At 51.8% G+C, this 111,184-nt stretch overlaps 1 protein-coding gene and 1 non-coding gene across 2 annotated transcripts; both read left to right on the forward strand.

Annotated features, from left to right (window-relative positions):
* The first annotated feature begins 14,750 nt into the window (after positions 1–14,750).
* WNT3A (Wnt family member 3A) lies at positions 14,751–89,093 on the forward strand. The gene is made up of 4 exons (XM_075543329.1): positions 14,751–14,821; positions 40,213–40,454; positions 78,900–79,165; positions 88,614–89,093. The coding sequence occupies exons 1-4, from the start codon at positions 14,751–14,753 to the stop codon at positions 89,091–89,093; spliced, it is 1,059 nt and encodes a 352-aa protein (XP_075399444.1).
* Positions 63,886–64,051, forward strand: LOC142441762 (U1 spliceosomal RNA). The gene has a single exon (XR_012783109.1). It is a non-coding gene; the product is annotated as a U1 spliceosomal RNA (small nuclear RNA).
* Positions 89,094–111,184: the final 22,091 nt, after the last annotated feature.

Raw genomic sequence — 111,184 nt, forward strand, 5'->3', positions numbered from 1 at the left:
CTGCATATAACCTCCTCCCTGGGGGACGGACAGTGGAGAAGTAGGTGAAGGCCAATGTCGGATGGTGTAAGATATAACAAACTAATAGTAATTTATAAATTATCAAGGGTTCATGGGGGAGGGAGAGGGGGAAGCAGGGAGGGAGGAGAAATGAGGAGCTGATACCAAGGGCTCAACGAGAAAGCAAATGTTTTGAGAATGATCAGGGCAACATACGTACAAATGTGCTTGAAACAATGGATGCATGTATGGATTGTGATAAGAGATGTATGACTCAGGATAGGGCAAGATATGACAAAATAACGATGTATAAATTACCAAGGGCACATGAGGGAGCGGGGAGGGAAGGGAAAAAAAAGAGAACCTGATGCAAAGGGCTTAAGTGGAGAGCAAATGCTTTGAGAATGATTGGGGCAGGGAATGTATGGATGTGCTTTATACAATTGATGTATGTATATGTATGGATTGTGATAAGAGTGGTATGAGTCCCTAATAAAATGTAAAAAAATAAAAGAGGAGGAAAAAAAGAAAATGATTAGGGCAAAGAATGTACAGATGTGCTTTATACAATTGATGTATGTATATGTATGGACTGTGATAAGAGTTGTATGAGCCTCTAATAAATTGTTTTTTTAAAAAAAGAGAGATGTACGAGCCCACAATAAAATGATTTTTTTTAAGTATTCCTGCTGTGCAGACTGGAATTGCTGCCAATATATTCCTGACATTGCTCATGTCTCAGAGAACACAATGAAGGAATGAAGACATTAAGATTAAAATATGCAAAAGTACAAACCTATAATATTTATATATTTTTTAAAACCTTTTAAATGCACAAGGTACCTCATTCATAGACATCTAGTGCAGTTGGCATTCTGCAGAAAGGGGGAGGCAAATAGGTGCAATTGCCCAAGGGAGCAAATAAGGAAAAGCATATTTTCCCAGGATGAAGAGGAAGCCAGCTTAGAAGCAGCAGGGCTGCAGCTGTCTCTCAGCCACACTTTTTGCCTAAAATTGCAACCCTCCGCTTGAGACAATCTCAAGCACACTGTCCCGAGGGTGGGTTATAGGGAGACAAGATGTGGGGAAAGCTTGGCCTACCCCAACGAGATTCCTACCTGCGGAATGAAGTGTCTCGGGGTTTGGACCATTTTAGAAGGAAAACTTCCCTGTTCAGGCTACTTTTGAAAACCCAAGCCTAGTTGGAGCCTCCCTCCCTCCCTCCCCACCAGAAGAGAAGCAGGAGTGATGCTCTGGAGTCCAGCCAGTCCCTCTCCCCACCCCAGTCTGTGGCCGTCCGATAGGTCAACGTGAACTGGAGGATGTGTAGAAGGACGGGGTGGAAAGGCTGACCATAACTCAACACCGAGGCCTGGCTGAATGAACTGTTTCAAAGCTGCCCATGCCCTTGGACTGAGGACTGGGACAGTCTGAGGGGGCGAGGACGCAGAGAGTGGTCACCCCGGGCTGTGGAAGTAGAAGTCATTGGACCTTGTGGGGTACCCCTGGCTTGGTGGGGGAGTCCAACGGAAAGGGACCCATAATCACCATATCTTTAGTACTTCGGTGCACCCCTTGCATTGATGTGACAGGTTTTGATCTGTTGGGCAGGGATCTGCACTTGTAAGGATTGATCCAGGAAGTGCTCCCCTGAACCAATCCCCATGCGCAGGGTCAACAGAGCTCAATCAATTGGCAGGGCAACCACTCCAGGTTGCGGCTCCTGATGGAACTGGGCTTGCATGGACTCCTCACACTGACAGGGTCCAGAGCGCTGGGTCGTTGGCAACGTTGTTAATGTTATCAGTGTAATCACCTTACACCCCAGGAGGATGGCTGACAATGTTTTTCTCTTTCGGTTCTTGGGGGTTTTGTTTTTCTGCCTTTTGTTTGTTTGGTTTTTGCTTTTGTTTGTTCTTTTGTTGGTTGGTTGTTGTTGTTGTTTTTATGGAATTTTGTTTTTGTCATAATATGACCGATAAAGAAAACCAGAGTCATGCATAACCTGTGGACAAGTAGATGGCGTCTCTAGCCCCAATCCAAGAACAGTCAGATCTAATAACATGGCCCTGCCCAGTACTCACCTTCATGGAATGATCACTGAAGATAAGGTTGCTACAGCAAAGTGTGGTGAAGAAAGCAGAGGATGCCTGGCTATCAATTGGAATAGTGTCTGGTTTCTTAAAGGCTTGTATTCAAACAAGCAGTCATCTAAGTGAAGAGTCAACTAAGACCACATGGTAGAAGCACACCAGCTTGTGTGATCCAAAGATGACAATAACAAAATCTGAATATGATGAAGAGAGAAATATCAGAGCTTAAATCGTGAGCATGCAATCTGTAGAAGGCTGTGGAGAACAGTGGAAACCCATCTGCATCTGCAGAGTCTCGGACTAAGTCTGAGTCTGAGGATTGGTCTCAGACTAAGCCTCTAGCAGGCGCCCTGTAGCCACAGGCTAGGGACCCAAACAGCTTTATTATCAGACAGAGATTATTGTAGACTTAATGGCGGTGGATCGAACCATGGTATAATTTGACATATGGTCAGTTGACCTTCCTCTTGACCCTCTAGGTTCAAGTACATCTTGCTTATTCCGTGACAGAAATGTCTTCTCTGCCTTGTAAATAGTGCTGGTGGCCTTTTCTGTCTTATTCTTCATTTGTGTTTGTATTTTTATATTATTATTCTTTTATTCTTGTCATTTTATTTTTTTGTTTGTTTTTCATTGTTTTTGTTGGGTTTCCAAGTTTGTTAAGCACAGAAGGAGCAGATGCACAGAGACGATAAGTGATGCAACAGTTTATTGGGAGGTGGGGAGGGTGAGGGGATTTGGAGAGCAAACAATGTATGGGGGTGGGAGGAGGGAACACTAGAACTGATTGTGATGGTGTATATACAACTCATTTTAAGAGCAATGTAACCGTGAAAGTGTATAATATGTGAACACTATAAAAAAAAAACTACTGAAAAGAAGAAAGGAACGGAGAACCCAAACTTGACCAAAGGTTGCCATGGGGAAGAGGAAAGGTGATGGAATTATTTGGGAAAAGATGTCAAGAATGGATGTTCAACATGAAGCATATAATCAACAGCTCTGAACTATACAAGTAGACATTGTGGAACTGGAGAATGTTTTGTTGCGTATATTTTTGCCACATTTAGAAAAAACAATTTACATGAATCCTGATGATTGTGAGGAAGAAGAAAATGCTCTAGAATTGAATATAGTGATGATTGTACAACCCTTCTTGATATGATTAAACTATTGAATTGTATGACATGTGGATGAAGTGCTAATAAAACTTTTTAAAATTATACATTCAGCAAATGGATACACTTAAGAAAAATTATATTGAATGAAATAAAGAAGGCAGACATGAAAATGGACCTGCTGTCAGATTCTATTTATATGAATGGATAAAAGTAATATGAAATGATAGAAGACAGAATAAGAGGTTACGGGACAGAGAAGGGAGGGATTGTCTGAGAGGAACACAGCAGGACATTCTGGGGTGATGAGAGTTCTGTACTTTTAATGACGTGTTGGTTATACACCACACAGTTATCAGAATCCACCATCGTGTGCAGTTGAGATCGGTGCATCTTCAGCTGTAAAAGGAAAAAAAAAAATTTTAATCTCAATAAAAGTATGAAGAGAAGATTTGAAAGCTAGAGAGCGAAGAATTCCAGTAAAAGACAAATTTGAAGCAAGTCTAAAATAAAACCTGGGAGCCAGCAAGAGTCCTGGAGGTGACACCCTCCTCTGTCCTACTCATCTCCTGAGTGATGGTTGTCCCGCCCACCAACGGAAGTTCCTGGGACTTGAACTCAGCTCAGTTCCTTCATGCCTGGCAAAGATCTTGCCTCACAGACCAGTCTAAGCTTCTCAGAGGGGCCACCAGGCCAAGGCCCTATGTGGTCCCTTCCTAACCCCAAGCCTTCCACTTATCAACCCATGCCAGGAACAAGCAAAGATACCCTCACTCACTGCCGATGAGTCGATGCTGACTCATAGCAGCCCTAAGGAACAAGGTAGAACTGCCCCTGTGTGTTTCCAATGCTCTAACTCTACTCCAGTAGAAAGCCTCATCTTTCTCCTGTGGAGCAGTGGATGGTCTTGAATGGCTGATCTGTGATTGGTAGCACAGTATTTGCTACTATGCCACCAGGGCGCATACAAGGACACCCTAAGTAGTGCTAGGTAGTCCTGGCGACCATGCAAAACCAGCCTCCCATCCCAGTTCCTAGAAGGGTCCTGTATAAAGATTCTGTGGGGGGAACCAGTGTGGTCCTCAGGGATCTACTTTCTCACTGGGGGGAGCAGGGAGGTACCCAGGAGTCCGGGTGCCTCAATCAGAGACTCGCTGTGTCTTGGTTCATGTGTTTTCCTGGCTGGAATGCCATGCTCCTCTACTTGCCTGTCATCATCATTCAAAATCAAGTGCGCCTCGCCTCCTCTCAAAAAGCCAAACTCCCTTGTCAGCGAGTCGATGCCAACTCACAATAACCCTGGGTTTCCAAGACTGCAACTCCACTTGAGTGGAAAGTCTAGTCTTTCTCGTAAGGAACAGCTGGTGGTTTGAACTGCTGATCTTCTAGTTAGCAGCCCAGCGCACAACCACTATACCACACCATTCGTGAAGGCCCCATTAGCCTTCCTAAAATATCTAGGCAAAAGCGCAGCAAGAACTAGAAGTGCCTGAACCCAGGAACAATCTAGAAGCCATTCTCCATCCAATTGCCTTTTTCGGGGAAACTGCCCACTCTGGCATCCTATGCCTCAGGGCAATGAATGGGCTGAACTCCCAGCCTCCAGGAATGTCCTATTCATCCAGCTACTTGACAAATATCCTTGGAATACCTGCTCTGTGCTGACACTGAAGGATGCTGAATGTAAAAAGAAGAAGACAGCCCAGTACCTCCTCTGAGAAGGCTCACATTCCACAGGCCCTCGATAGTTACTTAGGACACAATCAGTGGACAGTAAACAGGTATGTACAGTGCTGCACGGTTCATTGAGAGCCTGGAGGAGGCTGAGGGGGAGAGGATGCATAAAGTGGTCTTGGAAGAAGAGAAATCTTCAGGCAAAGTGGGCAGGAGGATGGCAGAATCCCCACGGGGACTGCACGGACACAGACATGGGAAGTTATGTCTGCTGGTATGTCCCAGACAACATACATAGGGCCTGGGTATCCAGGTCATGAGGACTAGGTAGGGGAAGGTAAAGTGGGTGGGAGGCAGGATCAGAGAAATTGATGTGAGGGGCCCTTCTGTTGGCCCATCATGAAAGATGAGTTTGTTGATGACAAATCAGAAGAGACTTGTTTTCAGCAAGCCTTTAGACCAGGAGGAAAGAGGCAGTGTAGAAGGCATGGCTGAAGATGGGGAGGAAACGAACAGTGGTTTCAGAAGAACTTTGCAAAATGGGGGCAAAGGCTTTCCTGAATCTTCTAGGCTGGTTGGGGGCGAGGGGGTGAGCACACAGGTAAGAAACTTGGCCTCAAGTCAAGGAAAATAGAGGAAAGAGCTGGGAGGCAAAGGGCATTTACAGAGGTCCAGATAAAGACATGGACATATGCAAATATATTTATATATGAGGATGGGGAAATAAATCTATGTGCCTATATTTATAGGTTTAGTATTAAGGTAGCAGATGGACATTGGGCCTCCACTCAAGTACTCCCTCAATGCAAGAACACTTTCTTCTAGTAAATGGGAATTCTATGATGCTCACCCTCCTGACACAACCGCTGAAGACAAAGCGGGTGAATAAGCAAATGTGGTGAAGAAAGCTGATGGTGCTCAGCTATCAAAAGTGATATAGCGTCTGGGGTCTTAAGACTTGAAGATAAACAAGCGGCCATCTAGCTCAGAAGCAACAAAGCCCACATGGAAGAAGCACACCACCCTGTGAGATCACGAGGTGTAGAAGGGATCAGGTATAAGGCATCATCAGAAAAAAAATCTTACCATAGTGAATGAAGGGGGAACTGCAGAGTGGAGACCCAAAGCCCATTTGTCAGCCACTGGAGATCCCCTTGCAGAGGGGTCTAGGCGAGGAGATGAGTCAGTCAAGGTGCGATATAGCACCGATGAAAAATACAACTTTCCTCTAGTTCCTAAATACTTCCTCCCCACCCCCACCCTCCCAGCCCCACTATCATATTCTGAATGCTACCTTGCAAGTCTGGCTAGATCAGAGGATGTACACTGGTACAGATAGGAAATGGAAACACAGGGAATCCAGGGCGGATGATACCTTCAGGGCCAGGGGTGTGAGTGGCGATGCTGAGAGGGTAGAGAGAGAGTGGGTTGGAAAAAGGGAACCGATTACAAGGCTCTACAGGTGACCTCCTCCCTAGGGGACGGTCAACATAAAAGGGGGTGAAGGGAGACATCGGACAGGGCAAGATATGACAAAATAATAGTTTATAAATTATCAAAGGCTCATGAGGGAGGGGGAGCGGGAAGGGAGGGGGAAAAAAGAGGACCTGATGCAAAGGGCTTAAGTGGAGAGCAAATGTTTTGAAAATGATGAGGGCAACGAATGTACAGATGTGCTTTACACAATTGATGTATGTATGGATTGTGATAAGAGTTGCATAAGCCCCTAATAAAACATTTTTTAAAAAGAAAGAAAGAAACCTGGCCTCTGGGCATGCAGGTTGTGGCCCTGGGCAGCAGGAGGCCTTAATTTTCTTCTATGAAAGCATAGAGGGGTGCTTGGAGGAGAAGTCACGGTGAATTATGGCAGAGACTAGAGGAGGGAGCCAACCAAATCTCACAGGACGATTTCTTGGGGGGCAGTGACAAAGAGTTACCCAGTAAAGGCTTAGAATGAGTGAGTCCTGAAGAAGGCTGGCCTGAGCCCGAGCTTATGCAGCTCTGCTAGGAGCTGAGACAGACCCAGTAGACAAGGAACCAGAGTCTCAGCAAAGCACTTCTGCAAAGCAGATAGGGCTTGATGGCCTCATGGCAAACAAAAGGTCAAGACTCACTGACACCAAAGAACAATATTAGTGGGTGAGTCATTGGTAGAGAACTCTGGCTAACCCTGAGTCCCTGTTTCACATAGACGCATGAGAACGTGGCCCTCACCTCTGCTGCTCTGGGCTCCGCAAAATGGAATCTAGACTCATAGCGTGGAGGTAGCGGGCAGGACAGGTTATACAGAAGGAGTTGAATGGACAGATGCTTCCCTCTGCCACCCTCTGGGCAGATAGTCTCATAAGCACTTCATGAGCTCTCGGAATGTTCCAGCAGGATCCAGCACCATTGCTAACGCAAGAGCATTCCATACACCTGGCTCCTCAAACTGCATTCTCCCATGAACTGTGCACATACCAGCCTGTGGTTCGAGCTCTGCTCTCAGAAGAACCCAAATACAGTCCTGGAGTCTAAGATCTTCAAAGTGGGCTATCTCAGGAGGATGGTTGGTGCAGAGGTATGGGGCACCAGAAGAGCCTGTGAGCTGAGAATAATTGTGAGCCTGGGGCAATGGCTGGCAGAGGAAGGACAGAGTTTGAGGGTCACAGAAACCTGGATTTGAATACAGGCCCTACAAATCTTGCCTCTTGGTGCCTCAGCTCTCGATTTAGGATGTATGGACGACGATACCCATATCTGACAAATCAGTAGGATGGAACAAGGTCACCTGGGATGCCCAACACTGCTTTTCGGTATAGTGCACAGCAGGGGTTGTCATGACCACCATTATCATTTGTACCGTCACCATCGCGCAAACATCTGCTTGGACGTTAGTGATGATGACTCATTCCTGGGAAACCAGCACTGATAAAGAAATGGCATGGGCTACCGGTAGCCATGTCTCCAGTTGAAGGAATGCTACTTTAATCCCAGCATCTCCACACGGGGGCAGTGTGTGCCCAGGAGCTGAACTCCGGCTAGCGGACACAAACACACATGGTCAGACCTGGCTGCTGTCTCACAACAGAGCTGAACTGCCGCCGCCATGGGGGGGAAAGTCTGAGCGGCTGCCTGGCACTCTCGTTTTACAGGTGGGCGGGCCAAGGCTTCAGAGCTATGATTCCAGCCACATTTGGTGCCGCAGCTCCAGGGTGACTAACCTATAGATCTTAACAGTCCATGATTCCAATTCTCTATGATTCTGAGATTTTCATCCCAGAGTTCTGTTAACTCATGGTTGTCAGACGGAATCCATGGCTCCCTGCTTGAGTAAGCATCAGACTACAAGAGCCCACGGTTCTGCTTACTCCGGCACATTGGGTCTGATTCTGTGAATGGAGGATTCCACACCTTCCCGTCTCAGTGAGTCACTCACTCCGTCATTCATGTATCAAACCAAACATCGTCATGTCACCACTGCAGATGTTAGACGTCCACAGCTCTGTGTCCATGACTGTCAGATACCATCTTTTTCTCTGTGCGAAAATCCACAATCCCTGCGTGCCCCAGTCCACCAGGATCTGTTTCCCTTATCACCATCCTGGTTCTCTGATGTGTGTTCACAGGCACAACCTTCCGCGTGCGGTTCCGTGAACCAAGGCTAGCTTTCTGAGTCCTAAATCCCACCATCAGTATCCAGAGGTTGGAAGGATTTCTTTTATGAAGACACATAATCTACAGAGACTAATCCGAGAAACTCAATCCTGAGTCTGCTTCCTCTGGGAACACTGGTAAAGTTACTTCAGCTCCCTAGCCCTCAGTGCTTTCCTGTAAATACTGAACGGAAGGGGGCTCTGTTCATGCGGGCACCAGAGGGCACTTGTGAGAGGTCCTTGTCCCTACTCATACCACACTCACAGGTCCCTCAATGAGTTCTCTGAGCCAATGATCTGTGCTCACAGGCAAATCCCTCCAAAGAAGCTGAGCTGGAGACGAGGTTGTTGCTAGTTGCTGGTGAGGACATTCCTGAGGCGGCCCCATGTGTACGGAGTGGAGCTGTGACATTTGGGTGTTCAAGGCTGCGGCCCTTCAGAAGCAGAAAGCCAGCCAAGCCTGTCTTCTGGGGCACCTTGGAGTGCCTTCAAACTGCCACTCCTTCGGCTAGTAGTCAAGCACGGGATGTTGGTGCTGCCCTGGGACTCCTTGGCTTTGAAAAGATAGCTACAAACTAAGAACTGGAATGAATGCCACTGGCTCACCCACACCCCCATTAGACCCACAGCAGGAAACCTCTGAGATTTGCCAGTCATGGGGAAGAGGTGCCCTTGGGAGGCTAAGGTGACCACCACCCTGTCCCCCAAGTGGGCAGAGCCATGACACCAGGCTGTACCTACTCAGACGAAGGCTGTAGTGGGAAATGAGAAGGGATGGTGCACAAAAGCATCATTTGGTTAAAAACAGCATGAGTGTGGGGCCCCGCCCTCCTGCCCTCTCTGGACACTATATGGTATCGGGCTCAAGTCATGGCTCCAGCCCTTGAGCCGTCCTGAGTTCCCTGTGTCTATTTCTTCACCCTCTAAAGGAAGACCAACAGCCTGGCCCCAGGGTCCTGAAGAGCTCTAGTAGATTTGATAGCAAAAGACCTACCCAAGCCCGCGCCTGCTCTGTGCCTCCAGTCCACAGCATCAGCCCTGGAGAAGGACCAAGGAATAGTCACCTCAGAAGTCATGCTGCCTGATGCCAACAAGAAGGAGGAGAGAGAGCACATCGCTCACCAGTGTGCACGATGGTCCACTGGTCACGTGGCAGAAAGAGAAGCGCATGTAGCTAGCAGGGCAAACGCAGGCCTGAGGCCGGGCCCCATTGCACCGACCTATGTGCACGAGCACACGCACCGTTTCCTCAGCAGGGCCTGTGGACCACACCTCGTGGACCCATCTAGCTGCTCACCTCGGAGGTCATCCCCAGGAGCTGTGGCCAACTCATGCAGTTGGTGGAAAACATGAAATGTTCAAGGCTCACCTAGGACATCCACTAGTTCGAGGTGGTTCTGTTTCCACATCAGTCCTGGGCCAGTCCTAGCGAGGACATCGCTATCTGTGTGGGGCTGGATTTTGTCAGTGGCTCGGATGAAAAGGAGCCCCTGTTGGTACAGAGCTTAAATGACGGCATGGCTTGCTAATCGAAAAGTCAGCAGTTTGGAATCATCAGCCCTTGAGAGGAGAAAGATGTGGCCGTTGACTTCCACGGCCCTTGAAGTCCCCTGGGGCACTCCTACTCTGTCCTACAGGGTCGTTATGAGTCAGCATCAACTCAATGGCAGTGGGTTTTGTTGGGGGATTTTGTTTGTCTGCTGAAAAGCAAGAGAAGTATGAAAAGCCACTCTTGAAACAGGACATGAGAAGGTCTTTGCCACTGTGGGCCCTCCTTGCCCACAGGCACTCTTCCAATCACTGGGTCACTGCAGTCAGTGAGGAACGCAGTAAAAATGGGTTTTTTTTTTCCCCTTTTCAATTTAGGTGAATTGTTTTCTCAAATGGCTATGATATTATTGGGACATCGTTGTTAGCCGTGAATGAATTATCGAGTGGCTTGGGCCTAATTCCTTAATAAGCAAACGGCTGGGTGTGTGTTTTGGCTTGGAGAGCTGTGAAAAGTGGCTTCTGCCTTTGCAGTGAAGAACCACCCCATCCCAGATTGTTCCCCAAGTGACAGAGAACCCCCCACAGGCTTGAGCCCCACACAGGCTTCCAGATGGATCTTCAGGGCTAAACTGAGAGGGTCTCCTGGCCCGCTGACCTCTCTCTGGCCTCAGTGTCTAGATCCCTTTGCAAGGAGCCTTCCAGGGCTCAAAGCTCAGAGCCCTCTCCTGCCTCCCAAATGCTTTTTGCTCAAAGGGAGGAAATGGATAGGAACCATTAAGTGATTAGGGTGGACCCCCCCCCCCCCGCCCCACTCAGTACAGGAACCACCTCTGCAAACCCCACCAGACACCTGCCAGGATCGCTCCAAACATTCACTACCTCAGAGAGCAAATTGCTGATCTAAGGACGCACGCTCCCTTCATGCTAATGGGTCACCCCTGAGCAGGGACCTCCATAAGCCCCTGTAGAGGTGCCTCCATTCCTGGCTGGAAGGGATCAATCCCCAGGGGCCTCCAACTCTCTTTGGTGGGGTAAAACATTTCCTTTCCCCGGGGCTCCTCCAGGATCATCAATAAATGGAGATTTTTGTTTAATCAAACATGGCAGTTAATCCCTAAAGCTCAACTCCGACGCCACCCCTTCCATCAAACCTTCTCACATTACAATGCATCAGTCATTTGCTCTGCCATCTGGACTGTCCTTGGTCTACGGAGGTCACATCAGCTTCCCTGTCCCTGACACTGGTGAGAGGTGTTTCTAGAACGGTGTCCAGTCCGTGGAAGGCCTCTGTAGGACATAATATCCATCCCACTGCAAGGGCCCACGGTCTGTGTAAAAGCCAGCTCACACTGCAGGGGAGGTGCAGCAGAGAGCATGGCCAGGCGGCTCCCCTCACCTTCAGGATAAAAAGCTGTACCAATGTTGGAATTCGCAACCAAGAGATGTGCAACGGAGTTGACGCTGAAGGTCAGGTACAGACAGAACTGTAAGCTGAGCAGGTAGAGAAAAATCAGACATACTGTGGGAGGAAAAAAACCTCCCTTTCCTGAGTTCCTGTACATCAGTGTTTCCCAAAGTGGATGCCAACCGTCCCTTTGGGGCGGGGGCTGTGCTAGACCAAGACTGGAGACTGCAAAGCAGATGCCTACACTTTATCCTGCACTGTGTGCTACAGTACATAAGTGTGTAGTTTCAGGAGTGGGTGGGTATTGAAGGGTTTTGTGGCTATTTTTTCAGAAAAGGGGGCAATAGGCCAGATAAGTTTGGGAACCTGTGCATCAACTAAGTGATTATCTCACTCTCCTCATTGCCAGCCGACTCCTGGTCCCTGGATTCCTGGAGGGCTGGCAGCCTGGCGACCCTTCCCTCCAAAGGCCTACAACCTTCCTCCTTCCTCTCTCTGCACATCCTCTGCCACAAGCCACCGTCCGGTGGTGGTGGGCCCAAGACTTGCATAAAGACTGCAAGTGGTGAGTAGCACTTTGCACAGAGCCCTGAAGACTGGAAGATGCTCGGTAAATGTGTACAAAGAGACGGTTTTGGAAGTCAGCCCCGTCCCGCCGCACAGCCTCCTCTAGTTTGCTTTCTTAACCACTGCAAGATGACTCTGAAGCCCAGGGGTGACCTCTCTCAGGGCACCCTCACATGGGAACTGTGCCTGGGGGTGAGCCACCACCCTGCTCCCTGTACCCTGTTAAAGAGCATAGGCCTTTCAGTTCCCTGCTCCTCCCTTCGGTTTGGCAGCAGAATGAAGAGACCCGCTGTTCTCTTCGGTGCCTAATGCTCACAGCGCACGCACCATCATACACTCACCACCCCCATCATTGTCCAGGCCCAGTAGCAGGGAACTGGGAGCCAACTCTTCAGACAGGGAGAGAGAAAAGCAAGAAGGGAAGGGGAGGCTTTAGGAGAAGGTCTATGGTCTACATGTGGGCCCCAAGAGGCAGGGGTGGGAAGAAGACACTGCACACCTGCTCTGTTTGCAGACTCCACTGTCCTGCAGCGGGCACAGCCACCCCTCCTTTGTGTGTGCGGAGTCAGCAGCCCTCTCGGGGCTCCCCACACAGGCGCTAATCCTCAGGCCCCACAGCTGGGGAGGTGGGGGTGGGAGCGCCTGGGGCTTGGCCCCCACCCCGCTCCCACAAACAAGCCCAGGTTCCTCCAGTAATGCTATAATTGGGTGGGATTTTCACTGAGAGAGAGGGAAAGTCCAGAGAATGAGGAGCCAGTTCCCCCTCCTCTCCTCCCCCCAGCTCATTCCAGAATGCTCCCCTCCTTCCCTCTGAGGGTGGGGGGCACTCAAGGGCTCCAAGAAGGGGTAGAGGGGATGTGGCATGCATAGACTTAGGGATGCCCAAAGGCTTGTGTAGAGAAATGGGCGCGTGCTTTGAAAGAGGGGCTCCCCCTTCACACTGAGGTGACCTCCGGAGAGGACACTAGGCATTCCCAACCCAAGGGCCTCCTCTGCAAAGGGGAACTAAGGAGCCCTGTGGCTCGCTTGCTTGCTGCCAGTGCTGCCTGCCCTTTGCTTCTCCAGCAAGTGTTGCCCACACCGATTTCCCTGCCTGGAGCCTCTCCACAGGGAACAACCACAAAACCTAGGCTTCAGGGAGCTCCTGCGAAAGGGGGGAGGCCACAGGCTACGCCATTGAAGTGTGGGAAGCTCTGATTTCTAATCAAAGTTCAGCCCTGAGCAGCTTCCCACTTAAGCTCCTGTCTTCCCTCTAAAGTGACACGGGGGTGGGGGCAGAATTCTGGATGCTCTGACAGCCGGTGTTCTGGTGAAGCAGATCTACAGGACCATCCAAGTCCCTGGTAGAAAAGTTCTCGCCCTCCCCCCCCCCCCACCCGTGTGTGGTGGGTAAAGGGCCTTCTATACAGGTCATGGTTACAGAGCGAGGGGCTGAAGGGGACCCCCTCCCCCAAGTAACACAACTCCCCAGCCTCTCCCTGCCCTGCAAATGAATATACAAAGGACTGAAACTCAGCTCCTGGGAGCTGAGAGCCTGCTGCTCACCGGGAATGGCCCTGAAGAAGCTATGCCCTTCCCCGTCTTCCCTCTCCCCGCCAGCAGTCACCACCGCCCTCGGAGCTCACCGAGCAAGCGAACAGAACCCAGCTCCCGGGAAAGTATGGTTCTCAAAGTCCACCTCCAACAGCCAGCCCCAGGGGGCCGGCTCCGCTGTCCGAGGTCCCTGGGGGGCTTTGCCTCTAGGGATCTCATCCAGGGAGACCCTCGCCTGGCTAGGGTGCCGCGCCCTCTTCCCTGGTTGGGTGTGTGAGGAGAAAGGGAAACTATCCACACCAGAGCCCCACACGGCCTCGCAGGCTTGCGCCTGCACTCTGGACGCCCACCCGGGCGCTGTCCCTAGGGCGGCCGGTGCCTGGCCGGCCTGTCTCCGTCGGCCGAGCCGCGCGGGCAGCTCTGGTGCCCATGGAGAGGGTTCGGCCCCAGGCAGACCAGTGAGACGGGACGCGGAGGGCCAGCCTCCGATCAACAGTGCCCCTTAGGCAAGGAGACGGGCCGGAGGGGCGTCTCCGACCCGCACCTGGCCAGCAACCGTAGGAGAGAGGCGGGGGGGCCACGCGGCAGAGTAGGCGCTAGAGCCTGGCGGCGCGCTCCACGTTAATCGCAGGGCGCGAAGGACTCGAAACCTAGGGCGCGGCCCGGGAGCCCCCAGGGGCGCGAGTCCCACGCGGCCGCGGGTGCGGCCCGCCGGCCACCACCCGGCTCTGCTCCCAGCGCCCCGGCCTGCCTGCCGCCCGCCCGCCGGCCCACCTGGCGGAGCGCTGCGCTCGCAGCCCGCAGACCCAGCGCGCCCCGCCCGCAGCCGCGCGCCCCACCCTCGCGACACGCGCACCCCGCCCGCACTCGCGCACCACGCGCGCCCCGCGGACCCACGCACCCCACGGCCGCAGGAGGGGCCAGGGCCGCCGCCGCACCCGCTCCCAGGGCCCGGCCCGGCCCGCCCCCGGCCCGCCCAGCCCCGGCCCCGGCGGGCGCCCCCCGCGGCGCTGCCCCGCCCCCGCCGCCCCGGGCCCCGGCCCGCCGCCCGGCCGCCGGCCCACCTGGCGCAGCGCCGCCCTTGGAGCCCGCACACCCGCGCACCCGCACCCTGCGCACCCGCGGCCGCAGGAGGGCCCCGCGCAGCCGGCACGCCAGCTCCCCGAGCCCGGCCCGCCCCGGCGCCCGCGCTCTCGGGGCGGACTCCCGGCCCTCTGCGCTCTCCCGCCCGGCGATGGCCCCGCTCGGATACTTCTTATTCCTCTGCGGCCTGAAACAGGCGCTGGGCAGCTACCCGATCTGGTGGTGAGTGCGACTGCCCCTTATTCGCCCGGGCCCCTGTCCCGCCCCCCGAGCCGCGGTCCCTTCGCGCAGAGTCTGCGGTGGCCCAGACCCCGCGCCGGCTTCCTCCCGCCGCACTCGGGCCGCGGCGAGTTGTTTGCCTTGGCGGCCGCTATCGTCCTGTTGGAACCAGACTGGGACAAGGGTGGTGGAGTTTCCGGGCGGGGGGGGGGGCTTTGATCCCCAGGCTCCTGGCGTCCGACAGGGCAAGCAGTGGGCTGGGAGAGGCGGAAAGAAGTTCGGGCGACACCGACGCCAAGGCGAAGGGCACCCCAAAGCCAAGAGACAGGCGAGAGAAGATGGGAGGGCGCGCTGTAGGCTGCGAGGGGGGAGCGGGCGATTGACTGCAGACTGTCTTTAAGGACCCTATCTTTTACACACACACACACACACACACACACACACACACACACACGCACACACTTTAAAACAAAGTCGGTGAGACAAGACCGAACAGCTCGGAGCAGCAAAGTTACGTAAAGACAGCTGGGACCGGGCCGGGAGGGGTGGGGAGCCCGTAGCGGGGTGCACTCGGCCGTCACCGGGCCTCTCAGCGCCTCCAGGGCAGCTGCCTGAGCGCCAGTGTAGCCAGGGTCTCTCGCTGCGAGCCCTGGCCTGGACCACAGTGACAAGGGTGTGCTGCCAGAGAGGTAAAGAGAGCGACGAGCCATCGGGTCTGAAGGGCCCTGGATGAGGAACCCCCAAGACCCCCATAGCCAAGATCGCAGTGCCTTGTCCGTCTCCCCGGCACAACACACTTTCCAGCCAGACTCGCGGAGGTGGGCGGTGAAAGTGCAGACCTGCCAAAGAAAGGTTCCCAAAGGGTCTCAACTCCCCAGTCACCCCCTCCTCGACTCCTAGTTTGGGGGAATAAGCAGGTGGGAGCTACTCTCCCTCCGGGCTTCCCCTTCTGCACAGCATCTCACAGCGTCCCCACCGACCCCGCCTCTGTCCTGGGGAGCGGAGCCCGCTGAGCAGCGCTGGGTGTTCCGAACCAAACCAGGACGTGGGAGGGGGGGAAGGGTGGGCAGGGGCTGCCGGCTGATGACCCAGAATTGGAGAGAAGCCTCCCCACAAACACGCACGCACACACCCCCTCCAGGAACCCTCTCCGACGGCTTGCCTGGAATTATAATAATTACGCCGAGGGGAAGGGGTGGGGGTGGGGGAGGGAGACGGAGCAAGCCGAAGTACATTTAATCCGATAATAATTTTTCTCTTCGCTGTGATAGTTCGGGAGCCGGGGCGCCCGGGAGGAGGGCGCAGAGTCTGTCCGCTGAGGCGCGGCGCGGGCTGGCGGAGGGGGAGGGCTTGGCCGAACGTCAACGGGCCCAGAGGGCCCGCGGGGCGGCCGGGGTCCCTCGGTGGCGGAGACTCCGGCGGCTCCTGGCTGGGCGCATTCCGCGGCCGCCCTGGCAGCCACACGGCAGGGCTGCGCGGCACCTGCGCGCTGGGGTTGCCGCCCCCAAGCGCAGGCTGAGGCTGGAGAGCCCGCTGGCACCTGAGTCCTGACGCCCGCCCCACCGGCTGCAGCAGGGAGAAGGGAGCGTGTCCGAGAGCCCCGTGGGCTGGCCTCGCTCTCCAAGCCTAGGCTTCTAATTAGAACCCGCCGCCGCATTCCTGGGCCCACAAGGAAACGCCTGCGCCCCCGCACGCCTCCTATAAATAAGGGCCCTGTCACCAGCCTGCAGGCTCCCCGACGTGGGGGCTAGGGGGGTCGACCGTCTGCCCTGAGGGCCCCTGGCCTTGCACACGCACTAAGCCACCCTCTTCACCTGAGTCCAGCATGTTCCATGGGAATGCCCCCAGGAGAGATGCGTTGTCCAGGAAAGGCAGAAACGGGGGTGGGGGGGTAGGGGGAAGGGCCCCCGAGTTGTTCTTCACCCACCTCTCTCATCAACCCTAATCCCATCACAGAGTCTGGAGGGCAAGGCGCTGTTGTATGGACCCTCGTCTACTTCTGAGAGGGTTGGGGTGCAGAAACCTCTCTCCTCTGCCTACACTGGGCTCTCACTGGGACTTGGTCCCTCCTGCCACGTTCTGCAGGAGACTCGGTGTGTTGGGAATGACCTAAGCCAGGAGCTGCCGCCTGAAAGGCGACAATGAGGAAGCAATCTATTTCTGCAAAGATTTACAGCCGTGGAAACTGTAGCGAGTGGTTCTACTCTGTCACAAGAGTGGGGATTGGCGGCAGTCAGTTCGGTGACCTCCGTTTCTTGAGAAGATGTGTCCTGCCCGCACTAACTCACGCTAGGGACAAGGCTCGTCTGTCCCTCAGTCCCTCTTCAGTCCCTCCTCTCCCCGCTAAGCCAGACAGGGGAAGGGCATGCTCTCCTAATAGCAAGGGTGCTCGCGCGTGCACGCACACACACAGCAAAATACAGAGAAAGACTCACCAAGCACCCAGAAAGAGAGGCAGTGGTGAGAATCAGAGTATTCACATGTATAAAGACGGGTGGCATCTAACACTACACAATTTGATAGCAGGGGGACTGTTCCTGTCTTCATCGGCAGCCTCTGCCTGGAGAAAGCTTTCCAAATGCCATCTCATCCTTTCTCCAGCCCCCAGTTAATTCATCATCCTACCCAAGAGGGGGCAGGGGGTGCCTCCTGGCCTGCCAGCAGAGGAGCAAGGTGGGAAAGAGACAGCTGCAGTGGCCCAGACCACGGGGCCCATTTCTTTATAACTTCTCACCTCGGCTTCAGCCTTCCTAATTGGTGACTTTGTTTCACCTTCCCTGCCTAAAACAAAGCCACACGTCCCCTCAGCCTTTCCAAACCCTGCCCCAACCCTGGGCCAGTTGTAGCTGGACCATTACTGTGAGGCCAATCGCATATGAAAGTGAGACTGACCAGGAACTTCCTCACCTGGGGAAACAAAACAAGGAAACAACCCAAATCAGGGGCAATTAGGCTTTTGAAGTTGGTGTGGCTTTTGGTGGGAGGGAGGGAAGGGGCAGGAAAAGGTGTCACTGGCAGTACCGTGTGGGAATTTGAATGGCCATCCCCAGGGTGAGATGCTTCTGAGGCCAAAGGCACATCTCAGGGGCACCGCCCCGCCAGCTCCATCACAGAGCAGGAGGATCCAGCATGGCTGGCAGACTTCGAGGAGGAATTTTTTCCTAGGTTCTTCCTGAGATGGTGGGGAGGCAAGGTTTGCGGGACTGGTGGGCACCACCCAAAGGAGTCCTGCAAGGGGGTCCCCCTTCCTCCTCCTCCGCCCCCCACTTGTAGTTGCTGTTGTTCATGGGTATGAAGTAGATTCCGACTCACAAGGAGCCCCTGTGTGCAGTCTTCAACTGCTCCCGAAGGTTTTCCTGGCTGAGACACCTGTGGAATGGTTAGAGCCACTGACCTTTCAGCGAATAGTCCAGTGCTTACCCATTTGGGCCACCAAGGGATCCCAATTCCGATAGTCAAGCTGAACTTGTTCAATTAAGACGAATGGGAAGAGTCTGTGTTAACACTGGGTTAGCTTTGGGGTTCAGAGGCGAAAGCATGCCCACCCCATTCTTGTCACAGCAACTGTCAGAGCACAGGGCCCAGCATGGCCTGGAGCACGAGATGATGTGCTTCGACCTGCCTTGGACCCTCCATGTCTAGTCATTGGCCTGTGACCCACCCAGAGAGCTAGAGGCCAGCCCGTCTTCCCTCCCGCCCCAGTATGTAGGCTGGCCTCCAGCTAGTCCATCTTCCTCAACTGAGATGGCAGTCTTGGGCCCCTCCCCTACCATGGCACACTCCTGGCCACCCTGATTGCTGCCCTCTGTCTTAGGTATCCAGTACTGCGAGAATAGAAATGCCCTAACTGGGTGGCTTTAACAAACAGAAATTGATTTGCTCATAGTTTCGGGGGGGGGGCACCCTGACTGTCTGCCATCAAGTGAATGCTGACTCGCAGGGACCCTGTAGGATGGGGAAGAACTGTTCCTGTGCGCTTCGGACGGAGACTGTAACAGTTGTGGGGGGAGGAGGAAGCTCTGTCTTTCTCCCGTGGAGTGGTTTTGAACTGCTGAGCCTGCAGTTAGCAACTCAACTCATGACCCCTAGGCCACCAGGGCTCCTCATAGTTTAGAAGGCTAGCCTTCCAAATTCATGTGCCAGCTGGAGGGGAAGACTGTGTGTGTGTGTGTGTGTGTGTGTGTGTGTGTGTGTGTGTCAGTGCTGGAGGAAGGTCCCTTTCGCTTCAGCTTCTGCTTCTTAATGCCTTGGAAGTCTCCATGCATCTCGGCCTTTCTTTAACTCCAGCTCCCCTCTGCTCTCCTGCTTAGCCTCCTTTAGAGCTCCCAAGAGATGGACTCAAGCCACACCCTATCCCAATTGGGTTCATTAGCATAACAAGGAAAACCTACTCCCAAATGGGATTATAGTCACTGGTTTAGAGGTTAGCATTTACAATTAGTTTTGAGGGCACAGTTCAAGCCAGAACACTCTCTGTAGCTCCCCGCTCTCCCCTCCGATCACCAGTCTTCATAATGCCAATCCTCTGGAGTAGTGGCACCGAACCAGGATTCACTGCCCAGTGCCCTACCACCACCTCCACCTCCACCCCCCGGCCCCACCCCACTGGGACCCCTTTCTTACAGCCTGTCCCTCACCAATCCCTGAGCCTGCGGTCACCCCAGCAGACTCATCAGTGCCCTTTCCTTTGTCCTGAGCCACTCCCACAGGCCCTCAGGCACTCACAGACGACCACTGTAGTCCCCCAAGTTCACATCCTGAGATGAGACCACCTCAGAGGCCCTAGTCTCTGCAGAGAAGCCACCTGTAAGTCTCCTGCAAAGTTTTAAGGCCTTTTGAGATCTCTCCCACTCCCTAGACACCTGTGCTGGGCAGCACACAGCTCTCTTAGGACCCTATCAACACCGCTCCTCCCATCTGTGCCTGGAAGCCTCTCCTCACCCTGAAGGCCCAGCTCAGCAGTCTGTCCTTTGCTCCTGATTCTCAAAGGCCCTCCTGCATGACCACAAATCCCATACATGTACACTCCCATGCAGAGCTGAAGGCAGGCATCCCTGTATCCCAGGAGAGGAGCACAGTAAGAGCTTCCCACAAAGGACAGCCTCCCTGTACAGGCCAGGAGACTTCAGACTCTCTCTAGAGGCTGGGCAGGAAGAGGACAGATGGAGGGGGGTGAGCAGGCAACACAAATACGGTGATGCTTGTGCCGGTCAGGTGCATGGGTGAGCATCCACAGCAGGAGGACGCAGGTTGGAGTGGGCTGGGGCAGAGGGACAGGTGTACAAAATGAGGACCTGGGAGCTGTACAGGAGCCTGAGATGTCAGGCAAGGCCTCAGGCATTCGGGATCCCAAGCCTGTCCCACTTGTGGCCTTGCAGGAAGACACACACAGGGGTCCTAAAGACAAGGCACCAGTGGGAGAGGTGACTCCCTGCCTGCACTACCTCCCAACTCCTCAACTCTCCTCTGTCCTCTCCTTCCTGCTCTCTGTGAGGTCCCTTCTCTGGTGCGTCCAAGGCCAAGGGTGGCAGGAGTCAGCAGATACGACAAAAGACACCATGCCAGCCTCTCATGTTGTGGAATCTCGGGGACAGCAGGCTAGCTGCCTTCACAGAACCACAGACTAAGTGTCGGTCAGTCCTATGCCACAAGACTACAGAGACATCCATTATATAGACTCTGAAAGTTCCCAGCGGCACTCCCTTTCAGAACAGAGTGCCTCTCATCTTGCCAGCGTGGTGGCCCGAAACCTCCATGACTGGCATGGGTCTCGTCGCATACAGTGGATTCATTCTCTCAGGTAGCTGCCTCGCCATTTATTTGGCGTGTTGATTGGGTTGTTTCCTGGGGTTCTGTTTCATTAGCCAGACTGCGTTCCTTTCAGGATAACTGTGTTCAATTAATGATAAATACAATCTTGGACTGAAGGGGAACCATGAAAATAGGCTCTTCTTCATAATAGGTCCTTGCACAAAATTTTCAACTTTGGGGCAAGCTCCTCAACGGACAGGAAGCTCACTGGCTGCAGCTCTGTGTCTTTGTGGATCCACGTCTGTGGGTCCAGGCAGACTGACTATAGACCAGGAGCAACCCAGATATGTCCTAGGGGGACTAGCCCTCCATTGGATGGATGATGCTCAGATGACTAGCCCTCCACTGGATGGATGATGCCAGCTTCAATGGAAAGGCAATAGGAGCCCTGGTGGCATAGTGGTTATGCATTGGGCTGCTAATCTCGAGGCCAGCGGTTTGAAACCACCAGCCACGCCAAGGGAGAAAGATGAGGTTCTCCACTCCCCTAAACAGAAACCCACATGGGCAGTTGTCCTCTATCCTACCGGGCGGTAGGGGCTGGAATCCAGTAGTCTGATGGAGAGGCATAGTTCAAGCAGAGTCCACAGCTCCATAAGTGTCCTGGAGACAAGCCCATTCCCAAAGGTCCCTGTAGAGGTGACATTGCTGTCACTGTGGCCGAAGACTAAACAGGTTTAACTCCTCTGTCCATGAAACTTAACCAATGTGACTCAACATATGGCCCTCAGACCAGAACCCTGGAGTGATGTGGACAAAGAACAGAGCGTCAGTCAGTACTTAGAGATGTCACTGCAGGCTGGTAATACTGCCATATTTTTGTAGTCTTTTGCAATAATGGGCTGGGAAATTTTTCTTTAGTCATTTTACAGCTCTTATAACATTCTATACATCCATTATATCAAGCATATATGTACATATGTTGCCATCATCAATTTCTAAATATTTACTTCCTATTTGAACCTTTGGTATCAGCTCCTCTTTTTTTCCCTCCTACCCCCACTCCCACTCTAGTGGCCGCTTGATAAATTATAAATTATTATTTTCATATCATACACCATCTGTTGTCTCCCTTCACCCATGTTTCTGTTATTCGTCCCCCTGGGGGCAGGGCAGTGGGTTATGTGTCAATCATTGCCTTTCCCTTTCCTCCCCTCCTCCTTCCCCCCCTTGAGGCATGTTTTTCAAGTCCCTCACTAGCTCCTTGAGCAGCACGGCCCACACCACGATCCCATTGTTCCTCCTCGCCAACCAGAGCTTGTCGTGTGGGTGTCTAACCCAAAGGCAGCTTCTCTGCTGGCCTGGCCAAGCCCAGTCAAGGTGCTGAAGCCATGTGCTCCTGTGGAGTCTGCAGAAGCCTCCGTGGCTCGCGTGTCCAAAATGACTTTGGGGGGAGGACTGGACATCTGCAGGATGCTACAGGACACTTGTGAATTACACAAGATTTGGCTCCAAGTCACAGGTGCTGCCTGACCCTAAGAGCCCCTGCCAGTCCTGGACTGGACAGTCCAGAACCCGGGATGCAGAGGAGGCCCAGCCCTGGGCTGAAGAGGATGCAGCCTGAGGAACCGTGGAGCCTGTTGGTTCCCACTAAGAATGTGTAGTCCTGGAGAAGAACTCCATGATGCACTCCCCCTTCCCCGAGAAGCCGTGTTTCTCTGGGAGAACTCCTTCCCCAGGGCCACCTGCTATCCTGATCTTGCCCTCATTAGTCCTCACGGACCCCTACTCTGTGTAGCTCACGCTAGCTTGGATCACCACCATGTGCAGGGCACAGGCGGTGCTGAGCTCACTGGTGTAAGAGGCATGGGCAGCCTCTCCACCAGGCATGCCTTCGCCATACCCCTATGCCCTCTGCCTTCTCACCTGGCATCCAGTTTCCCCAGAGCTGCCCCCAGCTCCATCACTCCCAGGGACTCTGCTCAGGTTCTCCCGCTGCCATTCACCTGAGCTGCACGCTTGCCGAGACCCCCACCCAGCCCGGGGGTCCAGCCCCCACTGGGGTCCGGCCAAGGCACTCTCCTCCTTTGTGAAACAGACTCGGGTGATATTTGCACCCTCCCAGGTCAGGAGGGGCTCCTTCCCTCTTGACTTCTCTGCAGCCCCGTCACCTCAGAGCTGTGTTGCGTGGTTTTTAAGTTCGGAGAGTGTGGCCTGATTCTGGGGGATGTGAGGACCTGTCGTACTAGTCCCTTGGTCACTGAGGCTGGGTGCCCCTGGGCTGTGCTGGGAGGGGTGGGCAGCCCTGCCTCAGTCTCCCCTCCTCACCTCCCAGGTGAGACAGCTGGAGGTGTCGAGCTTCCACATTCCTTCCCGGCTAAACGTGCCGCCACCGCCAAGGAAAGCAGGCAAATGTGTGGCCGCGGGCACAGGGAGCCTCTCTGCCCACCTGCTGGGACTTGCTCGAAGTATGTGTCAGTAATCCAGGCCCGGCTCAGAGGAGGGGTGCTGCCAGGGCTGCAGGCAGGACTGCGGAGCTCCCTGAGAAGACACGGGGCCTGGCAGCAGTCCTGGCGGCCCTTCCCTACTGGCGGCGGGCGGCCTTTCTGGGTGGAAGGTGCTCGGCTCCCTGCAAGGTCTGGGACAGATGGGCAGCAGGTTGTGGGAGGCCCTTAAGGAGGTAAGGGGGCTCTTCCCCGGCCACCAGTGACAGGAAAGAGCAGCCTGGTTCTTCCACACAGTCAGCTCACTCAGTAAGCCCAGCCCAGGGGGAAGCCAGGCTCTGACTGCTCCTTCCCCAGGAGGGGACAGGCTGTGGCTGTCGTGTAAGGTAGACTGAGACCACAGAGGCCCTGGCAGCAGAAGATGGAGACTCCAGGCCTGCACAGGAAAACTCGCCACAGCCCTGAGTCGGTCAAGGATTCGGACATTGCCATCGCCTAGGAGTTCAACTGTGGGGAGGGGGGATGAGGCTGTGTGCCAGCGGGTCTTGTGAGGGCTACAGCCATTCCGAGGTGCACAGAAACCCAGCGATTCAAGAAGAGAGCAAGGAGGAGCTGGCCTTTTGGGTGAGCCTCAGAGAGAGGATGGCCCAGCCACCTTGGGTCAGATGAAGAAACTGAGGCCCAGGCAGGGACAGGGCATGACTGTAGGCAAATGGACTGACACAGAGCTGCCTGCCAGGCCTAGCTCATGCCACCGACTGAGAACGCCTCGCAGGGCTGCCTCCCCACAGGGCAGCTGCTCCCAGGCCGAAATGAATTATTACTGCCCATGGCAGCAGGAGGCTCGCAGGGTGCAGCTGGCCCATGCAAGGCATGCCGCCGGGCCTGGGATGCTCCCTGCCAAGGAGACTGTCCTGGATACCAGAAAAGGAGACTCCACCAGCCCTCGGAGGACAGCCCGGGGACCCCTCGGGCCTCGGCTTCCTCCTGCAAAGTGACATTCAATTACACACTCTCTTGGAATCGTTTCTGACTCGGGCTCCAAGGCTACACCACCACAGGGGCCCTGGGGCTCCGGCCTCCCTCAAGGGGAGAAGCTAGCAGCCCGCCCTGTCCAGGTGTTGCGCGGTGATGCCGCTCGGTGACGGGAAAGTTCACGTGGGAATCCAAACAGAGGCTGGGCACCCAACCTGTCCCTCCCTCCTCGGCCTGCATGTCCCAGCCAGCAGCGCCCTCCATGCAGAGCAGGATGATCTGGCCGGGTGCCCGCCTTCCCTCAACAAGAGGGAAGAAAATCATTAGCGCTTCCAGGCGGAGGGTGTGGCTTCCGAGGCAACAGCAGCTGGCCCTGGCCAGGCGGCCCGGCCGCTGGCAGAACACACAGGGCTGCTTTCCAGAAGCACCTCGTCCCTCCAGCTCCCTCCAGCACGCTTGGAGGGAAGCTCGGGGGTAGCTCGTCTTCCAACGCCTGCCGAGTTACTAGAAAACAATGGGCCACCGCATTCACCCAAACTTGGAAGGAATACATGCCAGTGACTCCAGACAAGTACACACACACACACACACACACACACACACACACACAGCCCAGGGGCACACAGCAACTGTGTTGCTAAGGCTGCCTCCATCCCCCATGGGGCTCGGCCTCTCCGCTCTCCTCAGGTCCCAGGGTCCCAGGGTGGACGTGCCCCGACCACCGCCCTCTCTGGTTGGGGAGAAGTTAGCCCTCTCTAGCAGGGGAGCAGGGTGGGGTAGGGGCCTCAGCCCACACTGGGCTGCCAGCTGGAGAGGAAGTGAGTAGACTCCTCCTGGGTGACTCAAGGCAGCCAGGTGCAGCCGTGAGGGGAAGGGGTGAGGCAAGGTGGGTCAGGCCTCCTACCGCTGGTGCTCCCCAAACTCCAGCCTTGCCTTTGACACCTTCCCACTTGGCTTCTCCCTGTGGCCCAGAGAAGAGCCAGGAGCACAGCTGAGCCTTTGGTCCCAGCACACATGGGCAGGGCCTGTGAGTCCATTAGCTCCTGGCCTGCTGGATGAGGATGAGGAGGATGAGGAAGAGGAGCAGACCTGGGAATGGGCGGGCCTGCTGGTTCCTGCAGCACCCTGGCAGGGGGCAGGGCTTTGCGGTGACTAAGACAGAGGGGACAGGTGGGTGCTGAATGAACAATGGCTGGCGTGGAATTCCCCGACCTGAAGGGGGTGCACACCTTGTGCTGCGTGGTGCCCAACGTTCCCACCTGCGCCGCCACCCGTGAAAAACGAAAAAGCCCCTTCCTCTCCCTCTCTGGACACCAGTCTGCACCAGTCTCCGTGATGAAGAGAAGGCCGGGACTCATTTGAATCCAGAGGGCTCCTGGGGCTTACTGAGAAGCTGGGAGCTGCTGGTCCCCCAGGACCACCCCCAGGAGCACTGTGGCAAACAGCGGTGCTTGCTGACACCCCTGCAGGGGGGGTCCACTATTGCCCTGCCCCAGCTTTGAGCCATATGCTCCCTCCGAATATGCATCTCTCCTGGAATGTGCACCCCTCAGGGACCCTCCTTCTGTGAATTGCTGGCTCCAGAGGTGCGACATGGGGTTCCTGACACCCCAAGTGGCTTCTCAGGGCCAGTCCAGGAGCGGAGAGGGTCCCCCGTGCCTCCCTGAAGACAGAGACAAGCTGAACCTCTCTTCCTAGCCCTGACTCACAGTGACCTGGTGAAACTCCTTTTTCTGGCTCCAGAACGCTCACCCCACACTCTGGAAAGGGCAGCCCTCGCCCTTTTGGTGGCTGGAAGTTTCAGGAAGCTACGGAGTCCCCGAAGCTGAAACTGGAGGACAGCCTTTGACTGCCACACTCATCCACAGAGGGACACTAAAGTCCTAGGGCGCCCAAGCGGGAAGCAACCTGGGTATGCTTAGAATCCAGTGCTTCTTAAACAGGAGTGTGTTTCTGAATCCCCGGAGGGCTTGTTGAATCCCGATCTGATCCACCCCCAGTGTCTGACTCAGCAGCACTGGGTGGGGCCCAAGAATGTGCATTTCTAGCAAGTCCCCTCGTGTTGCTATTGCTGCTGGCCCAGGTGCCCCGACTGAAGGACCTCAAGTGTTCGCCATGTAAACTGAGGCTCGACAAGGTGATGACACCCGATGGTGACAGCACTGTGGGTCACTGCGCATGCCCCCTCCGTGGTCTTACTGTGCCGGAGACGCTGTGTATGAGATTAGGGGCTGTCTATAAGGTTTCAGTTAGTAGTTGAGTGGTGTCTGCGCGGGCTTTGTCTTATTCGTATAGGCTGTATCTTATTCGGTTTCAAGTGTGACTTTGTATGCACTGGTAATTAATAAATTCCAAGAGCACCCTAGTACACTCTGGAGGCAGACGGGCGCTGGACCCCTGTTCTGCACACAGACACACTGACCAATGCACTCCAAGCCTCAGCGCCTCGTCTGTGCGATTTACCTGCCGCTGGGCCTGAAAGAAGCCAGAAACAGACCACACCAACCCACAGCCCGGTACACAGTTTTCCTGAGCATCTCTCCCGTCTCCATGCAGACAGCTGGCAGAGGGCAGAGCACAAGGGGGGCCACACAGGGCCTGTGTGCAGGGAGCTGGGAGCAGTTGGAGGTAGGAGCAGCGGTCCAAGAATTGGGAAGGAAGAAATCATTCACTGTAGCAAGAGCCCCATGTAGAGGAGGGCGCCTGTGTGCACTGGGAGAAGAGGTGCCGTCCGCAGGCGCTGGTGATGAGCAGAGAGAGTGACCAGTCCCCAGAGATCATGGATTGAGGACCACCACCTCGAAGGGGCAGCATCCCACAGGGCCCCCATCTCTCCCAAGGGGGTCCTGGCCTGTGTAGCTCAGAGCAACAGAAGGGAGGTGGTAAAGGTCTCATTTTCCGCTGCTGGGGAGCAAGCAGGCCGCCACAAATGCAATGGCCTGACGCCACACTCACGGTTTGACGCACACGTCTATGGCTCCGGGATCCAGGTGGCAGCCTGGGTTAAGCGTTGGGTTGCTAACCACAGGATTTGCAGTTGAAACTCATCAGTCGCTCGGAGGGAAAAAGTTAAGGTTGCCTACTCCCATAAAAATGTACAGTCTCAGAAGCCCGCAGGGCCTTCCTACCCTGTAAAGCGTTGCAGTCAGGAGCCCGCAGGGGCAGTTCTATCTAGCCTGTCCTGTTGGGTGGCTATGAGTTGGAATCACTTGACGACAGTGAGTTTGCTGGGGCTTATAGGGTCCCAGTAAGTGGGAATCCACTCGATGGCCGTGGGTTTTTCCCTAATTCCCAGCTCAGGTCTCGGCAGCTGGGCGTGCTGGAACAAAACCTACTTCCATGTGCATTGCCCACTCTTGTGGGAATCTCGTTCCCCGCCCTTGGCCGGGCCCCCATCAGCTCCTACAGACCAGGTCCAGTAAAATGCTGCTGCCCCCATGTCCGCCTCACTTACTGACTCTGCCGGACTGCTACAGCGCAAAGCGCTGCATTTAAAGCCCACGTGTGGTGAGATGCCCTCACCGCTGAGATTAGTGACCATGTTTACAGCTGATCTCACCAGGGTGTCCATGAATGTCCTGTTTCCAGTCCAAAGGCCAATCCAAGAGCCCACGTCACTTGGGTGTATTTTGTGCACATAAAGCCCTTGTTCTGGATGTGGGTCCAAAGGCACCGGTAGGTGCCCACACTGGGGTGAGGATCCTGCAGTCACATGGGAGTGGCCCGTCTGGGTGAAGGAGACCTGAAGGTGCTGAAGGCAGCGCCCTTCTCGAAACCCAACCCCCATCCAGCATTTGGCCTCTGGGGGAATGAATGCATATCTGGCCTGGAACTGATGGCTCTGCCCAGTGGCCAGGGCAGCCCCGGTGTTCAGTAGAGACCCTACTCGGCCTCTCTCCTCCCAAGTTCCCCAGCCCTAGCTCAGAAAGATGTGGGAGAAAGCAATTACATACTGCGATTGTTTCCTGGAGCCCTAGTGGTGGAGTGGTTCCACACTGGGCTGCTAATCACAAGGTCGGCAGTTCAAAACCATCAGCCATTCCTCGAGAGAAAGATGAGGCTTTCTACCCCCATAAAGTGTAACAGTCTCAGAAACTCACAGGAGCAGGTCTACCCTGTTGTATAGACTCACTAGGAGTCAGAACCCACTCAATGGCAGTGAGTTTCCTTTTTGATTTATCTGGTTGCTTTCTGAGCATCGATTATTTGGGGCCAACACCTCAGGTTACAATTGCAGATCCTGGCAGGGGTGAGACCCTGTGGGACTAGCCCGGAGCTTTTGCCTATTTTAGGGACCCATCAAGGCACAATGAACCTCCCTTGGCGCTTCCCACAACACAAGGCTCTTTCCTCCCCTTGGCTCAGTGACTGAAAGCTATGAGTATCTTCATCCCAGCTGGGCAGTCTGCATTGTTCAAGCCTTCTAAGTCACTGGGCCTTTGGAAAGTGGGGTCTCTCAGGAAGTAATTGCAGGAACTCAAGGGGTTCTTAGATCACAAGAGGCAAGAACAGCACCAGGGTGGCTCTGAGCCATGAGAGGAAGAGAGAGGGGTTCTGGGGGAGCCAGAAGACTGCAGCCACTGGGCTCTGCTACTTGTATCCTGGCAGCACCGGAGTGGTCGCATGCCAGGGCCTGTTCTGGAAGAGGACCAGAGCAGGGGCAGGGGGCTATGGGAGATAGAGCTGATTCAGCATCCTCCAGAGGCTCTCAGACATGGGGGACACTGAGCTGTAGGTGCCCCTCGGCTGCCTTGGAACAGGGACCTGAGGCAGTAGGTGAAAGGCGAGGACTAGACCCTCCTCCTCGCACCCTGGCCTGAAAAGATAGGAATCTCTGTAGAGGAGGGCAGAGTGAACAGACAAGCTTCCTCACTCGTTTGTCCCTCAACTCCCATCCTCATACCAAAGAAAGCCCATCCCTGGAATTTGGAATCTTGGAGATTAGCACCTTGGAACGGGCATGTGGCCGGGCCAGTTCCTTCTCAGACTGGGAGACCATGAGCTAGAGTTGGGTAAGCAGCTCAGGCACCAACCTAGAACTGGAGTCTTTCTGTCTACAGCAAGCAGCCTCGTTCCTTTCCCCTTGTTCTGAGTCTCCAGTAAATTAGCACAACCGACCAAGTGAAATCAACTCAAGTGGTTGTCCCTTCTCAGGATGCTCCCTCAATTCCCACCCCGGCTGCAGTCACAGAGAGGGAGGAGCGACCCAGGGAATGGAGAGCCCTTCTCAGAAGTGTTCCAAGACCACAGCCATGATTTGCAACCCTGTCCCTGACATTTCGTTATGGATTTTTTTTTCAACATGCAGAAAAGATGGAAGAAGTCTGTAGTGAGTACCATGTGCCCACAATTCACACATTTAAACACCCATCTACCCACCTACCCATCTATCTTTATATATAGAGAGATATATAATAAATATATGTTATCTAAGGTTCTGCAAGAATCAGCCCCTAAACACATATACATCCTCCTCATTAGCCATCCTGCAACATTTGTTTGTGACTCTCTTACAAAGATCTTATGATCTTTGTCTGGACCTAGTAAGTGGAGTGGATGTGCCAGAGCTTGACAGTTCACTCTACCTAGACCAGACAACCAGTCCTAGTTTAAAACCCGAAGCCCTTTCAGCCCTAGTCAAACCAGGGCATCTGGTCAACCTAGCCTCACCACTTCAGCAGCCCCTAAGGCAGTGAAGCCCCAGGCATCTCCAAGGGCCGTCTGAAAACCTTTAATCTAGCCTCTACTGCCAGCTACTTGAATCAAGGTCCTAACGAGCTGCTGAACGGTTGTTGTTTTTAGTTTCTGTCAAGCCAGTTTTGACTCAGAGCAACTGCATGCACCACAGAATGACTCCTGCCCAGGCTAGGCTCATCCGCACAGTTGCTGATCAAACACCCTGTCTTCCTTTTTTCCACTGGTCACGCCTGATAAAACGTCCAAAGTACGTAAGATGAAGTCTCACCGTCATCCCTTCTGAGGAATATTGTGACGGTGCATATTCAGTCTGTGCATATACAGTCAGTGTATCCTTCACCGGTACCACCATTCACGCGCGCGCATTCCTCTTCACTCTTCGTCCTTCATCGTCCAGCTTTGGCACACACGTGAGGCCATTGCAGGCGCCATGATGAGCTCGCACCACAGTACTCAAAGGGACATCTTTGCTCTTTAAGGCTTTCAAGAAGTCTTTTGTAGAAGATTTCTCCAGGGCAATATATCATTTGATTCCGTCTCAATGTCACCCTTTTGCTCTGACCCCACAACCTCGTGCCTTTGGATAGTCAGGGAGACACAGGTAAACTTCTTTCTCATGCTCGCTGCTTTCAGCCCAAACCCATCCATCATCAGCAAGGATATGCATCTACCCCTCACTCCATGTTCTCTTGTGCCCAGCTTAAATTTCTGCCAACTATTTTTCAGTTATCTTCTGGGACATTTTATTTACGTGTGATTTTAATACTACTTCTCTGTATTGTTCACATTCTATTGGATTGTGTTTCTTTGGAATGGGCCAAAAGATGGCTCTCTTCCAGAGTCTTCCATATTTCCTAGCATCAGCATGCGAGTGATTCCAGGGTTGCGTCCATTTGTTGGAACATCTCAATTGGTATTTTATCCATTTCTAGAGCCTTGTTTTCCACCTTCTGAAATACTTAAACATTGACAGTTCTTTTTGGTACAGAGACTCCGTGTGTTCCTTCCATCTTCTTTTGATGCCTCCTACATTGTTCAGTATTTTTCCCATAGAATCCCTCAATATTGAAACTCGAGGCTTGATATTTTCCCCCAAAAAAACTAAATCTTGAGAAATACTGAGCATACTCTATCCTTTTGGTTTTCTAACTCTAGGTATTTGCACATTTATTTACAATGTTTTACTTTGTCTTCTCAAGCTGTTCTTGGAAATCTGTTCATTTCTTTTACTTCACAATCTTTTCCACTTGTTTTATATAAGTGGAATATAATATAGAGTATTCTATGTTTAAGAGCAAGTTTCCGAGTCTCTTCTGACACCCATTATGATCTTTTTTTTCTTTCTTGTCTTTTTCACAAACATTGCATTTCTCATACATGATGTTTTTGAAGCCCTCCCACAATTCACTGGTCTTTGACCATTAGTGTTCAATGCATCAAATCTATTCTTGAGATTGCCTTTAAATTCAAGTGGTTCTCGTGGACTCATTTTAAGTTCCTTCAGCTTCAGCTTGAACTTGTATAAGTAAATGATGGCCTGTTCCACAGTCAGCGCCTGGCCTTGTTCTGGCGGATGATATTGTTCTTTCCACAGAGGTAGCCCACTTGACTTCTGTATATTCCACCTGGCAAGATCCACATGGATAGCTGCTATTTTTGGTTGTTGTAAAAAGGCATACTCAACGAATAAGTTGCTGCTCTTGAAAAATTCAATCTTGGCTTTGTGGGCATTGTTTTGATCACCAAGTCCATGTTTGCCAGCTACTGATCTTTCTGTGTTTACAACTGTGACATTCCAATCACCAGTAATTATTAATGCACCTTGACTGTGTGTTTGATCTATTTCAGACTACAGGAGTTGGTTTAAAAAAAAAATAAATGTAATTCCTTCATCTTTGGCGTTCCTTGTTGGTGCATACATTTGAATATTCGGCATAGGAATTGGTCTTTCTCGTTAGGCGTCTGGCTATTATCCTATCACTGACAGCACTGTGTCTCTAGGCCCTTCAGAATGTTCTTTTTGACGATGAATATGATGTTGTGCCTCTTTAATTTGTCATTCCTGGCAGAGTAGACCATTGGATGGTGTTTCAAAATGAAAACTATGAGTTAATTTCAGCTCATTAATATCTAAGATATTGATCTTCAAGCATTCCATTTCATTTTTGATCATTTCCAAGTGTCCTGTTTCACACTGAACTAGCCTTTACCAAAGTTCTGATTTTCCACCCACCTAGCTCCTGCCCATTCTTATGGACACTCATCCAAGGACCCTTCTCTTCTATGCTCTCCACTCATTAGAGAGCATTCCCCCAAACCATTCAGGTGGCTGGCATGGGTGGAGGCCCTAAGAGGAAGAGGTACCCAATTCAAACCACACTGAATCAAGGGCTGAGCGAGGACTCAACAAAAAAAAAAAAAAGGAAAAACAACATTCCCTTCAGGTCAATTCCAACTCATAGTGACCCTTACAGGACAGGGTAGAACTGCCTCTTTGGGTTTCCACAAGTCCCCGTCTATATAGAAGCAGACAGCCTTGTCTTCCTCCTGTTAATCGGCTGTAGGGTTCAAACCACTGACTTCATGGTTGTCAGCTCAGTGCGTAACCCACTATGCCATCAAAACTCCAAATCGCAGACTCGAGGGGAAAGCAGGGGTGGGTATACTCCCTGGATTGACTGTACGGGGCTGACACCACAGCGCCCACTCCATCTTCCGGAAGCCCTGCAGTGCAGTCTGTGCCCCACAGGTGTCAGTTGTTCCAGAAGTTGTGTCCTGCGCTTTCACAGTGTGCCGTGTCCATGGTGAACAAGGCTGAAGCCAGGGACTTGGGTCCAGGTGAGGAGAGACACTCAGCAAACATAAGCGGTTGCAGTGTAAAGAGGACAGCTGGAATGGGGAGCACTGCCCTACACCGATGGGACAAGCGTCCATGGGGCAAACGGCCGACATGCAGGGGTGGTGTTGGATGTCAGGAGAGTATGTGCCGTCCAGAGACACAGGCTGCCAGTCACCGGAGACATTTTCAGGAGTAGGGCAGAGACGCCAAACAGCATCGAACAGGCAGAGGGAAATGGAGAGTCTATGAAAAGGCAAATAAAGGGGCATTCTCTGGAAGGAGAATCGAGGTCTACCCGAAGCGCTTGGCTCGGTGTGCTGTAACGGTAGATGTGTGGTTGCTTGCGGTGGAGGGAGGGGGGGGGTTGCTGCAGAGACAGAGCCCACGCTGGGGCTGGCCCTTTAAGAACCAAACGCCCATTGCTCCCAGAGGGAAGGGGCAAGCAGAAGCCAGGGTGGGAAGGGCAGGCCTGAGGGAGATAGCACAGAAGGCTTCTGGGCTTTGTCGAATTAACGACAGGATGTGGCTGCTGGCCACCAGCACGGTGTGCCGCGCGCCATTTTCAAGCGGGTCCGACTCCCGAGACTTCCCATAGAGCGGCACGAAAGGTTTCCCGTTGCCGTCTCCTGTGCCATCTTCTGGAACGTTGGTAGGTCTGGGGTTCGTTGTTGGGGTCATGGTGCGGCACCCAAGCGAGGGGCTCCTTTTCCAATGTCAGATGGGGTAGTCGTCTGCTGCGCTCCAGACGGGCTTTGGGGTTTGCTGACAGACGCTGCCCAGGCTGTTCCAACAGTGTAGATGTATTCCCGTGGTGCGCACATAGGTCGTGCGCTAAGGTGGATCCCTTCACAAATCGGCCCGCCTCATCCGAGCCTGGCCACACGAGATCATCCAGAACACTGATGCCAGGAGCGAGCGTACACAGTAACCAATGACCACTCCTGACAGCCTCAGGATGGGATGCCCAGGGCTACTCTTACATCGCAGAGCGGGCACACTTTAGGTGGCAGTAAGTGGGCTGTGGTTTAGTGCCAGGTTCATGTCCCCAGCTGAGGTCAGGTACAGTGTGGCTGGGCTGGCTCTCTCGCTCTCTACACAGGTCCTCCCAAGGCCTCTGGGAGCAGAGCAGTTGGAGCCTCCACAGGCTCCCTGCCCTCTGGGTGGGGTTTCTCCCAGTGGCAGCCCCTCTTGTGCTCTCCGCCATTTCTGGGGCTCAGATGGTGTTGCTGCCTCTCTCTGCTCTGTTTCCTCCTGGCCAGGAGCTGCTGTTTCTTCCTGCTCTACACTCTCCATTGGTTTCCTCTGAAGTCCCACCAATCCCAGCCAGCCCCACTCCCCGCACCCCGTCCCCATTGACATCTCCACCGAGGACTGGATTAGGGGAGAGGACTGTTTATCATCATAGAGCTTCCATGTCCCCAGGCCATAAGCTGGCCCTTCCTCCAAGAGCAGAATGTCAAACTCCAACCCCCAGAAGCTCCGATCCCAGGTTTTTATGGTCCCGACACAGGACCTCCTGACGCTTAGTCAGCACCAGCCCCTGAGAGATCCCACTTAGTTCTGATCAGCCCCCACTCCCGGGCCTCCAGTGTGCTTCTGCTCTTAAAACCAGGACCTCGAGGCCAAATTGTCCACTGCAAAGAGAGTTTTCTATGCTAGTTTGTCAGTGGTTGGTTTTCTTCCTTATGTGTCCTTGGCTGAAACCTGTTCCCCATGGATGACCTGACTGAGATGCTGCTGGCATGGTTTCCAGTAACACAGCAACACCTACAACATATGCACATACAAGGCGGAGAGTGGAGAAGAGGGGTCACTCCAAGCTCATGGCCATTGAGTCAGTTCTGACTCATAGCAACCACGGAGGACCAGGTCAAACGGTAAATCTGCCCCCTTTGGGTTTCTGAGACTGTCCGTCTTCACGGGAGCAGAGAGCCTCGTCTCGTGCCCAAGGAGCACCCGTGGGTTCTAACTGCTGACCTCCTCTGTTAGCAGTCCAGCCCATGGCCCACCACACCGCCAGGCTCCTAAGAAGCATGGAAAAGGGGGTCTTAAATGTATCCACTAACTGCCTTTCCTTTCAGTGCCCTCCAGCCCACCCAGGGACTCTCCTCCCTGCTACAGCCCCCATCTTCTCCCACCTGCTCCATCCCTCTTCCCACTGGCTACTCCCATGTTCTCCTGCCCAGAGCCTCTCCCCGCTGGGCCCCTCCATCTCCTCCCACTCTGTGGGCCACTGCCAGGTGCATCTGTTTCTGTCTTCACTCACCCTGGGCCTGAGCAGGGGCTTCGCTTCCACTCGCCTTTCTGTTGAGCCACCAAAAACCACACCCCCCCCCCTAGTCAGTTCAAGGATCCCTGAGCCATGGCCGAGCCCTGAGTCACTGTGGTCCCCGGCCAGAAGGCAGTCTCATCCCAGCCATCCCATGCCGAGCGAAGGACAGAAACAGGGGTGCTTCTTCTCAGAAAGGGACTTTGAAGCAAGGTCCAAAGGGAGAGAGGGGCGCACTGGGCAGGCTGAGTGGGAAAGGGTGTTCACACAGCTGCCTTGACACTGGCTGCCTCCAATCAAGGCCTGTGGGGCTGCAGTGTGGTCAGCGTGGGAGAAACTGGGGAAGGTCAGGCCTGGTTTGACATTATCAACGCATAAATGAACCTGAAACAAGCCCAAGTAGTTACACACCATCGGGGGAAAAGAGCCTGTAGGCTGGGCTGTGGACATCTGCCAATGTGTGGAGTTGGGGAGGTTGTGGGGAGACAGACAGGGCAGCGTGCACAGCACTCAAACAAAGAGATGGCATTTCAGGAGAGCGTGACCACCAAGGTGTGTCTATGGAAGGGACCCTGAGAGATCCCAGATACCTGATCCGGGAGGTTTCAGGATCAGGGAGGCAGGAGGAGGATGAGCAGCCCCGGAAAGAGGACCTGCACTTCCTTGAGCACGTGGAGGGTACGGGGCCTGTGGACAGTGCTGAGGACCAAAAGGGCATGGCCTGCCTAGCGGTGGTGGAAAGACAGGAGGTGTGGAGGACGCTGATGAGCTAGTCATGTGGGGAACTTCCCTGGATTGTACCCATTTCACCTCACATTTGCATTTGTCCTTATAGGACTGATAAGGGGACTGAGAGGAGCTAGACAAGCAGAGTTAGTCAGCCAGTGCTGTCGAGCGGAGGTCAAGGTGAGAGGGATCCAGACATGACTACAAGGACATGAAAGCATCGGTATGGTGTTCAGGGTGGGAGGGCTTCCAGAGTCTAAGGAACGAAGACCCTCCATGGAAGGCCACGTGGAAGCACAGGTAGGAAGCTGGTGTGCTGGCACACAGGCACATCCAGGGTGCAAGAGGAGAGCAAGGTGGGGAGACCCGGAGTCTAGCAACGCTGGCCACTCGAACTTTCTGCCCCACCAATGATGCCAGCGCCCAGATTGTTTGGCCTTCGTGCCTCAGAGGTGAAGCAGCTTTTGGAAGTTTTTGAGATCAGACAGAAAGGTAATGGAATTTAACTTGGATAACGAGAAGGTAGCTTTGGTTTTCCTGAGGCTGAGACCGTGATTCACCATTTCTCAGTGTTCTCACTGCGAGTGAAACTTAAAACAAGACCTCACTAAGCGTCAGTAGCATAATACATGTATGCAGGTCATTAAGGAATGTCGTTTTTCCCCACCCTCTCAGTAGGCTCTGAATTTTCTCAGAGGAATAAGATATGCTGGATAGATTAGCTCTTGGGAGACTTCAGAGCTGAAGCATCATAGGAATGTCATGCTTTCTCGACCAAACGGAGGAGAAATGGGGTTTCTTCCTGGAAGCCATGGGAGAAAGGCGCAGCAAGCAGTGGTGGAGTCAGGGCCGGGACGAGTGAGTGAGTGGCCCGGAGAGCACCCCAGGCCTGGGTACACTTGGCAACCAAAGAAAGAGAGAGACACCAGAATCTCTAAGGAGGAAGAGGAGAGCAAGCAGTGCTGATGAGTTGGACTGCTATCCACAAGGTGGGCAGTTTAAAACCACCGGCGGCTCCTCAGAAGAAAAAGTCAGCTTTCTACTCCTGTAAACAATAACAGGCTCAGAAACTCAAAGCAGGCAGTTCTACCCTGTGCTACAGGGTCCCTATGAGTCGGCGTGGACTCAATGGCAGTGAGTTTTGTTTTGCCTTTAGTTTTTGTTCAGAAAGCATAGGCTGATGTTCTCTTCAAACACATTACGCAACCAGCTGCCTCTTCTGTATGTCCGTGTCTTCTTCCAACACACCCTGTGGCTCTCTGCACCACACCCTGTCCCAGAGAGCCCCGGAGACCCTTTCTGAGATGAGCAGGGTTCCCCAGCCTGGCCTGAACATGACAGCCACTCCGTTGCTCACACAGAGCAGCCTCCACATGGAAATGGAACTCTGCCACCAAGACCCCGCTGTCCTACTCCAGGAGACAGACACATCTCCAGGTGGCCTTAACCGTGCAGCAGTCAAATTGGGTAGTCATACTGATGGATTGGGTAGACACAATGACCAGCAGTCATAATAACAAGTCATCGGTCGGATTACATAAAAACACAGGCAATGGCAATCGTGCAGCTTAATCCTATTAAATAGACACATTGATAGGTGGTTGGAATAACATATCCCTTGTCAGATGGGGGAGTCACATGGGAAGTCACATTGACCAATGATCCTCACCACACATCACCTGTCACATTGCGTAGACACAGCCTCAGGTACTTGTAACCAGGCAGTACCATCAGATTGATACACACACAGTGGTAAGCACACACCACTATCATATTGGGTAGACACATTGATCGGTGGTGATAACCATGCATCAACCACCAGATTGAGTAGATGCATCAATAGGTGGTTATAACAGTAAGCCATCTATCCAATTTGGATAGGCAAATCAACAAGCAATTGTGATAATGCCTCAGATTGGTAGGCATATTGACAGAGGGCATATAAGAATTGGTAGGCATGCTGATAGGCAGTTGTAAGCACACCTCATCGTCAAATGATAGAAGACATATGGATAGGCAGTCCTAACCATGTGTCATCATTACAGTGTAGACATATTGACTGGTGGTCATAAGGTTGCATCACCAATTAGATTGGCTATACACAAGGGCAGGCAGGCATAGCATGATGCCATCTTTGAATTAGATAAACTCCTTATGGGATTGGGTAAGCACATCGCCTCTGGCATGTGGTTGTAAATCTACGTCTCCCTAATGAGGTGGGTCTACACATTGACAAGCAGTCTTAATCACGTGTCACCTGTTCGATTAGCTGTACACGCACGCAGGCAATTGCAAACACACTGATTAACTGTAACCATCAGACTAAGTATATATACAAACAGGTGGAAATAACCTGTCAGGTTGTGTAGGTGGTTGTAATAGCACATGGCTGTCATATCAGGCAGACAGATTGACAGGAGGCTGTAACCACGCCTGCCAGGTTGGGTACACACTTTGGCAGTTTGGCATAGCTGCACATCCTCCATCAGATTGAGCAGATACCATAACTGGCACTGGTAACAACATGTCACCTGTTGGCTTGGGTGGATGCATTGGACTGGGTAGAGGCATTGACAGGTGGTCACAATAATAGATCACTTAATTGGGTAAATATGTCAGTTGTTGGTTCTAACAATATGTCACCTGTCAGATTGGGTACTCATATTGACAGGTGGTCAGACTGATAGATGTGTTTGCAGGCAGGCGTAACTATGCATTGTCATTGTACTGTACAGACACGTTGACAGGTGGTGGTAACCATGTGCCACTCATCACACTGTCCAGACACACAGATAGACAGTCATACCCATGGGGAACCACTGGATTAGGATCATTTCTTGTTGTATAGGGTATTGTTGTCGAGCAGTCAGTAAACAACACTCTCATACATCGCCCTTGAAAGGAGTTTAGGGGAGAATTTGGCAACCTATTGAAATGTAAAGGACCCCTGGTGGCGCTGTTAGGTAAGCATTGGACTGGTAACCACAAGGTCAGCAGTTCAAACCCACCAGCCAGCCACTCGGTGGGAGAAAGTTGGGCTACCTGCTCCCATAAATATGTACAGCCTTAGAAACCCTCTACAGAGTCACCACGCATTAGAATCGACTCCATGACAGTCGGTTTGGGGTTTATTTAAATACAAATAATCTCTGATCTAGCAAGTCTCCTGTTAGGAACTCTACCTTGTCGCTATTTATTACTTATGGACACAGGATGCTCACTACAGCAGTGTTTGCAATTTTTAAAAATGTTTTAAACCTGAAATAATCCATAAGTCCTCCTATCGTAAATTTGTCAAAGAAATTTTGGACCATGGTATTGCTATCACAAAAGGAGATGCAGTAGACAATCAGTCACTAACAGGGGATGGGCATCCCTGCCAGAGAGTGGTACATGATTATGGAACTGTCTGCTTAGAGTGGGTTGTGCACATAGGCATTTTGAAAGGTTTCGACAGAAGATCACACAAAAGACGCCTCCAGGAGCCAGGGAGGGAGACATCACATCTGTACTGTTCCTCTTACTTCTCAATTCAAATTTGACAATGTATGCTTATCACTCTTACTGTTGAGCTTAAACATAAAACTACCCAATGATAAAAGATTCTTTCCTTTGCATTTTCCCCTTCATTTTAATTTCAGTAGGTGCGTGCAGCTAGTGGGGACCATTTGTAAAGCACAGGCTGAGGGTGACTCCTGTGCTAGTCGGTTCCTGACTTCTGGAGGTAACCGGTGTCCTGATGCCTGTCCCGTAGACGGGCTGTGCTTGCCTTGGGCACTTATGAGCATGTGCTCTCCTAGGTCCAGTTTCTTTGACGCCATGAAGTGTCAGGAGAATCACCCATGCCAGTCTCTTATCAGTTACGCATTCCTTTTTACATCTGAGAGACACTGCACAAGCAAACCACTGTTGGTGTAGCCACTCTCCAATTAATAGTTGAGCAATTCCCAACGTTGTTGCTCTTCTCCATAAAGCACACGGAATGTTCTTGAACACATCCTACTGTGGATGTATGCTTTCAGATGCCTGGAGTACATAACCATATGCCGGCTTTCTGGCTCCCATAGATGACTCCAATTTAGGAGTGATCTTTGTAGGATTTAGCTTCTCTGTGGCCCAGTCACCCCAACCCTGAGAACCCAGTCTTTCTCCCCTTCTATTCATAAGCCAACCATATAGGTCCTCCAGGAAGCCCCCCTCACTGGTTAGCTCCAACCTGCTCATGGGCCCACTCTGAGGACCCTCGGGGACCACCCCCCACACTGTGTCCATGGGTACTAGGCTCTGGGTTCCCAAGTGGCTTTGAGGTATTGCTACATCAACCCCACTGCGAATGGAGATCTTGCCAGAGTACAGAGCAGCCGTGTAGACCTTCAGCATTTCTTTGATTTATTTCCTGCCATTTTATGCTACACATCGTGACACTTTTATACCGAGTCGCATCGTGTGCATGTGGTACAAATAAAGACAAGATCTTGGATCCTCCTTAATCCTTAGCCTTAAATACAACACTACCCAGGAGTACTCCAAAAGAAAGGGGGCTTGTCTCTTCGTTCAGTAGAAGCTGACCTGAAATAAGGCCTTTATCCATGCATCACCTGTCAGACTGATAGATGTGTTTGCAGGCATCTGTTTGCCACAAATTGCCCTTCCGGCTCCCACATTAACCAGACCTCCTGTCTTCCCCTGCCAGGTCCCTGGCCATTGGGCACCAGTACTCCTCCCTGGGTACACAGCCCATCCTCTGCGCCAGCATCCCAGGCCTCGTGCCCAAGCAGCTGCGCTTCTGTCGGAACTACTTGGAGATCATGCCCAGTGTGGCGGAAGGCGTCAAGATCGGCATCCAGGAATGCCAGCATCAGTTCCGAGGCCGCCGATGGAACTGCACCACCGTCAACAACAGCCTGGCCATCTTTGGGCCCGTGCTGGACAAAGGTACTTACGGCAGTCCTAGAGGGATACAGGGAGCGGGAGGGAATGCCAGCTGTTTCGTCCCTTGCTTGGAGGGCAGGCATGTCCCTGTCACGTTCCTCAAGGTGAAGATAGCAATGTAGGACTGAGGGCCAGGGGTTTGTATTGGCTCCACCTCTCAGTGGTCACGGAACAGAGAACCAGTCATTTGTCTCTGCCTGCACCCACGTTCCCCTCTCTGCATGGGCATGTGGAACAGGCAGCCAGCACCTCAAAGCTCCCTTTCCCCAGGCTCGCCAGCTCTGAATGGGGTTTTGAAGCTTGGGAATGGTGTTCCTCCAGAGGGTCATCCGACTCCCCAGAGGCACCTCTTCCTTTCTCCTCTTCCCCTGAATTGAAAGTGGGCACCAGGGTGAGCCATTGAAGGCTTCTTCATTCAGATCTTGGGGAGAAAATGCAAAGAAAATACCAGAAAGGAGTGGTTTGGAGGGCACCATGGGGAGAAGCAGCATCACCAAGGCAGAGGAGCAGGTGCTGTCCATGGTCCTGGAGCCTGGGTTCATTTGAGAAAGGAGAGGGAGGTGAGAGGTGCGTTGCTGGAAACTGCATAAACACAAAACTTAGGGGGTTACAACAATGGCAACATTGTGTAGGCTTCCTAATTTCTTCAGATCAGAAATGCAGCAGCCCAGCAGCCAAGGCTAGTCTCTGCTCCTCAGCTGTCCTCATCACGCCTCATTGGTCTATCAGGTGGGACACGCACAAACAGCCTCTCTAAGCAGCCTCAGCGTCCTCACAGCAAGAGAGCTGGATTGCAGTGGCAGATAGAAAGAGCATGAGAGGAAGACAGAGTGCCTGGGCACACGCTATTACCTTTTTGTGAATGGGGATGAAATTCCCATAGCACAAAGCTAAGCCTTTTAAACAGTTAAGTTCAATGGCATTTAGTGCACACACAAGATTGTGCAGCCACCCCTCCCTCTAGATTCAGAACATCTTTATCACCCACAAAAGAAACTCCCATGTCCATTAGCCCCCATTTCCCATTCTTTCCCTTTGAAAAACACTTTTCTGTTGATAGGGATTTAGCTACTCTGGATAGTGTACATAAATGAAATCATACAGACGTGGCTTTTTGCGTCTGATTTTTTTTTCACACGGCAGAAAAATGTTCAAGGGTCATCGTGTAGTCTTAGGTATCGGTGCCTGATTCTTTGTTTATGACTGAATAATATTCCAAGGTAGGATTATATCACATTTTGTTTATCTGTTCATCCATTGATGGACATTTGCATTGTACCCACATCTTGGCTCTTATGAATCATGTTGCTATGAACATTCACGTGTATTTGTTTGAATACCTGCTTCAGTTATTTTGGATGTTTAACTAGAAGTGGATTTCTGAGTCATATGGTAATTTTTATGTTTAACTACATGAGCACCAACCAAACTATTTTCCATAGTAGCTACTATTTTCATACTATGTACATTGTGCCATTTTACATTCTCACCAGCCATGTATTTGGGTTTTAGTTTCTCCACATTCTCATCAGCACTTGTTATTGTCTGTCTTTATTTTAGCCAACCAAGTGGGAGTAGTGGTAACTCATGTGGTCTTAATTTGTATTTTCCTAGTGGTTAATGGTGCTAATCATCTTTCTATGTGATTGTTGCTCATTTTCATATCTCTGTGAAGAAAATCTCTATTCAAGACCTTTGTCTATTTTTAAATTGCCTTGCTTTTCAAGCTTTTCTTGGTGTTAAGTTATAATATTCTGGATACTAACTAATCACTTATCAGATATGTGATTTACAAACAAAACCACTTTTAAAAGCCCCACATATTTTATTCTTTGGGGTGCTCTTATCCATGGACTTGATTTCTGAATTCCCTTTTTAAGCCTATGAGTCAGTATCTGACTCAAACTGCTGCAGGGCCTCCTGAACACAAAGTCGGCTGGACAGACGACAGACAGCTGGCTCAAATCCATACTCCAATCCTCCTAAAGTTAGAGAAATGCATTATGTTTGTTTAAGTCATCTATTTGTGGTGCTTCTGTTTTAGCAACACTGGATAATTAAGACACTAATTCACTCTTTTAGATCTGCTCAGATTTTCTATTTATTCTTGAGTCAATTTTGATAAATTATACATTTCTCAGAATTTTATATAGGCTATGTAATTTGTTGGTAAGAATTGAGCATACTATTCTCTCATAATATTTTTTTTTATTTCTGTGAGGTCAGTAGTAATATCTCTACTTTCATTCTGATTTTAGTAATAAGTTTTCTTTGTTAGTTCAGCTAAATGTTTGTTAATGTGATGATTTAATTCAAAGAACTAACTTTTTAATTATGCTTTTAAATGATGAATTTGGCAGGGGATATAAATTTGAGAGCATCAACTTTATATTCAACAACTGAAACAGCAGTTTCATAAACAACACCCCGCCCCCCTTCCCAATAGCTTGCACGCTACCTCCCTTTATTTTCCCTATTCCTCTCTCCCTCTTGTGTAATACTGTCTTTCCCTTCACCCAGCCTAATACTGTCTCCCCTCTAGCCTAGTGCTTCATCTTTCCTCCTTACCCTCCCCGACTTTGGGAACTGTCAGTTTCCTTTTCTATGAAAACTGTCTTGATTTTTCTATGAAACAGCGCTCTCATACAATATGTGCCCTTCCATTCAGCACAATGTCCTCCAGCTTCATCCATGCCGTGAGGGGCTGGGCAGTCTCATCACCATTCTTTAGCAATGCAGAGTATTCCCTTGTGTGCAGGTCCCAACGTTTCTTTATCCACTCTCCTACTGATGGGCTTTTGTCACCTTGTGTCCACCTGGCTGTGATGAACTTGGGTGTTGGTTGGAGTTATGGCTCTTACTTCTTTAGGGTATATACTTAGCAAAGACATTGCTGGGTCATATGGAATTTCTTTTCCCAGATGTTTGAAGTAGTGCCAGTTACTTTCCACACTGGCTGCACATGTTTGCAATCCACCAGCCATATATAAGGGTTTCAATCTTCCTTCACCCTCTACTGCATTTGCTATTTTCTGTTTGTATGTTGTTGTTTTGACTTTCCTTTCAAGGCCGGTATGAGATGCTTTGATTTGCAGGTGTCGAATGGCTGGTGATTGTGGGCATTTCTTCATGTTGACTGTCTGATGTCTTCCCTAGTGAACTGTCTGCTGACTGTTCTTTACCCATTTCTTCATTGGCCAGGATCGTGTTGAGAATTTTTGCACCTATGTTTCATAAGGGATATTGGCTTGTAACTTTCTATTTTGGTAATGTTTTGGTAACAGGGTTTTGAAATTAGTGTTAGGTTTACTTCATAAAATGAGCTCGGGAGTTTGACGTCCTTTCCTATATTCTCAAATAACTTGTGAATTGGGGTCTTCTCTTCGAAACCACCAGCCACTCTGCAGAAGAAAGAGGAGGCTTTCTGCTCCAGAACAGATTGACAGCCTCAGAAACCCACGGGCAGTTCAACCGTGGCCTGTGGGCCTGCTGTGAGTTGGAATCGATAGAGGGAATTTGATTTTTTTTTAGTCTCCTCTGAATGCTTGGTAGAATTGCTTGATGAAGCCATCTGGTCTGGGCTTTTATTTGTGGGGGGCGGGGGCGGGGGGCGGTGGTGGTGGTTAAGTGATCTGATACACTGCTTTTGAGATTTTCTACATCAGTCTGTGTTAATTTAGGTAGATACTGTATTTTTAGAAATTTCTCTATTTCTCCATTGAATTTGTTGGAATATAGTCCTTTATAGAATTGTTTAATTATCTTTTTTATTCCATGTGGTTCTATTGTAATTTCACACCTTTCATTACTTTGTCTTCTTTTAAAAAAATCATTTTATTGGGGGCTAATACAGCTCTTATCACAATCCATACATCCATCCATTGTGTCAAGCACATTTGTGCATATGCTGCCATCATCATTTTCAAAACATTGGCTTTCTGCTTGAATCCTTGGTATCAGTTCATTTTCCCCTCTCCCCCTCCCTCCCTCATGAACATTTAATAATTTATCTTTTTTTTTAATGTCTTACACTAACCGCTGTCTCCCTTCACCCACTTTTCTGTTATCTGTCCCCTTGGGAGGAGCTATATGTCAATTATTGTGATCAATTCCCTCTTTCTCCCACCTTTCCTTTCCCTTCCTGGTATCATTACTCTCATTATTGGTCCTGAGGGGATTATCTGTCCTGAATTCCCTGTGTTGCGAACTCTCATTTGTACCAGTGTACTTGCTCTGATCTAGCAGGATTTGTAAGGTTGAATTGGGGTCATGATTGTGGGGGTTTGGGGGTGGAGAGAAACATTAAAGAACTAGAGGAAAGTTGTGTGTTTCATTGGTGCTATGCTGCACCCTGACCGACTCATCTCTTCCTTGTGACCCTTCTGTAAGGGGATGTTCAGTTGTCTACAGATGGGCTTCGGGTCTCTACTCTGCCCTCCCCATCATTCACATTGATATGATATTTTTGTTCTGTCTTTGATGCCTGATACCTGATCCTATGGACACCTCATAATCACACAGGATGGTATACTTCCGTGTGGACTTTGTTGCTTCTCAGCAGATGACTGCTTGTTTACCTTCAAGGTTTTAAGACCCCAGATGGTATATTTTTTTATAACTGGGCACCATCAGCTTTCCTCGCCACATTTGCTTATGCACCTATTTTGTCTTCAGTGAATGTGTCAGGGAAGGTGAGCATCACAGAATGTTGGCTTATTAGAACAGTGTTCTTGTGTTGAGGGAGTACTTGAGTGCAGGCCCCATGTCTGTCTGCTGCTTTAATACTTAACAAATAACTATATGTACATAAATCTATTTCCCTCCCGTTATAAATAAATGTATTTCATATGTACATGCTTGTATTTAGAGCTCTATAAATGTCCTTTGCCTCCTAGTTCTTTCCTCTATTTCCTTTTACTTTCCTCTTGTCCCACTGTCATGTTCGGCCTTCATTCGGATTTCAGTAATTCTTCTCGGCTACAACACCCTTGATCAAGCCCAACCAGGCATTCTACACCCTCCTCAGCATCAATTTTAGGTCACTTGCTGTTCCCTTGTCCCTGGGTTTTTTGGCAATTCCCTTCCTTTCCCCTTCCTCCCCCTCTCCTGTGTCCCCCCAGAACTGTCCGTCCCATTGTTCATCCCACCTATCTTATCTAAATAGACATGTAGAGACAATAATGAGCACAAAGACAAGACAAAGCAAAACATAGCAACAAAAAACAAAACAAGCAAAAAAACACAGAAAAAAGGGGGAAGCCTATAAATAGTTCCAGGTGTGTCTGTTGACCTTTATGAGTGTTTTCCAGTCCAGTCTGATGGGGTGCCACACCCTGGCCCCAAAGTCTGTTTTTGACATTCCTTGGGGAATCCATTGCTTTGGTCCCCTTGCTGCTTTGTTGCACACCCTTAGTATTTCACCCCAGTGTCACACGTCTCATTTGTTCTTCTAGATATTTGCGCCTTCTCTTTCTTTTCCCTTGTTAAGACTGTCAATTCTGTTACTCCTTTCAAAGAACCAAATTCTCGTTTGTTGATTTTTTTTCTTTCTGGCTTCTGACTCATTTGTTTGTGCTCTAATCCTTGCTTTTTCTTTTCTTCTGGCGACTGAAGGTTTATTTTGTTGTTCTTGTTACACCTGTTGAACATGGGTTAGGATGTTGGTTTTGAATCCCTTCAATGAGCTAATTTTTATTTTATCGTCTCTGTTGTTTTTCTATTCTTGACTTCAAGTAATCTCCACTTTGATCTTCATTAGCTCCTCCTTCTGCTAGTTTTGTGTTTGTTCTTCCTTCTCAAAAGGGCACAGTGGTGTCCTTGATTTGAGATCATCCTTTTCTTCTCACACAAACATTGACAGCCAGAAACTGTCCTCAGAACCCTGATTTCACTGCATCCAATGTGTTTTCATATGCTATCCATGTTTTTACCCTTCTCCGGGTAGTTTCTAATTTCCCTTGCAGTTTCTTCTTTGATTCATTGGTTATTAAGAACATGTTGTTTAATTTCAAGATATTTCTGAAATTTCCCGTTTCATTCTGCTTTGATTTCTAGTGTTCATTCCAATTTGGTTAGAGATGATAGTTTGCTTGATTTCGATCTTTTAAATTTGGTTAGAGATGATAGTTTGCTTGATTTCAATCTTTTAAATTTTATCCAGGTTCATTTTATGACCTGACATATAGCCTAGCCTAGATAATGTTCCAGTAATGAATCTTGAGAAGAATGTACATTCTGCTGCTGTTGGGTGGAGTTTTGTGCAAAAGTCCATTCGGTATAGTTGTATTACATTGTTGTTCAAATATTCTATTTGCTATTAATTTTATGACAGATTCTCCTATTGTTAACAATAGAGTACTTAAGTCTCCCACAACTGCTGTAGAACTGTCTACTTCTATCAATTCTGTCCAGTTTAAAATTTATTTAGGTGCATATGTTTATAATCATTCTATCTTCTAGATGGATTGAACTTTTATCGGTATATAATGCCCACCTTTGTCTCTTGTAACAATTTTGGCTTAAAGTCGGTTTTGTCTGCTATTGGTGTGGCCACCTGCTTTCCTGTTGTCATCATTTATCTGGACTACCTTTTCTGATCCTTAGATTTCAACTCACTTGTGTCTTGGTATCTACAATGATTATCTTCTAGACAGAATATATTGGACATGCTTTTTTTTATTATTTTGACAACTTCTTCCTTTTATTCTGAGAGTTTAATGCATTTCATTAACAATAATTATGGAGGATGAAGGACATCTGTCATTTTCCTATTTGTTTTCTGTATGCCATGCCATGATGCTCTTCAGTTCTTCCATCATTGGCTCATTTAATCTTTGGGGTGTGTACTATGGACGTTTTCCCTCTATACTACTTGGGACTTCTGTTCCAGATATCTTTTATTTCTTACAGGTTGCCCTGTGACCCCCCTCCCAGTTAGTGTCTTAGGCATATAATTATCTAACTTGAATTAATATTAACTTAGCTTCAATAGTGTGTTAGTCTGAGTTGACTAGAGAAACAAATCATATGTGCATAAGAAAGAGCTTTATATTAAAGATTAATTATATATTATTAAAACATTCCAGCCCAATCCAGATCAATCCATAAGTCCTATATTAGGCCATATGTCCAATACCAGTCTTTAACTCCTCTTCTGACTCATGCAACACATGCAATTATTCCAAATGCAGGAAGATCACAGGCCTGGGGGTGAAAAGTCTTATGGCTCCAGTGATGGTGGAAGCATCTCAGCGCTGATGTGGGTCTCCATGTGGTTCCTTCAGCTCCAGGGCTCTGACTAGGATCAGTGTGGGTCAGGCCTCCAGGGAGCTATTTATCTCCATTGTGCCTCCAAATGAGGTCATCAAGCTGTGACCTGATTGACAGGCTTAGCTCCACCCCTTCACTCTTAATATCCTTAAGGTGACACCAGATTATGTAATTATCACAAATAGTATACAAAATCTCTGCTCTTATACAGCTCTCTGCCCACCCCTTTATGTTGTCATTCTCACCCATTACTTCTAGACATTATAGGCTCCTTTATATAGGTCTACAATTGTTGCTTTATGCGTTTTCCTTTTAAATGGGGAATAAACAGATAAATTACAAACCCAAACAGATAATACAGGCTTATATATTTGCTTCTGTCATTCCCTTTACCAGTGCTTGTCACTTCATCTGGCTTCAAGCTACTACCCAGTGTCCTTTCACTTACCCTAAAGGACTCTCTTTCACATAGTACCAATATAGCCTCTTGTCTTTTTTTTTTTTTAATCTGAGGATGTCTCCTTCATTTTCTCAGAAATAATTTTTTCAGATATCAAATTCTTGGGTTACAGATTAGTTTTTGTTTTCTTTTCTTTCATCAGTTTAGATATGTCATCCTCTGGCTTCCTTGGTTTCCGAGGAGCAATCAGCTGAGATTCTTATACATGATTCCTCTTAAAGGACATGTCACTGCCCTCATTCCTTTCAGACATCTCGCTCTCTCTTTAGTTTGCCACAAGTTGAGTATCAAATGTCTTGGCATATCTTTCCATCAATTCTGTGTGGAGTTTTTTTGAACCTCTTAGATGTATGGATTCATGTGTTTTATCAAATGTGTGGATATTTTTGCCACTACTTTTCTTTCTTTTTTTTGTCCTTGTTAGATTCTTTATTACAGAACTCAGAAACACCTGTTCACTCTTCACGAGAAATAGCTACTGAAAAGGCAGCATTCTGTAAAATGACACACCCAAGAACTTGGCAAATTCGCATGCTTACATCGTAATTTCGTTCACATGATGCTTTCAGAGTTTTGTTGCAATGGCGCTGTCTCTTCATTTTTTCCTTCGCCATCCTGGTCTGTGCCCCAACCTTCAATCCATTTGGCTCAGTGATCCAATCTTTTCAGTCTTGAAATAGTCCCAGAAATGGGAAAGACAGACAAGACCCCAACTTTCTTAGAGTTTAAGGCTTAGTCCAACGGTGTACAACATTCCCTGCATCCCAGGGACTGGGTACAGTCTGAAGTCTGAAAGATGAACATCACAATCTTCCGGTTCTGCTAACCTTTTCTTCTGCTTCCAATGTCTATCTTTTATGCATTGCTTCCTTTCATCGCATTGTACTGGAACCGCAGGTTGGTGACTTAAACCCACAGGCCACTCTGAGGAGGAAAGATAAACGCATCTGCTCCTGCCAAGATTCACAGCCACCTCCTCTCCCCCCTCAGGGTCGCAAGGAAGCAGAATTGGGTCAGGGCAATCACTGCTGTTAGGTGCCAGCTCTGCCTCATAGTGACCCCACATGTACTACAGAACCCAGCACTGCCCAGTCCTCTGCTATCGTCACAATTGTTACTCTCGAGCCCAGCGATCGATACAGTCATCGTTAATCCATCGTGTTGAAGATCCTCCTCTGTTTCACTGTCCTGCCTGCTGCTCTGGCCAGCACGGTGGCCTTCTCCAGAGACTGGTCTCGGTAGCAGTGGGCTCGGGGTTTTCCAATCTATAAAGTCCTCTTCAGACTCACGAAACACATGCGATGATGCCGAATGCAGCAGATCACAGGCCAGTGGGTAGAAAGTCTTTGGATCCAGTGTCATTGGAAACATCTCAGCGCTGGCAGGGGTCTCTGCATCAGGGTGGGCCCATGTGTCTTGTCAGCTGCTGTTTCCCAGGGTTGCCACTATTTTTCTAAATACTTTTTCTGTCCCTTTTTTTCCCCTCTTCTCTCCTTTATTCGTGTGCTTGCACCCTTGAAGGTGTTCTGCAGGTCTCTTAGTCTCTGTTCATTTTTCCCTTCATTCCTTTTTCTCACTATTCCTTAGACAACACAGCTCAAATGGACCTATCTTCAACCCCACTAACTCTTTCTCCTCCCTGTGAAGCGCTGCTGTCAAATGCCTCTAGTAAACCTTTCGTTTCAATGGTGGTGTTTTTCAGCCCCATAATTCTACTCGGTCTCTTTATGTAGCTTCTGTCTCTTCATTGGTCGTCTCTATTGCGACGTCATTGCCCTGGTTGCATGTCTGTGACAATCATGTGCAGCAGCCAGGACACAGTAGCCCAGTGAGCACCGCTCCTCCCTGCACAGTTGCTGCACTGGCCCTCTGCGGAGAAGGTGCTGTGCGGTTGGTTCCAACTAGCCTGATTTATGTCGTGGGAGAGCTGCAATTATTGTCCCACTTCATGACATGGCTGCTCTAAGGTGAAAGGGCGATCACCACTCTAGATCTCTGACTCTTTCTGTCCCACAGGTCCTTCCCATATGAGAACCCCCAGCACGCTCCCCCGGGAGCTGCCCTCTTTGGCACGTCCTCGCATCTAGAATGAGTGCTCCATAGTGTGTTCATGTTAAGGGACATGGGCACACCTGGGCCGGCCACGGCTATGTTCACTTGGCCTCAGAGCTGCTCTGACCCCTTAGCCACCTCCCTCAGGAGCTAGGTCAATTTCACACACAATATTTCCCTTCTCAGCTGGCCTCCACTAGCACTCCAGCCACTTCCACGGTCCAGTGCATCTTTCTTTACAATGCCTTTTGTTTCTCCTTTCCTCGGTATTCTGGTTGCTGGGACTGAGAAAGGCCATACATTCACTCCATCCATATTGGCCCAGAGCCTACAGAGTATGCAGGGCAGCAGATGGCTTCACAAGAGCATCGTCAGTGGCGGGGGTTGGGGGCTAGGGGGAGAGCAGACAGATAGGCCAAGGAAGTCAATCATAGAGCAGGGAAGGAAGTGTGAAGCAAGTGGAAAGGCACAGAAATGTCTAGGCTTCCAGTGGGTGGTGGTGTTCTGTGTCAACCAGGGGGATCAGGTGGAATTAAAAACAGATACCTGATAATTTATGAATGATGAAGGGTTCATGAGGTAGGGGGGAGTGGGGAGGGAGGGGGGAAATGAGCAGCAGATATTAAGGGCTCAAGCAGAAGGCAAATGTTTTGAGAACGATGATGGCAACAGATGTACATATGTTCTTGACACAATGGATGTATGTATGGATTGTGATAAGAATTGTATGAGCCCCCAAAACAGACTAACCACTCCACCCAAACGAAAAGCAAACATACCTGATATGATGGTCCAGTGAGCCATACAGACAGCAGAGGAAAGAGTAATTCAAACACAGGAACCAGTAAATGCAAAGTCCTATAGATGGGACAATGTCTGCTAGATGGCTTGAAGGTAAACAAGTGGTCATCTAGCTCAGAAGCAACAAAGTCCACATGGAAGAAGCACACCAGTCTGTGCGATCACGAGGTGTCGAAGGGATCAGGTATCAGGCATCATCAGAACAAAAAAATCTTACCAGAGTGAATCGGGGGGGCGGGGGGAGTGCGGAGTGGAGACTCAAAGCCCATTTGTAGGCCACTGGAGATCCCCTCACAGAAGGGTCTCGAGGAAGAGACGAGTCAGTCAGGGTGTGATGTAGCAACGATGAAAAATACAGCTTTCCTCTAGTTCCTAAATGCTTCCTCTCCATCTCCCCCCCCGCCGCCTGCCATGATCCCAATTCTACCTTGCAAGTCTGGCTAGACCAAAGGATGTACACTGGTACAGATAGGAACTGGAAACACAGGGAATCCAGGGCGGATGATCCCTTCAGGACCAGTGAATCCAGGGGTGATACTGGGAGGGTAGCGGGAGGGTGGGTTGGAAAGAGGGAACCGATTACAAGGATCTACATGTGACCTCCTCCCCGGGGGCGGACAACAGAAAGGTGGGTGAAGGGAGACATCGGACAGGGCAAGATATGACAAAACAAAAATAATTTATAAATTATCAAGGGTTCATGAGGGAAGGGGAGTGGGGAGAGAGGGGGAAAAAGAGATGCTAATACCTGGGGCTTGGGTGGAGAGCAAATGTTTTGAGAATGGTGAGGGCAATGAATGTGCAAATGTGCTTTACAAAATTGATGTATGTATGGATTGTGATAAGAGTTGTATGAGCCCCTGATAAAACGATGTTTTAAAAATGCCTGATATAAGAAAAAGTAAAGGGACTGGGGAGAAGAGAAAGGGGGATGAAATGATCATGAAGAAGATAAGGAAAGATGTAGCCAGCGGCCAGATGACTCTGAGAGCCAGGATTGTGGAGGAGGGCCATGGTCAGGCTTGAGTTCTCTTGCTGTCAGGTACACCAGAAAAGAAGCAGTATCATTGTGAGACCCAGGGCAATTACTCGGGGAAATGCAGGTGGTGACTTGGTAGGAAGTGGCTCGGTTCCGGATTTAACTTGAAGGTAGCATCAATGGGATGGGTGAAGGGGAAGAATCATTGTGACACCACCGTTTGGCACTGGGAGGATGGAGGTGCTCATGACAAGATTGGGAAGTCAGGAGAGTAGGCTTATGAGGTAGGTGGGATAGAATGCAGCCTTGGTCTCATCATGAGTACCCTTTAGAACTCTAAGGACATGGCAGGACTTTTCCACAGTGCCCTGCCCACCTTAGCCCAAGCAGCCTTCCTTCAGCACTGCTTTCCCCCCAGGTTGTCTGTGGTCTTCTTTCTCTGATGACTGACTGCATATTTAGCACTGTGGGGGCCCCATCCCCGGCAGACAGCACCTTCGAGGGACTGACACCCCAACCTACGTCCCCTCCTTCATGCTCCTCTCACAGGATGACCTGGTGGCCCCACTGAGTCACGGGGGTTCTTTTCCTCCTCTGCGTCCCTTGTCCCCACACCCTCCTCCCTCACCGCCCCCGGAATGTGAATGGACTTCTGGGCTTGCTCTGACGAGTATAATGTGGTGGAAGTGGCACTTCCAGGCCTCTGAAGTTAGGTTGCTCATTCTATGTGAATGGACATCAGCAAAAATGGCAGAGCAGGGAGTTCCAAAAGCCGCTCCCTTCACAGAACAGCCAGAAAATGAGCAAACACAACCAAATCATCTTTCACAGACCCCTGGGAAAATGATCAAAGGTTGGAAGCCCCATGCGAACACCAAACCAAGGAAGAAGAGACGTTAGATGATGGGAGAACTGTGTGCCATTTAATTCCACCTCCCTTCCCGGTGGGCTCAGCAAGGACTGGAAAATGGCAGCATGGATTCCCCATGCGAGTGTCTGACTGTAGGCGGAGGAGAATGGGTCTTGTTCCCAGGGAACTGTGGGTGCTTGTTCTGTGCTGAGAAGTCCCTGAAAGGCTGGCGCAGCGTGCTTGCCTTTGTCTTCCCTAGTTAGACGTTCTCAAGGCAGAAGCGAGTTGCGTTGGGCGTTTAAATCTGCTTCAGAGTGTTGAAGAGCCAGGCTGTCCCTTGAAGGCCTGAGTGCCCTGACCCAGGCGGTGGTCTTTGCAGTCACCTCATAGGCATGTGGAAGTGGCCCATTGAATAACGAAGACCGAAGGAAAATCCATGCATTGCATTGTGGTGCTGGAGAAAAAGATTGACAGGACCATGGACTGCATAAGGGACACAGCCATCTGTCTCGGAAGAAGTACATCTGGGTGCTCCTTCGAGGAAAGCGTGACTAGACTTCATCTTACGTGCTGCAGACATGTTGCCAGAAGAGACCATTCCCTTCAGAAGGCCGTCGTGGCTGGTAAGGCGAGCGCAGAGAAGCAGGGGAAGGCTGGACACGGCTGCGGCTGCAACAATGGGCTCCAGCATAGGAACAACTGTGAGGCTGGCACGGGACCGGGCAGGGCTTTGTTCTGCTGTGCATAGGGTTGCTTTGGACCAGAACTGACTCGATGGCACCTAACAGCAACAACAACAAGGCAGAGATGTGACTCGGGAGAGCAGGTTCCTTGAATACATGGAAAGAGCAAAGGCGCGACACGCGGCCACCTGGGGGCAAAAGAGCAGAGCTGGAGCAAGAAAGGTCCGCACTGGGGCATTTGGAAGAAAAGGCAGGGAGAGAGTTATTCGGGGGACTGAGCATCCTGAAAAGCTCCCTGTGGAGTGGGGTGTCCACAGCTACACACGCTCAGAGAAGAGTGTCGGCACCTAAGAGATCCGAGAATCCCCTAAACGTTCACTGCTTTAGGCTCAGGCCAGGGAGGAAGTGTTGAAAGATGGGGTTGGTGAAAGCGCTCCAACACAGCGCCAACTTATGAAGCTAGGAGAGTATTCGTTCATTTCAGGGCAGTGTGCACACCGTGTCTATGAGCGCGAACGGAGGGCTCAGTGCCATCCAGGTTCTTGGCTCCAGAGTCAGGGTGGGAGTCGTGTGTGTGTCCCCTAACTGAGCAGGAAGTGGAAGGATTGGGGAAGATGGCAGGAAGCCAGTCCGCTTCCTCTTTGGCGAGGGCTGCCACACGTGTGCTCATCACACAGGTGATGAGCTGCTCCTGGGTATTGAGTGAGGTCTGAGTTCTACCTGGAAGCCAAATGTACCTACAAGTCCTACACCACTGTGGGGGGTCGGGGGTCTATGGGCATGCCTTTGTCCCCAGAGCATCAAGTGTCTTGCTAATTCCAGGGTTCCAACTGCAAATAGAGAAGGTGGGACGCAGACCTGACCCCAGCGCCCCACATTCTCCATAGCCATCCGTTCCAACCACGTGGCTCCCACCTCCAAGAGAGCCGACCCTGGCCAGGACCCCATGTCCTCTTGGAGCCATTGAAGTGCTTTTAGCTAAAGTAACCTCTCCACTTAATGGCGAGGAAACAAGAGGCCTGGGTGGGCTCAGGGTCCCACTTTGGAAGCAGATCTCTGAAGAGAGCACAGCTCCTCCTGTTCCCCCCAAGGTGCCCGCTGAGACTGAGCGCTAAGAGCGTGCTTGGACCTTAGAGAACCTGGCTCCCTTTGGCTCCATAGGCTGGGCCACAGGCAGAAAGCCACACGGGCACACACGGGCGTCCAGGCTGCGGAGCTGGCGCAGCGGGCTGGGAGCTGGGTTTCGACTGGCTCTAGAACGAAAGAGCAGAGTAAGAACACTCACGGTCTGCTTATCACAGTGGCTCCTAAGCTGACTTCACCTCGGACTGTGGGGACCAGGCAGCTTCCGGCCCTGCTCTGGAGCCACAAGAAGGCCCTGTGTTGGTCCTGTGGGTCTACAGCCAAATGGCCCTCTGGAGGGCAGCTACTCTCAGCCCTTAGCCATGGTTCTTGGTAAAGAGGCTTCTGGCCCCACTCTGAGCAGCTGATTCTGCAGACCTGAGGAAACCCAGCATGAGCTCCCTCTGCCACCCCAAGTTCCCAGGAGCACCGCCCTGGTCAAGGTAGAGGTCTGGGCTCACCTGTCGATGCCAGACACTCACTCCTCCCTCTAGGACAGTGGTTCTCCACCTTCCTCAGGTCGCAACCCTTTAACATAGCTCCTCATGTGGTGGTGACCCCCCCCCCCCCAACCATAACATTATTTTCGTGGCTACTTCATCACTGTCATTTTGCTACTGTGATGAATCGGGCAACCCCGTGATGACCCAGAGGTTGAGAACTGCTGCTCTATGGGCTAGAGGTACTGCCCCATATCTGCAGGGAGGACACCCAGTCAGACTTGATTTTTCATAACTCAGTCATAAGATCCTTTCTCCCTTTCCAGAACATGGCGGCGGTACTAGGAAGTTCAAGTTAAGTGGTCAGACTCATGGACAGGGTGGACCTTCTCCAGGAGTGCTGCTGCTGGAGAGGGGCCCAGAGAGGTGAACCGTTACAGGCAAGAAGACCTTGGGTCTTTAGGATAGGATAGGCTGGGTCTACTCAGTGCCGCACCCACCCCAGCACCGAAGATTGCCCTGGGGTCACATCAGTGAGTGAAAGGAAGCATGCCAGTGGGTGAGAAAAGTTGAGGAAGCCACAGGATACTGGCTTCTGCCTGCAGGGTGAGGCTGCAAGCAGCAGATCTGGATGCAAAAGAGTGAAGCTTAGCCCCATGTCCTCTCCTTACCGCCCTGGTGGCTCCGGCCTATGGCTCGGGTGGACCACTTGTAAGGACCACTGAAGGAGAGTTAGAAAATCCTGAGTGCCTCGCCTCACCTCCATTTCTGATACCATTGCTCTAGGGTGTGACTGAGAACCAGGAGACTTAACCAATGAGACTCGGGTGTCAAGACCCAGGTGCTGGATTCTCTACAAAGAAGTGGCTGGCAGGCAGATGGGACAGGGCCTTGGTGTAAGTCCGGGCAGTCAGAGCCCCTTCCTGGGGTTTCAACTGCCAGCAGCATAACTCAAATTGAAGAGATTTCAGCAGAGTTCTAGACTAATAGCAGATTATGCAGAAGGAACAGACTATCCACTTCCGAGGGATTAGCCGTTGAGGACGTGGTGAAGAGGTTTTATGTCGGGCGAGAAGATGAGACTCTCAGGTCAGAAGGCACTCAAAACACAACTAAGCAAGAAGACCTGCCTCCTCAAAATAAAGTCCACCTTCATCATGTGGATGGAGCAAAGCTTGCAAGGCCTTCGCTTGCTGATCGAGCAAGACCCAAAATTAGCAGAAATCGCTGTGAACATCCATTAATAGTTAAAATAAGGAATGCATAAATTATGAATCCGATAAAAATGGAAGTGATCAAGATGAAGCAGAACACATAAAAGATCAATATCCCAGACATTAGCGAGCTGAAAGGGACTAGAATTGGCCATGTTGAGCCAGGCGCTCATATGGTAAACTACGCCAAAAATGATCAACTCAGAAGGAATGACGTCACCCTCACTATAAAAACAAACCTGTCGTGATCTAGCTTGGCGTCCACTGCTGTCTGCAATAGGATGATAGCTCCATACCTACAAAGGAGATCAACTAGTCCAGCTATATTTCAAATAAAGCCAATGATAAAGAAATTGAAGCATTCTACCAACTTCTGCAGTCTGGAATTGATCCAACATGCATTGGTAATTGCTGGTGATTGGAATGGGAAAGTCGGGAAACAAAGAGGAAGAGTCAGTAGTTGGAAAATGCAGTGTTGGCGATAGAAACGAAGCCGGGTCACATGATAGAATTTTGTAAGACCAGCAATTTCTTCATTGGAAATACCTTTATTTCAACACCATAAGCATCAACTATGCATGTGGACTAAGCTGGATGAAATACACAGGAATCAAATCGTCTCATCATCTCATCTGTTGGAAAAGAGGGCGGAGAAGCTAAATATCACAAGCCAAAGTAAGCGACGTGACTGAACTATGGAATGATCTGATACATGTATTAAATCCCAACTAATAAAAATAACTAGATAAAATGAAAACAACCTAAGGCGAGGGACCCACCCTGGACCACCCTTGCTATATATCACACGTGTTGATGTTGTGGTTGTCAGATGCCACTGCGTCAGTTTCTTCAAGCACCCCTGGGTAAAACAGAGTAAGACGCCGCCCAGCCCTGCCCCAACTCACAGCTGTTTGGTCTGAGCTTATTGTCGCTATCACTGCTATCTCCTTGAGGGTGTTCCTCGACTTTGCTAAGCATGATGTCCTTTTCTAGAGCCTGGCCCTCCTTATGCGTGTGTGAAGTGTGTGACACCAAAAACTCCGACCGTCCTCACTTGCAGGAAGCATTCTTACTCTACTTCCTCCAAGACAACTTTGTTCCTGCAGTCCACTGACACTTTCAATATTCTTCACCAGCACTGTAATTCGAGAGCACCGATTCGTTTTTTCCTTCAGGCTTTCTTACTCATTGCCCAACTTCCACATACACAGGAGACGATTGAAAGTAAGATCGGGCCCACTCTGTTCTGCAGAGCGATTCCTGCCCCTGCTCGTCAACGCATTAAGGAGGTCTGTGCAGCAGATTTGACCGATGTGATAAGTCATTTGATCTCGTGACTTGCTGCTTCCATGAGCACTGATTGTGGGTCCCAGCAAGATGAAACCCCTGACAATTTTGACCTCTTCTTCACTTATCATGATGTTGTCGACTGGTCCACTTGTGAGGGCTTTGGTTTTTTTTACAAGGGAAAGTAACTGAGTTGGAATCCATATTGAAGGCTGAAGTCGCTGGTCTTCCATCACCAAGAAATTCAAGTCCTCCTCACTCTCAGCAAGCAGGGCTGTGTCATCGGCAAGCCACGGGCTGTTCACAAGCCTCCCTCCCATCTTGATGCAGAGTTCTTAGCCTTATGGCCCAGCCTCTCGGATCATTTGCTCGGCATACACATTGAATAAATATGATGAAAGGATTCAACTTTGACATAAACTTCCTGATTTTAAACCCTGTTTCTTTTCAAATGACTGCCTTTTGGTCCATGTCCAGGTTCCACAGAAGCACAATTAAAGTGTTCTGGAATTCCAATTCTTTGCAATATCATTCATTGTTTGTTATGATCTACACATTCAAATGTCTTTGCATTGCCAATTAAATACAAGTAAGCACCATCCTGGTATTCTCTGTTTGTGTGTGTGTGTGTGTGTGTGTGTGTGTGTGTGTTTGGTGCCGAAACCCGGGATCGAACCAGGTATTCTCTGTTTTTAAAGCTCCATCTAACACCAGCAATGATGTCCCCCCTATAATATCCTCTTTTAAATCTGGTATAAATTTCCAACAGTTTCCTGGTGATGTACTACTGCAACCATTTAAAAAATATCTTCAGCAAAAAAATTTACTTGCACGTAAAATGAATGATAATGATAAATTTATAATTAATGATAAATTTCCACGTTGGATTACCTTTTTTTGAAATGGGCACAAATATGGATCTCTTAATTGACCAGGTAGCTGCCTTCCAAATTTGTTGGCATAGATGAGTGTTTCCAGTGCTTCCTCAGCTTGTTGAAACAGTTCAACGGGTATCCCATCAATTCCTGGAGCCTTGTTTTTGACTAACACCTTCAGTGCAGCTTGGACTTCTTCCTTCAGGACCACTGGGTTTTGATCATAGGCTCCCTCTTGAAATGGCTAAATGTCAACTAGTTCTTTTTGGTATAGTCACTCCGTGTGTTCCTTCCATCTTCTTTTCATGCCTCCTGCATTGTTCAACATTTTGTCCTTGGAATCCTTCAGTATTGCAGCTAAGGTGTGCCTTACCTGAGATAGCAATAGCTCATCCTTTTCCTGACTGCATAATATCATCTTATACAGCGTGTTTGTTTATTATCTACTTTCCTGCTGACAGATATTCCGGCTGTTGGTTATTACAAACAGCTCGTTTGAGTGCACATATGCTTTCTGTTCTCCTGACTATCTACTAGGAGTTTCAGGGATGGCAACACTACTGTCAAAGTGACTATACTATTTTATACCCACAATAGATGAGCATTCCAATTTCTCCACATGTTGCTCACATTAGTTATGGTCTTTTTCTTTCTTTCTCATAGTGGATACGAAGTGGTATCTTGTAATTTTTTATTTGCATTTCCCCGAGGACTGGTGGTTCAACGGTAAAGCATTCACCTGCTCACTGAAATGTCTGCAGTTTGCCTTGATTCGTGGCTCTACAGGAGAAAAGACCTGTCAATCGCTCTGAGACAGATTAGAGTGGAGCAGTTCTGCTTTGTCACAGAGGGTCACTTTGAGTAGATGTAGGCCTGACAGCAATGACAACATCACATGTTCCCCTAGAATCAAGTACCCTGAAACCAGACTTCTAGCCATCTTAACGGGGAGAACACACATTTCCCTTTGCTGAAGTCACTGCCGTGCGGCATTTCTGTAAGGGCAGCACAAGATGACTGAGACGGGAGATTGAGTCTATTAGAGAAGTGGGGAGTTGCTTTAAAATATACCCACAAGGAAAACAAAAAATCTATATGTTCCTAAAATTCGGAAGCAGTTTTTGAATTGGATAAGGGATAGAGGCTGCGAGAGTTTTAAGGTGCCTAATGCAACTTGTGGTATGACGTAGAGAGGCTAAAACAACTGCAGGAAATGATGTGGTAAGCAGAAATTGTCGAAGGGAAGGCATGAGAAGACAAAGTGAAGTACGATAATGACACGCATGAAGACCTGGAGTGAGAAAACCAAAAGGGAAGAGCATATCCAGCATTTCTCAAAATGAAAGCATCGAAAAAAAGTCAGACCTCGAGTTGTCATATTGAAGGATTCTATGAGCAAAATGATGAATGATGCAAGAAGTATCCAAAGGCGATGGAAGAAATACACAAAGCCCCTGTACCAAAGAGAGCTGGTCGACATTCAACCAATTTAGGAGACAGCTTTGATCAAGAAACAATAGTATCGAACGAAGAAATCCAAGTTGCTTTGAAGGCATCAGGAAAAAGCAAGGCTTCAGGAATTGACGGAATACCAATGAAAATATTTTAAGAAGTTGATGAAGCACTGATTACACTCACTCGTCTGGGATCAGAAATGTGGAAGGCAGCTACCTGGCCAACCAACTGAAAGACATCAATCTTTCTGCCCATTTCAAAGAAAGGTAACTTAGTCACGAGAAATTACCGAGCAATGCCATTAATATAACACACTAGATTAGTTTAAAAATGGTTATAGTAATCCATAGAAATTGATGGATTTCGATGGAAAAAAAAAGAAATCATGGATAACATTTCAAAGAATGAGAATTCCAGTTAATTCCAGTTAAAGAACACAATTTCACTTACCTGTATTCTTGTGTAACCTACACATAGGCCAAAAGACTGGTTCAAACAGCATAAGGAAGCACTGCTTGGTTTAAAATCAGAAGAGGTGCATGCCTTTCACCATGTTTATTCAATCTGTATGTTGAGCAAATTATCTGAGAAGCTGGACTCTCAAAGAAGAATACATTATGACGATTGAAAGAAGACTCTTAACAATATTCAGTATGCAGATAATTCGATTTTGCTGGCTGAAAGCCAAGAGGACTTGAAGCACTTACCAATGAAGATGAAAGATTGTAGCTTTCAGTGTGGATGAGACCTGAACAAAAAGGAAATAAAAATCGTTATAATTGCAGCAATAAGTAGCACCACAATAACTGGGGGAAAGGTTGGAACTCTCAAGAATGTCATTTTACTTGAACCCACGATCAACTCCCATGGAAACAGCAGTCAAGAAATCCAGTGTATTGCATTGGGGAAATCAAATCTGTTGCAACAACAAAGAATCTCTTTAAAATGTTGAATATCAGAGATGTCACTTTGAGGACTGACACATGCTTGATCTAAGCCATGATGTTTTTGAATCACCTCATTTGCATGCAAAAATGAATGAAAAGGGCCAGAGAAAAACTGATGGGTTTGAATTATAGTGCTGGAGAAGAATACTGAAAATAGAGTGCCCTGCTTGAAGAACAACAAATCTCTCTTGGAAGAAGTCCTATCAGAATATTCCCAAGAAGTAAGGATGCCAAGGCTCCACCTCATTCACATCAGACATGTTACTAAGAGGGACCAGTTCTCAGAAAAGGACATCATTCTTGGTAAACTAGAGGGACAGTCAAAAAGGATGCGAAGTGACATGGTGGCTGCAACAATGGACTCAACCGTAGCAGTGATTGTAAGTCTAGAACGGGACCGGGAAGCGCTCTCTTCTGATGTACGTAAGGTCACTGTGGCTGAAGCCAGCCTGCTGTAGCTAACAATAGTAAAAGCCGAGATCGCCTTAAAGAGACTCTTGGTGACATGATGGATGCCAAGGGGAACTCTGGTGAGGGCTGAGATGAACATGAAAATGTCCTCATGAAAACGAGGACAAAATTCTGTTGTCTTACTACATACGGTGCCAGCAATAGAAGGTTGCTAGACATATGGACATGCAATGTGCTTCTGGTGAGGCTGCAAAAGAAAATCATGAGTCTGTGACTAGACAGTGTCTGCATGATGCTCACATGTTTGGTGGGATGTAGAAATGTGTAAGCGATGACCTTGGTAAATAATGAGATTTGTAAGTTAGATCTTAAGGGAGCAGAGTGGTTCTCCTTGCCGCTGTAGTAAAACACTAGCTCCGTGCTTCTCAACCTGTGGGTCTCGACCCCTTCACAGGGGTCGCCTGATTCATCACAGTAGCAAAATCACAGTTACAAAGTAGCAATGAAAATAGTTTTCCGGTTGGGGGTCACCCCAACCTGAGGAGCTGTATGAAAGGATCGGGGCCTGAGGAAGGTGGAGAATAGCTGCCCTAGAGGAGAGGAGTGGACTTTAGAAACGACCAGTGGAAGAAAAAAAAAAGCAGACATTCGAAAATTTCTGTTTGACAAATAAAGGACACATATCCTAGAATTTGTTTTTTTACCAAGGATTTCACTACACAATATTTTATTGAAGAGATTAAACCTATGGCTGATGGCTCTAAACAATTCCACAGCAGAAAATCCATCCCCTTGGACTCAAGGGGACAGAGAACGAACATGGAGGAGGAAACCTGCCTGCCTCTTGGAATTCCACAGGCAAGGAACAGGCCAAAGCATCATCTGCTTGCTCCACGAAAAGGAAAGGCTCAGAGATCAACAGAAGTTCGCAAGAAGAACAGAAAGCAGGGCCTTCTTGGTTTCCCAGGGAAGGGCCATGATTGCCTAGATCTCAAAGAGTGGGATCAACATCTCTGGGTTTCTAAGCCCCCTGGGTTTCTAAGTTGGGCTTCACTAACTCAGTCCTGGAGTATGAAGCTCTAACCAACGTGTGCCAGGGGAATGGGGCTGCCATGCCCAAAGGGCAAAAGAATAGGCTCTGCCAGGCCGAAGGGATGGTTTACCACTCAGATTCATTAAAATGGGGCCACCTAAAGCCAAGGGAGCTAAGTTGCCATCTCAGAGGTCCTGAAAAGATGATGCTGAAGCCCGGGGCCAAAGGATCTGCACTCAAAAATGCAGAAAGCATGGTCAAAACCCAGAGGCTGCGGGTTTTCCAGATGGTCCCAGGGGACAGAGGACTTTAACCCCTTGCGAGCTCATGGAATGGGTTCTGCTGAGTTGGGAGCTTGATCGGTGCTATTGGTCCCTTTTTTCCCTCCAATTTCTCCCATCGATAGTGGAAATGGCTTGTGCCTGTTCCACCTCTGTACTTTAGAAACAAATAACTTGCAGTCTAGATCTCCCAGGTCCTCAGATGAAAAGGAATTTTGGCCCGGGATGGGCTAAAGTCTCACCCCTATCTGATTTCCCTTGTTCAGAAGATGAGAGTTTGGACCGGGAGTGGATTTAATGTTTGGGGCACACTGGATGTGGTGACTGTGTTTTTCATATAACAAGGACATGAATTTTGGAGGCCAGAGAATGATATGGACTAAAATGATATCTTTCTCAAAGCACGTGCTCTACGCCTTAGCCTCCGTGCCGGTAGTTATAAACCTGTTTGGAATGGGACGTCTTGGCTATGTCAATGAGACAGGATTATTATAGGATGCACCTTCAATCAATCGCTTTTGAAAGAAAATTAAACAAAGTGCAAGGACTTTTCTCCAGAACCAACAGAGAGACAGAAACGGCCCTCGCACCAGCACCCTGAATTCAGACTTCTAGTGTCCGAACCTGCAGGAAGATAAATTTCCATCTTTGTTATATTGGTGATATCACCAATTGCAATATCACCCATTTGTGATATTACTATTTTAGCAGCACAAGATGACTAAGAATTACAGTCTCAGAAACCCACAGGGGAAGTTCTACCCTGTCCTACAGAGTCGCCCTGAGTTGGGATCGGCTCGATGGCAGTGAGAAATAACTAAGACATACTCTGAAACCTTGGTAAACTCGCCTACCACTGCTAATAGTGTTCAGTGGGGTTTGCATGCGGTCTGATTAGCGTTTTATATATGAGACCATGTCATCTGAAAATAGAGGTAGTCTCACATCTTCCTTTCCCATCTGAATGCCTTTTATTTCTTTTTCTTGCTTAAACGCTCTGGCGAGAGCCTCCAGAACAAGCCGAATAGCAGTGGTGAAAGCAGGCATCTCTATCTTGTTCCTGATCCTAGTGGGGGGAAACTCTCATTATTTCACCATCAAGCACACCATGTTAGCTGTGGGTCCATCCCGTTTTTAAATGTTCTGGATCTAGGCACCAAGAACTCTCATTTGCCTAATAAGAGAATGGAATGGTTCGCTCTTGATTCTTTGAATTTTTTTCCAGATTGGTTTGTGCCAAAAATCACACAGTGACTCATCATCAAACACGCTTTAATACCTGCCAGCCCCAGGGGAGAGAACATGATCACGAAGGTGGTTTTCCCAGGGCGGGGCTCATCCATGGCACTCCAGATGTGCTGACCCCTGCGATTTCCCAAAATGTGGGAAACTCGACTGCATAATCTGTGATAGTAGGGGACTGCATTCGCGCTCTCCCCTGGGGGAAAAATACCTGCCAGCTCCTCCTCAGTGAGGTCTTCCTCCTTCACTGCTGTGGAAGCCCTGATGGGTCCGGTTATCACAGGTGCTCCTCTGTTTCTGCAGAACTCTCAGGACTGGACAGGAGCCAAGAGGCCTGGAAGGAGGGTGGTTATGAAAGGGCAGGTGGGAGAGGGGCATGAGGAGGTAGCATGTATGCCCTTTGACCCCAAGGCTGACCTGACCTGGGGGTGGGAGGGTCTGTGTGGAGATGACTGAGTCCCCCTTCTCACGATGCTGTTCCTACCTGCCCTCCAGTCAGCTGGTCTCCATGCTCTGCCCCTCCACCCTTTTCCCCACAGTGGCCACATTATAATTAGATGCCATCATCCCCCCATCCCAAACTCTGCTCCTTCTAGCTACGCTCAGAGCAGGTCACAGCCCCTCAAGGGGACCAACAGAAGCCCAGGATTGGCCTCCACTCGTCCCTCGCATCGGTACCCCTGCATGCCCCCTGGGCTGCCCTGCCTCAGGGGCACCATGCAGTGCCTCCTCTGCCTGAGGTGTGCTGCCCCTGTGTCACCCAGCCCTTCCCCTAAAGGCTGCTCACCCCACTCACAGTCCTCACCAAGGCTGCACAGTCTCAGGATGTGCTGGGGCACATCGTCCCCAGAATACAGAGCATGCTTGGGCCAGCCCTTCCTTCATTTTAGCTTACGTCTCATTCCAAATCTCACTCAAGGGCTGACCCCCACCCCGCCCCTACCCTGCCCCCACCCCCACCCGTCTGCAGCAATCACTGTCACTTAGCAAGTGCCTGGCTCATTGTTGACAGCCCCCCACTCTGAGGACTAGTGCAATGGGGGTCTGAAGAGAAAGGATGCATACGCTGGGGCAGGGGCTAGGGAAACAGCGGGGTTGGGGGCTGGCCTTTGAGATGGATCGTGAAGGGTTTCTCTTCTTTCTTTACAATGCATGTGCCAAGTGTTTCACACACCAGAGTACATCGAATCCCACCACCATCGGATGAGGCAGGCACTATGATTAGCCATTTGACAGGTGAGGAAACTGAGGTGCTGGAGCCCCAACAGCCCAGCTGGTCCTGCTCAAGCTTCCCCTCTCTGGGCAGCATGGGTGCGAGGCCCACACAGGCTGTACAGGGTTGGGACGGTGTGTGGGTAGCCATAGTGAGTGGAAGTTGGCTCCCATACTGCTCGTCTCTGGGCCTTGGGGGACCCTTATCCTCTGCATCCTCATTTACTCAAAAGGCCTTCAGAGACCCCCGCATGTGAGGCCAAGCCTAGACTCCATCCTGCCTCCGGGTCTCCCAGTGGAGCTGGTGTTCTCTGCCTCTGGGTCTTTGCATTTGCCGCTCCCACTGCCAGGAGGCCTGTCCCTCTTGCACACAGGCCTCCATCTGCCTGCGTTTCCAGCCTCAGACACTCATTCTTTTCTGGTTTCCTCTTCCTGGCTGCCCGTCCCCTCGGCTTCCCCTTGCCACCTGCCTGTTTTCTACTTTTGCTAGACTGCTCCTACCCTCACCCTGCATCCTCAGTTTCCTACTCCTCTCTCCCCTCTCCTGGTCTCCTCCCTTTTCTTCTCAACCAGTGGGCCTAAATGGAAAAGGGGAGCCCTTTCTCCCTCCCCCTCCTGGGGTTGCAGTCTTGCCTCTGACCTCCTGAGGCCAGCCTGCCACAGTGACTGAGAAATGGCCGGATTCATTGTGACCAGAGAGCTGAATGGCCAGGGCGGAAGGGGAGCCAGCCAGGTGCCCCAGAGAGAGGCTGGACCCGGGAAGCCATTGTGGAAGGCCGCCCAGCCTGCCTGCCGGGCCGTGCTCGCAGTAATCAATCTGATTGGATTAGGGTCAGTGCGACCCCTAATCATGTCAGAGGTCACCCCAGGCTTTGTGGCAGGGTCCACGGGATGCCTGGCCACCCCCGCTGAGGCGGCCTCGTTGATCAGAGTTTAACACTGCCGGCGACTGTGACAAGCGGGGCCCAGCCTTGTGCTGTGTGTGTGTGTGTGTGTGTGTGTGTGTCCGCGCGTGCACAAGCACGCATGCTCCTCTGCACACATGTCCATGTGCAGTGAATAAGAACATGAAGGAATGTGCTGTGTTCCTGCCTCCCAGCCTGTCTAGCCAACTGGATTGAAATCCCCTAAAGCTCCTGACTGACCTGCTGGGTGTGGGTGATTCAGAGGCAGAAAGCGCACCAGGCGCTGGTGGATCCCGAAGGCCGGCTGCAGGGTGCGTTGAACCTGCCGGGGAAAGAGAGCAAGCATCCGAGGAATTTTGAGTGTGGTGCATTCAGCCTGGGTCACTATGTGCTTATCTGCCCCTTAGCACAGCCACGCCTGGAGGGCCTGCGACACTCTCCCGGATTTGCATCTTGACCCCTGGCAAGGGGGAAGGACGCAGAGGACAGGGCAGTGAGAGCCTTTGGTGGCGGCTGTGGTGGTGGTGGTGGGGATCCATTCCAGGGCCAGGGTCCTGCTGGAGACCGAGGAGACCAGATCGGGCTGGGTCCCTGCATGTCAAAGGACCCTGGGGGTCTGCTGAGTGGGCAGCACGGACCTTGGGCTTGGAGTAGAAGTCAGCCACTATTATGGAGAAGTGGGCATGAGGGATGGCAGCCCAGGAACAGGACGAGACAGGGGGCGTGGGGCAGCCACAGAAGCAGGTGACTTGTTCCTCTCTCATCCGTTCAGAGATGAGGGGCCACAGGGCTCACCCCAGCGACTAGACCATCCACTCTTGGGTTTGTCAGACCCACGGGGGTGTGCACCCCTGACTGAGACCTCTGACTGCCCGGACAGCAGGGTCCCCTCAGGCAGGCCTCCCGAGTCCCCTGATTCCCAGAGGAAGAAAGCACAGGAGACCAGGTGAAATTCCCTATTCCAGGCCCCTGAGCACAACAGGAGGTGCAGGGCCAGCCCTCTGCCCCCAGTGGTGGAGCCACTCAGCATGTGCCCAGCAGCCCTCCAATGTCCCCTGGGTAGCCAGCCTTTACAGACCCATCACCCGCTGCCACACAGGCCATGTCAGGGATTCCTGCCTCCCTCCACCAACCTAGGCCAGCCCTTGGGAAGAAGCCCCCTGAAGCCCAGAGTCTCCGCTTAGATAGTTCGTTCTTGGATAGCTGGTTCGCCTCCTTAGAACAGACTGGGTGAGTGCCTGCAGGCTGGCCTCGGGGCATCGGTAGTTTCTCATACCAGATGTGTCCCTAGCACCATGCTTCCCACCCCCATCCCAACCATCTGCCCTCCTTCCGGCGGCTCCACTTGGGTGGGTTGTATGGGGAGGAGCAGGCAGGGAAGCCGGTGGACTCCAGCGTCTCCAGGATCCCTTGGGGGTGGTCCGTCATCCTTCCTGTGTGTCCGCTGCCTCCTGAGGGACCCGTGTGCAGACACAGGGGTGGGTGGCCGGCCAGGCAGCACAAGGCAGGGCGCAGGAGAGGAGCAGAGAGGGGCCACTAGGAAACCAGGGTCCCACTCCAGGTTGCGACCCCTGACCCCCCCCAGCAGAAAGTGTTGCCGTTTACGATTTGTTGGGGAGGGGGGGCTCCCACTGTCTCCAGCCACCTCTCCGGTATATCATTAACTCTCCCCAGTGGGAGGGGGTGTAAAAGGGGCTGAGGGGAGACCTCGGCCGACACCCTGCCGTGCCCGGCTCAGAGCACAATATCCCAGCGACGACGACAAGATTAAGCACAAGAGAAAAGTGAAAATGCTGTTGGCGATTCACACGCCCTTTGAGTGCTGCATTAAAGCATGTGAATAGGGATTTCCCCTAGCGCCCGACATACCTCCAGGTTGCTATGACTTACTTGCTATAGCCTAATCACCGATGAGGGGGAAATTCATATAAAATATCGCGGGCCATTGTGGGCCTAACGCGGCGTGACAGTGGCCTCACAAAGCCAGATTCATTAGCCCCAGCAGGTAATCAGGACGATTGGCCGCGGGACCGGCGATGTCAGGGGCCTGGGCAACAATGGGGCGCGGGCCGCATTCCGCTCTCAGGTGGCTCTCCCGGGCCCTTTGTCCCCACACCGCTCCCTGATTACCACATGCAAGTTCCACACCCCCTCTAGGCTGTCGCTGAGGCCCACGGACTGGGGGAGCAGTGGGCCAAATGGGGGCACCTCCTGTTGTCATCCATTGCAAACCAACTGGGCTGGGTAGTCCTGGGGGAGCCTGTTTGTCTGTCTGTCCGCCTAGCTGGCTGCCTGGCTTGACCACAGGTCATCCTCTGAGAATCAGTGTTGTTGGTGATGTCACTGCGCGTTGCTGCCTAGTGGGTTCTGATTCACGATGACCCCCGGGTGCGCGGAGCAGACTTGTTCCTCAGAGCTTGCCCACTGCAACCTTTCAGATTCAGATCTCTCAGCCGGTCCTCCCCTAGTCTTTGGCTAGATTTGAACTGCTGACCTTGATGCCAGTGGTCAAATGCTTAACCACTTGGGTCTTCCAAAGATGCCACAAACCCCTCCTTATCTTGGGAGAGCCAAAAGATCAGAAACTTGGTGGGGAAAGGACCTCCCCGCCACACACACACACACACACATACACAATCACCACCAACACCTATCTGAACATTGTAGATGGCAGAGGCACCTGCTTGGGTGCCAGCTGCCAGGACAGTCATGTGGGCCGTGTTGCCCCCCATCTCCCAGTTCCTGTGCAGGTGACCTCTGCACTGCAAGACCTGCAGCTCCCAGGCAGAGCCACAGCCAGACTGGGTGCTGCGTGCTCCTACTTCACCCCCCATAGCCAGGTGTGGGGTGACAGTGGGGTGAGCCCCAAACTAGCCCTGTGCCCTGGAGACCGGTCCTCGGTGCAGCCTTGCTGAGCCGTGCTGGGTGAGGTGGGGAATGCGTTTGAAGCAACCCCTTTAGGCTGCAGAGGCCAGATGCTGGGGTGCAGGGTGGTCGGGGGACCATGGTTTCTGGGGCCTTCCCTATCTAGGGTCTGTGCTTTCTAGGACATGACATGGGACGCAAATTCGCTAGGAGTTCGTTTGTGTGGGGCCAGAGCAAGAGAGAGAGCCCTACAGAGGCCTATCAGGGGCCACCAGGAGGAAGCCGCAGCCTCGTGTGCTAGAGAGCTGGACACAGGGGTGAACCAGCAGCCACTTGGAACATCTGGAGGAAGGGGTGAGATGGGCCCTTGGGCAGGTGAGAGCCAGGCCTGGTGGGGCAGGATGTTGATCTGTAGCCCGGACAGTCAGACCGGAGTGGGTAGAGGTGTCTCGTCCGCAGGCACACAGGGACAGGAAGGACAGCAGTGACAGGGGCCATGAGCTCCGCTGCCAGAGGTGGGGCAGGGAAGCCCCCACAGCCTGGAACAGCAGCCTGGGGAAGTGAGGAGGAAGTGTGCCAAGAGGAGGGCCGAGAGGTACAGAGAACGTACCCCAGTGGTTGGGCCCCGGGAGGGCTGGAGGTGGCGGCTCTGACCATGGCCTTCTCAGGGCCTCTCTGCATCCCTTGGCAGGCTCTCCACCCTGCCACCCCCCACCTCTCCCAGCCCCCCTCACTTATCTTCACTTATCCCAGGACTCAGTGGTCAGCACAGGCAGGCTCGTCCTGCACTCCTAGGGGCCATCCTGCCTTTGCCCTTGAGCCTCGGCAGCCCAGGGCACACTGCGCCCAGGCCCGGGGCCCCACATGCACTCTACTTCCAGGTTAGCCCTGGCCCCACCAGCATCTGCAAGACCGGACCCGAGGGAGGGACCACACCCCAGTGTGGGGGGGTGGCAGGCGGGGAGACTGCATGCTCACAGACTCCCAGCCCCATGGTTTTCTCTTGCTTCCCATAGGTTGCCATCCTAGCCAAATGTCTGGCTTCATGCGTGTGTGCTGGACTGGATCTGTCCCCAAAGAGGTGGGACTCCAATGGGACCGGTCTGAGGCCCGCAGTGCCCAGCCACAATCGAGCCCACGGGTTGCAGGCACTATCTCAGAGCCACTGGTGGGGCATTGACATGTGTGCTGTCACCCCAAAGACTCCTTACAGAAAATCCGCTGCCCCCTGGATCCCTGGTAGGGCAGCACTGACCACCTCAGTGTTTGTTTCCCTCTGGGCAGCCCGAAGGCCCCCAGCCTGTGTGAGCCTCCTAGGGTCACACTGAGGGTCCTGCCTCACCACCAACTTGGCTTTCTTGTTCAGATGTACTCACTGAAACCAAAAACCTTCCTGCAGGGAGTGCACTCCTTCGGCAGCAGCTGCAAGCTGTACTGTTTCCTCAGAGGCTCCTTCCCAGGTACCCCTTGGGGTGTGTGCCAGACACATGCAGGCGTTTTGAGACAGCCCACTCCCTTCTGAGCTACTACTGGACCCACACGGTCTCATCAAGTCCCAGGAGAAGACAAACACGACTGACCCCTGCCAACGCTCCCAAAGGCGTGGGGAGCAGGACATGACATTGTGGTACCTCAGTCAGGCAGGCTGTGGCCCTGAGGACTGGGGTTGCATGAGGGCAGGCTGAGAGCTCACAGCCTCTCCCACAATGGAACCCCATTGGCCCTTGGCCCACATTCACAGCAGTGCAACCTGGGGCCCATTGCTAACCTTCTGAGCCTCTGCTTCCTCAACTCTAAAGTGGGATAGCACCCCACAGTGCTGGGGCTGAGAAACGGCCCTACCTCATAGAGCAAAACTCCAAGCCAAGACGGTGGCTCAGCAATAAATATTCACCTGAATCCTGGCTCACCAAGGGCACTGCAGGCAGGGCAGCCCCAGCAGCCCCGGGTTCACCTATCTGGGCATTTGCTCCACGGAGCCTTCTTCCCTCTCCTCCCCACTGGAAGGTCAGCTCCCGTGGCTCAGAGGCTGAGTGTTCTTATCCACTGAGCACACAGTAGGTACTCAGCTGTGTCACAGGATCAGCAGGTGAATAAGGATCTGGGAATGATGTTTCGGAAGCTATCAAATGTCTTCAACATACAGGATGCTAGCGATGCATCCGTCTCTTTGTGTGGTCAAAGGTCCTTTCTGAAATGACAGTAGTAGTCTCTCTCTTTCTTTTTAATGTCATACTCTCTCGACAAAATTTTAAAACTCAGCTGCCCTCTTTCAGTCCCCAAATGTTTTCTGACACTGGATGAATCTACAGAGTCCACGTGTGGAAACAAAGACTGGGTCTTGATCGTGGCGTTCAAAAGTTCTGAGCTCCAGGGACGTGAAGTTCTTTCCAAAGTCTGTCTCAAAGCCACCCAACCCCTCGTGGGCTCCAGCCTCAACCCCACCCTTTCCCTGCAGCCCAGGGACATTTGGAACGCCCTTGTCACCTTTCCCAGTCTGCCGACGATTTCATGTTTTCAAACCTTGCTTCCGCGTCTACCCTACACTCTCACTTACTGAACTGGATGCACCCAAAGGCAAGTGACTCACCCCAACCCAAAGCAGAGGAGCTGACCTACCACAGCAGAACCTCCAATTAAGGAAAGGAAGGCTGCCCTGGCACGTCCTCCTTCTTCTCAGGACAGTCAGCTCCTCCACCTGACAGGGGTCACCCAGCCTGTGCTGGTTACCTTCCTGACAGACAGCTCCGCGACTTTCAGACGGCCTAAGTTGTCAGAAGTTTCATCAGACAGAGCCGCAACCCACTTTCCCCACAGATTTCTTACCCTGGTTCTCCAGACTGGACATCTTGCTTCTTACAGCTCATATTCCTAGGTCAGAGACTCAATCAATCAATCATTGCTAAAGGAGACCACAGCATGATTCTAAGGGAGATCGTTTTCCTAGACAAAAGAGGCTTCTCTTACAGAACAATGTGTCAGGAAATTCCCATGTTTCCTCCTTTTCCCAATGCCAGATTGCAGTGTCTTTGATTCTAGGAATCATTGACCTAAACGGGGCAGGCCTTAGGTAACTTGGACAGTTCTGCCAGGCTACGCCCAGGCAGCTTGGACAACAGATTGGCACTCTTCCTCCACCGCCAGGAGCCTGACCGCCTCCTCTTCATTTGTAGAGTCTCCCAACAACTCACAGAAGGCGTTACTGATGATTGAGATGTTTCCAGTTTCCTCTCAAAAATATAACTCCCTTTCCCTATGGGGGTGCTCCTACCAATGAGAAGTATACCTCAGTCTTCCCCCATCCCGAGCTGCCTCTGTTGTACAAATAAAAGCAGAATTCTCTGTCTCCCCGTGACATGACAAAGGCGCCCCCAGGTCGAAGGACTGCCATGCAGGACACAGCAGCCAGGGGCCCCAGGTCCTCGGTCTGAGCACCCTTGCCTCCACCCCTTCTGTACATTGAGATTACTCTGGACCAGTGGGGCGTCACCTTTAGTTTCAACCCCCTTTGAAAATGTAATGAACGCAATGGAAAAGGGCATGTGAACCCAGACACACACAACACACACGGCCATTTCTGTGCTTGATTGGAGGAAGATATGACCGCCCTCAAAGCTGCCCATAGACCCTCGGTATGAGTCTACCTGGATTCACACACACACACACACACACACACACACACACACACACACACACACACCAGAAAGAGAAAGGACAGGACTTTCTACTCCCATGAAGAGTTGCAGTCTTGGAAACTCTCAGGGACAGTCCTACCCTGGCTTATAGGGGTGTCATGCCTCAATGGCAGGCAGGCCGTCACTACTGTCGTGTTCCCTGGGGGCGTTTTGGAAGTCCCTTCTGCATGACCACTGTCACGGTTTACAGGAGTAGAAAGCCCAGTCTTTCACCAAGGAAGCGGCCAGTACTTTCAAACTGCCAGCCTTGCAAACCGCAGCCCAACACGTCAACACCACGCCACCAGGGCTCCTTGAAAGGTCGCAGTTCCTATCTCCCTCCCCCCACCCCAAGCACGGGAACATGGCGTATCACCCAACCCAGAGCGTACATCCCAACTATCCCGACTCAGGCTCCGGGCCCGTTTCACCAGCTGTTGTTCCTTTTCTGACCCAAGACCCCACCTTGCACTTAGTGCCTCTGTCCCTTCGCATCCTCCCTGCTCTCTTGGTCCTTCGTGACCTCCTGGCCTCCTGGGAACACTGCTCAGATATTTTGTAGATGGCCTGAGTGTGAGCCTCTGCAGTGTTTCCCTGTGATTCGATTCAGATGACTCATTTGGGCAGGAATGCAGCGTCCTTCTGAGCGAGTCCTGTAAGGAAACTCGGGAGATCTCTGGGTCCCGCTGGTGATTGTGGTAATCTTGACTTACTTCTTGGGTTAGATGGTGCCTGCTGGTCTCGACAGTGTCAAGGGGTTGTTTCTTTTGTAATTGATAAATCTCTTTTTAGGGAAATGCTTAGAGACGGTTTCAAAATGGACTGTCTTTGCAGATACAAACTACCTCCTGCATTTCTGACAGGCAGGCAGTCTTGCAGCCACTGGCTTCTCACCATTTCCTCTCCTGCTAATCTTAAGCCTCCTTAGGAGACTTCAGCTCTTCATGACTAAGCAGAAGGTTCACTTCCCGGCTTCCTCAGCTTGGTTGACCTGGTGGCTCTGGCCTTCAGGATTCTGATGGCAGGAGTCTCCCTTCTCATTTGACCAGAGGGAAATTTGAGGCCCAAATCAGAAGGTGACTTCACATAGTTAGTGGCAGAGCTGGGCAAGAGGCCTTCCTACCCCTGCAGATTCAAGTCCTGTGCAGCACCCTCCCTCCCCTGCATGCCCTCCCACCCCTGCATGCCCTTCCCTCCCTCCCCTGCAAGCCCTCCCTCCCCTGCATGCCCTTCCCCTCAAGTGCGTCTGGCTGCCTGGGCTTGTTTGCCTGTGCTCTGATAAGCAGGATCTTCAAACTCTTGTCCAGGGTGTGGGTTAAACTGAGAGAGTCTTAGCCCCAGGCTCGGCTTTCCCCTTATCTCATGGAGCCAGGGAAAGACCAGGAGGGAGGGGACCCTGCAGGGCCTTGAAGATGCAGGAGCCTTGAGAAGGGGCCCAGAGGCAGCCCCAACCAGCTAAGAGGCAGGGGGTCAAGGGGGAGAGCGTGTGGTTGAGAAAGCTTCCGTGGTGGGTCCCAGAGGGACTTTTCTGGAACAAACAGGGTGCCTAGGACAGAGGCTAGGCATCGTCAGCTCAACCCTGTGCTCCCAGGGAAGGAGACAGGAAAAGGGCAGAGAGGTATCCACAGCCCTTCCCCAGACAAGAGGTGAAGCCTTCCTGGGAGGCCTAGGGGCACCCTGAGTTCTGTAGAAGGCAAAGTGAGGGTGTGGGCTCGAATGAATGGAGGGACAGTGAGGGAGGATGGCTGTATGCCTAAGTGGTGTTTGGTTGGCACAGGCTGGCATGGGCTCATTTGGATGCCTTCTGCCCAATGATAGGCCACCCCCGAGCTTCGTGTTATATTAAACTCCAGAACATTGTTGTGCTAAAGGGAAGTGGAGCAGGTTGGGGAGGGATGGGTGTCTCCAGCTCATCTTTGGGAAAGGCACAGTACAGGTTGCTAGCAGAGTAGGAAGGAGGCAAGAGCACCGTCCCTCTTGGGATGGGCCAGCCCAGGGCTCTAGCCCTTTCATCAGACCCAGGCCCTCACTCTCTCAACAAGCATCTCCAGCCAGCTTCCAGATGGAATGGATCATCCCGTCATTGTTTAGGACTACAGCGAAGGCTGCCATAGGAGGGGTGTAGGCAGTGACTGGGAAGGCCACCGAAAGCTGCCTGGGGAGGCACACCAGGCAACTGACAAGCACAGAGAGGTTTGCTTCAGGATTTGGCTGCCACCCTACAGAGCAGGGGCAGAGGGTGAATCGGGAAGAACCCGAGGAAAGACAGTGGTGGAATGTGACTAGAAGCCAGGGGGAGGCCGGTAGGCCTTGGGAGGCAAGCAAGGTCATACCAGGTGATTCAGGAGTTCTGGGAAAGCCAAGGCAGAGCCAGGCTGTGTTTGACAGAGCGCAACACTACCAAGGGGTGTGTGCGTGTGCACATGTGTATGTGCATACATGTGTGTGATCATACATGTGTGTGAGCACACAAGTATGTGTTTGGGTGTGAAGGTGTGCACATGCATGGGCACGTGTGGTTTTGTGTTGGGTATGTGTGCCTGCATATGTGAGTATGCTTGTGTGCCTGTGGTTGGGTGTGTGCACATGCGTGTATCTACCTGTATATATGCATGCGTGCACATGTGTGGATGGGGTGGGAGTGCTGGAGGTTAGTAATGCAGGCCCTAGTTCTAACCTCTTCTTGTCCAGATGGGGACGCGAGGGTCACATGCAGACAGTGGCCAGCAAGGCAAGTAGGGAGGCCAGGGTGCTGGGGGCAGTCTGAAGCTCTACAAGTGGGTGTAGAAGAAATGGGACGCCCATAGATGGAGAGCGCATTCTGGGGGTTGTGGCCGCAGGGCCAGTGGGCCAGGAATGGCGTGCTGGCAGGGCCCAAGGGAGGAGAAGCAACCGCCAGATGTCAGCGAGTCCAGAGCAGGCTACGGGGTAGTGCTGGCTGCGGCCTGCAGAGGGCAGCCGAAAAGGGGGAGGCGCTTCCTCACACGCATCTCGCCCAAGGCCCTCTTGCACATGCGCAGGGATGCCTTTTTCTGTGAACATGAGGTGGGTGGGCACGCACTGTGGGAGGGGGCACCACCAGCCATGTGTGTCCAATGCCTGGGACCAGTTGTTCTACTCCACTTAGCAGCAGAACAAGGGATGCTCAGGTGGCAAGGTCAGCCTCACTGCTGTCACTGGTTGGTCACCTGGAGACCCTAAAAGCAGGAACCCAAGGCACAACCAGGGCAGCCTCTGCAGCCTCTTGCCCCAAGAGACCCCTCATTCCTCCTGTACTAGCCAGTGGCTGCTCTCCACTTCCTTCTGCACAACCCAGACCACAGTGAAAGGAGAAGAGCAGGCCCACAGGAAGGTGGGGTCAGGATCCCATCCGCAACAACCCTTCCCCAAAGTGGTCCAGCTGTCCCCCGCCCGTAGGAGTAAGGGCTGTTAGTGCCATTCTACCTCTTCCCCAACATCCCGAGGGGAGCCTGTGAGAGGTCTGTGCCCAGTGACACTGGGTGGCCTGCTCAAAGTCACCAGTTCTGCAGACAAAGCTGAACCTCAGGCCAAATCTTATCAACACTGGTGGTATAGTGGTGAGCCAAGCTGCCTTCCGTTAAGGGCTTCTTCAGCAGGCAGGCAGGGCCATTCAATTCATGCTAATCAGGACAGGTGCTCCGTGAGGGCAGCCTGTCCCTCATCTTGGACAGACCTCTGCAATCTAGCTGCCCCTGCTTGTGCTCAGAGCCCCCCTCTGAACCTCCTCTTCTGCTATGCCCACCTCTGCCCTAGGGCATTCCCTGGAAACACCCCTCAGCCGCTGCCTGCAGCCCATGCTGCTGCTGCTCTGGGGCTGGGCTTAGGGCTCCTGCTCTGAGCTCTCAGGCAGCCTGTTCAAAATGCACCTCTCTCCTCATCCCTAACTGTCCCTGACTCTTTTCAAGCCAACCCTGGTCATCTCCTAAGCTCCAGCCACCACATGCCCCACCACGACTCCCCTTCGGCAAAAGTCACACCCTCCTCCTGTTTGCTCCTCGTTCTCCCTGTGAGGTAAGGAGACTAAGAAATGGTCCTTATAACTCTCACATCAGCCTCCAAGGCTCCAATGGCAGAAAGTTCGACACCGTCATGGTCCCCAGCACCAGAGTCAACACTGGGAGGCCTCCTGAGCACTGTGTGCCTCCCCTGAAGGAAGTGTGTGCTGGAAACCACCGGTCCTGGGACTGAGCCAGGCCTGGGGAGGAAGAGGTAGAGAAAACGTGTAGATGGGCAGCATGCCGGGGCTCTGCTCTCTGTGGGAGGCTTGGGGCTAGGCGGAACTTCCCACTGGGCCAGGTGAGCTGTGGTCTCTACCTGGGGCATTGGGACGCCAGGAAGAGGTGACTTGGCAAAAAACGCACTGAGCTGATGAAGCAGATGCAGTCACCATGGGGGAGTCGGTCTGAGAAGCTGCCTGTGCAGGAATGGAAGGACACAGGCACACGTGCCCCCATGCATATGCAGACTCGCTTTCTAACATAGCTCATGGCTGTTTCTAAGGTGGACACTGCCAGGTGGCCCTCTGAGCAACAGCGTGGTGGGAGCTCCTGTCCCCACGTCTTTGCCAGTCCTTGGGATGGCCCGGCTTTTCCTGCTGCTCCGCTGTCGTTTCATTTGGGGTTCCTCTGTGAATGGTGATGTGGATATCTCCTGATTGGTCATCAGATACTTTCCTTGGAGCGGCTCTTCTTTGCGGGGGGGTCACCTTTCAGAGACCCACCCCTTCAGCAAAGCAGCCCTCACCTCCCCAGGCCCACATGACTTCCTTGCTGGTCCAGCAGCCCCCATGCCCAGTCTGTGGATGCTGGGGGCTCACTTAGATGAGCTTCCATCTGGCTCAAAAAAGGAGGAGCTAATCCCCTGGAGGCTGTCCCACCTGCTCCCTGTCCCAGCCTGGCTTGATTACCTCTCATCTGCTAACCTTTCTTAAAAATCATTTTACTGGGGGCTCATACAACTCTTATCATAATCCATACAGACATCCATTGTATGTCAAGCACATTTGTACATTTGTTGCCCTCACCATTCCCAAAACATTTGCTCTCTACTTGAGCCCTTTGTGTCAGCTCATTTTTCCTCCCTCCCTGCTCCCCTCTCCCTCCTGAACCCTTGATGATTTATGAATTATTATTATTTTGTCATATTTCACACTGTCCAATGTCTCCCTTCACCCTCCTTTCTGTTGTCCATCCCCCCAGGGAAGAGGTCACATGTAGATCCTTATAATCGGTTCCCCCTTTCCAACCCACCTTCTCTACAGCCTCCCAGTAACGCCACTCTCACCACTGGACCTGAAGGGATCATGTGCCCTGTATTCCTTATATTTCCAGTTCCTGTCTGTCCCAGTGTACATTGTCTGGTCTAGCCAGATTTGTAAGGTAGAATTGGGATCATGATAGCGGTGGGGAGGAAGCATTTAAGAACTAGAGGAAAGTTGTATGTTTCATCGTTGCTACACTGTACCCTGACTGGCTCATCTCCTCCTGGAGACCCTTCTGCAAGGGGATGTCCAGTTGCCTACAGATGGGCTTTGGGACCCCAATCTGCACTCCCCCTCTTTCATAATGATATGATTTTTTTCTTTGATGCCTGATACCTGATCCCTTCACCACCTCATAGCTATACCGGCTGGTGTGCTTCTTCCATGTGGGCTTTGTTGCTTCTGAGCTAGATGGCTGCTTGTTTACCTTCAAGCCTTTAAGACCCCAGACGCTATATCTTTTGATAGCTGGGCGCCATCAGCTTTCTTCACCACATTTGCTTATGCACTCGCTTTGTCTTCAGTGATCCTGTTGGGAAGGTGAGCATCATGGAATGACAGTTTAATAGAACGAAGTATTTTTGCACTGAGGGAGTACTTGAGAGGCGGCCCAATGTCCATCTGCTACCTTTATACTAAACCTATAAATATATGCACGTATATCTATTTCTCCATCATCATATATAAATATATTTACATATGTACATACCTGTATTTAGACCTCTATAAATACCCTTTGCCTCCTATGCTTTTCTCTATTTCTTTTTACTTCCCTTTTGTCCTACTATCATGCACAGCCTTCATTTGGGGTTCAGTTATTTCTCTCGGTTATATTGCCCTTGATCAATCCCTACCAGGCCTCTTACACCCTCCTTGCCACCGATTTTGGATCCCTTGTTGTTCCCTTGTCCCTGGGTGATTTTGGATCACTTGTTCTTCCCTTGTCCCTGGGTGATTTTGAATCACTTGTTGTTCCCTTGTCCCTGGGTGATTTTGGATCACTTGTTGTTCCCTTGTCCCTGGGTGATTTTGGATCACTTGTTGTTCCGTTGTCCCTGGGTTGGTCAACATCACCTGCTGACCTTGATGCCTCTCTGCCTCTCTCTGCAGCCACCCGGGAGTCCGCTTTCGTCCACGCCATTGCCTCTGCCGGAGTGGCCTTCGCAGTAACCCGCTCCTGTGCAGAGGGCTCTGCTGCCATCTGTGGCTGCAGTAGCCGCCACCAGGGTTCACCCGGCGAAGGCTGGAAGTGGGGCGGCTGCAGCGAGGACATCGAGTTTGGTGGGATGGTGTCTCGGGAGTTCGCAGATGCCAGGGAGAACCGGCCCGATGCCCGCTCCGCCATGAACCGCCACAACAATGAGGCTGGGCGCCAGGTATGTCCTGTGGAGATCCATTCATCCTGAACAGGGGTGTGCCTGGTAGCTTACAGGGCTTGACCTGGTGGGGCACAAAGCTCCCAAATGAGGTCACACTGTCTCGCACATTCCCACAAGAGGGCATTACTGCAGGAAGACAGGGTCCCCAGGCGAAGAAGTTGGGTAAAGCCTTGCCCTCAGTGACTCCTTCCTGCTACAGGCAAGGAGACCGGGAAACAGCTACAAGGCAGTGTGACAAAGGCACCGGAAAAAGCAACAGGAAAAGCATGGCCAAGGGGACCCTGCGGACCACACTCGGCCTGCATGTTCCACGCCGACTCCATCGATGGAGCGTCTGCATGGGCACATGAGGACAGCGGGCAATGTTGAGGCGAGGGGGAAGCCAGGATAGCTTCCCAGGCAGCCCAGGGGTGAGCGCGATTTCATCTGGGTAGAATATGGTGTGGAAAGGAAGGAGAGAGAGTTGTGACATGAGGAGGCTGACAGGGACCAAAGCATGGAGGGCTTTGTGAGCCGTGTGGAAGAGGTCTTGGTCAGAAGGTCAGCAGGGGCCCAATAGAGGATTCGTTGCTGATGAGAACTGAGGTCTGGATGTGCGGAGAGCTGTGTGTGCATGTTAGTGCCACAGAAGGGATGGAATCCTGGGGAGACACCAGAGGGCAGAGGGGTGGCAGGGTACCTTCCACTGCAAACAAGGGTGAACTTTCAGAATGCTTCCCACTAAAGCAACTGGAAGACACGATGAAGTCCAAGAGCCGAACAGAACATTTCAAACTCAAGAAGACAAAGTAAAGGGTAATAATGAAATGTGCCAAGGCCTTGGGGGTAAAAGGAACAGGGAAGAACATTTCAGGACCTCAGGCCGAAAGGCGTGAAGAAAAAGTGCAAGCCCCAGCTTGCCATATTGAAAGATTTGTGTGGGGAAAATGTTGAACGATATAGGAAACACTTCAAAAGGTGGCAGAATACAGTCACTCTACCCAAAATAATTGGCCAACGTTCAACCATTTCAAGGGGTATAATATGATCGAGAACTTAAGAGGAGCGGAAACTAAGGGCTCAAGTAGAGAGAAAATGTTTTGGAAATGATGATGGCAACATATGTACAATGTGCTTGACATAATTGTTATGTGGAAGGTTATAAGAGCTGTAAGAGTTCCCCATAAATTGATTTATAAAAGAAAAAAGAACCAGGGATATTGAGGGAAGAAGTCCAAACTGCCCTGAAGGCACTGGTGCTAAATAAACTTGGGAAAGGACTGGCTCCGTGAGAGGAAGAGGTCCATGTTTGTGCCCATTCCAAAGAAAAGTAGCAGAAATTATTGAGCCATGTAAAATTTTGCTGAAGATGATTCAAAAATTGTTGCAGCAGTTAAACCACAGGGAGCTGCCAGCAAATCAAGCTGGATTCTGAAGAGATGTTCACTTATGTTTCATTGATCACTCAAGGTACTTAGCACTGTGGATCATAACAAACAATGGATAACATTGCGAAGAATAGGCATTCCAGAACACTTCGTTGTGCTCAAGTGGAACCTATCCGTGGACCAGGAGACAATTGTACTAATGGGACAAGGGTTATGGCGTAGTTTAAAGTCAGAGAAGGTGTGCGTCAGGGTTGTGTCCTTTAACCATATTTACTCAATCTATATGCTGAGCAAATAATCAAAGCAGTTGGACTACGCTATGAAGAAGAACGTGGCATGAATAATATGCAGATAATATAACCTTGCTTGTTGAAAGCCAGGAGAATCTGAAGCACTTGCTGATCAGAGGTTACAGCCTTTCACGTGGGTTACAAGTGCATGTAAAGAAAATAGTGATCTTCACAACTACTTGGTTGACACGGAGGTCAGCTGGCATACCATTGTTCACAAAGGCCATGTTCTGCATCCTCCTTTGGTGAGTAGTGACTGGAGTCTTAAAGGCTCATGAACAGCCATCTAAGGTACACCTGAGGTACACAAAAGAATGAGGCAACTCGAAAGACATCTGTAAACAATGAGTCTAATGGACTAATGAACAACCACGCAAACTTCCGTCTTCACAAGCACAGCAGAAAAACTAAATCAGTGGTTCTCAACCTGTGGGTCGTGACCCCTCTGGGGATCAAACAACCCTTTCCAAAGGGTCACCTGTGGGATAAGGAGGGTCTCCCACAAATCATCACAGGTCCAGTAGACACAATTGTACAGCGATAATAAGTAAAGATTATAGTAAAGTCATAGAGAGCATGAAAGTTCGAGGAGAGATCGGAATAATGGAGTCAGACACAATTCATGATAGCATGCTCACCTCAGCCCCGCCTGGTGGTCCTCAAGGGGGCAACCCAGCCATGAGAGCATCAGGGAGCCCCAACTTTATTGTTAACCAAGAGTTATATCTCATTAAGGGGACATGATTACAGGTAACCACACATCACAAGAAGGGGGGCAGTACAATAGGCATACACATCTTAGGAAGGGGATGTATGATAGGCATAAGCGTGACAGGAAGGGGATGAGCTAGGGGTGCGCCCATAGGAATGGGAAGGTCTAGGGGTATACATGTGACAAGCTGGGCGGACCCTAGATTCATGATGGCGGCCTAACCTTGGTCATCCTTGGGCGGGTTTGACCTCTCAGGGGTCTCCTACAAGGACACAGACAACCAGTATCTGTATCAGAAGGGAGTGGGCCTCACTTGTGGGATAAACAGTGGTGTCTGCTTGCTCTAGATGGCTGATAGCTCTTAGGGAAAATGACCCTGATCTACTTCTGATGACCTCCCAGTGTATAGTCATTCGCAAGCAGCTAAGTTTGGCATATATTTGGGGGAGACAACTTGGGAGAAATCCTTCTGTTTCCCGCAGGTCGCCAGTTCTTACGGTTACGAAGTAGCAATGAAAATAATTTTATGGTTGGGGTCACCACAACATGAAGAACTGTATTAAAGGGTCATGACACTAGGAAGGTTGAGAACCACTGAACTAAATGGTGCCAAGTGACCATTACCAACTTCCCCAAAAGGGACCACATTAGAAGGCTTTGGATAGAGAGGGAGAAAAAGGTAGAACAAAATTCAAAATCATAAAAGAGACCAGGTTTATGTGTCACATAGAGGTTCTTACGTAGAACCTCTGAGCCAATGACCCTTAGTCACCTTTCAGATTTGGAAATAAATCACCTCTGTGGGGCAATATTCAGCCAAAAATTAGAGAGGCCTATAAGGGGACAGTAACATTAGTAAGGTATGCACACCTTAGCACAGCCAGCTGTTTAAGATCAAAAGGGCAGCATTTACCCCAGGACAAAGTTCAAAAGGGTTACGTGTTAGTCTGGGTACTTTAAAGAAACAAATCCAAAGAAACTCATGTGTAAGAGAGAGTTTATATATATATATATATATATAAAGGTTAAGTGTGCATCAAGAAAACATCCCATCCCAGTGCTGCCTAAGCCCACAAGTCCAACATTAACCTATTAACCCATATGTCTGACACCAATCCACAAAGTCCTCCATCTCACAAAGCACACGTAATGATGCTGACTGCAGGAGAAAGCTGAGTCAGTGAATGTGTAAACATCTCAGTGCTGGCAGGGGTCTCCACATGGCAGCTCCAGCACCCATGGCTGCATTGGGGTAAGTCCATGTGGCTTCTCTTCAGAGATGTCTTGCAGGAAGTGAGCCTTGCCAGCTAAAGCAGGGAACTGGCTAAGGCAGCTGGTCCGACCATCAGAAATCAAGAGACCCAAGAACTAGAAAGGCAAAGCTCACCAAGCCATTTATCCCTCTGCCCTTCAATTAACCCCACATGTGCTAATCGACCAGGTTGGCACAATAAACTAACTACCTCAGGTTAGGATAAAAGGATGCATGGAAACAGGAAATACAGAGCGTATAAGTGATGCCAGGGGGGCGGGGCAGACTGGAGTGAATGAAATGAGAACAATATGCATGAATTGTTGGAGAGTATAACTGAGGATCTGCTCTGTAGACTTGGCCAAGTGCACAATAAGGAGTGAAAAACAAACAAACAAAATCCCTCACAATCAGCCCAGCAGACAACATCATGGTCAACAGAGAAAAGGCTGGAGTTGTTTAGGATTTCATTTGACTTGGGTTCTCAATCACTGCTTGCAGAAGCACCCATCAAGAGCCCAAATGATGCAGAGCCTTGTCTTCCCGTGGCTGTGGACACTGAGCTGAGTCTGCTTCCCAGGACGTCCTCAGCCAATGGCAGCAAAGTGGTCAAACCGCCCGCCTTCGCCTCCCCTTCCAACCCCAAACATCAGAAATACAGCCAGTGTGACCCCGAACAACAACAACAAAATTATGTACAATTGCTTATCATTCCTCTGTACTGATCCTCAGAACAACCAATAAAACACCAGTTCCTAAATTAAAAAAGAAGTCAAATAATGTATTGCACAGCTTTCACAAAGACCAAGACAGCGTCATTATACCTCGAAAGACCACCTGTCAGTTGAATTCCTGTACAATTCAAGCCTGGAGCCCTGGTGGGGCAACGGTTAAAGCCTGAAACACAAGGTTAATGGTTCAGACCCATCAGCATCTCCAAGGGGGGGAAATGCAACACTAGCAGTCCACTCCTACAGCATTGGAAACCCAGTAGAGCACTGCTGCTCTGTCACATTGGGTCGCTCGAGTCAGAACGAACTCCAAGGCACAAGGGACACAGTTCGAGCAGCCTGAGTCCTCTGTGCTTTTAATTTGCTTGGCGAGCTTCGCAAGAAAATAAATTATTTAGATCACAAGTTATTCCCATAAGATATCCTAGTTGCTTAGAAAGGATCGAATGGAGCGTTGGACACACATACCAACAAGGGGTAAAAAAAGAAGGTAACTAGGTAAAAACAATTTGGGCTACGCATCTGTACTAAATCCCCCAACAACAACACCACCAGTTTGGCCCAATGATGAGATTTTAGGGGGGGGGGGAAGCACCACTGAATCTATCCCAACTCATGGCAACCCTGTGTGACGGAGTAGAACTAGGCTCCATAGGGTACGAGATACATCTGTTTAAAGCAAACTTTGGGATTATTGCATCTTGCAGATATCTTTGTGAAGATTCAAAAACTGTTAATAGATTTGTAAATGTTAATAGCTAATATCAAGCTCTTGATTCATGTGGGAGGGAGAGGCTCCAGTAGGTCGAAAATATTTTTCCTATTCGTTTATTTTCCAAATTTGAAGTGAGGAACTGAGTTTAAGTACGTAGAGAGGAAACTTGAGGCCTAAGCAGGAAAATCAGATGTAAATATAAAACGAAAACAAGAAGATTGGTTGAAAGTTGTAAAAGCATTTAAAACTCCACTAGTTCTTCTGCCTAACTCCTTACACCCCTCAGCCACCCTAGCAAAGGTCGGGAGGCTTACTCTCTGACAGGATAAGCAGAGGCTTTCTGGACTGGGGGTTACCAAGCACAGTTGAAGCTAACACAGTCCAATTGAAAGGCCTATCTCCATATAAAGTCCGACATGCAGCCCTCTCTCGGATTTTCTGAACGCCAGTGTCAAAACTTGATGGTCCTCCAGAAAGAGAAGGAAAGATTCCCTCTGAGGAATCTGACCAACCTCCAAAATGAGACTTAAAGAAATGACTTGGGGCGCCCCAACAGAACCACACAGCCGCATCACTCAACAGTGAGAGCCACCCTGGAGAATTCCCTCCCGTGCAGAGGAGCTTCCAGCACTACTTTCAAAGGTCCACTTTTTAAACGTAAGCAGACTGCCAGGAATTGCCAGACAGAAGAATCAATACATTTGAATTAAGGTTCGGGCCGAGAATATTGAAAGTACCATGGACTGCCAAAAGAATCAACAAATCTGTCTTGAAAGAAGTACAGCCAGAAGTCTCCTTAAAAGCAAGGGTGTTAAGACTTGGTCTCAAATAATTTATGCACGTTGTCAGGAGAGACCTGACCCTGAAAAGGAGCATCAAGCTTGGTGGGATGGTTAGTGTCTATGTCAACCACAACCACACACTCCTGGGTGAATCAGGATTGAAGCCCAGCCTACCAATCAGATCGCAGTCTGATGACACCTCCTTGAGGGTATGGCCTTTAGTATGAGAGGGAGACCAGCGAGCCCATTTCTCTTTGGCCCATTTTCTTCTGCTAGAGCTGGGTCCCTCAGTCTGGTCCCTCAGTCTCCTGCTGCATCGCCTGCCATGCCCAGAAGCCTTCAGCGGACTACCAACAGTGGATTCATTCAACCGACCTCAGATTCATTTAATTCTGCATGCACCAGCCTGTGACACTCGCCCCCCACCCCATGTGTGCCATCCCCCTGCTTCCTATTCATCAGCTTCCACAACTACAGGCGTCAGGAGAAGTCTGACTTGGACTGGACTTACCGTAACTAATTCTACATCTATGTAAATCTCTCTCTAGTCAAACACACATGTCACACTGGTTTTGCTTCTCTAGAGAAGAATCCAACCTAACACACTGGGTACCGTATCAGAAGACCTCCAACAAGAGACACTGACCCTGTGACTGCAACAGTGAACTCCGCCATGACAACTGAAGACAGCACAGGACTGGCCTCCTTCTGTTGTACATGACGTCACTACGAGTGGGAACTGAGTCAGTGACAGCTAACAACACCAACGACAGAGGATCTATGAGGGAGACAATAACACCAGTCAGAAAAGTACACCTTAGACTCGTCAGCCATTTGAGATAAAAAATGGCAGCATTTACCCCAAGACAAAGTCTAGAAGGATTAAGGAAAAAGGAGCAAGGGAAACAGGAAACATAAGCCACAAAAAAGTGGGATGAGTAATGTTTCATTGAGGGGATTGCAATCAATGACATGAAACAAAATGTGCAAGAACTGTTTAGTGGAAACTGATCTACTCCGTAAACCTTGACACAATTCACAATTAAAAAAAAAACACTAAGAAAAATAATTTTTTCAGAGAACCAAACAAGAAGCTCTTAGAAATTAAAAATAAGGTAACAGAAACCAAAAGCTCATCTGAAAAGTCGGAAAATGGTTGGGATGCCTACCCAGATACTAGATTCATAAAGATAAAGAGATAAAGTACAGGAGAGAAAACCAAGAAGCTCTACAATGAACACAAGCAAGACGAAGCCAGCCTGGAAATAAGGCAGGAAAAAGGGCCAGAAGTGCAGAGGCCAGGTTTTGGACCAGACTTTTAGGGCCTGCCACAGCAGAGGAGAAAAATCCCACGTCAAGGCACACTGTCCTTCAGAGGCTCTGCCCCTGCCACAGAGAAGCCTCCAATCTTTCAGGGGCAAGTTCTCACTTCAGAATCAATTTCTAGAATCAGGAATCAAAATAGCCTAAGACTTCAGGAGCAGTGATGAAAGCTAGAAAACGGAGCGATGCTTTTAGAACTCCCAAGGATACAAAACTATTTTAAAACAAGAATTGCATATCCAGCTAACCCTTCAATTAAATGAAACAATGGAAAGATTTTTTCCCAGATATGCACATTTCACAAAATTTACTAGGAAGCCTCTGAGAAAGAGGTCTTGTAAATGACAACTTGTGTTCAAACACCTTGAGGAACATGTTTAGGTAAAAGGTTTGATTATGAAACAGTGAGAAGTACATTGCAGAGAGTACAAATAAAGAGGGTGTGACAAAGGGGCTACACTAACAATCTACATGGCCTGGCTGAGGAGGACATTTGAAAATCCCCATAGTGTTAAGACCGACGATTGATATAACTGAAACAATGCTATAGTTTTAGGGCAGAATTGAGGGGATGGGAAAGTATGTATGCATCAAAGCGGTAGGATGGTGAAAGAGTATTAAATTCCCATCTTCTGTGGTGAGAAGTGAATTGACACTGCCTACCATTAAAAAACGAAGATGCAAAAATAAATAAATAAAAATTTAAAAATATATAATCAATGTCACTAAAAAAAATGAAGACGCAGAAAGCAAGCATATTATCAGAAGTCTAGCAGTTGCAAGGGGTTGCTCGAGTATCAGGAGTACTCTTGGTAGACGCACCCTTATAGTTCACTGTCATCAAAAGATGTTGAAGAAGGCAGATGAGCAAGTGTAGCTCCTCTTTGGAGAAGCCTGGTCACATAGAGATTAGTCACACTGGGGGTGTATTTTACAGATACTCATGAGAAAAGGCCAATATAGGTGAAGTAAGGGGTTCAAGAAACAGCAGAGAGAGGGGCCTTGGTGAGCACAGAATCTGGACCTAATAACTAACAATGGACAACTAGTAATAAGTAGTAGAAACCGTAGCCAACACTGTTCAATAGAGAAATAATGGGGGCTACCTATATTATTTATATTTTCTTTAGTTCAATAGGACCTCTGGTGGCGTAGTGGTAACAAGTCAGGCTATGACCCACAGAATCAGCAGTTCAAAGTCACCAGCTGCTCCTCAGAAGAAAGGGCTTTCTACTCCCGTGAAGATTCAGTCTCAGAAACTCACAGGGGCAGTTCTACCCTGTCCTCTAGGGTCGCTATGAGTTGGCATCTACTCGATGGCAGTGAGTTTGGCTTTTTAGGTAGTTCAATATTAAATTTTATTTAACCCAATATATGCAAAACTATCAATTCAATAATGCAGCCATTATGCAAATTATGAACAAGATGTTTTCTTTCTTTTAAAAAAAATATTAAGCCTTGGTAATCCAGGTGCAGTTTGTACTTGCAGCCCACCGTAGCTTGAACTAGCCACATTTCAGGTGTTCATGTGTGCCAGTGGCTGCCCTAATGGGCACTCTGACGCATAGTGGACACCTAATATTAAACCCGCTGATAATGTCACAGGCCCCTCTCCACCCTCTCCCAACCCTCACCCCTTCTTCCAGGCGAAGCATGAGAACCTGCCCTTCCCGGATGCCAACGGGAGGAAATAAAGGAAGTCACACGTACTCCTCAACCAGGTTCTTCCAGTCTGGTCACCAGCAGTCCCTGAGGTGCTCCTAGCAGGCTCATCTCCCCTGGCTGGCTCAGCCTCCTCTTCCCACCCCCAGCATTCCAGGGAAACGGAAGGGCTCCTGGGCCCTAAAGGTGCCTTGCTCAAACCATTTCCATTGGCCAACCTGGGTCCCCATCTCAAACCCCGCGCCGCATTTGCTGCCCTCCTCCATATACATTGTCCTTCTGTCCAGCAATACTCTTGGGCCGGACGATGGGCCAGAGTTCTTCCGTTCATTCAGTCACCAGACACTGCTAGAACGAGCCTCAGCTCAGGGCAGAGAAACCGCAATAGTTGTCTATAAACTCCTGCCCTCCCCTTGGAGATCTGGGCTCCAGGGAGGTGACCCCCCCCCCCCCCCGGAGGAACCTCTGCCCGCGGTGATCCAGATAGCGAAGGACAGGTCCAGCCTGAGGCAGGTAGACAGAGGGCCGGGTCACGTGGAACCGGGGCCTGGCGTGGGGTGGGGGGGGGACGGGCAGTGCGGGTGGCCTGCTGACGCTGCGCGTTCTTCCAGGCCATCGCCAGCCACATGCAACTCAAGTGTAAGTGCCACGGGCTGTCTGGCAGCTGCGAGGTGAAGACCTGCTGGTGGTCGCAGCCTGACTTCCGCGCCATCGGCGACTTCCTCAAGGACAAGTACGACAGCGCCTCGGAGATGGTGGTGGAGAAGCACCGCGAGTCCCGCGGCTGGGTGGAGACCCTTCGGCCACGCTACAACTATTTCAAGGTGCCCACGGAACACGACCTGGTCTACTACGAGACCTCCCCCAATTTCTGCGAGCCCAACCCCGAGACGGGCTCCTTCGGCACCCGCGACCGCACGTGCAACGTGAGCTCCCACGGCATCGACGGCTGCGACCTGCTCTGCTGCGGCCGCGGCCACAACACGCGCACCGAGAGGCGCAAGGAGAAGTGCCACTGCCTCTTCCACTGGTGCTGCTACGTCAGTTGCCAGGAGTGCGCACGCGTCTACGACGTGCACACCTGCAAGTAGGGCCCAGGCCGGCAGCCGTCGGGCCGCAGCCCGGAGCTCCGCCCCGCGCCGGAGGGGCCAGGGGGCGGGGCTGCGGGAAAGGGTGGAGTACCTGGAGGGGGGGGCTCTGGAAGTGAGTCTCCAGGTCGGGAGGAGCCCCGGGAAGGGCGTGGCTCCAGGTGGGCGTGACCCAATTCTGGGTGGGTGGCGCTCTAGGGCTGAAGTCACTCAGCCTGACACGTGCCTGAGCTCCTGAATCCTGTAGGGCAGACTCTCCCTGTCCTGCGTCCCCGCCCCAGGAAGAGACCTACTGTCTTGGAGAAGGCTGAAGAAGGGTCTGGGAGAGGGAGACAGGGGCAGGGGGCCTGACCCCTGGGTTCAGGAATGAATTACTACGGATCCTTCCTCTCATGCCCGCACTCCCCAGCTGCCAGGTGGCCGCTCTGGGCCTCGTCTTGTGTGCCCTCACCCTGTAACCATCAGGAGTAATTTCTTGGGGCCCTCTAGTGTTTTTGTCTTTATGTCTCCCTACCTGCACCAAACCCAGCAAGGAGAAGTAAGCCCCGACCCCATCTAGCCCCTGCGCGCCTCCTGGCCACATGTCTCCCTCTGCCTCTCCCGCAGACCCTTACGTGCAAGGTTAAAGAAGGTGGTTAGCTCTGAACCCTTGAAGACCACCCAGGGCCACGGACCCAGGCCAAGGGCCAGACCGCTGCCTTGGAGGACACTTTGGGGTTAGATTCTGTGTCTCAAAGGGCTCACAGGCTACTCTGCCCGTCACTGCTGCACACAGAGATCCTGAAATGGAGTGGCCTTCACCAAATAACGGCATCCCCAAACTCCACCCCCACACCCCCACACCCCCCAGCCCAGGTCCTTCCTGCCACTGAGGCTCGGTTTGACAGACCTGCCTGCCTCTGGAATGCATCCTCAAGGCCCTACCCACCCCGCACACTTCTGACATGGTCTCTCCCTGGCCAGCCAGGGAATAGGAGAGGCCCCTCCATCAGGTCCCCCTACCAGATCCCATCCCCGCAAAGACCTCCTCCCCAGCCTCTGCCACTGTGAACGCCCCTGCCCTCCAGTTCCTGGGGGGCCCACCTCGAGGCAGGGAGGGGACAACAAGGCAGAGCCCTGAAGACTGCATACCCCACCAAGATGTTCACTTCGGATTCTGCATTTTTGGTTTTAATTTTATTTCCAATGCTGCTATATCCGTCATACACTGGAGCTAGACAGACTTGTGTTTTTTTGTTCTGTTTTGGTTTTCTTTTCTTGTTGGTTTATTTTCTCCCCCTTTTCTTTCTATGAAAGAAATTATTTTAGTCATAGCTTTTGAGTTTCAAGCAATGCAAAAAAAGTAAAAACAAAAAGGAGAAAGAACCCAATGAGCCTGTGGTCTGTGCTGAGTTTTTTTGGTGGGGGTGGGGGGTCTGCATGCTTGCTGAGAATTGAGTCACTGGTACTGGGAGAGGGAGAAGATGCTGCTGGCCAGCTCAAGGTGGCCCTGTCCAGGGTTAACACCGGAGACCATGGGGGCTGGGGGTGGGATTCAGGGAATGCTTAGGGCAAAGGCTCTCCTAGAGCCCCATGGTGGTGGCCAGGGAGAGGGACTAGGGACAACCCAGCTAAGGAAATGATGAAACCACCTACTGGCCTGAGGCCTAGGGTGGGCTAAATTAGAGTCAGGTCAAAGTCTGCAGGGGGGTCCCAGGAGGTGTTCTCTGAGTGCATGCATGTGAACACACTCAGAGAACACTAGGCAGCCTTGTGTCAACAGACAGACAGCACAGGGCTTACTTAGGCCTTACTGCTCATCTGACAACCAGCTGCCCAGTGTCCCTGGAGGCCTGATGTGCTCTGGGCTCCAGGGGGTGGGGCCTCCATGGGTGTCCAGGAGCACAGTTGACCAGAAGTGAATCAGTTGCTCAACACGTGCTCCCTGAAGCAGAGGTCCCACCTTGGAGCTGGGAAACCAGTGGGCCCGCCCTTCCTCTTGGGCCTGGTCCAGACAAGAAGTGTAAACTTGAGCCACTGAAACCAACTTACAGGCCACAAAGGGCACCCCACTCCTCGTCTACTATAGAACAGGGGGCCCACTAAGCAGGGTCAAGCGGGGGTGGGGGAGGCCAGGGCAGGGCTTGGGGGCAGGGACACAGCACACTGATGGCCTCTAACGGTAAAATCAGCTGAGTCTAGCCACCACGCATCAACTGGTCCCTAGGGACCTTGGATGACCACCTGTGGGCAGAAATGTGTCTGCCTGTGGAGAGCCCCCCACCTGCAGTTTCAAACAGACCGGGGACCTTAGTAGGGTCATGTAGGGAGCAGAGCTTGCTCCTGCTGGCCTGAGCCCCTCGGGTAGACCCTTCCACTGCTGTAACACAGGGTATGGAAGGTCTCATGAACTAGAATGCATGGAGCCCAGGGCCTCTCCCAAAGTCACACACACCTTCGTTCTACAATGTAGGTAGAGACCCTCTGCACGGATGAGGGAGGACACTGGGAACAGCAGAGACAGGCCTCGGTGGGAGAGAAGGGGGGCCATGAATGGACCATGTCCAGGCAAGGCTGAGGCAGGACACAGGCCTTCTCCAAGCAGGACGAGTGACTCTTAGTGTCTAGGTGAGGGGGTCCCCACAGAGAGTCGAGGACATGCATGTCTCCTGTGGGAACCGACGTAGCTTCTGGAATGGCCCTGGAGTCTCAGACATGAGGCCAGGATCTCAACTGCACTCACCTTGCCAGCCTCCTCCCAGCAATCAAACACCAGGAGAGAATGGAGATGCCCTGACCACATTGACACAGCCCAGACAGCACCAAGGTGCTCCTCATCCAGCTCGCTGACTGACCTCTGCCCTGGCCTGGCCTCTGGCTGCACCCAGCACCCTAAGGAGGGTCATGGGAAAGGAGGAGGGGGCGAGGCAGCAGGCAGCCCTTGTTGTTAGTCATCTGCCAGCCTTGCATGACTCAGGAGTGAGGAGAGAGGGGCCTGTGTTCACTGACCTTCCCACGCACAGGGTACCACTCGGGGAGCTCCGAGGACCCAATCATCCCTCCAGGAACGGGCCCATGGGTCTGTGGAGAAGGCCTGAGAAAGCCACCTTGAGCCAGCAAGTTCCCCAGGAGCCTGCAGACTCCTGCTGCTCCCTCAGCCTGGTTCTCGTGACATACGGGCCGCCTCCCATACCTGAAATCTCACAGGCATCCCCCGAACTTGGAGTGTCCTCACCACATACCGCATGGGTCCCTGGGCCTGGGCCTGAGCCTGGGCCTGCTCCCAGTTCTGAGTCTGCCTCATGGCTCATCACCCCTCTCTGCACTTCAAAGGGCTGTGGCTAGCTGGTGGGGCTAGGGGCTGGGGGCAAGGCTGAGGGCATCAAGGAACCAGCAGGGTGGGAGGGAGTCAGGGGACATACAGGCTGGCTGAACTCCTCCAGAGGGATGGGACCTACAATGCTCCCTGGGTCTCGCTCACTAGCCCCACCAGCTTGTGCTTCACCTTGGAGAGGGGAGGCAGGTGGGGCCTAGCCCGGAAGTGGTCCATGCTACCACAGGGCAGTGACAGGGAGCAGGGACATGAGTGAAGGAATCACCCACGTGCATCATGCTTCAGGACTGAGCAAGCTGAAACCAGATGCAGGAGCCCCCACACCTGCCCTCCTGGGCGCCAGGTCATCCATCATTCCCCATGCTCCCGACCTCCTGCACCCAGCCCATTCCAGGCCAGGTCACCACTGCTGGTCCCCACCCTGCAGGCGGACTTCCCCACTGTTCCCAAGAATTCCCAGGTAGAACCTAGTTCTTCAGAGCCGCTGGGGTCAGCCTGGCATGACTGGCTGTGGTGACGCACTATAAAGAGTGAGGCAGTGATTAAGTGCCAGAGAGCAGCGACCCAGGACAGAGCTGAGGCGCCCGTTCTCCCTCCATAGCGATGAGTCACCCAAGGGTCAGATGGAGTAAACGCTCGGACTCCCAGTCTTGGGGTCCTGGCAGCTTGGGTCTGTTCAGCCTGCCAGGAGTCCTGCACATACAGCTAAGAGGTCGGGGCTGGAGGTCCTGCAGCCTCAGGAGAAGGGGCACAACCTGGAGAGGGGCACCTGCCACTGGGGTCCGGCCGACTGAAGCCTGTCAGATGGGCACAGACATGGAGCTCTGAGTCAGGGCCCTGGTAGGAGCCGCCCTAATTGGCACCTGCTGGTGCCCAGGTGCCGGCTCCAGAGATGAAAGGGGCCGAATGGGGGCGGGTAGGGCCACAGGGAAGCCAGGGACAGAAGGCAGAAAGGAAAGCGGAGTGGGTGCCCCTCGGGACTGGAGCAGAACCCGGGAACACTGACCATTTGGGGTCACTTGTAGGGACCAAAGGCATAGACTATGGCTGGCCTTGTGTACCTCAAAAGCCTCAAAGACAACGGGTTCTCAACCTGGTGTCACGACCCCTTCGGGGGGGTGGTCGAACGACCCTTTCACAGGGGTCACTCCATTCATAACAGTAGCAAAATGACAGTTATGAAGTAGCAATGAAATAATGTTATGGTTGGAGGTCACCACCACATGAGGAAGTGTATGAAAGGGTCTCGGCCTGAGGAAGGTGGAGAACCACTGCTCAGACCTCTAAGTCCACGACTGGGAGTCCCAGTTGAGCAGACTCTGAACCCAGAGAGGGAAAGGCACCCGACTGAAGAGACACAGCATATCAGGGACCCAGGCTGGGTCTAGTCAGTCTCTAGCTTCTGGGTGCAGGGCTGTTGGCCACCATGAGGCAACAGGCAGGCCCCTGCTGGCCCACCTGGCCCACGACGACCACCATCACCAAACCAGGCCAGGAACCAGGACAGAAACGTGTGGTGAGGGAGGTCACAGCAAGGGCAAAGCCCACTAGTTAAGGCTAGGGTACACCCAGAGAAAGGTCCAGGCAACTCATTGCTGGCAACCCCTCGCTTCTCTGGGTCCCAGTTCCCCTTCTGTCTGTCTGAGGGCAGCCGGTGTCTGAGGGTCACACCTCCCTGTACCTGACTTCTGCTGACTTAGGATGTTCTATTTGGAGCTCCGCAGGTAAGAGGTCAGCATCTCCCCCAGGAACTGAGGCAAGGGGACGAGGCTTCACACAGAGGGAGGACAGTCCTGCAGGGAACCAGGAAGGCTCCTCAGAAGCCCCCTCTCCCTGGAAGTTTACAGCCCCTCCCCACCCCCACCCTGAAAGGAAGGAAATGGGCCTGGTGGGCCTGTTCGCAGGTAGTTGAGACTGGAGAGGCATAACCATATAAAAGGCCCGGACGTGGGCCTCCCCCTCCTCTGGGCTCCCCTCTGCCACTGCCCCTCCACCTTCTCACACTCTCAGGCTGCAGCTTTGAAGTAGTGAAGGGGTGTGGCCAGCCCCCTGGGGTCCCACCCTCCTCCCCTCCCTCCTTATCTCAGCCCTCTCCTGCCCCCTCTCTCTGTTATGCCCTCCCCCACACCCCCTTTCTGTATGTCCTGGGAGGCCTTGGCTGCCTTCCTTCAGGGGGCGTCCAAAGGTGGCTGGCACAGGGCCAGCGCCAGGTCCCCATGCCTGGCACTGAGAAGACCGCCCCACTGGGCAGCTGACTCTGCTCCTCCTGTGGTGGCCAGAGGGAGAGGCTCTCAACAACTCTCACTGACGTGCCATGAAACCCATTCTAACTCCCAGCCACCCTCTGGGCCAGCGGTTCCCAACCTTCCTCCTGCTGCGACCTTTCATGCAGTTCCTCATGTGGTGGTGACCCCCCCCCACCCAAGCCATAAAAGTTATTTTCGTTGCTACTTTGTCACTGTCATTTTGCTACTGTTATGAATCGGGCGACCTCTGTGAAAGGGTCATTCAACCCCCAAAGGGGTCACAACCCACAGGTTGAGAACCGCTGCTCTAGGCCAGAGTAAAACTGGCCCTGTGCGCTCCCAAGACTGTGACTCTGCAAGAGTAGAAAGCCCCATCTCTCTCCCAAAGAGCAGCTGGTGGTTTTGAACAGCTCACTTGACCACCAGGATGCCCTAGGTAAGCAAGGTCTGTCCATCCAGTGGCCTAGGGAAAGACCTTTGGTCCACCTTGGCCTTCTTAGGGAGAAAGGTGGCTGCCTGCAAAGTCTGATAACCTGGGGATGCCCCGTCTCCAGGGTAAGGCAGGCCCTGCAGAAGCAGCAGGGGCCTGGAACTGGATCAGGCCTCCAACATCCCCAACATCTCCACTCCCTCTGCCACCTCCCTGTGGTCAGCACCACCACCACCTCTTGGTCACGTGATGGAGCTGGGAGGCCCTCCTCTTTGTGGGGTCCCCCCACCTGTCTGTCCCATGACGGAGGGAACCAGGAGAAGCCAAAACTGCAGCCTCAGGCTGCAAAGAAGAGGGACTTCTGGGGGAGATGCTTACTGTTCTAGAAGCTTACTGTTGAGAAAGAGGGAAAAAGTCTTGCCGGGGCTCAGGTAATGGGGATGCCAAACCCATGGGTCCTAGCGATTGCTACCACATCCTGATGAGCACAGGATTGCTAAGGAGGCTCAGCGCTGCCATACTCTGTCCATGCATCCTTGGGCCAATCCTCTGCTCTCTGGGTCTCGGTTTGCCTGGTCTTCTATGAGGAATCAACATGTCTACTGTCACCCTTGAATGAAGTTCATGGACTTGCAGATACTTTCTGATTGGGAGGCTCTGGGTTTGTGGGACCAAAATTGTGTCAGGGGCTGGATCCTGAGAAGCCTATCCCAGCCCTCAGCTTGGTCATCTGGCCTGTAGTCCCATAGCCAGCGTGGCCCTGTGGGCATCTTTCCTCAGGTTTGCCTGGCAGACATTTGAACCCAGTGCCTTCTACCCTTCCACTGTTGATAGAATCTGTGAGGAATCACAGACATTAGCATGTCCCAGACGTGGAGCTCAGAACCGGGTATTTTTATGCCAGCAGGCCAAGGCAAAATGGGCCCTGGCACAGCTTGGCAGGACAGGGCTTCGGGGTTTTGCCAGTCACTGGGCAGTCCACTTCAGGGACAAAATCAGAGCTGCAAAGCCACGAGAGGACAGACATCTACTTAGCAACCAGAGAAGAGCCAGGCAGTACAGAACCCACCTCTGACTTCCAGCAGGCTCTGCCCTTCCCACCACACCTCTACCTTAGCCCACATCTTCCTGTCCTCACCACAAGGGGCCTTAGAAAGAGGTGGACAATGGAGGACTCACTCCAGGGACCAAGGGAGCGTTGAGGGAGGGAGGCCTGTCCATCTGGAACGCATCCACAGGCAGCAGCTCAAGCCAACACTGATTCCAGCATCTCCCCGGGGACACGGGCCTGGTTTGGAGTCTGGGTGGGAATCACCCATTGCCCTGGAATTCCAGGACCTCCCTCCCCTTGGAGTTTAGCCTGATGAGCTGAGTGGGAGCCCCTACTGGCTTCATTGTTCCTGGCTCTCTGAGGCTGCTGTGCCCAAGGCCTCCTGCCTGTGGTCCCTGGAGAGCCCTCACACACAGCCCCTCAAAGCCTTTCTCTGTCCACCCTGCTGCCCATCTTCTCCCTGAGTCCCTCTCCAGGGGCAGGCTCTGAGGAGGGGCTTTCTGATGCCCTAGTTCCTGCCTGTATCAGAGTGGAAACACCTGCCCCCTCCCTGCCTCTCCAGCCCTGCATAGCCTGGACCGTCTGTGCAGGCTGCATGAGAGCCTGGCTCACACGGTGCGTGCCCTCCCAGGTCCACTGCCAAGGCATAGAGAGATTAGAACCTCCCACTCCTCCTGCCAGAGGGTCAGCTGCCCAGCCTTCTTGATCATGGCACACACAGGTAACAGAGCCCAGCTGAATGCACTTTCTCTCCCATGTGAGTCCCTAAAGGCAGAGCCCAGGAGGAGGAACACCTCTTTCCCGTTTCCTCTCCTCCCCATTTCCACTCCAGAACTGGGGTAGGCTCTGTACTCCCACTCCAGCCAGGGGACTTAGACCTAAGGATGTGGGAGATGGTCCTTTTTCTACCTTCAGGACCAACTATCCTAAGACACTCATTCAGGAGGGCTTCCCAGAGGAGGTGAGCATGGAGGCACTATTTCTATTCCATTGCTCCGACTTCCTCTAACCTGACTGGATGCTCAAGGCTTCTCTAATTCTGAGGCTAGACCCCTGTAGTGGCTCCAGCCTTCAGGGTGCTCCCATGGGGAAGCCCTGGGGAGGACAAGCCTGGGAGTGCCTGGCAGCTGGGACAGAAGTTAGTCAGAAGGTGCTAATTGCTATTTAGCTCCAGGCTGGCTCCTTGCTCACTGTCTTTTTTTCCTGGTCTTTCCCTCCCCCCTCTCTGAGCCTCTAGAGCACATGGTAAACAGTCATTTGGCTCTCAGGGCCCTGCAAATTGGTGTTTATGGTGCGAAGACTCAGTCCAGCCAAACCCTGGCTGGGGTGGAGGGCACACCCTCCTGGCCCCAGTGGGTCACAACTCTGAGGGAAGCCAGTCTCCAGGAGGAGGCTGGTCCTGCCAGGGGGAGCCCCTGATTTGAGGCAAGCAGCATGCTGGGCTGGGCCGAATTTGTGAAAACCCGATGATGGATGGAGGCCAGGTAGAACAGGTGGTCATGGGGTCTGGGGAGCTAGCTAGTTGCAATTAATCCACAAAAACTTCTGGGGAAAGGGGAGGCTCCTCGGGCAGGGAAAGATGTCAGTTTCAGGAAAGCTCTGAAGAAGCCTCCATGCCCTCCAGCCCCTTCTCCCCACAGGAGGGACTGAAGCTCCCAGCCTTGGAGGAGAGCTTGGCAGGCATGCTTCTCCAAGCTGGCTGATCCCAGATGCCAGGAGCTTCTGGGCACGCACTCTCCTAACCCCAGGGGCCCTCTGCAAAATCCAAGCAGGACTGTGGGGAACCCGGGCTTGACAGTCTGAGTGACTGGTGGAATTCCCGAGGAGTGAACGGAGGGCAAGGGGACTTCCCCGTCTACCCTCACCTGACAGTAAGGACCTGTGATGAAGCACACAGGCCTATGCAGAACCTCAGCACAGCTCAGCAGCCCTCCATGTCCGGGCTCTCAAGCTCTGCACCAGTACCTGGAGTTCAGGAGGGTTTGTCACCATGACCACGTCTCCTTTGGACCAGCCCAGAATGTCAGGGTGGCTACTCCATCTCTGACATGAGGATGAGATGTCCTGGCACCATGGCTTAGGGAGATCCTTGGAAACTCGGCCTGCATCTGCCCTGCCCAGCCAGACCTGTAGCCAGTGGAAGGGCAAGACCAGGCGCTCTGGGGAAAGCTGTGTGATATCTGGAGTTTGGAACGAGATGTACAGAAGGAACAGGTTTCTCTGAGTGTTTTGTTTTGTTCTGTTTCATGTGCCCAATCCCAGAGCAGACCTAGCCTGCAGAGAATGTGAGTCAGGGCAGCCTACCCTATCACACACACAATCCTAAGCCCCACCCCTCCTAGACTTAAAAACCTTGGATGACTCCCTGGTGCCCACCATTTGACATGTCAATGTCCAGCCAGTGCCCCTCACAATCTAGCCTGAAAGGGAGTCTAGATCAGAGACAGGGGCTAACTCACCTGAGGACACACAACAAGTTGGGGCAGAATCTGAACAGAAGAGGCCTCATCTCATACCTTCCTCATACCTCCTCTTGTTCAGCCTTGCCTTCATTCATTCTGCCCTATCCCTCCCGTCTCCTAACACCTCAACCTTCTCCACACCACACTGCCCCAGACCAGCCCATATCTCGGATTCCACCTCGCCTAGACCCTGCTGTGTAACCACCGGTGGCTCCCACGGAGCCCAAGATGAACTCCTCCTTGACCTGGCCTGCCCCCCTACAATCTAGAGACCATCACTGGAGGCCTTGTTGCTCATGATATGCAGGTGCATGGAAAGATTCGCTGGTGCCTTGCCCTCTGCCTGCTTATCTCCAGGGGCTTCAGCTAGGAGTCTTGCCTGGCTCTGCCCGCACCACTTCTCACCACCTTTAGCTCCAACCGCATCCCAGCTTCCCACCAAGACAGACTCCTACGCAGTGCCACTTTCAGGCCAGCCTACTTTTGAGCCCAACAAGATGCCCTTCCAGAACAGCCATGGGTTAAGCTGATCCCAGGTTCTGGGGGGTGGAATGGGACAGGTGGGAATGGTGGTGGTGGTGGTGGTGGTGGTGGGGTGTGTGTTTGTGTGTGTGTGTGTGTGTGTGTGTGTGTGTGTGTGTGTGTGTGGCAGGGGTGCGGGTAGGGAGGGCGGGGATCCAGATCCTGCATTTAGGCTATGGAGCCGTCATCATCATGCCACATGGGACAGGCCACCACCATGCTGAGTTGTACCTTAAGCGAGCTGATTCACGGGAAGGAGGAGGATGTGACACTATTCTGTGTCCCCTCCCAATAGAAGACATCCTGACCCCTAGAACAGCCCCAAAGGCATGGCAGGCACAGTCTAGCACGTGCGAGGGGCCTTTCGGAGGCTGCCCCATAGCCCAGAGCTTGAGTTTGCCATGCCAGCCTTTGGTTTTCAGGCAGGGGACGGGCAGCGGGCCCTCCGCTGAAACACTCGCTTCCAGACTCAGCTCACAGCACAGCGTCTGTCTTCAGGCTCCAGCTCTGCCCTTCATTCCATTGTCGGCAAGTGGTTTTCCCCTTTCTCTTTTTTTTAGGTTTTTCTCGCCTGTTAATGAGTGATAATTTCTCTCTAGGATCAGAAGCAACCACAAAGTGCTGGCTGTGGCCAGGCTTCCTCAGGCTCTCCGTCTCACCTGCTCAGCACCCCCACCCCACCCCCCCATGCCCACGGCTCCGGCTGTGGCCTCCCGGGCCTGGACCGCAGCCGCCCGCCTTAATTGGATGCCCAGGCTCAGGGCAGGCGGCCAGCCTGCGGCAGCGGTGCAACACTCAATTATCTTCTCCCTCGGTTGAGGGCCGAACAAGGCTCCCTTTTGTCCAGGGTGAGCACCTTCCTGTGCGGCCTCTGAACCGACGGCTCTTCCTCCACCTTGCTCTCTTTCTCCCCCTCTCTATCTCCATCAGGCCAGCCAGATCAGGGAAGCACCGCCCCCACGGGGCGGGTGGGGGGGTTGATGTGTACAAGCGCAGCACACAGCCTTTGAAGCTCAGCTGCAGACCCGGACATCCCAAGTCTCCCTTCCCAGGGTCACCCCCACAACCCTCATAACAGGTGGTGGGAGAAGTCTCCCATCCTTCCAAGGAGGGCCGCACCAGGTGTGGGTGCCCAGCTGGGCCTGCAGGTGGGGGCAGGATGCACTTGGCCTGGGGCTGGCCCAGCTGCGAGTCAGTCTCCAGCGCTCCGGGCAGGTCGTTGTCTTCCGCACTGCGTCTGCCCTGCCCTGCAGTGGTGGTGGGACTGTGGGAACCAGAGGCAGCCCTCGACCTCAGTGAGACCAGACCAGGCGGCTCATTTGGAGACAGACCCACAGCGCCAAGACCCTCTGTCAGCATCAAGGTCGGCATCAGGAACCTGCGTGCGCCCCTTGCCCGGGGGCACAGACACTGGGGCGGGGGTGCACACAGGCGCTGGCGGGCGATGCTGGGGTCACTGATTCCTTCAGCTGGGCTTTTTAATTAACCTTGTCCGCTCTCAAGGGCCCCAATTAAGTAGAGAATGTGATGGCAGAGTGGGGTCAGGCAGCGGGGGCAAGCTGTAATTAACGTGCGGGATCCCAGCCACAGAGGCAGGGCCTGGGCGGGAGCGCCCTCGCCTGCCCGATCACCTGCCCAGCCTGTGCGCTCGGGGCCGGCCCCACGCTCTTCTTCAGGCGGCGGGGTTTATGGAGCAGAGCGGGTAGGGTCCTCTCTCAGGGGTCCACCTCCGCAGAGGGATGGCAGGGACGGCACGTCCCGGCGGCCACTTAAAGGGGGCGGGGGCGCGGGCGCTACTGAGCAGTTTCTGTTCTCCATGGCAGTTCCCAGCGCCAGCTGCGAGAGATCAGTCAGCAAGTCCAAAGGAACACGCTCGAGTTTGAGAGCCTCCATGGGTCAAGGCAAGCCGACGGTGTGATCTTGCTCCGCTGAGTGTAGAAAGAGAAGAAACTGAAAAAGGGGGGGGGGGATTACTCTGAGCAACAATTACCCTCCGGGAAAGCAAGAAAGGTACGATTGTAGTTTTCATGTAGGGCCATAATGCGTTAAGTAAAAGATTAACAAGTTTAACCTAGATAGTTTTTTTGTTGTTGTTTTTTTTAGCTGAAACGATGATAAAATTATCTGAAAGATGTTGTCAGAGGTGTGGACAGGGGCGTAGTTTCCATGCTTGCCAGCAATGCTGTTTTCCATAGACAGGTCTCTAGTGCCAAGCCCCTGCTGTACACACCATACAGATGTGAAAGGGTTTCACATGCAAAGGAAGATGGGGGGGGAGTGCTGGAGAGCTAGAGAGAAGCAGGAGAGCTACTATTGGGTAGACTAGGGAAGAGCAGGCCCCTCCAGAAGGCAAGAAGCAGCAAGGATGGAAGGGGGCCCATAGTGTGATCTGGAAGGGGGCCGGACAGCACAAAGGCCCAGTGGCAGGAGCTCAGTGTCTGGGTGCTGACGAACATGCAGTGGAACAGCTGGAGCCAGTAAGAAACGGGAAAGGGGACCCACTGGTGAGGAGCTCCCAGCGACCCTAGGGCGGGTGGTACACAAGGGTCTCCCAGCAGGGCACTTGCCAGAGCCTGTGCTAGGTCTAGGGACACCAAAATGCCCTCACATCCTCGCCAGGCTCTACGTGGTCCCTTCCCACTGCAATCTGTGGCTGTCCACATGTGCCCAGGTGACTTGCAAGGGGCCTGAGCGTGGTGCAGGTGGGGGCTCGGGGAGGCACGTGCGCCCAGCCCCACCCTGGCACCCAGCCCCACAGCTGCTCGTCTTTCTTCAGGACAGTTTTGCAATAACTCTGGTGCCGACCTGACATTCTCCACACCTGGCTTCCTCCCAGACACAGGAAGGAGGGGGGCTGAGGCATCTCCTCTCACAAGGAAACTCCAAGGCCGGCGTGAAGCCTCTGCCCTGCCAGTACCGAGTCCTCCAAAGCCTGATTGCCAGGGGGAAAGTGGGCCACTCCTCGATGCAGCGCCACTGCAGTGGGCACACCTGGTCTGCTGCCACAGTGGAATGCAGATCCTCTATGGGGGGAGGGGGGGCAGAGGACAAGGGTATGCCCAGGGGGGCCAGGTCTGAGCCAGACGGGGACACAGAAGGACTCCTGGAGCCAGGGTCAGCCGTGATGCGAGGGCCAGGGCCACACAGAAAGCATGAGGAGACATCATGTGCAGCAAGCACAGGGAGACGGAGAGTGGTGTCGGGGGCCCCCACCCCATCAGCCCTCGGGCACAGAGGTCCAAGCATTGATGTGTGGACTAGTTACCGGCAGCTGCTGTAACAAATTATGACAAAGCAGGCAGCTCAAAGCAGCAGAGCCATGTTCTGTCACAGCTCTGGAGGCCACAAGCCCCAAATCAAGGTGTCATCCACACGCCTTCCAGAGCCCCTTCAGCTTGTGGTGGTTCCCGGCATTCCTGGGCTCAAGGCCACATGCCTCTATCTTTTTCAGGCCTTCATCTTTTCTGTCTCTTCTAAGAACACTTGTTATGGAATTTAGGGCCCACCCCAATCCATCTACGACAGTCTCATCTCTGAGCTCCTTCGCTAAGAACTTCTGCAATGCACTTTCAGCAGCTGCACGCCTGAGCCAGCCTGGTGGGTTGTAGACCCCTGCTGGCCTCCCAGCCCTCAGCTTCTCCCCGGAACATCCAGCTGTACCCCAAGAGTCTTCCAAGGGCCCACAGCTACAGGGGCTCCTACTGACCCTCAAATTGCAGCCAAGACTTATCTGCTGACCCCCACAGCTTCCAGCCTCTCCCACTTCCCCACCTGAGACCTACATTCCACCCACGCTGGCCTCATGATGTGAGACCCACCCATTTACCTACTACCCCCACCCCCGTCCCACCCAGACATACCCTGCCCTTCTTTAAGGCAGCAGTTCTCAATCTGTGGGTGGAGACCCCTTTGGGGATCAAACAACCCTTTCACAGGGGTCACCCGATTCATAACAGTAGCAAAGTTACAGTGATGAAATAGCAATGAAAAGAATTTTAAGGTTGGGGGGGGGGTCACCACCACAAGAGGTACTGTATTAAAGGGTCTCGGCATTAGGAAGATTGAGAACCACTGCTTTAAGGCAAAAATAAAAAGCTCTCCTACCCCAACTGGAAATTGTCTTTATCAACACATCTCTCTCACCCTGAACAAGCCTTCTGCTGGCCTGTGGCCCCTGTGAACCTCATCCCCACGCACAGCCTTGATAGTCTGCTCTCGGAAATGGGCCTGTGCTGAGCAGAAGCATAGAGCCGTGTAAAAGCCCCGATGTCTGCCAACGGGAGGTGTGCCGAGTGGGGGTGCCTTCCACCAGCGAGGGGGCGGGGCAGAGGCGCTGGCGCTTGGCAGTTTTCTTCCAAGGTTCAACAGATACCCGGCCTGCATGCCAGCAATGCCACTTCAGGTACTGACCCAAGAGGAGGGAAAGCACATTTCAAGGAGAGACTTGGACAAGAATGTTTCTTGCCGCTTGACGTCATCACCCCAAACTGGGAACATCCCAAGATCCACCCCCCCCATGGATAGTGGCGTATGCACACTGCAGACACAGAAAGGGCCGGCCAACTGGGCAAAGACAGGATGAGTCTCAAAGAAGTCCAGCACAAAGGGATCCACAAAGTGAGTCCCTTTTCCATGACACTCTGAGGCCAGAAAAGCAAGAGGAAAGGGGAGACATTACCATGGGGGCTGCCTGAGGCAGGGAGTGGTGGGGAACAAGGTAGGAGGGAAATCATGTGGAACCACGGTTCTCAACCTGTGGGTCGTGACCCCTTTGGGAGTCCAACGACCCTTTCACAGGGGTCACCTGATTCATAACAGTAGCAAAATGACAGTTATGAAGCAGCCACGAAAATAATTTTATGGTTGGGAGTCACCACCATATGGGGAACTGTATGAAAGGGTCTTGGCATGAGGAAGGTGGAGAACCATTGATGTGGAAGAAGGAAATGCCCTGCGTCTCTGGGAGGGCTGTTGGTTTTGCATGTTTCATACTCCATCTGTGTGCACATCACGTATGGCGCACACCTCAACACAAGCAGAAAAAGCCAAGGCTTTGAGGGCTCAGGACCTGCCGACACCCCTCCTGGTGCGCTGGGCAACCTCAGGATGCATCCTGGGCCTATGGAACACTTGGGGTTTCTTTTAAGATCATTTTATTGGGGCCTCTTACAGCACTTATGACAATCCATACAGCAGTTGGAACAAGCATATTTGTACATATGTTGCCATCATTTTCCTAAATATTTACATTTTATTTGAGCCCTTGGTATCAGCTCTTCTTTTTCTCCTTCCCTAAACCTCCCACCCTCGTGGCCCTTGATAAATTATAAAATATATTTTCATATCTTATCCTGACCATTGTCTCCCTTCCCCCGTGGTTTCTCCCCTCCCCTGCCCTTCCCACCTTTCCTACCTTCCCCCTACCCTCCTGGTATTGCCACTCCTACTTCTGTTCCTGAGGGGTTTATATGACCTGGATTCCATGTGTCTGTCCTGAGCTTTTATCTGTACCCGTGAACATGCTCCGACCTAGCCTGCAGTGAAAGGCAGGTTGGGGTCATGATAGTGGGGGGGGAGGAAGCCTCAAGGAATCAGAGGACTGTTGTGTTTCATCAGTGCTATACTGCACCCTGGTTGACTCATCCCTTCCTTGTGACCCTTCTATAAGGCGATGTCCCATTGTCCCCAGCTAGGTTTTAGGTCTCTGCTCCAATCCCCCTCATTCTTAACAATATGTTTGTTTGGGGTATTCCGATGCCTGTTACCTGATCCCATTGCCACCTCATGATTGCACAGGCTGGTATGCTGCTTCTTTGCTTCTCTGCTAGATGGCTGCTTGCTTATTGCTTCTCTGCTAGATGGCTGCTTGCTAAACTTCAAGCCTTTAAGACCCCCAGGCACTCTATCTTTTGCTATCCAGGCACCATCAGCTTTCTTCCCCACATTTGCTTGTGCGTCCACTTTGTCTTCAGCAATTGTGCCAGAAGGGTGAGCATCACAGAATGCCAGGTGTTCTTGCGTTGAGGGAGGACTTGAGCAGAGGCCTATGGGCAAATTGAATGCCCAAAATTACAGGACAATGACAGCAGGTACTTCCGAATCCTGGGTCATACACATCTGTGCCCCTGCCCGCCTCCTGGTTCAGCCAGCAGCAGGAAGAGGTGTTCTCCAGTCGGTGGCTGGGCCAAAGAGGGCCTGACTTTCTCCACAGGCTAGACTGTGGCTGGTGGGCAAAAGGCCTGCTTCCTCACATAGGAGCCCTGGTAGCACAGTGGGTTATGTGTTGGGCTGCTACCACAAGGTCAGTAGTTTGAAACCCTCTTTCTCCGTGGGAGAAAGATGAGGCTTTCCACTCCTGTCTCAGAAACCCACCGGGGCAGTGCAACTCTGTCCTGTAGGGTTGAAACGAGTCAGAATTGAAGCAATAGCAGTGAGTTGGTGGACCTCCTCCCAGGCCACACACTTGTAGGGGAGGTAGAACAACCTTCCAACTCTGCTTGGGGGTGGGGGCGTGTGTGGGGTGAGGAGGGTGGTCCCGGAATATCCACTGTCTCTCTCCAGGCATGACTGCAGGCTCCTATGTACTCAAACCTCTGTCCTGTCAGTACATCAGACCCTGTCCTTGGAATCCCAGAATCTGAGCCCTTGGGACTGAAAGGAGAAGGCAGGTCCCCAGCCCGTGCCCTCCTGCTGCCCCTCTCTGCCTGACACGGGCTTACAAACTAGTGCGGGGCGGCGTTCCAAGTAGCATCAGCATCCTCAGGTAACTTGCTGAAAAGACAGATTTGAACTCCTGCCACAGACCTGCTGGGCCAGACACTGGGTAGTCCGTGGGGTGCAACATGGTCTCCAGAGGCCCCAGAACTCTTTGGGGGACCGCGCTCCCACTGCACAGCCGCAGAGAGCAGCATCATCTTCACTCCCGCCATTCCCACAAGGCCACTGCCCCACTCCTCATGAGACTCCCACTCCTGGGAGACATTCTTTAATGTGGTGAATCTCCCCTAAATCCTCTCTGGCTGCAAATTCAGCCCCTTCCTACCAGCAGGGCAGGATTAGCTGTTCAGCCCAACAGACACGCCCTCCCGCTGGCTGCGGTGGAGGCCCCCTGCCCCACAGCTGAAAGGCATGGGGCAGGCAGCAGGCGCTGGAGCAGAAGCAGGTGGGGCAGCATGGCGAGCAGGGGGCATGGAAAAAGGACACTCGAGGTAGAAGTGCCAACAGCCTGGACGTTTTGGAGGTTGGAATGATGATGCTCTGAGTCCTTCCTGGGGCTGAGACTAGAGGTGCACACGGTGATCAAGAATCGTGGGTCCCAAACACCCGCTCTCCCTCTGGCTAAAGGCAGGGGTTCTTGGGCCAGGGAACAAAGCCCTTCCAGAAAAGAAATAACCTACCATCCCGAAACAAACGGACTTGGGTATCAAAAACTTTTCACACCCTGCGTGGCTGAGTACCTTGGGCATATCTTGTTATCCTGCTGGAGTGGAGGGTTCCTCATGTGCACACAAGCCTACACAAAACACAGGTTCAGGCCCCAAGTCACTCCTGCCACAGTGCCAACCCCTCTAGTCACCGAAATCGAGGATCCTGTCCTGATCGTGCCCCAAACTGTCCGACCTTCAGCCATAAAAGCCCTCTCTTGCCTTTCTCAAATCTCGTCAGAAGTCCCCTCTGAGGAAACCTAACCGCCTACAATAAGACCAAAGACGTTGAGTCTCTCTCCAAGCGGCCAGGCCTCCGAGTACCCGAGCTGGTGGTATTGCGGAGGATCTTTGCCTTAAGTCCTCCCAGATGCCTCGATTGGTGCGTGTGCCCCAGTACAGGTGTCTACCCCCTTCACTTTATCCTACCTACCCTCCGAAAACCCCACCACCCCGACCGGAGCTAGGAGAAAGAGAAGCGACCCTCCTCCTGGCTCCTTTGATACACAAGTATACATAAATGAAATCAGAAGCCCCAGTGAATTCATAGCAAGAGGTCAAATAGTGGTCAGTTCGAATCCATCTTCTGGTGGTCACCATGAATAACAATGTAGATTGAATCAACTGCATATAACCAACAGCAACTTGTTAACTATACTAGAGATGCCATCTCTGAGCAATTGGGACCCACATGATGTGGGAAAACAGGATCACCTTGGATATGACTCTAGCCAAGGAAGGAGGAGCGTGTGTCATGTTAGGCGGGGAGCAGTGCTGTCATGTCATCTCCAACAGCACTGCCCCCCATGGAGCCATCATGAAGGCACTACAGGTTCACCGCCCTCTCCCACATGCTGCCCAAGAACTCAGTTGCAGGAGCCCTTGTCCTAATCAGATGCTGTTGGACCCCAGGTGCTCGAGACTTCCTAGACTGAGTTCTCAGCACTGCGGTCAGTGAGCGGAAGGTCCAAATGCTGATGGCCCTCCAAAATCAACCAGCCTATCAGCCCTTCCAGCAGGAGGTGCTAGACAAGCCAGCACCGCCTTCTGTAGAGACAATCAGGACAGAGAGTCTCAGTGCTAGGTAGGGCCAGTGCTCCATTCCAGCAGGAAGCAACCAGAATGAATGATGTCCATACCCTTGAAGAATTAAAGCCAGGACAGGGAAGGCCACCTGACTGGTTTATCTTCTGAGTCACCACCTACCAGAAACAAGGAAGCTGTGAGCCCAAGCACTCAGTATGTTGCCAAATTAGGACATAGTGGAGCCCCAGTCAGCCAAGGACCACCAAGGTTTCTTTGAACAATCCCAGCCCTGAGCTCAATGCCCAGGACTTGCCAGACATCTAAGAAGTAGCTCCAGGTGGGCGTCTCATTACTGTCACCCATTCTGGGAGCCTGTCCTCAGTTTACCTTGACTTCACTGCTTCCTCTTAATATAGCTATAGATACACATATATATATATATACATATATATATACACAAAATTCAGGTCTGGGATTTCAATTATACTTCACAAACCTATTAAAAATTAAACCCACACAAAGCAAAACAAAAAGCCATGGTAGAAGGTTGGGACTAGAAAAAAGTGAGAAACAAGGCATGTGTGATACATAGTATTGTTGGGTTCTGTCATTAACAGCTGCCACAAGGCCTAGGAAGGTGCAGGGACTCCTCCACCCCCCACCCCACTGTCATTTCCACCTAGTCAGGAGCACAGACAGGAGCCCAAGTTTCCTAAAGTAGCTTCCATGGAGTCCCAAGGTCTCTGAGGTGACAGAGGTCCCACTAAAGCCAGTGTTCTGACTCCCCACATTCAGACAGGGAGGAAATGCCCAGATGTCAGCCGGTGGTTAATAGCCATGAAGATGTGTGCCTTCTCAGCTCCAGTGTATGTCCCTTAAGCTGTGTGGCCTTCGAGCAACTGCTGGGCACACGAGTGTCGCTATGAGAGGGCAGGACCAGACGATGTGGGCATCACAGCCATTGCCAGGAGAGAACGGAGTGAGCCGGGAGGGCATGCCCCACCCTGGGAGAGCATTGCATGAAACCCAGAGAACAAGCTTAAGAGTCTAAACTCAAGGTGGTCCTGGTCTGTGCCCATCTCAGGGTGGTTGTGGGGGAGGAAAAATGGGGCCAAAGGGACCCTGGTTCTGGAGGCTTGGGCCCTGGGAACCTTCATGGACGTGAAGGGCTTTTTGTTTTTTTTTCAGAGGGAAAGAGGCAATGCCTCAGAAGGGAATGGGTAGGGGCCCTTTTGGATGGTGGGGTACTGAGAGGGACTGCTGGAGCCAGACTTCTCCCATCTTATGGAACTGGACCTCACATTGACTCTCAGCTGCCACGCACGTGTGTGTGTGTGTGTGTATGTGTGTGTGTGTGTGTGTGTCCCCACAGGTAAACTCAGTTTCTGCCAACCTGGTAAAGAGCCTCCCCCAGCGGTAATTTGAGGGACTGCAGGGTGCAGAGGGAAGCAAATAACCACCAAAGGCTACCTTGGGGAGTAGTGAGCTCCCCAGCCTTAAAGGGGTTGAGTGGAAGGACTGAAGGCATTGGTTGCAGACAGACTGGGGTGGAGTGGAGGGAGGGGTGATCTGTGTCCAGAGGCACTGAGTACGAGTGACTTGGATATGCTGCCTGACTTCTTGCATGTGCCTGCCAGGATCTAGCATTCACTTCTGGGGGCCGGGGCCCAGCTCAGCCCTTGAGTGTGCGGGCACCCTTCCCCAGACCTCTGCCCCAGCCAAACTGCTCACCTCTGCTCAGGCCGGTCTTGCCCATCCTTCCAGCCCAGAGGGCTGCCTCTTCAGGGTCAAGGGGCCTGGAGGGTTGGACAGAAAGTGAAACTGGGTTGGGACCTCCTTCCTGAATGGCAGCTGTGGCAGCTGTGGAATGCGGAGGCCCCAGGGCTTCCACCCTTCGCCGCCTTCTGGCCACGGCTGGAAAGGCACCCACTCTAGGTCCCATTCATTGGAAGTCCTAGCCTGGGCATTCCAAGGAAAAAAAACAGAAAAGCCCTACTCGCTGGGCAACATCTGGCAAGCACCTGGGCCTGTTCCCCTAACTACCTGGCACTTCCTGGTCTGCAAAGAACTTCCCTGGTGTGCTCCCCTCTCACCTGAAGGGACCCCCACCCCCAGCCCCTTGCCCAGGATTCCCAGTTTGGGGTGATGTTATATTTCTGAATCTGGGATATATTTTATTATATACAAAACTGTACTGTATCTTATACATATTTCTTTAATCCAACTCATAGTGACCCTCTTCTTTGTCATAATACATTTTAAAGACAGAGGAGGCGAGCTCTAGTTCTGAGGTAGCCCTGCTCACTATGACCCAGTCGGCGTCCTGGCCTCTCCCTTCCTCATTCCTTAGCCTTAAGGGTGTGGCCACAGAATCCAGGCATGGCCAAGACCTCCGATCTCCAGGATAACTATTGAACACCAGCTACAGGGCCAGTTCTCCCACTGAGCAGAGCCAACTTACATGTCCCCTCCCTGGGGACACACACCCAGAGGCACACTGCATGCCGCCAGGGGGAGCCCTGGTGGCTCTGGGCTACCACACCACCATCAAACCTACCAGCTGCTGGTCGGCTTCCGTAATGATTACAACCTTAGATTGTGATTATAAACTGCCCTCGGGGCAGTTCTCTTCTGTCCGAGAGGGTCACTATGAGTTGGATGTACTTCAATGACCATGGTTAGACTAGGAAAGAGACCCCTGAAGAGACAGCCCCCATAGCTGTCAGCTGAGGTGATGTTGAGTGTGGCCCAGATGGAGACGGAGAACGGTGCTGGAGAGCTGTGTGTAGGAGCTCTTCTTAGATGCCACCCTCTGGGAGCTGGAGCTGGGTGCTGTACATGAGGGCTTGGGTTCTTATTCTCTCAGGACGAGGCCACCCGTATTTGGGGATAGGAGGGTGGAAAGGTCACCACTGTCTGGGGCAAGAGCAACCCAGGTAGGTGTGCATGAGGCCCAGGTTACCCGAGTCCGGTGACAGGAGATTGCCCGCCAGGCCATGAGCATCCTGTAGTCCTAGCTCTCACCACCTCTGCCACACAAGACCTCAGCCTAGATGCCCCCGGTGACAGAGCAGGGCCAGAAGCCCCCACCTTCAGCCACCCACAACCCTAGGTACTGGGCTTCCCAGCAATTCCGTTCAAGCTTCTGCTACGATGCGCCCCTGCTGGTGGCTCCAGGTGAGAAGAGGTAGCCCTGGGGTCAGCTGTGGAAGTCAAGGTGAAGTTCACAGGGGAGACCAGAGCTAAGTTTTTGAGAAACGGATGGGGGGAGGGGGAGGGAAAGGGAAAGGTCAGACTTGTTCTCTCTCTGATTTGTAGGGGTGGGGGCGTTTCCAAGCGTCATCTTCCAGGTTTTCCCCTTCCGGTTAAAGGCTACCTCCAGCACTCTACCTAGTGCCGCTGGCTTTCCCAGCCTGCACTACTAGCCTCGGTAAGTCATTTCTTTCTTCCACATACTGCGGGTTCTCCCTCAGATCAGCTCCAAGGGCAAGCACGTTGGTTCTGGTGCTTGCCAGGCTCATGTTCTCGTTTGCAGCAGGCGGGTGGCGGAGGCCTGAGGACGCCTTGGAAACCTCCTTTTATGTGTGGGAAGCCTCATTCTCCCCCACCTCCGCGCTACC

This window comes from Tenrec ecaudatus, chromosome 2 (assembly GCF_050624435.1).
Source record: "Tenrec ecaudatus isolate mTenEca1 chromosome 2, mTenEca1.hap1, whole genome shotgun sequence".
Classification (NCBI taxonomy): Eukaryota; Metazoa; Chordata; class Mammalia; order Afrosoricida; family Tenrecidae; genus Tenrec; species Tenrec ecaudatus.

Coding starts and splice junctions, on each gene's coding strand:
- WNT3A (XM_075543329.1), top strand. CDS start 14,751: ATGGCCCCGCTCGGATACTTCTTATTCCTCTGCGGCCTGAAACAGGCG. Junction 14,822..40,212: donor GGCAGCTACCCGATCTGGTG/GTGAGTGCGACT, acceptor TTCCCCTGCCAG/GTCCCTGGCCATTGGGCACC. Junction 79,166..88,613: donor ACAATGAGGCTGGGCGCCAG/GTATGTCCTGTG, acceptor GCGTTCTTCCAG/GCCATCGCCAGCCACATGCA.